The sequence below is a fragment of the Myotis daubentonii genome, chromosome 7, assembly GCF_963259705.1.
Source record: "Myotis daubentonii chromosome 7, mMyoDau2.1, whole genome shotgun sequence".
Lineage (NCBI taxonomy): Eukaryota > Metazoa > Chordata > Mammalia > Chiroptera > Vespertilionidae > Myotis > Myotis daubentonii.
Window position 1 is genome coordinate 28,948,830 of NC_081846.1, and position 144,179 is coordinate 29,093,008.

Here is a 144,179-nt window from a genome sequence, read left to right on the forward strand (position 1 = left end):
CATTTTGTAAAATAATTTCTCCCATTTGTGTCCTATATTATCTTGGCTATGAGACCCCATCCCTTCACCTACTCTCTTCCTTTTGCTTAGAATTACCTTCCTTATACTTCTTCCATTTCTGCTTTTCCAAATATGACCTAGGCTTTATATGTCCACTTTAAGGTGCTGTCCACTACACAGAACCTTAAAGTCATTATTTTCCCACTAGCCACTTAAGCATATCTGAGCGGAGAGGAAAATTCCAGAGAGAAGACCCAGCTGAGATGACGGGGAAAGAGGACAGCTTCGGTGCAAATAAGATTATCACTGTTCAGCATGAGAGTGTCCAAGTTTACTGCAGACACTGTGATAGGTGACTGTGTTTGAGCTATTGTTGGTATCTACCTAAGTGGGTTGCCTATTAGATATTTTGAACCAATAGCAAGAGACTTAGATGGGGTGAGGGGAAGAGAGGAAGAGATTGGGTAGAAAATGGGGGAGGGGCTCATTGGCTGCAAGAAGAAGAAGTAAAGGTAAAGTTGGAGTTGCATCTCCCACTTCAGGGGAATGTTAAGAGTGACCCTTTAGGCTCTCCAGAACACTCATGCATGTATACCAGGGGAGAGCAGATGTTTGGTGCAAAGAATTGCTACTGCACTTCCAGAGAAAGACAAAAACATTTGCCTTTTCCTTTCCCTCCCCCAGAGCCTAACACTCATGGAGATAGAAGCAGAGAAGCTAGAAGAGGAGGAACAAAAAGCAGACACGGTGCCTCTTCCCAGTCTGAGCTCTCAGACAAAAGTCTGGCTGGAGACTGGGGGAAGGAAACAGACCTTTATATTGTACATAAAAGCCAGGCTATAAATTGGATTAGATTGCCTAGAAATCTAAGACTTACTAATAAAAGTGATCAGAAACTGTGAGATCTCTCCTAGATTCACAATAGAGTCGCAAAAAGAAATTTGACAAAACACAGTTGGCCAAATAGTTAAAGAAAGTTAAAAGTGCATTGTGTTTTTGTTTGCCTCATGTAATTCAGATTGTTTAATAAACCATTTACACTTGCACATTGGCTGCCAGATGCAAAGGGAGAGGGGAGGGGGAGAGAGAGTTAGTTCTCCAGACCTCTATGTAATCCTTTCCCTTCAGTTTGGGCCATTTAAGTTCCATGTCCATCCCTGAACCAATAAGTGTTCCAATAAGGGAAGGCTGGGCTCTGATGAACTTGGTCCAGCTTGTATCCATCCTGGGTCCTGGGATGGATTCAGCTTCTCCTGCATCACATAGGTTATGTGGAGGAGGAGGATTCCCACATAAAATCAGGTAAGGAGGAGAGGGAGAAGGGATGCTGCTGAGTAGACCACCAAAACTCTCCACTACATGGGGGGGGGACACCATATGTGATAATCATCTATTTGCATCTTAGCAGTGACCCATGTAGCTGGCCAATTTCCTTTGGGCTGCTCTATGCCAAGGATCTTCCCCACTACTTACAGTCAGGGGAAGTCCCCCAGCCCCAGACTTGGGAAAGGACGGGTATCACTTCCAGCATGTAATTGTTGACCAACAGGCCCGTGTGCTATGTCACTTCATCCTCCCTACCCTTCCCCTCGTTGGTTGCCTTAGGGCAGTGGTTCTCAACCTGTGGGTTGCGACCCTTTGGGGGTGGAACGACCCTTTCACAGGGGTTGCCTAAGACCATCAGAAAACACACATATAATTACATATTGTTTTTGTGATTAATCACTATGCTTTAATTATGTTCAATTTGTAACAATGAAATTGGGGGTCACCACAACATGAGGAACTGTATTAAAGGGTCATGGCATTAGGAAGTTTGAGAACCACTACCTTAGGGGAGCATACCTCTAACTCCTACCATGAGCCAACCTTGGCCTTTGTTACTTTGAAAACACCCTCTTGTTTATCTTTTTTATTTTCCTCTTACTGACTTCTGGAATCAAGCTGTAAAAAACAGAATTTAAAATTCATCTCCCAGCGTGTCTGTGATGTTCATTCTTTCTATGCTGGAAATGTGTCTGGCACACACTCCCTCTGTGATCCATTGAACCATCCTGCTCTGTAGTTTGCTGTTTAGCTTTTATTTTGGACACATAAATGGCACAGCTTTGTTGCTGAGAATGTTTAACATAATATGACTTTAAAAAGTTAATATAATATCTTAAAAGTGATTTTAAAAGCCAAACAAGTTTTTATTTGTAATTTAAGAATAAAGTTTTATTGAAATTTTAAAGTTTAAGTAAACATAACCTGCGTTCATTCAGGTCATCTGATTGAGGACATCTGTACACTTTGCCTTAAAAGTAAGTATTTACCTGAAGGCAGTTTAGGGGCTTGACCTAGGAGTATAATCTCCGTGCATGGAGGTACTCTCAGACAGTTAAGCCAACCTTCTAAATAGTCATCAACTCCACTGTCAATGTCAAGTAAGTAACAGAGTTTTGTTCATTGTTCTCTCTCCTTATCAGGGCACAGGAATGGTAGCTGAAAAAAAATATGTGATTGAACTGACAAGGGGTGATTTGTGGTTCGTGGCTCCGCTTCTTTCGCCCTCTGCATTGTCTATCCTCTGACAACCCTCACCTCTCATGCCTCCAATTTATGCCGATTTAAAACCTTGCAGCAGACATTTAGAGTGCAGGCTCCGGAGTTAATGTGACTGGGATGAATCCTGCTCTGCCTGTTTCTAGTTCTGTGACCTTAAGCAAGTTACTTATTTTCATCAAGCTCCAGGTTCTTCAATAACAAACTGGTAATGATAATGCCTACTTCACAGGGCTGTTGTGGAGATTAAATACCTTAATATACATAAAGCCCTTAAAATAGTGTCTGTGCACATATATAGCGGACTATATATGTGTGTGGTTATTATTTTTATACTCTGATACCTTGATTAGGTCCTCTCACACTTCTGAATTTCAATTTCCTAAAAATGCTGGACCGTAAGTTTTCCCCATACTCAAATGAACTCCATGGGTCTGAACAGGGAGCACAGAGGGAGAACCATTAGGAAAATGTTGGCTAACTAGCATTGGGCAGCAGCGTGCCAAGGCTGTCCTCTGTTTCCAGAATCTTCAGAGTCTGACATGCTTGGACTTCTGATGCTCATTAGCTGGTGTCGTAACTTCCAACTTAAGGGCTTGCCAAAGCCTCCTTGCTTAGTCAGAAAAATTCATTTTCATCCTGGAATACGTTTATTTATTGTTAAAGGTTATTTATTCATTAGTCAGAGTTCTGATGATGGCAGCTTTGACCTTGTCATTCTAAAAGACAAAACTCCATGCCTCAGGCAATAGTGAGTCTGGTGTTACCAAACCATGTGCTCATGCAGGGCAAGTAAATGAACCTGCAGGGACAGCAAGGGCTGGAGAAAGTTCAGGAAAGCTTATGAGGGAATGTACTGGAATCTTAGCCAAGGATGGGAAAATAGCCCGAGAGACAGGGGGTGGGAGTGAGAGGAAACACTCACCTATTAAAGATGTATTGGCTCCTTGTCACTTCTGTTCTTTGGAGTAGAGTTAACTCTTCAACCCCTGTTCTCACCATTGCCTTCTAGGTGCTTGCTAATGTTGCCATTGTGGTTTTAATTTGCAATTTACTGAGGATTAGTGACGGTGAGCATCTTTTCATCTATGTATTGGCCATCTCTATGCCCTCTTTGGAGAGATGCTTTTTCAGGTCCTCTGCCCATTTTTTAATGGGATTGTTTGTTTTTTGGTGTCAAAATGTTTGAGTTATTAATAAATTTTGGATATTTACCCCTTATCAGGTGTATCATTGGTGAATATCTTCTTCCATTTAACAGTCTGTTTTTTCATTTTGTCTGTGGTTTCCTTTGCTGTGCAAAAACTTTTTAGTTTGATGTAGTCCCATCTGTTTATTTTTTCTTTTGTTTTCCTTGCTTAAGATATATCAGAAAAAATATTACTAAGAGCAATTTCAGAGTTACTGCCACTGTTTTCTTCTAGAAGTTTTATGGTTTTGGGCCATACATTTTTTGTTTTTAATCTATTTTGAATTTATTCTTGTATATAGTATAAGAAGGTGGTCTAGTTTCTTTTCTTTTTTTGCATGTATCTGTCCAGTTTTCCGAGAACAATTTGTTGACTATACTGTCTTTACTCCATTCTATATTTTTGCCTCCTTTGCTATGGATTAATTGACTGCATATAGGCATGGGTTTATCTCTGGGCTCTCTATTCTGTTCCATTGATCTATGTATATTTTTATGCCAGTACCGTGCTGTTTTGATTATGATAGCCTTGCAAAATAGTTCAGGCAGTGTAATACTTACAGCTTCATTCTCCAGGCCCCTGCCTGTGACTTATCCTCAGCCTGATGCAGCGTAGGGCCTCTCCTGGAGCCCCTCCTGCTAGTAGCCTGCGCTGTCCCATCGTGCCACCTCCCCTGGTCCATCCCACTCTGCACACTGGTTCTTCCTAGTCTTTACTCATCTCTATAAAATAACCCCTTTTGAGACACTTGCATATCTCACAGTGGAGCATCCTCACCATTGTAATAAGCTCCAACCACCATCGCAACAGTCCCTTTTCCCCTTTTGTAATAATCCTTTAAAATAGTCTCTCCTTGCCACTGTCCAGAGTTTGCTTTTTTTAAAAAAATATATTTTATTGATTTTTTTACAGAGAGGAAGGGAGAGGGATAGAAAGTTAGAAACATCGATGAGAGAGAAACATCGATCAGCTGCCTCCTGCACACCTTCTACTGGGGATGTGCCTGCAACCAAGGTATATGCCCTTGACTGGAATCGAATCTGGGACCCTTGAGTCAGCAGGCCGATGCTCTATCCACTGAGCCAAACCAGTCAGGGCCAGAGTTTGCTTTTATATGACATGACTCTCTGACTGACAAAGATTTGTCTTTACGTAAGCATATTCATACCTTCTGAGCATTGAATAAAGTGCTCAGGATACTCAATGACTTATGGCATAAATTCTAATAATTTATTTCCTGAATTCAGAGCATTGATCCATTTACCTCTAAGACTGATGAGTTTACTAGTACCTCTTGTTTACTTTGAGTCTAGGTGGGTTTATCAGCAGGTCTGGAGATTCCTTGTTTGTCTTATGCCTTTTTCTTCTGTCCCTCTGATGTATTGTAAAGTCACAGTCCATGGGCCTTGGGAGGCTGGGGGAGACAATGTCTGGTTTTCAGGTTCTTGCTTGGACTCCCCAGATGAGGGGCTACAGGCTCTTCCTCCTCTACCCTAACGCCTCCTAGAGTCTCAGGCTCTGCCCCTTCAATGCATCACTTACACCAGTGTTCCTCAACCAGTGGCAATTTTGCTCCACAGGGGACCTTTGGCAATGCTGGGAGACATGTTTGGTTGTCATAATTGGGGGAGTGGTAACTGACATCTAGTGGGTAGGAACCAGGAGTGCTGCTAAACTTCCCACAATGTGCAGGACAATGCTCTGCAACAAAGAATCATCCAGCCCCAAATGTCAATAGTGTCAAGGTTGAGAAATGCTGATTTACATGAATATTACTGTTCCTAACAAATTTAATCAAAGACCATTTAATTATTCAAAACCTGACAGTGAGTCAGCAAAACCTATCTAAGGGATATATCTATCTTCCTCCAATTACACTGTGGCTATTTTTCCTTTGAGGTCTTGGAGAAAAAAGGATGAAAGATTTGACAACAAAAATTTATTGATTTGTTTGCAACATTCAGTACAACACATATAACTTCATCACATGGTTACAATCCAATATTTGTGCTTTGTAGGATACGTAAACATTCATTAGAGCACAACAAAAGTACACATAGTATTCTGAGATTGTTTTAAAAATAAATAGATCCTTTTTCATTTACTAGCACAGAGAATTTGCAGCTTGAGATGATGAATAAATTTTAAAATTTGACATTTGATTAATGTGTCAAATTCCATGAATAACCTAGATTTGGACTACTTATACAATAAATGCCTAACGAGTAGTGGGATGGATTTGTGGGGTGGAGGGTGGGAAGGGAAATGTGGCTTACAATGAAACTTTCTTGACATCTCAAGACGTGGATGACACATCAGGCCAGTATTACTGGGGCTTTTCCTGGTCTGGGGCCTTGTTCCCATTTAAAATTACTTCACCATCTCTAAAAATAGTGTAAAAGCATAGTATTTCAGGAAATCTTTAATAAACACCTTCTTTGATCAAGAAAATAAAAACCAGTGTAGCTCATTTAGTTGAAAGGAAAGGAGACTTATTAAGGAGAAGTTAGCTGCTCTCATTTTCCAAAAGACTAAATCTCTGTTATTAACATACTTAAATGTAATAAGGTTTTCTTTTCCCCAAATTAAACAATAATATCTTTGGATCCAGAAGAGTGTATGGTCCTTACTGGTTTTGTCAAATCCTGCCTCTGTCAGTATGAATGCCATCTGAGTAGCAGGTCAGCCATAGAGGGACCAGCACATTTATAATGAAACCACTGAGCTCAAGTATCAATATATGTGACTTAAGACAACAATCTCTTCAGATTTTATGGCTCTCTAAGATAATCCAATATATTATTTAAGATAATCTCTTCACAATTTAAAGTAATAATAAAATGAAAGTTTATATTTCATATAATTTAACACACAAACAGATTTTATCTCAAAAGACTTTCCTTTGTTTGGGGGGAAAGCTTGCCCTTAGGGTAAGAATTCCATAACCATGTTAACCACCTAATATAGAGATGGAAACAAGACAATCTTTGATCTCAGCTGAACACCAAGAGTTTTCTGATTAGTTAGGAATCCAGGTATTGTTGAGGAAGTGCGGAATAGTTATCAGTGGGTTGCAGTAAATACATAAAATCACCTCAGTAGAAAACATTGATGATACTCTTATATTTCTGTTAACACCCACTGATATTAGTCTGAAAATGGAAATTTTTTTTTAAGTTCTGAAAATTTCCCAGTCATATTTTGTGTTCACCTGGGCTGACACCCCTGTAATCTGCTCAGAAAAGTAACATAAAGGATACGACATAGTTTACAAAATTATTTTGACAAGTGACTTTGTTTCCAGTTGATCTGCATAATGGGTAACATTACACATTTTATCTTATATTATAAAAATATGCAACAGCAGCTTTCTTAGAGATTGGGGCTAGTTATAAGCTTCTTTTTTTTTAAAATTTTTTCTTTTTGTTAATCCTCACCCGAGAATATTTTTCCCTTGATTCTTAGAGAGAGTGGAAGGGAGAGGGAAAGACAGAAAGAGAGTAACATTGATTGGTTGCCTCCTGCATGCTCCCCAACTGGGATCGAGCCTGCAACCAGGTATGTGCCCTCAACCGGAATTGAACCTGGGACCCTTCAGTTTGAGGGCCCATGCTCTATCCACTGAGCCAAACTGGCTAGGGCTATAAGCTTTTAATTTCAGTCCTCGTAAACTTTCAGTTTTCCAGCCACTCTAACCCAAACTCTTTTGAACTCACCCACAGGTTGTATTGACTTGTACAAATCTATAGTTTGCTTTTCCTCTGATTTACTCCATGGGCAGTAGCCTTGAACAGCAGATTTTTTTATAGCTCTGCTAATGGGATGCAACGTTTGAGAAAGTTTAGAGCATTTAGAACAAATCACTATATTCTAAAGTGGAATAAAGAAAAGGAGTACTGTGCAGGGCCTAGCTGCCTTATCCCAGTCCCAACAGCCAGTCAAAGAGACTCGGGGCCCCATCTTTCTGCTCCTCGCGCATTCTGCAGTACTGAACCACGGCGTGGAAGATGTCCCCCACTTTCCAGGACTTCTGGTGAACCAGCCGCACGACATCTAGAAACTAGAGTAAAGCATTGAATTAGAACTCACAACGCACAGCGGATCCTCAAAGTCCACCTCATTCAACCACTCCTCCAAAGCCAACAGTTCCCCAGGCTGGTTTTGAATATCTCTGGTGCCATGATTGTATTTTCCAGAACAGTCTATTTTCATTCTAGACAGTGCAGTTCATTGGAGGGTTCTTTCAACTGACCTGGAATTTTCCTCGCAGCAGTTGCCATTCATTGATTGAGAGAGACTAGATGGAAATCTTTCAAGAGTCTGTCTTTTAAACATTTAAAGGGTTTCCTCTGGTCTGTTTTTCTCTGGAATAGACTTTCTCTGACAGGACTGTATAGTAAGTTCCCCAATTCTTTCTATTTGTGTCACAAATAATCTCTCACTGGATGTATACATTTAGGCTCAGTAAATCAAGTGCTAAATTTTTGTATTGGGTCTTCTACTGGTTCTTCATTCCATCTTTTACATTCCCTTCTGCCATCATCAAACACGAAGCAAGAGAGGTTGGCTTTTCATTGAAGCAGGAAAAGGAAAGCTTGAGGAAACATCCTAGATTTATCACCTGATTATTGCTACTAGCTTCAATTAGCCACAATTTAGGAAGCGTTCGAGTGCAGATAAATTGTGAGCTGAAGTGTTGGAAGATGGGGAAATGGTTATAGATCATTGCCTTCATGATACTTTGGGATGGAGCCCAACCTGAAAACTTTCCAAACTCCTTAGTAAGATACTTTTGTAAAAAAAAGTAACAATTATTAAAAGCCCAAACCTCTAGGACAGTGATGGCAAACCTATGACACGCGTGTCAAAGGTGACGCGTGAACTCATTTTTTTGGTTGATTCTTCTTTGTTAAATGGCATTTAAATATATAAAATAAATATCAAAAATATAAGTCTTTGTTTTACTATGGTTGCAAGTATCAAAAAATTTCTATATGTGACATGGCACCAGAGTTAAGTTAGGGTTTTTCAAAATGCTGGCACGCCGAGCTCAAAAGGTTCGCCATCACTGCTCTAGGAAGTACTTTTACGTAAGTAATCTCATTCAATTCTGTCAACAACCCTATGAAGTAGGCATTGACAGATGAAAAAACCGAGGGCCTGAGAGATGAAAAGTTGGTAGCACAATGCATGGTTTTCTAGCACACCAGCCCAGTGCAGTTTCTACTCCAGCACCTGGCTACGTTTTGGTGGCAGGAGAATATGGCATTGATATTTATTTGGAGTACTTGGAGAAAGGACTGGCTGGGGTCTTATGAAGAAAAATGACCTATTAAGAAGATGAAAGAATATATGCACCCCTATGCTCATTGCAGCTTTATTTATAATACCTAAGATCTGGAAACAGCCCAAGAGCTCATTAGTAGATGAGTGGATAAAAAAGCTGTGGTGCATTTACACGATGGAATACTACTGGGTCATAAAAAAAGAAGGAAATCTTACCCTTTGCAACAGCATGGATAGACCTGGAGAGCATTATGCTAGGTGAAGTAAGCCAGTCAGAGAAAGACAATGCCATATGATTTCACTTATATGTGTAATCTACTAACAAACAAAATAGAAACAGACTTATAGATACAGAGAACATATTGACAGCTGTCAGAAGGGAGGGGTGGAGGAGTTGGGGGGAAAAGGAGAAAGGATTAAGCAAAAAACAAAAAGCAAAACAAAAACCAAACTCATAGACACAGACAACAGTATAGTGATTACCAGAGAGAAAGGGGTGGATGTAGAAGAGGGTAAGGAGGGGTGGGGATAAATTGTGAATGAAAGATATTTGACTTTGGGTGTCAAACACACAATACCATATACAAATGATGAATAATAGAATTGTACACCTGAAACCTATATGATATTATTAACCAGTCACCCTAATAAATTCAATAAAAATAAAAAGATGAGGATTGTGGTTTAGTTACTATTTCTTCAACATTTCCTTCTAGGATTTTTTGCTCAGCTCTCTTTGTGTTTGCTCAGATTTTTAACACCAACCAGAAACTGAAATGCTAATTTCTATCTGTCTTTTTCCTTCTCTTCAGCTTGAATTTGTTAATTCATTTCAATTACTGAGAAGTCATCTTCTAAAGAGTTCCTATTAAATTATGTTTCTTCTTGCAGCTGCGATAGCACCAACTATTTGCACAGTTATAGAAATCAGTGCTTTATTGTGCTCGCTTGCCTTGTGTTGGCTTAATCAGAATAAAGCAATTTTCTAGGCTGGGAAATGAAATACTTAACTTTCAATGCATGGAAACATAAACATTATCTCAAAGAGTTTCAGGATAACATAAAAAGGGAGACAGATGGGAGGCCAATGGCAACTATGTTATAGATAGAAATCCCTCAGGGAAGAATAGCATCTTAGCCATCTTTTAATATCTTGTGTCTGTACTTAATAGATATTCAGTAAATATTTGCTGATTGACAGGAGGTATGAGTGTTCAAATGAAGTCAAACACTTTCAAAATGATCAAGAAGACTATTTGGAATATGGAGTGACATTCAGAATTATTACAGGCGAACCTTGTCTAAGTATTTATTCTTGAGTTTTATGTAATATATTTGCACAGATATAATTAAAAATAAACATGCATATCTTGGGGCTGCTTACTCAATAGTTTTATATTGATAGGAAACACATAAAAAATGATTGGAGGCCATGGATCTAGGCAAAGGCTGAAGAGAGCCTAGATTGAGGCAAAAGTAGTGGGCAAGGAGCAAAATAAAAGCTGGTCATGGTGCAAACCTCCTATGGCCCAGCGACCAAGAGCTAGCATTGTGGGGGTGGATACTCAGGACCTCTCTTCACTGTTAAACCTTTTCCAGAAGGCTCTCTGCCATAGACCTTTCTAGAAGCCAAATGCCAGCTTCTTGCCATATATTTGGGACCTGCTAAAGGAGGGTTTTTCCATGTGGTGATAACTACAGGATGATGCTGACTGACCCAAAGTTGTCAAAATGCTCCACTAGCAAGGCCACTGTGCCAGTAATGTGTACAATCGTCACAGGCTAGAATCTGTCTCATGATTTCTAAATCTAGGTCAATATCACAATAATACAGCTTTCAAAAAGGGGTCCCACTAATATATCCTGCTGGGAGGCAGTGATGACTTAATCCCAGACATTAAGACCTTGAAACATCTGCAGGGCTGATGAGCAGGAAGGCCTTACACTTTCTTTTCTTCCTTCACTTACAAAGCTTCTAGCTAAAAATGAAACTGTTTCAGTGAAGAAGCCAGAAAAGGACATTTCCAGCTCATTAGCATAGGCTTTTAAAAGTAGCAGCTGGTCCTGAATATTTTATTGTGCCTGTCAATGTTATTGCCTTGGTAACTTCATAATCAGTTTTCATAGGTCAAGGATCTGGGCTTTTCTTTCCAATTAATTGAAAAATTAAAAGTCAGAATTGTTCTTTTCCTGCCATTTCAGAATCATTAATAATTAGATTCCCGGAGAACCAAGATGGCAGCATAGGTTAACGCCAGAGTTTGCTGCTTTGAACAACTACTTCAAAAGTGAAACCAAAAAACGGAAGGGACATCACCCAGAACCACAGGAACGCTGGCTGAGTGGAAGTCCTACAACTAGGAGGAAAGAGAAACGCACACGGACACTCAGAGGAGGTGAAGTGGTGAAGTCAAATTCTGAGGTGCGGAGTGCGCGGAGCGGGCTGGCGGCGGAGGGCGCGGTTGCTGTTTTCAATCGGGAGGGAGTCGCAGACTCTGAGCACCAGATCCGGGCGAGTCTTTAGGAACCCAGACTCAAACGGGAGAAGCGGGACTGTCTGGCTTCGGTCAGAGCGAGTGCAGCTTTCTCTCTGAGCTTTGCAGCGGGTGCTGGGACTCAGAGAGGCAGAGCCCCTGGGGACAGGACTGAGAGCCGCCATAACTGCTCTCTCCGGCCCACCCTGTTGATCCTGTGCGACCCGCCCCGCCCAAGCCCTGCACAGAGGCATTTGCCGGATAGCCTCAGGCAAAGGCTAGATTAGCACCTCCCTAGAGGACAGAAGTTCTCTCACCGCTGACACAGCTGATTCTCATAGCCACTTGGCCTGGAGGTCAAACCCTCCCTGGAATTAGCTACAACAATCAAGATTTAACTATAAGACTGCGAACAAAGACCACTAGGGGGTGCACCAAGGAAGCATATCAAAATGCGGAGACAAGAAACAGGACAAAATTGTCAATGGAAGATATAGAGTTCAGAACCACACTTTTAAGGTCTCTCAAGAACTGTTTAGAAGCTGCCAATAAACTTAATGAGATCTACACGAAAACTAATAAGACCCTCGATCTTATATTGGGGAACCAACTAGAAATTAAGCATACACGGACTGAAATAACGAATATTATACAGACGCCCAACAGCAGACCAGAGGAGCGCAAGAATCAAGTCAATGATTTGAAATGCGAGGAAGCAAAAAACATCCAACTGGAAAAGCAAAATGAAAAAAGAATCCAAAAATGCAAGGATAGTGTAAGGAGCCTCTGGGACAGCTTCAAGCGTACCAACATCAGAATTATAGGGGTGCCAGAAGATGAGAGTGAGCAAGATATTGAAAACCTATTTGAAGAAATAATGACTGAGGCCAAGGTTTGCACCGCTAGCACTTCGGACAGGAAGTGCTGCAGTCTCTCCCTCTCCAGAGCTGCTGTCACCGCCTGGAGGTCATAGGGCTGCCCCGGAAGTCCTCCACACGCCTCCCCGCGGGGCAAACCTGGTGGTGGACTGTGTGATGGAACTGCTATTTTTAGATACTTTTAAACACCCCAGCGCTGAGGTTTCGGAGAGAACCAAGATGGCGGCGATATAGGCAGACGTGTCCCAGGTCGTGTCCTGGAGCAAATGGAGCGAGCAGCTGAAGCTAGTAACACTCACACCGAATTGGCGAAATTGCTCAGCTGGTGAGAGGGTTTGCAGCTGGGAAGAGCAGAACTCCCCTGGAAAGCAGATCCAAGCAACAGCAACCTCCTGAGCACCACATCCTCTGCTGAGGAACAGCAGCTGTACGTGAAACCTCGCCCCACCAGCCAGAAGAGCCACCACAGCTGTGAACAGCACCCACCAGAGGAGCTGCTGACAACTGAAGAGCAGCTGCTACCGCAACCGCCCGAAGAGCAACCACAGACCAAGGAGTCACTGCCACCAAGGGAGCAACCACTGAACAACTCAACGTCTAGATATGTCAGTGAGATCAAACATGGGTAGACAAAGAAACCCCCAAAGGAAAGAGAAGGAGGACTCTCCAGAAAAGCAGCTAAGTAATACAGAGGCATGCAACATGACAGATAAAGAATTCAGAATAAGGATCCTAGAGTGCATAAACCGGATGGAGGAAAAAATCGACAACCTCTGCAAGAAGCAAGAAGAAACAGATGAAGAAATAATGACAGAAAACTTCCCCCACCTGGTGAAAGAAATGGACTTACAGGTGCAAGAAGCGCGGAGAACCCCAAACAAAAGGAATCCAAAGAGGACCACACCAAGACACATCATAATTAAAATGCCAAGAGCAAAAGATAAAGAGAGAATCTTAAAAACAGCAAGAGAAAGAAACTCAGTTACCTACAAGGGAATACCCATACGACTGTCAGCTGATTTCTCAACAGAAACTTTGCAGGCCAGAAGGGAGTGGCAAGAAATATTCAAAGTGATGAATACCAAGAACCTACAACCAAGATTACTTTATCCAGCAAAGCTATCATTCAGAATTGAAGGTCAGATAAAGAGCTTCACAGATAAGGAAAAGCTAAAGGAGTTCATCACCACCAAACCAGGATTATATGAAATGCTGAAAGGTATCCTTTAAGAAGAGGAAGAGGAAGAAAAAGGTAAAGATACAAATTATGAACAACAAATATGCATCTATCAACAAGTGAATCTAAGAATCAAGTGAATAAATAATCTGATGAACAGAATGAACTGTTGATTATAATAGAATCAGGGACATAGAAAGGGAATGGACTGACTATTCTTGGGGGGGGGGAAAGGGGTGTGGGAGATGTGGGAAGAGACTGGACAAAAATCGTGCACCTATGGATGAGGACAGTGGGTGGGGAGTGAGGGCGGAGGGTGGGGCGGGAACTGGGAGGAGGGGAGTTATGGGGGGAAAAAAAAGAGGAACAAATGTAATAATCTGAACAATAAAGATTTAATTAAAAAAAATAATTAGATTCCCTTCATTTATGCCATAGCTGGCATTTCTTGAGCAAGTGTGTTGTCTTAGGAAACTAGAAGAATTTACATCCTGTGATGGTATGTCATTGGTAGACGCATTTGAAGAAAAGTATCACATGGCAGGCGGTTTTTATATTCTCAGGTGCATTTACTAAATTAGAGTGTTTACCAAATCATATGGTGGGATCTATGGGAGCTGTTGCAAACTGTGTTAGGCTGCTTCTTTGAAAACATTCAACATAGACTTCTGAAAGCAGCTACCTTCTTTGGCCCTAAGTCAGAATTCCATCACATTAAGCACCAGTGAGCTGGTCTTCACCTTGCTCCTGCAATTATGGCCTGCACAGCTGTGGTTCTCAGCCTTTACGGCACCCTCAGGGACCATCAGGGACCTTTGGAAAACCCCAGTGCCTGGGTTTCATCCCAAGAGGAGATTCCGATTTCCTGGGCAGAGCACGGGGACCTCTACAAGCTCCCAGGTGCTTCTAGCACACACTGAGTTTGAGAACCATGACTAAAGGATTCAGTTCAAGTACATTTATTACATTTATAAGCCAAGAGGCATTATCTGTTATGGACTGAAGGTATCCATATGTTGAAACCCTAACCCCCCAGTGTGATAGTATTGGGAGGTGGGGCTTTAGGGACATAAATAGGTTTAGATAAGGTCTTAGGAGGATGGGACTCCCATGGTAGGATTCATGCCCTTATAAGATGAGGAAGAAACACCAGAGCCTTCTCTCTCTGCTGTGGGAGGACATAGCTAGGAATAGGGGTCCTCCCCAGCAACTGAATCTGCTGGTATCTTGAACTTGGACTTCCCAGCCCCCAAACTGTGAGAAATAAAAGTCTCTTATCTAAGCCACTCAGTCTATGGTATTTTAAAGTCGCCCAAGCTGACTAAGGCAGTATCTAATTCTTCCTTGTTTTCCCTTCCTTTGCTGTGTACTTCTGCAAAACTGAGACTTCAAGGCAGTGGTTCTCAACCTTCCTAATGCCGTGACCCTTTAATACAGTTCCTCATGTTGTGGTGACCCCCAATTTCATTGTTACAAATTGAACATAATTAAAGCAAAGTGATTCATCACAAAAACAATATGTAATTATATATGTGTTCTCCGATGGTCGTAGGCGACCCCTGTGAAAGGGTCGTTCGACCCCCAAAGGGGTCGCAACCCACAGGTTGAGAACCGCTGGTTTAAGGGGTAGTGTTTTTGAGAAATCAGTCAATATCATTTTCACGAGGCTGGAGGATAAAGTGGGAAATACCATAAGGGAGATATGTTAGCTAAATTAATTTATCTAAAAAAAGTCAAAATTCGCACAAATAGGGACTCAGCTTCATTGCTATCCACACACAGAACACGATACCTTCTCAATCCTGTTTTCCTGAGATTTCTTAAAGTAGATGGTCGGGATCCCGAGCTCGGAGGCGGCGATCCACTGCAGAGTGGCGCGAAGCTCCGCGTCAGGACACTCTGGCTCCAGGTCGAAGTTGATCACCAGCATGCTCCCCTGGCGGCTGGCGGCTCCCCCAGGTGCGCCCGAGGCACATTCTAACACAGACAACCACACAGCCTTATTTCACTTTCCACAGGGACATCGCCGGCCAATTGTGTGTCAAAATTATGGGAGCACGGCTTACCCTCTCTGCTTTCTGACTGTCCTTTAAGAATCTCCTTTTCTTCTATTAATTCACTTTGGAAGAAAACAACAGTATATGATTGGTAATGGTTAGGAAGAGTAAGCTGTGCATGGAAGATGAGGCGATGGGTTTTACTGATCTAAAAGCTTCTGAAGTTTTATTCTGTGTTTATCATTTTCATAGACTGAAGTGATACTAGAAAAGTACTAATTGTGTCTATTATGTAGGACTATTGAGTCTTCAATAAACACCCTGCCCCTAAAAAACGAAAAGGCCAGAGAAACTGCATGGTTCTAGTGGGGAAAATTAGTCTGGGAGACTCTGAGAGAGGCATCCTCCATGAACCTTCAGAGGCTCGAACAGTCCAGGAGAGATGATGTTAACGAGTTCTGATGGGAGGATTTATGTCTTCTGTATTTTACCTGTCATTTAAAGCATCACATGCCTCTATCTTGATACAATGATTTTTTTTCTACATTATAATACCAACATAAATTTGCATTTTAGTCTAGGAAAATATTTTTTTCTACATGACTGTAGTTTTTTAATCTGAAATAAGGAAAAAAAATAATCAATTAACTGTAGAGCTTAAATTGTATAAAATATCTCAATTAGTTGACACTTTTCCTTTATATCAGGAGAGTGTAGTAAGCTGGAGGTGATTTAGAATTAAAGATTCATGACTGAAGTGAGTATTTCATTATAGACATATTAAATATTTGAGGTGTTTTTGTATAGTGAGTGCTTATTAGGGAGCCCTGAATACAGTGCTTCCAAAATGAGAGCATATGGCCCAATAGTTAAAAGGAATTAACCATTTTGGGGGAGCCTATGATTGTCCTACATTTTTTTTCCTGTCTTAAATATGTTTTCTTTTTATGAGAGAAGATTCCCTCTTACATTTTATGTTATTGCTAAGATCTGGCTGATAAATTTCATTTTATTCCTAAAGTTGAGAGATCCTTGTTGTTCTTACATTCACACCTAATAATTACATAGAAGGATGGTCAATTTCCTCAGGGTCTAGATTTCTGTTAGATCTCTATGTGAGTGACATTAAGTGAAATGACAGATGATAGGTACAGTTTCTGCTCTTACAGAGCTGAATGATGCTGCTATGGGCGGTGGTGGTCTTGGTTTTCCCTGAATTCATACAGTCTGTGGGATTGTAGGCTTATACCACAGAGAAAGATAGGGAAGGTAGCTAAACAAATATTTCCTGAAAGAGGAAAAGAAATTTGTCCTTTTATTTGTTTTGGTTTTTGGTTCTCCCTGAATTCATACAGTCTGTGGGATTGTAGGCTTATACCACAGAGAAAGATAGGGAAGGTAGCTAAACAAATATTTCCTGAAAGAGGAAAATAAATTTTTCCTTTTATTTGGTTTGGGTTTTGGTTCTCCCTTTAGAAAACAAACCCAAGATAATAAGTATGTTTATCTCTTCTCATGAATCATGGCCTTGGGGAACAAGAGAGAATGAATGGCACTTCCAATCACTAAGGAGTACTCCCACAGGCAGGATACTTGATTACATCATAAAGCAAAAATGATTTAGCTACACGGAGTAGTTGATAAAATACCTCAGATGAGAGAGCAATTTTTTTCCTATACTTTATTTACATTTTTTGGAAATTTCAGAAATATTCAGAAAGCTAAATCATCATGATAAAAATAGATTGTAACTCATTTAATTTTCCAGAAGCATCACAATTCAGGATGTAGTTCTGACTTCATGTTGCTCTCCTTATATTCTCTTAGTGCTTTTCCTCCTTGCTCTTTCAGAAGGGCCTATGGTGTAGGGGGCAGAGTTACTGTGTGGGAATGACACATCTTCATCATGGCACCATTTGGTGTTAGGCAAAACATTTAGTACTGACAATCCCTGGTGTCTACAAGTAAAGGAAAAGCCATCACACTTGGTTGGCATCACATGTTGGTTGGCATGGTACAATTTAAATGGAATTTTTGCTTCTCAGTGTCCAGTTAGGTACAGTGACACATACTTCTGACTGTATGGATGAGCTTTATTTGAAATGATTAGATTATAGAGGACAGATTTGAAATCTAGAAAGGAGGTGATGGTAGGCTAGGGCTATTCTAGGCTTGAGTTCTTGCTCCAGTGACATGGAACCACACATGCCTGGGAACCACGGCAGTACAGACATCATGAAGTTGGTGGTTGGGCATGACCTGAATGATCACAATGGATTGCCAGATGGAATTGGAGTGGCGGTCTCACAATCATTGCACCTCCATGGCTACTTACTTAATCATGGGAGAAGATGGCATGCTTTCCTGATAAATGTCCAGGTCCATAATGCCAAGACTGCTAGTGGCACTACTGTTGCCATTGCTGACAAAGCAAAAGTTTACATATTAATGCCTGTCTCCACCACCTGGCCACACCTCTGACACCGATCATCTACCGTTCTCACGGGTCCTCCTTTTAGTGCTCAGGAGAATATTGCTTTGTGTCTCCAGGACTCCTAAATTGATATTTATTTCTGACCAAATTAGGGGACACATAACTAAAGACATTTTTGGCTCAAGCCAACCACCATCGATGTTTTCTAATTTCTGCAGTGGTGTTGCATGGGGTAGATCATACTTAGTAGGTGACAATCAGCATGACTTTTTTCTTCATCATTCCTGTTATAGTGGAGATGTTTATCTATTAGCAAAAGACCCATAGAGACTAATATGCTTCTGAGAATGCAGTTTGGGGGAGTTACTGGAATGCTGATCTGCCTGCTTTTGACAGTGGGCACATATTCAGGGGACTTTTCTGAGGAATATTCCACAGGATGTGCACTTGGCTCATTTTTTATTTTATTTTGGGGAACTGCAGAATGCACATGTACAAAGTTGAGGAATGCCAAGTTTTATAGCTCATTTATCTTAAAATCTTTGAGAAGCAGCAACATCTGCTACCTTATGAATCATGGAGGAGGGATCATGTGTTGCATCATTGTCATAGGTTGCACAATCAACATATGGTCAAGTTACTAACCTGAAACTTACTTACTGAAACAGTAGAGTTCAGCTAATTTTTAGGTTCTGTCTGTACTTTCAAAGGGGAATGAATCCAATTTTACCAAACCCACTAAGTTTCCTCACACCTTTTCTATTGTCCAGTGACATCTCTTCCAAGTAAGGATTCCAAAGGGTGAGAGCTGGTGTGTTGCAAAGGGACAGACTTCCCTGGGGAGCACCATGAGTAACCAACTATACTCCCTGCATTTCAAATTCCTGTCTTGGGTGTTGCCTGGGGTACTGAATATATTCACTGATTGAAATCTGATGACTTGGATCTTACACTGAAAGTAATTAATCCTATCAATGTCTGCTACATCCAAAGATCAAATTCTCTCTCTCTCTCTCTCTCTTTTTTTTTATCTCTACCTTGTTTTTTGAATTTTGGACAAATTCCTCAACATCCAGAAATTTTCCTAAGACTGGCAGACTGAACTACCAGAAATAAAACTTTCAAGGATCAAGACACCAGATGTATCTGAATCCGCATATCAACTGGACTCTGGAGAGTCTCCAGTATCAAACAAGACTTCAGGCTGAAACATGGAGATTCTTTTCATTTGCTTTTTATCTCATAGAGGGATAGTTTTTAGTTTATATCTGCTGACTGGCTGGGGTCTAATCAGATCTGACCTCTTATTAGATCCTCTCTAGTTTTTCCAGAGCAACAATAGAGGGCAGGGCAGAGAAAGCGGAGGAACAGTCAGGCCAAACAACACAACAGTGTGGAAACACTTGCCTCATGTAAACCCAGCCTGGGTTGCATCTGAAATACAAATGAACCAGAAAGAAAGTATCAAACATACCAGGTGTAATAGCAGCTCCTATTAAGAAATTCACAGTTGTCATCACCGAATACATTAGCTGGGGCTTGCAGCGTATTCTTAACCTTGGCCAAGGTAATTGAAGCCATAATTGCATATTAAGATAACTCTCAGCACAAATCATGATAGGCAGGCAACCTGACCCAGTGGGAACTTTCTGTTTTTGCACACTCTACTGGGACCCTTTGCAGAGATCCATTTAAAATGCATTTCTGAGATATGTGTGGAGGCCTGTTTCCCTGGGAAGTCAAGTGACGAGCAGGTACCTCATGGATCGCTCACTGAACTGCAGGAAGCTACTTGTGTCGTCTGGGTTGTCCTCCTCATTGGCAAGCTGAGACCAGCTATCTGTGCTCTCCCCACTGCTGACGGGAGGGTTGGGAACCTCATCTGGGGCTCTGCCTTCTGTCGGGACTTCAGCCTCTGGTACGTTGCTGGCATCAAGGCTGTCACTGTATAGATGGTAGGATATTATTACCAAGAGTGGGGAAAAAAAGAGTGGGAGCATAGACTGAACTTTTCACAGGACCTCGCGCTGGCTGCTGTTGAGCATGAATCTCTGCCATATGAGCAGGATGTTCTTGCACGCAGGTGCGGTCTTTCTTTTAGGTCAATACTTCTACTTCTGCTGGTGCCCTAGGTCCCATTTTGTCTTTTCAGGATAACTCCCCATCAGCTTTTCCCACTTCTTTTTTTAAAAATATATATTTTATTGATTTTTTACAGAGAGGAAGGGAGAGGGATAGAGAGTTAGAAACAACGATGAGAGAGAAACATCGATCAGCTGCCTCCTGCACACTCCCCACTGGGGATGTGCCCGCAACCCAGGCACATCCCCTTGACCGGAATCGAACCTGGGACCCTTGAGTCCGCAGGCCGACGCTCTATCCACTGAGCCAAACCAGTTAGGGCCCAATTCTTAATTTGCTCTCTTTCTTTGAACTCCCTCCATTCATTTCAGAAACACCTGTAAGCACCCTGGTGTGCATATATAAGAATTGTTTAGGGGCAGCGGTATTTGAAACGAGATGCCCAGAGCACCTCCCCCGAGTTATGACTCAGTGTTCCTGCAGAGACGCCCAGAAAGCTGTATTATGAACAACCACCCCTGGTGACTCTAATGCAGGTGGTAGGTGGGCCGTGCTGGGAAAATTACGCACCCCAATATTTGGTGGGGCTTTCTCTGCCGGAACCCTTTGAAACGTGGGCTTCAATCTCCAGAGATTTATTTTTGCCTTTGCTAAGGTTTTATATGTAGTGCTATTAACCTGAGATTGCTTTAAGGTAAGTTACCAGCTTGGGGGCTCCCTGGACCGCCTACATGGTACAAATTAGACCTTTAAACATGCATTAGGACAAGCTGTGGTTATAAATTCTTAGGGGAATTTTTCCCCCCTCTATCCAGAGCCCTAATCCTGAAATACAGATTTTATTTTTCAAATCAGCTTCCTTTGCTTGTGGGTGATTCTTTTGCCTAAGTTTACATTGGAGATAACTTCAAAATACGAAGGTTAGTGTCAGTTCTAAGTCTTAACCATTCGCCATTTGCTGGAACCACAGTATAATTTCCCACTTTCCTTTAGCCTTTAGAAAATAAACTCGGATATTACTGAAACTGACAAATGCTTCAGGAGCAGGTGCAGAATCAGCTTTAACTAGCCACTTTTGTTTCCAGATCTTTTCATTTTCTGCCCCTGAGATGATGGTGATGATGATCATTACTAATAATAATGTTATATTCTGTCTTGTATTTAAAAGGATGCTTATTATATTAATCCAGAAGTTATAATTGATTCATAATGGGAGAAGTTTTCAAGCTAGCTTGAAATTCAAATCTCACTTCATATGGCTCGCCCCTTAACTACCTTTTAGGTCTCATCTCAAATGCCAGCAGCCACTTTGACCAATTAGTTATTCTCTATCACGCTACTCTTTATTTATTTATTTTTTTTTTAAATATATTTTATTGATTTTTCACAGAGAGGAAGGGAGAGAGATAGAGAGTTAGAAACATCGGTGAGAGAGAAACATTGATCAGCTGCCTCCTGCACATCTCCCACTGGGGATGTGCCCGCAACCCAGGTACATGCCCTTGACCGGAATCGAACCTGGGACCCTTCAGTCCGCAGGCCGACGCTCTATCCACTGAGCCAAACCGGTTTTGGCTACTCTTTATTTTTGTCTTGTCACACTCTACAATAATTTACATTATAAAGAGATTTTTCATGTATGTTGTTTGTCTCTCCCACTGCTATGTAAGACCCATGGGCACAGGCGCCAAATCTCTATATTCTCCTGCATTTGAAGCCCAAAGGATAGTGCACATTAATGGGTATCAACTATTTGTTGGATGAATACTATTTTTGTTGAAATAAATATAAATGAATGCACAACATAAATATGTTTCTAAAAAAGTCAGATGATGTTGGTGAGGGCAACATGTGATGTTCAGAATCTTAGTTTGGTGTTTATATTGTGGTCCCAAACTATCAAAAAGTTAGATACTATTTTTTAATGATCTCAGATAGCGTGGCTGAGTTAAATACACATTGCTGCCCAATAATAGAATAATATTTTTTCCAGAAATTAAGAACTGGAATACCTCATGTTATTTAAACTCTTTATAATCGAAGGATAATTCAGGTATCTGGACAGATGTGGTGGCCTAAAATATAAGTATTTCTATTTGGACATGACTTCCATAATATATTCTGAAGTGGTTAGTTACTCTTTTATAAAATAAAAAAAGGAAGTGATTTTTATTTCAATATGTTGAGATTTTATGAAGTTTTTAGTAAGAATTATGAAAATGTCCCCCAGAGAATAGCCTAAAAATATCTCCAGGACATGACATCTCCCCACCTCCAAACAGAATTCAGAGGGAATTGAGTTCTGTGTTTAGCTATTTTGACACATCAAATTTCATGATAACAAATCCTAGATTAGAAAATGTGATCTAAATATGACTAATTTCTCCTCTTTCAAATCCTAGGAAGTTCCTTTTTAATAAAATTCTCATACTATTCATTTGGGAAAACAATCTCCTGGAATTAAGGCAGCCCTATACCCCAACCCAAACAACAATAACAACCATAAAGCAAACATTTATTGAGTTGTAGGCACTTAAGAATCCTCTTATGAAATTATTATATTCCCATTTATAGGCAAGTAAACTGAAGTAGAGAGATGAAGGCACTTGCCCAAGGTGACATGGATAAAGGTTAGTTAGCGGAGTTCATGTTCTATTATTTATATTGCTCCACAAAGAAAAAATATATTTAACAGTTAATAGTCCTTACATTTTGGGAGCAGACCCGTCTCTTGAATTTCAAGGCTGATGATTTCATGTTTGATTTGGAAAACAAAATCAGAAATCCACATCATGAGCTGAGAGGATTTGTGCTTGGGTCATGTGTGTGAGTCCTTATATGGAACACAAAGCTAAATCAGTTGGAGGCTTTAATCATATGCTTTTCCAAAATTTCTGCAAGCCTCAAGTTGTAGCTATTTTAAGCACAATATTAGTGACATTCAAGTAAAAATCGTATAATGAATTTTATTTCACTGTAGTGACAATCACTATTTGATTTGAACCTACAACCATAAATCTTGTTAAACTAGTTCATGAATGTTCCTTAACTAGGTCACCTTCTTTGACTAAAAAATCTTAGCTGGTTTATGATTGCTGTGTTTAGGAGACTTTAAATCATTGTTCTCCATTCCTACTACCTCAAGTTAAAGTAATTTTAGAGAATTACACATTGGCTCTTGTATATCTTTACCTATTCGATCACTTTTAAAAATTTGCAGTTCACCATACTTCCTAAAGGTGAATCCTATGGTAAGTATGGTGCTCCTATAAAACTTTGATGAATATTTTCTATAGCTGGAGAATTACTGATATGTAAGAACTTGTCTTCTTGGTCATCTTAGACTATTCTTCATTTGGTTTATATTTGTGTTCTTTTGCTTGTATATTTTCATGCTTTCTTTCCTTTAGTTTCTTTCAGGATTTAATTCAATTGGAAAGCTAAGTTCTTAGCACTGAGGGATTGAGAATGAAATATTCACATGCATCTGAACCACACACCACCCACACCTTGTAATGATACATTATAATGATGGGGAACATCAGCACCTAAAAATGAAGCCCTTTAGCTTCCCTGGTGAGGGTGGGAAAGTACTGGGGACATTTGAGGGCTGATGAAATGTGATGAAGGCTGCGTTCAACTTGTTTATTGTAACTAACCACTTAAAAATCACAGTTTCTTTGTGCAATAGGCACATGTCCCTGAAGAGCTATGCAGGCCATTTCTCATCCTATGTTTTCCATAGATAGAGCTTAATTTTTGTTTTCTTCTGTTTTTTTTTTAACTTTAACTATAGACCAAAAATTATGATACAATGGTCTCATATTTAAGAATACTATGAATTTTCTATGAAAAATGGGAGCTGTAAAAATAACTGACAGTTTGTTAAGCAGCCTGAAATAATTACTTTGCCTCAAATTCAAAATGCATTGTCACCTACATTACAATTTTTCTGAAAAAGAAATTGAAATAACAATACTCTAGAGTTGTTTTGCCTCTAATGCTGCCGTAATTATACCATGCATCTAAAGGGCCAGCACTTGCAGGACACAGTGACCTTGCAGAGATTTTTATAACAAGACAAGAAAGAAAAACTTGAAAGGAGAGGCCTTAGAGAAAAATGATATCAAAATATTTAATGTCATCTTACAATATTAAAGTTTATTTAAATTTAAAATTTGCAAGTGGATTAATTGGCATATTTTTTCTTTTGCTTGAAAATTGCCATGCATGAATTTTTTAAGCATATTATGGGCAATTAATTTTAATGGGAGAACAATACCCTAGCTCCTCTATTATGTAAATGAATCCCATTTGTTTTAGAAATAAAAAAATACTCCCGTCTTTCCATTATTATAAGTTCTTCCTAACCCAAGAAAGCCATGTATTGCCTCAGACATTCAGTTCTTGCATCAATAAAATCCCTAAGATTTAGAATAAATATGAATTAAGATACAAACTCCAGACCCATGCACTCTTATGGAGTCTCACAGATCATTCACTCACCCGTAGTTTTGGCAGTTTTTCTTCTCCGCATCTCTACCCCTCACCACATCTGGGACTTTCTCATCGTCTTTCAAATGCTCCTCTGCTCCTTCCAGGGGGCCACACTTGGAAAGGGTGTGTTCAGGTTCACCAGCACGCTCTTCTCTCTGATCTGTTTCAATCTGAATCAAAGGCACTTCCCTTGAACAAAGTGATTGCCTGGTGTGGTTTCTAGAGACACCATCATGGCACAAGGAAGTTTCCTTTTTAGAATTGAAACTAAGAGGAGCAGCTTTGCTTGGAGAGGACACTGGGGGATGTTGGCTTTCGGTAACAGAGTCTTTCCTCTGGTAATCAATAGACTCCTGGACAAGAAGAATTGGCCCACTTTGCACTCTGCTCGACGCTAACCTGTTTGCACACTTGTCCACGTGCAAGGGAGGGCCACCAGAAACAGGCTCAGCATCAGCCTGGGCATCATCCACTATAATTTTATTCTTCCGCATGAGGGCCTCGATTGAGTTTGCCCATGTCTCATGAATTAACATGGCTGTGATCTGGTCAGTTCCACCTCTGCGATACAAACAAGAATCAGATTTGCAGAGCCCCGTTGAGGAAGCACTGCTGACTGGCTGTACGCTCAGGAAATCTCGCTGGTTGTTTTGAGCAAAGCCATCTAAGGAGTTGGCTTTGAATGGCACATTCACTGTCAGCCTGGCGCCCAGGGATCTGCCATCTGGCATAGACGACTGTCTGTAATACAGTGGGGATCGCAGAGAAGGTGACAATAAACCCGCCGTCCAATCCTGGCTGCTGCGTCTGGAGAAGGCGTTCTCTTTGCTTTCTCTTTCAATGTCCCTCAGCATGTACCTGTAGAACTCCTCGGTGATGCTCTCTGTGCTGGACTGCTTAGAGGGACAGCTTGACCTCACACTGAGGTGGTCATTTTTCCGGCACACCTGCTGCATAGCTGAGTTCACAATGCTGCTGGCATTCTTGCCTGCATAGTAATCCAGCAGCAACTCAAATCCTCTTCCTTCATTCTCCATCTGATTCACCATGAACCTGGAAAACTCATCGGTGATGCTCTCACAGCTCGATTGCTTGGAGACAGAGCTGGCCCTGCTCACTGGCTGACTTAGGGTGCTCATTAAACCCAGGCTGTTGACATAGGCCCTGGCGTTAGAGTCCTCCTCGGCAATGCTTTCACAGCTGGAGGCCTTCAGCCGGTTCCACCTGTCTCCACTCTGTAACCGATTCCGGGGAAAGCTCTGGGCTTGCCAGACGCCGTCCACCATGGAAAACTCTGTCAGGTTCATGATCTTGGCTGCTACTTCGTTTGCAAAGACACTGACAGAATCTTGGGTGTCCTCAAGGTTCATTGACTCGTCCACAACCCTGTTCATCAGCTTCTCTTTAAGCTCTGGGTGCTCATCTGTTTTCCTCTTGATCTCACTGAGCCGTGGTGGCTTGTGTTTCCTCACAGCGGCCCCACTGGCCTGACTTTCCTTCCTTTTCAAAGATCGGCAGGTTAGGTTCGGGGTAACCAGAAACTCGGTCCCTCTTTTCCATGCGCAAAACCAGGGTTGTTTTCCCTTTGAGTTGTCAAGGCAAATTGCTGCGATTTCAGTTGCCATGGAGACAATGGTCTCTGCTAATTCTTCGGCAAAGTCTGTAATGCTGTATACCTCTGTGTGTTTTGCCTGCAGCATGGACTGAGCAGGAAGCAGCAAGTCACTCCCTAACAAAGACAGATTAACTTGAACTTCATTGTTTAGAAGTGAAGCACAATTGTACTTCTCTTGGATGTTGGGACTGCAGCTGTCCTCAGCATCCTGGGAACCGCTGCTGCACTTGGTGGCTACCCGTGTCCTTTCTCCCTCTGAAGAGGCTCTGCATTCATTCTCATTGTGACTCAGTGTCTGATATGGGTTTATTATATCCTTTCCCATGGTTCCTTTCAGATATACTTCCTGGGGGAATATTTTAGCAGTTGAAGAACCAAGCATTCTGGGACTACAAGACAATTCAGATTGTAGCATGGGGTTCTGGAAGAGGCCTGGCTTTGCTGAACCCTTGTTGTCTTGCTTTGGAGGCATGTCCTCTACAAGGTCATTGATAACAAGACTAGTGTTACCTGGATGAATATGTGGATGGCTGCTGGAGTATTCAGTGGCTTTAGTCCATGCTTGACTAGCAGCCTGATCAGGTGGCTGGTTGCCTAGTTCTGTTTCCCTCCATCCAATGGTTTCCTTAGAAAGGAGAGTGGGACATTCACCATGCTGTACAATATGGCTCATCTTCTTGAGTGTGAAGCATATCACATTGAAGAGCAGTTGATTTATACTTTCCATTAAGAAGTCCAGAGTTTCAGATGAATGCGTGCCTTTGGGGTCAATCCTTGTATTTTGCTGGGGAATTTCATCAATGCAGTGCTTCAGAATCATATTGGACAGAGCATGTGCCAGTTCATTTCCAAGCGCATTTTCTGAGCACAGGATCTGAGGCTTGGAAGCCGTTTCCATAATTCTTCTGCGCATTGATTCCATGAGGTCTCCAATGCTGCTGTAGGCATCAGGCCTTATTAAAGCCAGAGCGGCCTCTTTGAACAATGCCTCTGCAATGGCCTCATTTCCCAGCGCCATGCCCCTCCCTGTTGCTAAATTAAAAAGTGGAGGAATTGCTGCAGAAGACACAGCTGCAGACAAGACTCCACTTGAAGCTTCAGGGCACTTCACCTGTCCTGCTTCAGCCAGGCCACAGACAGCGACGGCACTGGCCACCTGAGTCATGCCACACAAAGCAGATGGAAATGAGTATTCGCCGATGGAAGGTTCCTTGAGTACTTGGGATGCTTGAGTCTGCAGTAGGTCGTTGCCACCTGGTGGATGGTTGGAAATAAGGGATTCTTGCTCCATTTTCAGTCTTTCTGTGGCCTGTGGACTGGAAATAGTTCCAATCACAGTGGCTGCACAAGCTAATGCTACCTCTAGAGCACTCTGGGGGTGTCTGCTGGCATTCTCTCCAGAGGGGCCATCTGAGTTTTCAAAAGAGACTTCCATCTCAGGCCACGTAGAGGTGTCAGGCTCAGGGGGAGCATTACTGCCATCGGGACTCTGAACAATGACAATTTTGGGGAGCTCATTCCATGACTGAGGGACCACGATATCTTTTGTGGAACAGCGACGAGGGAACAGAGCACTTCCTACGGAGACACTGACTGCAGTTTCCTGGGGTAGTGTAGGCTGAGACTGAGATAATCTAATAAATGCATCTTGCAGCACAGATTCTGCTAAATTTGTAGCATACTCGCCGGTTGTGACTTCTTCATCTTGTATGGGAAGAAGAGAATTTGTTCCATCTTCATGGTCTCCTGTGTCTAACTTGTGGTCATGCTCCATGACAGTGCCATGGGCAAAAGGTCCATCTTTCTTAACCACCTTGGAGAAATAAGCATTGCCTGGAATACAGAGTGCCTGCAATTTTTCCACTTGTTCTTTAAAATTTTCTGAATAATAGTAATTTGTGGCTGTCGTCTCATTCCCTGTAGTTTCACCTTTCCACCCTGATAGCTTTGCTGATGGCTCTAGACTCTGCAAAGTTGTGTCTTCTGCTACTTTTCCCAGAGATGTTTCTGTTTTAATCAACGACGTGTGGTATTTGCTAATGTATTTGTCTTCCAAAGTATAAAGTGACTTTTCCTTATTGTAATCCCAGTCCTCCTGAGTGATTTCCTTCGGCTTTTTACTTTCCATAACATTGGCTGAAACATTTATGTTCTCATAACCTAGTGAAGAGAAAATGAAGAGCACAATTACTTTTTGAATAGCAGGTTCTCGTGAGCCTTAAATAATTATTTTCTAAAAATGCTTTAAAGCATCAGGTATCCTCCCCACATCCCCAAATAGCATTTGAATGTTTCTTCAAAAAAAATGTTTCTTCAAAAAAAAAATGAATCTGAAAAGGCTTCTGTGCTTCCTTATGGAATGCTGCCCAAAAAATGGGTGTCAGTGCAGAAAAAAAGTGCAAGCATTATAGCAGAAGAAGAAGGCTTTTGGGAGCTGACAACTAGTCACCATCCTTCAGGGGAAAAGTAAGCCCCAAACTGCATTTATAACTTCCAAGTGAGTAAAGAGGGAAGAGAGAGGATGTTTACAGCAACCTTAGTAGTGAGTGTTGTTACAAAAATGTGCTCTGAAGTTTTCATAGGATTTGCCCCATGGTCAGTGACAACAATATCTGGGGTATCCCTTCCTAAGGCTAAGAGTTGGGGAGGGAGTCCATTGCTCACTGACCTCCACTAATAAGTTAATAGAAAGAGTGAATAAATGAGTACTAAGCACTTTTTTGGGTTATTTACTTCTGTCTTCACCATTTGCTCTTTCTAGTTCTTGATTTAATAATCTTGTGTTGTTTTGTACAGTAACATGCTGCACAGGCTTGTAGCCTAGGAACAATAGACTATACGGGACAGCGTAGGTGTGTAGTTGGCTATAGCATCTAAGTTTGTATAAGTGCACTATGATGTTAGCCCAACAATGAACTTGACTAACAATGCATTTCCCAGAATGTATCCCCCCTCGTTAAACAGCACACGACAAGCTCATATCATACTTTTAAATATATTAGTGCTACAGGAACTACTATACTCCCATGTTATAGATAAGGGCTCAGAAGACTAAACAAAAACTAAATAACTGGCCCCAGGTTTCACAGCTTCAAAGAGACTGTGTTAGGATTCAGGTCAGTCCAACTCAGCTTCAACAAGTAAGTGGCTTTGATGGAAGACTTAGGGAGGTTAACTTTCCTCCCAGTGATAGTCTCCATCTCTTGGCAGTCAGGAGGATTTCCCTTTGAAACACACACATTTTCATCAGAACGCCTAAGACATTTTTAGAGAGAATGGAGCCATCCAATCATTAAATTTAAATGCCTCAGTCAGCATCTTCACCAGTTTTCTCATCCTCTTTTCCTCCCAAACTTGGTGAAGATTGGGATGTGTCATCTGAACTGATGTGGCCTGAAACTTTTCTAAAATTGCATGTAGACATTTTTATAAGGTGACTAATTTCAGCATGCACATTTGTTTTATTGGAGAGTTCTCACCGTTCCTGTATTCTTCCACCTCACTCTCCTCCTCCAGGTGCTCAGATGCGGTGAGAAAGTCTTCCTCAATTGAAGACAGGGAACAGTTGGTGTCATCCTCCACCTTCAAGATGTTTGTTTCCAGGTGGAGCTGCCTCTCCTGAACCAATTCCAGGCCAATCAAAAATTTGTTGATTTCAAAGATGATGCAGTTGGTACTGTTTGGTCTGTTCCCCCTTGCACACTGGACCAAGCAGATGTCTGGCAGCCAAGGATACTAAAAGTGGAGAGAAAAAAAATACTTTTATTAGAAAAAGAAATTAGAAAATCATTGACTCTGACCTTTCTTCTTCCCTCAATCTCTCCTGTTCGGAGTGGGGACCTTTAAAATATTTGGAACATCTTCTAGGCTTATTCTGATGAACTGCTTGAAAAAAATTCAAGTGCTATTTGGGAACACAGAGTACCTAGGAGAAAATTTGACATAGGGGAAAATAGACCAGTTGTACCACATATTTTTGTTCTCTTCTATCAAAGCAAAGATTGCCCTGGGCAAAGTTAATCAGGTAAGGAAGTCTTTCTTCAAAGCTATTAAAATAGGGGAGAGAGGCCAGAACTGAATCAGACCACAACTCCACTGAAATAAAAGATGATTGGGTTTTTAAGAGCTGGTGCAGAATTATAGTCTGCCTGTGCTCAATAATTGGCTTTGCCCAAAGGAAAACTAAACTTTTGTGTATCTTCACGATAGGAGACAGTTTTGCAAATTGAAGCAACTCTCATAAAGGCCTAAATTATTTTGTAGGTACCACAGTCCCCATGTTTTCATAGACCAGCAATATTGGGGTAGCGCAGCAATACCAAATCTCATCTTAGTCAACTATTGCCAATACCTGCTGGTTTAGGGATATTCTCAGTTTGGTTGCCTTGTCCCATTAAAAGTTGCTTACCTACTGGTTCAGAAATGGGCACATGACAAATGAGAGCTAATAGGACACAATGAGACTTTTCCTGGGAGCCACCTGGAAGAGACATTCTCTCTTACTCAACTTGAATCCAAAGGATATTGCTTTCTTGTGAGAAGAACTTGTCTGATAATGGGGTATACAGAGAGAAAGCAGAAGAGAGGCCATAAGAGAATATGCATATCGGATGACATTGTTCAAATCCCTGTATTTAATCTACCCACTGGATTTTTTAGTTACATGAGACAATGCATTCTTTCTGTGCTAAGTCAATTTTCTGATACGTTTAATTAGAAATCCCAACTAAAAGGACTGGTCTAGAAATATTCTTAAAACTGAGGTTTGTAAATTACTTTTGGTCATAATGATTTTGCCTAAGATAAAGAGAGGATATTTAGAGACATTTCTGTGTTCTCTTTTCAGACAATTAATTTTTTCACTAAGGAAATGTATTATTAGATTGCCTCCGAGGATTTTGTTCTAGTCTTGCTTAACAAATTGTAATGGGCTGTGCGCACATTTTTACAAAGCATCAGGAGTAGAGCAAGAAATAGTGGGTGGGCCTCTGAATTTTTTGATAATTTGAAATACTGGAGAATAAATTATTTAAAAATTTGCAGCAAAACTAAAACCCAAGAAAGGACAATTTGAAGAAAAACAAATGCTTATTATCTTAATCTATAGCTTTCAGTATAAACATATCTTATTTGAGAAAATTAGCAATCTTTCATACAATGTGCCTTTAGAAATCTTTTACATATTTTTCTGTAAGTTGATTAAACACTTTGTATATTTTTATTTTTCTTCAAGTAAAGAGTATAATAATGATTTATCTAATAACAATGGACAACAGGGTGTTGGGTGAGAACAATAATTCCTACTTTATTTTTAGTAGCATTCTTTTCTTTTGGAAATTTCATTCTTTGGGACCAAAAAACTCTATTTGCACCCTGGGGGCTGCTATCTTATACTTACTACTTGGCTGTTTGGTGCATCCTAAGAACTAAAAAACATCCAGAAAGAAGAAACTCTGGGATTCTGGGACCACATAGTATGAATTAGAATTTTGGTGTTATTCTTGTAACAGAAGACAATTCTGCTTTTTACTACCTGGTATATTTTCAGAAAACCAGCCAGTGCCTAGTGTGTCTGCTCTAGTTTAAGTGCCACGTAGCACTAAGAATTTGAGTTGATGTAAAGGAAGGTCTGTCAAACTCTAAGTTTCAATATTTCGGAGAAATACAAATGAACTATTAAATACAGAGATGTTCTTATTTTTATGCTATAAGAGTTTATGTGAGGCATCTATTTGGGGTTCATACTGATATTTGCCAAGAGCCAGCCATTGATAACATCACTAGTAAATGAGTACCTCATCAGGAGCCTATACTTCTTACCTGTGAAACTTTAAAATCTGCCTGGAGATTTCCAGATGTTAACCCACTGAGGAGGACAATTTCATTTTCTTTTGGTTTTTGGACATTCATGGAGCTGATAAGTTTTGGGAGATCTGGAGAAACGTTGACCAATTTCTGTAGAGCAAGAATCTTCATTAGTTTAGATGATTTCTTTTCACTTCCAAAAAACTTGCCCAAAACTATTTACTTACAAAAATAATGTACTCATATAACTATTTATAGTATAGGTTACTTAATCTACTAAATTATTACTAGAAGAGATGGTGTGAAAATGAAGCATTTGTTTAGATTGGTAGAAGCTACAAATTGTAGAAGAGTCTTTAAATATAAAGCTTTTAAAAGCTGTTAGTACTAAACTTCCAAAAGTTAGTATTTAATAATTGCTGTCACACCACAGGTATACTTAGTAGATTAGAAATTGTGTTGTTTTAAGTCCTGGGGTAAGAGAGTTATTGATTAATAATCATCTTATTTTCTAATAAAGTCAATAATAATTCCAATAATAAAATAATTACTAACATGGATCTTGCTCTATGCACTAGGCAATAAGCTAACTAAAGTCTTTAGATGTTATATTTTACTACATTTAATTCCCACAACACCCCTATAGGGATTAAGTACCACTATTACATTTTTTTTTACACTTAAGTAGTCTGAGCCCCAGAGAAGATTAAGACCTCACACAAGTGTATATAGCTAAGTCAGTGCCAAAGTATCTACTCCTAGCCATAGCTAAAAACGGCCTCAAATCACTCATATAAATCCCCAAACACCCAGTTCTTATGATGCCAAATTGCTTTGGCATCTCTCTTTGATGGACACTGCTCCATAATCCCATCAAATGAAATCATATGTACAATTTATTTTGAAAACCTTTCCACTACTACACAGATGAATGATATCTGGAACCTACTGGAAAGCTTCAGATGAAGCACTGTCAAAAAAACAAAAACATCACAGGAGTCCTGAGTAATTGCAGGTCTACTGTTCTGTGATAATCAAGCTGCAAATGGCATGCTGTTATACATTAAAAGCATTACATTCAATAGTGAGATCAAACCATCTGCAGCTCTGGGCATGAAACGATCATCACACCAATCATTCTTCCCATTGTGTCCAGAGGCTATAGCCCAAAGGATGGCATGAGCCTTCAAGTTCCTGTATGTTGTCAAGGATTTACATCAGAATTCTCACAACTTTGGACGATCTTAGAATACGTAGCTGCTGCAGAGTGTGAAACGTGTGAGTTCCAGAGAAGCGTAGGACTGGGAAAGCAAGGTTGGTGATAAAACATTTGACGATGAAAAAGCAGCCGGAAGCAGCAACCCTGAGAGCCAGAGGAAAGGGATGGAAAAACCTTGGAAAAGCTGTCTCAGACAGTGCTGGAGAGTGGAGAAGGGGAGAGCAGAAAAGGACACTTTAAGGAAATGGTGGGAGGAAGAAGTGCCTGCTGGGAGAGTAGCTCTGTCTCTTGGGAAAACCAATTTCACAAACATAAGGCAGGCAAAGTGCATGGGAAGGTGAAGGAAGGGGATCAGGGAAATGGGCTGTGATGAAACTATCCAATTAAACAGTCCCCTACAAAATGAGCATCATTTAGAGGTGAAGTCCTGTTGGTTCTCCCATCAGTGCAGCCCACCCTTGTAATGAGCTCCTCGAGAGCCCGAGTCCCCAGTGCTACCTGTTGCAGGTGCTCCGTGCTGCACTCATCCTTGTTCACATCCAGGTTCACAAAGCAGACCTGGGAGAGAGGGCAAAAGAGGCAGTTAAGTAAGAAACCTGGCAGTTCTTCTTGAAGAAAGCAGGGATCAGCTGGGGGCAAATGATTTGCGTTCTACACATTTAATATTGTTGATTGAATATGTTATCTTTGGGCTTCTATGCCAACTTCTCTACCCTGGTCATAATTCCCACTGACCCACCAAATGCCCTCTTCCTTTCATGGCCCAACAAACAAAGCAGTGTCTTTGTATTAGAGTCAATGTAACAGTTACAACAAAATCTTCAGGTTTATAAAGGGCTATCGAATTTCACGAAATAGAAAAAAAGACTCGTAATACTCTAAACTTCTGTTTGTAACTGCAATAAACACATCTTCCCATTTCTCTATTTCCTCTTCTCATTTCCTGCTCCCTCTCTCACTTTTAATATAGTGTATGCTAAGTGGATTTCTCTTTGTTTCATGGTTTTAAGTTAATTTATTTAATCTTATTACATAGCTGGCCTCTTTTTAGCCATCTTAAATACATGTCTGAATAGATTAGAGTATGAAAGCAACAGCTACAATCTTAAATAGTAATTCAGAACAACAATAACTTAAATCTCCAACACATCCCATAGATACTAATGTACTACGGGCATTCAGAGGGAGATGGGAAGAAGAAAACTTAAAGAAAAGTTTCAAGACATAAGATACACTCATGAGAGTTGGCTAGGATCTTGGTGGGTGGGAAACAGGAGGGTGTCTCTGGGAGGTTGGGTAGAATGAGTGATACTTGGAGATGGAAAGTTCCACACACTGTAGAGAAGCAGGGAGGGAGACTGGGGCACAGAAGGGCCTGCAGAAAGGGAAGAGTCAGAAACAAGGTTATGGAAGGTTCACGTTAAATGTTATCCTGGGAATGAGGCTTTATAACATTTTGCTAAAAATCATCCAAAGGTACTTACTAGTATTCTTAACAAGTTGGTTTGGCCACGTAAAACTGAGAACATTAATTATCTGGCTATTTAATCAGATGTTTGGACTTAAGCCCATGCCCACAGCTATATGGGGCTTTCTGATTTCAGTAGTTGTTCATGGTCATGGTTTCTCAGAGTCCATACCTTTTCCTTTGAGGTTAAAAAAACACCAAGACATAATAAAAAGATTTTGGGAAAGTCCTTAAAATAGTTATAGATTGCTGAAGTGTCAAGACCACTACTTTTTACTCTCCCCAACAATGGGAGATTCCTGGGCTCACAATATCTTTACAGTATATCCTCAGAATGCTGTTGTTGAGAATAACTAGATGGCCATTTGGGGGAAGAAAGTGCCACCTACACTCTCATTCAGAGGTCCTCTTCCTTAGGGTTAGTAAGATGGGTAAATAGGGAGGAAGTGAGCAGGAGTTCCTTTGCCAACAGAAGCATAAAGGGTTCATGATCTGGAGTGGTTTCAGGATATTTATATAACAGCAGTAACTTTGCCCTTGGAAAACTGGTTCAATATTCGTTAGTACTCCAGAGCTTTTAATAGCATGCAGCTGGGATGGCAGTTACTGAATTGATTAGACAATTTTCCATTCTCCTTGAAGAAAGGTGCACTACCTTGACCCTAGGTTCTTATAATCTTATATCATTGTGGGAGCGGGCAAAGCACAGACCAAAGAAAGGCATCTGCAATAATGACTTCTCTGCTCTCTGATACTGTCTTTAGTTCTCTGAAGATGAACTTACTTTTCATTCATTTCAGGCTGTAATGTGAACTCTGCCTACATTTGGAGGAAACTCTTCACACTTACTAGCTGGGACAAGACGGAAATAAAGCTAGTTATAAGCCAACCACTTGCTTATACTTGGCGCTTATATCTTTCTTTGGGGATGATCCAGGTTTTTAGGGTCTGATGTACATAAAATTTTGGGAGACCCTCTTTAAGAGAAAGAAAAACAAAATTGAAAATTCTAACTTAGGTGTGAAAGTGAATATTCATTTCTTTAGAAGGAGAAAAGAAATGGCAACAAATTTCAAATACAAAAAGGCTGAGAAATACTGCAAACATGACAACTTCCAGAAAAGTGATATTTTAACCAACCAACTGCCAATACACCTCTACAATACTTTCCCCCTACATTTTAGCTCCATAATATTTGTCTCTTCATATGACAGCAGCTTTAGATTTTCTCTAAAGGGAATAGAAAGATAAACCAGTCTTATTGTTGTCTGCACATTTTTTCAGCTTCACAAACCTTTGCTGATAATATCTTATACATTTTCCAGGTTGATGACAAATTTAGTGGGAAACCATTATAAAATTTCTTTGATATATGCGTTGTTATAGGCATACCTATTACTTGTAATACAGGTTTCTGCTATACAAATGTAAGAATGTGGGTAGATTCTTTCTTATTGACTTCCATTAAAAAAGAAGTAAAACACAAATGATGTATGCCGGGGTCCAGCCCCAGCAGGTCCAGGGGTCCCCAAAGGTGTGGACGGAGTCGGCGAAGAAGGAATGTCACGGAGACAGTGTTCAGTTGATCAGCAGCCTAGCCAGGATCTCCAGCCAAGTTCTGGTCTTGATCTCCAGAGAGGCTCTGCTTAGGATCTCCAGCGAGGTTCTGTAGCCATGTCCCCTCGCTAGGTTCTCCAGCCAGGTTCTGTCCAGGCTCTCCAGTCAGGTTCAGTGTCCAGGTTCCAGTCAGGTTCTCCTGCCAATCTCTGTAGTCAGCTTCAGTCCAGGATCCCTTGCCATGTTCTCCCGCTAGGCTCTGTCTCTAGGCTCCGAGGCCAGTCCCTCTCCAGGATCCTCCAGCATGCTCTCGCCAGCGAAGTTCTTCTGTCTCTAGAGAACGTTCTGTGTAGGTTCTGTGCCTAGGCTCTGTCTCTCTTGGTCCTGTCTTCCAAGCCCTGTGTCCTTAGTTCTGTGTTCTGAGTTCTGAGTCTTTCTGTCTTGTTACAACTGTATTTATACCAGTTGATTCAATCCTATCAATCTCTATTACAAAGGTTAGGGCGTTTCTTATCTCCATTCCAGGGAGAAAAGATTATGTAGTTTAAGCATGATTGTTCGTAGTTAAAGGGATTAATTACCCGCCTGGCACTTAGTTGAGGGGTTTTATTCCCTCCCTAACTTCAGGGGAAAATCCCTACCTGGGGATTCAACCTTTCTCGGAGAGGTGACTTTGGTTAAAACACAGCGCCAAGAAGGTGAGCAAACATATTAAGAAAAGTATGCCATATATGCCAGGTCCCTTGAAACAGCAAGGATGGACCGGCTCCCGGCAGATGTAGTTAGTTATTATTTTCAATGCTGCATTATCAAGTAAATTTCTTCCAGGAGAGAACCCAATCTTGAATTTATAATTTCACATGTCTGGTGATGCAATTCTCCACAGGCTAATTTCCTTGTTTTCTCTCTACCGTCTATATTTCTTTATATATTTCTGGTATTGGGGATAGTAGGACATGCTTATGTTGCAAAATCATCTCTGAGCTGACACCTTCATGTCTCAATGTCCGGTTGAGTTGCCTATGGTAAGATTATTTCTGGAAGCCAATCAGACATGTGGATGGCTACCAATCACTTAACTATCCATGAAAATGCTCTCAAGTCACATGAATATATTTCATAAAAACACAATGCCAGTCAATTTCCCTTAAGAGAGACCTCACACGTGTCTGTGGTCACTCCAATGATCTCCATATGAAGGAAGGTAAGATATAGTGGGAGTCTGAATGGAAGGAAACAGTTGCAGTTAAAATATCTTCCTTTTGAAAAATTTACAAAAAACTTATGACCATGTGGACACATTGGCCAACCCCGTTCCCCAGGTCACTGAGAATGGAGCTTGTGCACCCGAGGAGCTAGACCGTTAAACTTTAATGATTTCACAGCGAATCCACATTGTGGTAAAATGGTCCTTGTGATGGAATTGCCCTCTGTGTATGTTCACTCTTCATGATGCTGGGTTTTTTACTTGAGATTTAGGTATGCACTAGGCATCCACTAATGCTGAACCCCAAGTGGAGTGCAAGACAGGCCTTTGTCTAGAAGCACTGGGGAATGGAAGGCGTGGGGTAGAGGTTATGTGTAGTTTAGTGAGGGGACTTAGTGCTCCCTCTCCGAAGTGTATGGTCTTGGTGCTGGTGCTGAAAAGACAAGCAATACGAGGTATTGTTCTTACTCTCAGGGAGTTCTGGTATGTCTTCAGGCAGAACACATTGCTATAACTATGAAAACATTATTAAGTATCATAGGAGTGACAGGTCTGCATGCTGGAGGAAGTTGGGAGAATGAGCTCAATCACATTGGATTTGCAGAGAAGGCTGGATGAGAGTGAGGTGAGCTTGGAAGGCAGGCAGGACAGCTACAAAAGCAGAAGAGGGAAAATGGCACACACAATAAACGGATGACTGTTCCTGAATCAGCACCTGCTGAGTAATGATAAGAGGCTCTTTGGTCAGCATGCGGTGAGGAGAGGGAAAAGACAGAGGCTGTGAAGTCCAAGGCAAGAGGCACCTCCTAGAGGTATTCCAGAAGTGAGATCAAAGGTAAGAGCAAAATGCCTTTCTTTCTGCTCAATGAAGACTTTGGGTGTCATTCAGTTGACTTTTTAAAGAGCTGGATGAAACAAGAAGTCATAATTCAATGAATCTTCCCTGTGCAAGAAGAGTTGGGAAAGACCCGAGGGTTGGAATGAGATATGTCCATCTCTACAGGAGGTTATAAGGAAATTCTTGGCAGTGGGAAATTGAAAATAAGTGTTTGGGGGTCAGGGTGAGTGTCACATGTGACTAAAATATTGAAGCGTGGGAGATTTTGCACTATGGTCCTCTGGTATATTGAAAGGAATGCTAAGGGTCTGGCGAGGATGCTTTGAGCAGGGAGGCTGAGGCTGTATGTCTGAGACACCAGCCACTTGGGGATGAGGTTAACAACTCTGTGTTGACTCTTCACCTCAATCTGAAGTGATGCCATGGAGTTATCTATACACTTGAAACTAATATAATATTGAATGTCAACTGTAACTGAAAAATAAATAAGTAAAAAAGTACTTAGGTTGACTTCTTTGTCCTATGAATAAGGATTTGCTAAAAAATGGGAAAAGGCAAAATTTGGGACCCATAACCAATAATAAACACACATAAAAGTTTTTAATATTTTTCTTGGAATGGAAGCTCCTTTCTCTTCACATAAAAAGCAGTTCGTGTTGTGCCTGCATACAGCCTTGCTTCGACCATCTGCAGACATGCTCCGCTAGGGCCACGACACATCATCACCCAGAGAACACACACCCCCTTCCTTGCCTCCTTAATGGAGCTGATTTGATGTCTGCATATTACTTTTACATTCAAATGGCTCCCTTTTGTCATTATGGTTTTAAAATGAAATGCTTTCGGAATAACTATCACTGACAAAACGATGTCGCTTTGTGATTTTGACTTTCACATAATCTAAAAGTCCAAAAGTCTTCAATGTTGTTATCTATACATAATAAACATTTTAAGGTACAATTATTTATTTTATTTATAAGCCATCTTCATAAAAGAGAACCATGTTGCCATTTTTAAAATTTCATAATGAAGTTTTATTAGATTGTGATATCCTATATAATAAAGGCTTAATATGCGAAGTGTTTGACCATTTGACCAGTCGCTAAGATGTGCACTGACCACCAGGGGGAAGATGCTCCAACAAGTAGGAAAGCTTACTGCTGGGGTCCAGTAGATCAGGACTGGGCGAGACAGGCCAGACACGTCCTGGAGCCCTCCGTGGTCCCTCCAGGGCCCTGATCGTGCACCGCTGGGGTCCCTTGGCTTGGTCTGTGCCCTCTCACAATCCGGGACCCCTTGGGGGATGTCGGAGAGCTGTTTTGCCTGATCCCTGCAGGCTAGGCCGAGGGACCCCACCGGTGCACGAATCCTTGCACTGGGCCTCTAGTAAGACATATTTTAGTAAAAGTCTACTATGAGAAAGAGGCTAACATTAAAGTCTAATGAAATAGGAAAAATAGTTTTAAGTAGATTATAACCCATAGCAACTTTTGTGAGTTCACTGTACTTAATAAATAGTTTTATTTCAGAACAAATTAAGTCAGACAAAAACAATAATTATTATGTCATATAACAGTTTCAGGTTTGACTTTTTGAATTGAAACCATAAAAAAGAAATGATGATATTGTATGTGGACATTTTTATTTTTTCACATATTCACTTTAGTCAATATTTTGGACTCTTTAGAGAGTCAGATGCAATCTTTGAGAAATGCCATTGCATTATGATTCCACCAAGGGCAAATCCTTGTGCAAGGGTTTATAAGACAGTGGAGTTCTTAGCTCAGAATGCTGGGTATTTTCTCATATCTCCTGAAGTCAGCTAAAACCTGTTAAGGAAATCATTCCTGTGGAGATCTTGCTTAGAAATGTTAACAAAAACCATGATGTCAAATTGCCTTTAAAATCTAGGCATGTGAATGAATGTTTACTATGACCAAATATATATTCATGCTTTCTCTTCGAAGAAACCCAATTCCTTCCTTCTGCAGCTTCTAACAATGCAGCCATCTGGCCATATGATGATGATAGGATCTCTTAATGTGATGGTATTAAAAAGCTGATCCACAAATCTTCTAAAGAACAAATTGTCTCCTTTCTTCTCTCAACCAAAAGGCTTCTGCTAGATTCAGGACCCAGGGCCAAAATTATCTCTTAAAGAATATGGCATTTTCCCTTGACTAGTACTTTAAGCTGTTGGTAACTAACATGGCAATTTATCCGTCAGTGTTGCTCTGCCATGGTGCTGTCAGACATTCTGGAACACAGTGGACTGTTGGAATGGCACTGCATTTGTACACAGTTATTATTGCTTTGAAATGACTATAGCAATCACACAAATGAAATGTAAAGTTTGACTCACACCAAAGAATGTCAAACATCTATGCCTTTTTTTATTGTCAATATTAAAAACCAAAACACTTTGAAATGTTGCTCTAGCTGGTTTGGCTCGGTGGATAGAGCATTGGCCTGCAGACTGAAGGGTCCTGGGTTTGATTCCGGTCAAGGGCACATGCCTGGCACAATCCCCAGGGGGGCATGCAAGAGATGGCCTATCAATTATTCTCTCTCATCATTGATGTTTCTATCTTTTTCTCCCTCTCCCTTCCTCTCTGAAACCAATAAAAATATATTTTAAAAATGTTGTTTTGGGGGTAGTAGCTATTCAAGCAGTTTGTGACAAGAGATACAATAAAAGGTATAGAAATTTCTAAACAATGACCGATGTTTTAGCTAACATTCATCAGGGCAATTACCTAAAAAATAACTAAAAATTAAGGTTGGTGCTCAATTATTTATTTTCCCACAATTTTTGTTGTTTATAAGACATTCTGTTTAGAGAAAGAGGGTGCACTTTTATATGTCTAATATATGTTGACCAGATAAAGAACACATAATATTTACTTTAAATTTCCATTTTCAGATCTACTTTACTGAGATATAATCACAAACCATATGATTTACCCATTTAAGATGTAATAACTCAATAGTTTTCACTTAATCTGGATAAGCATGTTCCAGCAAAGGAGTGACAGAGGAAACAGGCTATCTTTGGATCTTAGAAGCCAAGACTGACCCAGATCCCCAGCGTCTATAATATTGAGAGTTGTCCAATTGTCACCAAAAGCAATTTTAGAATATATTCATCATTCATAAAAGAATACATACCTGTCAATAGTCAGTCTTCATTCCTTCCCCAAAACCTTTCCCTAACTCTAGGCAACCACTAATACAGGTTGAGGCAAACATAGGTTACAGTTGTATGTGAAACACTGAGTTTATTCTTGTATTATTATTTATTAATTATCGTGTTATTTTCCATATAAACAACTGTACAGCTACTTTTTGCCCCACCCTATGTACTTCCTATCTCTATATATTTGCCTATTTTGGCAATTTCATATAACTAGAATCATACACTATGTGTTTTTGGTGACCAATTTAACATAATTTAAAAGAAAGTGTATCCACAACATAATGTGTAAAAGTAGTTCATTTGTTTCTATTGCTGAATAATATTCGTGTGTGGATATATTGCATTTTATTTATCCATTTATCTGTTTATGAATACTTGAGTTACTTTCAAGGAAACACTTATTTTTCAAAATCTCCCACAAAGAGCTGAATAAATTTCTGAACTTTAGGAGTCATGCCCTATGATAGTGCAGACAAAGAAAAGCCAAATGTTGGTCAAATACTCAATAGATGGGTTATTACAGGCATCATAGATGACAGTAGGGGATCTTCTATTCAGTAGCAAATATTTTGAATCAAGATGATTTCTCAATTCTCCATTTTGCTTAAGCCAAGTTTCAGAGAGCCACAGAATTCACTAGTGAGTTTAATATGGACATTTTTTCTTGGGTACCTGGAGCTCGTGTCCATTCTGGGGAGTAGTCAGAGGAATCATGTCTCCTGGAAGATAAGCAAGACCTCAGCAGGTTCTGAGTGAGATGATCTGCTTGTTGACCCTGAAATACTCATATCTAGAACATAATGTTCTTACCTATTATCAAGTTCAATATGATGGTTCCATACCTCTCATCCTTCAAAATTTGTTGTACTTTTATTTTTTTCTGCTTTTATTTTTTTCTTAAATAAGCTTTTATCATTCTCTTGAATGCTTTCAGTTCAAAACTACTTAATCTGGATAAGCATGTTCCAGCAAAGGAATGACAGAGGGAACAGGCTATCTTTGAATCTTAGAAGCCAAGACTGACCCTGATCCCCAGCGTCTATGAATAACTATGATAAAAGAACTAATAACATACAACTGGACAAGTAAGCTCTGCAGCAAAATACCACCTAATTTTTTTGAATCTTTAAAAAAAAATCTTACATTTTCCATGAAGAGGAAATAGTCATTGATCAGAATGTTGAAATTCTGTAGGTTTCACCAAGGAGCAGTGGAGAAAATTCCAGACCCATGACTTACCTATGTTGACTCTTCAGCTGGTCCCTGGGAAAAAGTGCTCCACTTATGTGGCTGGAACACTCTCCCATCTTTTAGGTACATTAGTGAAGAAGTGACAGGGAAAATCACTTTGCCATAGACGAGCTTAACTACAAATCCTGGCTCCATCCCTTACTAGTTTATAGTCTTGCTTAGCCATAGAAAAAAAAGGGGGATAATAAAATCCTAACTTTGCAGAATTTCTATAAATATTACATGAAACATAAAGAAAGAAAATCTGAGCAAATTGCATGACATTTTATTGATTTCTGTGTTATAATCTATAAGGGTGAACTATTTGAAATTGATGCTCTTAAGATTTTTCATTCAAAAATGGCAGTTTCATAAGGTTCAACCTAAATAATTTGAGAGAGAATATTTATAAAGAACAGCCATTTCTGAGAACACAAAGTCATTAAAATTTGTCTTCTCACATGTAGTTACCTCCCCTGCGACTGAAATCTTACTTACTTGGTATAAATATTTGTCTCCATTTAATTATGTAAGCATATTTACATATGAAAAACATTAAATTATTTTTTCTAAAAATTTATTACTTACTAGAGGCCCTGTGCATGAATTCGTGCATGGGTGGAGTCCAGTTAGCCCGCCCCGATGGAGGCCTACTGGACCAGGCTGGTGGGGGGCAGGAGCCGTGGGTGGTACCCTGCCCCCGATTGGGGGGCGAGGCTGGCTGGGGGGGGGCTCCTGATCAGACTGGTTGGCCAGCCGTAGTGCGCATCATAGTGACCGGTCCTTCTGGCCTTCCAGTCACTTGGCTTTTATATATATATAGTTGTTTAGAAATCAATATGTATAGACAGAGAGTGCTACCTTGTTTTTCAGGATTATAAAACATTTAATTAAGAAATTCCTTTCTTGCCGAAACCAGTTTGGCTCAGTGGATAGAGCGTCGGCCTGCGGACTGAAAGGTCCCAGGTTCGATTCCGGTCAAGGGCATGTACCTGGGTTGCGGGCACATCCCCACTGGGAGATGTGCAGGAGGCAGCTGATCGATGTTTCTCTCTCATCGATGTTTCTAACTCTCTATCTCTTTCCCTTCCTCTCTGTAAAAAATCAATAAAATGTATTTAAAAAAAACAAAAAGAAATTCCTTTCTTTTCATCCTCAGAAGTGTTTATAATTTAATTTATCTGAATGCTCACCATGTTATGAGTACTGCCTGTTACCACATGTCATAAAACCAGTGGATGATTGCAACATACATGAAAGAAGTAACTAACTACATATAGAGAAGTAAAAAAATACATTTTTTTTACTATTAATTAATTAAAAACTTTATTTGGATTCCACAGGTTTTCTAGGATCCAATTTCAGAAGCCACATTGCAAAAAAAATAAAAATTAAAATTAATAGTGCAAGCCCAGACTGGGAACATTGTACAGGATATCTGACCAGTACTCCCTAATACTGTCGAGGTCATGAAAATCAAGGAAAGACTGTCAAACAAATACAATTAAAGCAGAAATATAGGCATGTTACAAATATCAACCACTGTTTAATCATCATTTATAATATTTCCAAATATGAATGGTGTTATTTGAGAGAACTTATAGATTGAAGAATAATGTGTGTAAAACAAAAATAATAGTGACTACTAAATACATATCCTGGGTGATGCTGCACAGGGAAGTAAAATGCTTATTTAGAGAATTTAGCCTTCACATGAAGTTGCTAAGGGGGAAAATGCACTTTTTCTTCGGTTGAATAAAACTGTCTACATGGAGTATGTACATTGATGAAAGGCAGCAGAAGTTGGCGTGTCTGTTTCATTGCATTGGGTCTCTAAGAACCACTCTACTTGCCCTGCTCTAGGTGTGCCTATGATGCCATTAGCTCCAGGCAGATATTAGAATTACCGTTCCTGTAGCTTTGTTTCCTAGGTCCCTTGAGACTCATTAATTTAAAATGTTCAAACAGGCTGGCAAGTGCTTAGAAGTTGCTTTTCAAATAAATGACCATTAAAGTCAAGCCTTTGAAAATGGAAATTTTGAAGTTTGTTGTTTCCACACAACAAAAAAAAATCGGTATATAGATAAAACAGTTTAGAGAGAAAATAAATAAAAATATGAGAAGGAACATCTATCATTTGGAAAAAGAGAAATGAGTCTTTCATATTTGTTTCTTTTGACAATGATTATGGCTAATTGCTAGACTATCCATGTTTCAAGAGACTTTCTGCATGGCGAATACTATGTTTTGTTTCTGTTGGTAAAACTGTCATACATCCTGACTTCTGCCCTTTTTTTGTCCAATTTGTTTCCTTGAACTTTATTCGTTGAAAGCAATGACTTCTGGAAAAACGGCCTTCCTAATGGAGGTGCTAGTTCGAGCTAGCTCGGGCTGTTAAGAAGATATGGCAAATAAACCTGTGCCCTTAGGCTCTGATTGTGGAATCGTGTTCAAAACAGGTGACCCAGCTCTTCAAACCTGATATTCTCTAACCACTCCAAAAAGCAGCGACAGCAAAAGGGCTGGGATCTGGAGTTTTTGTTTTGTTTTGAGCTTCATATTTTGATGTTTCTGACTTTAATTATTGGCCTCATCATTTATGGGGGAAAAAACTTTTAAGAACAAATCACGATAGTCTTCTGGCTGAGATGTAAAATTCCAGATTTCAGTTGAAGGATACTGTGAGTTGCCTATTTGCCGCTTTTGGAAAGCCTCAAAAAGACCCCCACTCTCTGTGCAAGGAGAGAGGGAACTCTCTAGGAAGGGACAACGTGGGCCTTGAAATTCATTCCTTTGTAATGTTCAAACCTCATCATCATACCACACCAGTTGCCAGCTAACATTTTCCCACTCAAAATAAAAGCAGCAGAAAGCATAAAAAATATTCTTGGGCTTCAAATAGCTCTTGTCAAATAAATTTAAACTTTACTAGGAGTAAACACATAAGAAAACAATAAAAACTTTTCTGTAATGTAAGCGCAAATATATGTAGAAAAATGTGCTTTTTAGGCTTTTTATTGCAGTATAGAATCATAGAATTTTAGAGCAGAAAGTGCATTTAAAAATAATCTGGTTCAACTTTCTTGGCTGTAAGGAAACGGAAACCTAGATAAGCAAATGATGCTAAATCCCCTAGTTAGTTCATTTGTTCATTCATTCATTCATTCATTCATTTACTTACTTTACTCACTTTCATTCATTCACTTACTTTACTCACGTTCATTTATTCACTTAAATAATATTTACAGGGCAGCCCTTCTGTTCTTATTACTGACATACAATAGTAAATAAGCATTAGATGTGGCAATTAGCATATTAAGTCTTATCCTGTTCTAGGTTGGATGAAAAGTTAACGTATAAAAAGTTATTTGATTGTGGAATAAAGAGAAGCTAGGAGAGGGTTTAAGACAAAGGAAAGGTAAGTACATTCATTTCTTAGAGTTACCAAGTCAGTGGGGAGAAAGAATAGGAGAAGATGAGAGGGAGGTGATAAATATTAGAGTAACTGAAAATTACTACATTAAAATTAAATGAAAAACAAAGCAAAATAATAGAATGACCATGAAATGTCAAATAATTAACAGAGCCATCCATCAGCTCCTAGGATTTTTTTTTCTCTCTTAGAAGGTTCATGGCATTGGTTCTCTTCCACCTGAAGCAGAAGCTCCAAGGAGCACAGCAGCTGGTGGGGAGACTTCAAGAACTCACTGTTGCTTCTGATGGCCCCTTGGAGGTTCTGTCTTCCCACGTGCATTTGCCATGAGTGTAGGGAGGGTAAATAGTGGTGACAGTGGAATCTCATGTGAGAGTTCAGCTCAGAGATTGTGAGGAGCTAGGGCACCTTTCCTCAGCAACTGCTATATGCATATCGATGACAGCTGATGGCATTGGGGCTCCTGGTGGGTGGTGGGGACTGGGCTGTCATCTGAAGTCTATTGTTCTCTTGAAACCTGTCCTTTATGGCGAACCTCTGACACTTGCAATTGCCAACAGTATTATTTCAGGACTTAAGCACAATTCTTAGGGATCCCAGGACTCCAAATTGCTACTCTAGTTCTTTGGGGCACATTGCTGCCGGTGTTTTCAACAGTTGAGAGACCCCAGGTGTGAGAATCAGTACCAGATTGATAAGATAGTTCTGATGCTGCTGCCCACAGCATGGGTTTTTATTTGTTGCATACCCTATCTCCACATTCAGTCTTGAAGAACAGAATGAGGGTAGAAAATGGAATGCATTTATTTCTTCTCATCTTTCAGACCTCCTCTTAAGTGCTACTTCCTCAAACTGATTTCTTGCAATGCCCCTGCTGTTGTCTCTTACAGCTCTTTGCACTATCCTTCACAGCAGTTAACACAATTTGCATAAGCTTTATTTGTGTAATTATTTCCTGTCTTTTTTTCCAACTAGAAGGTAGACTCTTGAAGAGTGGAACTGATGTCTATCAGTGTGTACTCAGCATGTATCAGAGTGCACAGCACAGAAAATGTTCCATAAATAGCTACTGAATAAATGAAGAATAACTAGGTCACAAATGAAGATGGAGATATCTTGAATTGTCCATATAAAATGTCCCAATTTGGCCCAACCGTATATTATTTTGGGCTATCATTATTTGATGGGAAGCTCTGATATCATAAATTTTGGCATAATGTGGTGGAATCGGCTTTCCCTGAGCACTGAGCTAGCAATTCTCATGCTTTCTGACTCGAGAGTGTCTTAAAATGTTGTCACTTTGAATATGAACAAGAAGGTAAAGTAAATAAGCAAAAAATAATATCTCTGCTCTTCAGGAAGTATTACATTAGAACATGAGACAGAGGAAACCATATTTCCTCAGGGAGTAAAGGCATGAATAAAAGTTTGCTTATGAAATATTGCCAAATGCACTTTAAGCCAATTATCAGACAGCCTTGAAATATGAGTATGCAGGATCACCTTCACATTTCCTGTGGCTTGTGTTGGAAAAGCTTCTTTTCCTTTGAATGCCTGCATGTGTGAGCTCAGGCATATTTTAAGGTGGGTTGGTATAGCAGTATTTCTGAGAGTAGCTTAGATGGTCTCATCGTTAGATAAGTAATAAAAGAAAAAATCACCAGGGCTCAACAAGGCACCTCTCAATAAAGTAAAGAAGTTGCATTAAATATCTGCATTTGACAACTTAAACATATGCTCTCAAATGCCACTGAGCTATTAAGAAGGGAGGCATAACTGAAAACAGAAATTGACTTCACTTATTTTCCACCTTTCCTTTAAAATCATCTAATATATTACAGATGCAGAAAATGTTTTGCTGTTCTTTACAAGTTTTCTAAAATATCTTAAAAGAGTATACTCTTGAAAGAGTATGCTAGAAATCATGCTTTAGTTAATGAAGATTAAATACACATTTTTTTTTATAGGAGTCTTGTCTATTATAGACTCAAAATGCCTTGACGTGATATTATTGAACTTATAATATTTTATTAAGATCATAGGCAATAAAATTCTCTAATGCAAAGCAAAACACCAGCAAGGTCATCTTTTTCAAACAATGTCCTCTCCTAGTGTTCTTCATTATTACATGCATATTTGAAGTTCAAAACTTTTGAGTTATTTCATTCATTCCTTAGGAAAATATTTGCGTGCCTGTGAGAGTAATAACTGTGAAATCACAGCTGCAGGAGAGAGAGAGTCCAGGGTCTTTAGAGATTGTGCCAGAGGACACTGAACTGATAAAGGAGGAGAAGGAAGGCTTCCCGAGGAAGCTAGCTTTGAGACAAGACCCAAAAGTGTTAGAGGTGGTGTGAGGATGGATGGAGGATGGTGGAAAGGCAGTAGGTAGGTTAGAGTTCCAGGTAGGGAACAGGTAACATTTTTAAGGTTTTTAACAAGAGGGAGGATAGTGCAGTTAAGAAATGAAAAGGAAGAGTTGTTGGAGTATAGGAGTTAGTACACACATGGTGGACGTCAATGGTGGAGGGATGAGATTTCATATTATGCTGGACTTTGGAGGGAATTTTGAAGACCTCATCTTTATCCTGGATGCAACGCAAAACCAGTGAAGAGAAGACCCCCAGATGGGGGGAAGGTGAGAGGTGGCTTATAAACAACAAAAATTTATTTCTCAGTTCTGGAGGCTGGAAGTCCAAGAGCAGGGAGCAAGGATGATTGGATTCTGGTAAGAACCCTCCTCCAGTTTGCAGACTTCTGAGTTCTCCTTGTGTCCTCACATGGTGGAGAGCAGAGCAGAAGCAAGCTCTCCCTTGACTCTTAGAAGGGCACTAACCCCATTCCTGAGGGCTTTACTACTAATGACCTCATCTAGTTCTAACTGTCTCTCAGAGATGCCACCTCCTCATACCATCACACTGGTACTCTGTACACTTTTTGCTGATGCCTGGTTGTGAAATTTCCTTCTAGTAACATCACAACTGAAGGGTTTTCATCAGATATTCCAAGAAGAGACTGTGTTTTTTATACTCCTGATGTTCACACATGAAATGCCTGCAATATTGGATCCAGCCAGGTGTGAACTATGCGGCAATGCAGTGAACTTCTCCCATTTATGGTTTCTGTCTCTCTTTATAATGAAGGAAATGAATCTTCAGGGAAAAAGTTAATGTAATATCTACAGAGCTTCCACAATTTGATACTTATGCATAAATTAATCAGAAAGAGTTACAAGGCAATTTACAGGTGCTCAGTTGAGACTCTCAGAACTGAGATGGTAGCAGATGCTTTCATAATACGTTTTCTGGGCCAAACATTTGGTCCCCATAACATTCCTATGAGCAAGATCTTATTATGATCCCCAAAATACATGTGAGGAACCCAAAGTACAGCAAAGTTAAGCAACTTGTGCAGTCACAGAGCTGCTGGTTGATACTCAGGATTCATTCCCAAGCAGTATAGAATCAAGTCTATTCTATACTATGCTGTCTTGTAGCACAGCATTTATCATATACTATGTTATATATTATATAATATACTGTTATATGTAATATAACAGTTTATATTGTATATGTTATATTTAATGCTATGCTATTTTTAAAAGATAGTGGATTGGTTAGAGCTGTGGTTGGCAAACTGCGGCTCGCGAGCCACATGCGGCTCTTTGGCCCCTTGAGTGTGGCTCTTCCTAAGCTTTAGGAGTACCCTAATTAAGTTAATAACAATGTACCTATCTATATAGTTTAAGTTTAAAAAATTTGGCTCTCAAAAGAAATTTCAATCGTTGTACTGTTGATATTTGGCTCTGTTGACTAATGAGTTTGCCAACCACTGGGTTAGAGTATCAGGATTTTACTTTGATTAGGAATTAGATACATTTTCAGCATTTTATCCTAGTAATTAGCAAAAAAATTTTTTTTAAAACCATGGATTATTGATAGGAATGTGATATTCACTTCTAGGAGTTTAATATATTTGCAGTTGAATCCATGATGTTTTTTGAGGATTCTCTCCAAGAGACATCTAATGTTAGGCTCAATTGGTGTCTTGGACAAAGCCACAAAGAGCCAGAAGCAGGAGCCAGGATGGATGGCGGGGCTTGGAAGATCTTTCCCAGGAAGAGGGGGGAAGGTGCTGTTGACCTTGAGAAGTCGCAAGTTCTCAGGAAGTGCTCTGAGTTTGATGGGTGACTGAGGAAGGACCATGGGAAGATGAGATGTCATTACCAAGAGCAGCCCATGAGAGGACACAAACAGTGGCCTCATCTCCAAGAGTAGAGCACAGGTTGAAGCTGGTGACAATGGCTTCATGAACCACATAGAATTTGGGGTCAACCAGAGAAAACCTTCGCAGCACCATCAAATTCTCCACTTTGATATGTGTGCTTCAAATATTACATACGAGGTTGTCTCTCCTTAGTGTTAAACTTTCTCCTTCACAACATAATAATGGGGAATATTCATAGTAGGCATGATGGACTGTACTGTTTGTAAGGTATGTGTATATATGGATAGCATGATCAGGAATAAGAACTTAAGTCAATTAGCTTTACTATTATTTTATCGTCATTATAAATACTATTATTACTACTTGGACTCTCAATTTTATATATGAACTGGTAAATAAGAATGTACAATATGTGATTTAGACAAGGATTTGTGCTTGGCACGATTTGGACTGGATAGCCAGCAAATTAATGTTCTTGGAAAATAGCATTAGCTGTGGCCACTACAAAAAAGAAAAAGGAAAGAAATAAAAGAGGAAAAAAAACCCACTTTTCTTTGAAAAATGAATGGACCCTATAGGACTGAGTCTAGACTCCAGCCTAATTATCCCTGATATAATGGATATCATTCAATTCCAATCAGAGGTTGCAAACTGGCACATTTGTCCAAAATTAGCTGATACCAAGCATGGAAATGTGTTTAGTGTGGAATAGGTTGTATTTTACTACTAAGTGAAGTTAAGTTATCTTTAATCAATTGAAGGATTTCATATTAAAAAATCTGGATTTCTAGCCCTTTTTTTTACAAAGCAAAAAATCTGAGAAAATAAGACTTTATTTCTGTGTGGAAATAATTCCCCAGACCCTGTCAAATGTGGTATGTGCTCCCCCTGTTACCCAGTCTCTGCCACTTCCTATTGTATCCTGGACCCTGAGGTCTAATGGCAAATGTCCTTTGTCATTGTTGATTTTATGGTAATTATTTTAACAGTACAGAAATTTGTCTCTGTACCAAGGTCTGAATTAATGAAGAAATAAAAATGCCAAGACTGAGTTTTGAGAAAAATGGCAGAGAGCCCATTTCTTTGTGAAAATGTGGATCTGACCCACATGTTTATCAGGCAAAGTGTGTTTGTGTTTAAAAGAAACAAAACAAAATCATAATACAGGTTATGGAACAATTCATCATAAAACCGCTATACAGGTATAAAGGAAAGACGCACGCTGAAACAATTGGTGATCTGTAAAAAAAAAAAAAAGCATTTGTTTTGGATGTGAGTGAAGTAACTGATGGTTCTGTGGAATTAGTTATGCATTAGGGAGAATAACTTTGTCTGGGCAATTGCTCTCTCCAGATGACAGATTTATTAAATAAAGTCTATTGAGTGCAGCAGAAAGCATGTGTCCTGAACAGAAACAAGCTTATGCAAACAAAATTCTAGCTGGAAAAAATGTTACTTGGCATGTTGAAACTACTGATAAAATTTCACTATCTAATTTACATGAAAACATTATTTGTGGGGTCTGCTAAAAGCACAAATTGATGTCTATCTGATTATCTTATTCTATCTATCTATCTATCTATCTATCTATCTATCTATCTATCTGGTACCATCCACTTAGCTGTATTTGTTCTTTAGTGTTGATAACAATTTTTATTTAATCCAGAATTTTTGGATATAGTGCTCCTGATGGTATACTATCAGGTAGTGACACACCTTGCTTATTGCAGACTGGTTAAAATTAGTAAGAGGTAGTGGTTCTACAGTGGTGGTTGTTAAAGTAAGACATATGAAACTAATATACACAGTGGCAAAATTTTTCAAGGATGCAGAATTTTAGTTTTTGTAATACATTATAATCTAATTTTATTTGTTTTGGTTCAAAAGTTAAAACTAGACAATGTTATGAACATAGCAATGAACTCCATGAACTTAATATGCTCCTATATCTTGAGCCAAGATAAAATGGCTGGATGAGTTGGAAGTGAAGCACTACACAATTTTGGTAGCTTTGGTATAACAAGGTGCCGAAGAGAGTTTAAATTGTTGGAAGACATTGAGTTCTTCATGTATTTTTGATTGCTTGAAATATTTGGCCAGTTTTAATATATTTTTATTGATTTCAAAGAGGAAGGGAGAGGAAGAGAGAGAAAGAAACGTCGATGATGATTTATTGGCTGCCTCCTGCATGCCCCACACTGGGGATCGAGCCCACAATCCAGGCATATGCCCTGAATGGGAATCGAACCTTGATCTCCTAGTTCATAGGTTGATGCTCAACCATGCTGGCCAGGCTATTTGGCCATTTTAGTTGCCAGAGAAACATATCTAACCACCGAATCATCAGAATCATGATTTTATTGGTCCAGTCATCCTGAAATGATGTATTTGGAGAACATCATTTGGGGAAAAAACAGCCTGGACAATGTTTATATGCTTAATTCGGTTCCCCAAATAAAAATGAACTACCTTCACCACACCTGTAAAAGACTGATGTTTAAAAATATTCCTCTGGTTGATGTTAAACTGCAAATAGAGTTTATTACCATTTTCAATTTCTCTTTCTTAATATTTAGATTGTGAAAGAAGTGCTACCAATGGAGATTACAGAAATATGGAGTCATAAAAACTAGAATCTAAAAAGGATAATACTGGGACACCAGAAATCTATAACTCTCCCAGACATTAACTACCTTAAATATAAGAGGCATGGGTCTACCCAGGGTTGGCAGGGTCTACCCTGTGTTTGAGAACAGCTGTTTTCCACTATGGAACATAATGATATCAAACATTACACACGGCCAGAAGCATCGTGGCCGAATTTGGTTTTGCACATTGTACATGGAAAAAGAAAACTTGCCATCAACATCTCTTGTAGAAGAAAATTTTTAGTTTCAGATCAAGGTCTAATAAATATAAACATTTATCAATGGGCTGTTTCTATTTTTAGTGTATATTGTTTAAAATGTTTTACTTTAAACTGTTTCTTCTGTCTCAGTCATGTTTGTAGTATATTAAATATTTTCATCTCCACTCAATAAAAATGAGTTGCTGATGAATATGTGATTATATTACCTGCCTCATCCCTGTGGGGATTTGAGTAATTAACTTCTGAATGCAGATGTTAAAGCATGAGATCAGGGAGGGAAAGAAGATGTAGAATAAGAAGACAGGAGGGACCAGTGCATGCTCTTTAAAATACTGACCTAGGGACAGAGTCAGAGAACTGAGAAAGCACACAAATAGCCCAGACAAAGAGCCAGAAAACCAGGTGCGTGTGATGCTGAAGAACTTGAGGGCAGACACTGTTGGAAGAAGCAATCTGCCACGATCCCGAATATCCTTGTATGTTCTTGCTGGGTATGCCAAAATGGCAAGGCCCGGTCTGATCTTTACCAGGGCCATTTCTCAGCCCTCGGTTTGCAGAAAATAGTAATAAAGTATGATGTAATGCTTCCCCTCCCTGCCAACAAAGCATGGGCTCACGATGGCTCTCTATTAAAGCAGTGAATTCTCCAAGCTCAGCATTCCTTGGTTGTGATGTAAAGTCAAGATGTGTCACCCCTGTGGTTCTTGGGAGGCAAGAAGAACTAACACAATCACACTGCTTTTCTAGCTACTGTTGTGCTGAGAGTAAGAAAATCCCTCTTCTCTGAGCCAGCCTCACGTCTTTTCCCAGCACTCATAAATCAATAAGCTGATTAGCGTGGAAGTAGGACAAAAACCTCAGTCCTCTCACAGTCCTTGACAGACGCTCATTCAAGGAAGGACTGCCAACATCGCCAAGAGGTTAAAAAAAGATAAGGATTGAGAAAGTTCTATTGGTCCTTCATAAACCTGGCAAGAGCAGTTTCTGTGGAGTGCTGAGGGCCGAAGACGCAAGTCTAAACTGTTTTTAAAAATGTGGCTCTACATGTGGCTGGAATATTTTACCTTCTACAGAGGGTAATCGATAAAGAAGAAATGAGGTCAAAGGGTAATTCTGTTTCTGGCAGTGATTTTTTCAGTTATTTCATTGTGATTGGCCCTGTAGGCTTTTGTCTGTGATTCCTGTGGCTGCTGCTCAGGGCTGTGCAGTGTGCTCTGTAGAACTCCAGGGGGCGCCAGCACCTGTGGTTTAGGTAGAAGAGCATAGTTCACAACAGAACTTCCATATGCCCTCAGAAGGTGAGAACAAAACCAAGCCTGCATTAGCACCAGAAAGAAAGAAAGAGGTATGCTTAGCTTTTTCTAATAATTAGATAATTGATCAAAGCCAGAGACCCTCCGAATGTTTTCTTTTTGTCATGTTTCTCATATCTTCCATTGTATTTTGTCCCCAAATAATTTTCCAATGAAATGTGGTTTATTCTACAGATGAACTATGTCTCTATTCAGAAACTTCAAAGATCTGTGGTCCCAGGGCCCACATCTGACCTCATCATCTGCCATGGGTCACATCCTTTTTGCACCTTCCATGCTTGTCTCTCCCCCGTGGATCTCACCTTGACACAAAGTAATTCGTTTTCTATAAAATGGTAATCTGTGCCTTTTTGGAGTTCATCTTCTTTTAAAAAGGTTATCCAATTACCCTCCGTCCCTCTTCAAGTCACCATCAAGCAGTTTGAATCTGCAGGGCCAAAGTTCCCCTCACCTTCCAGACAGAACTGAATGCACCCGGAGCTGCTCCAAAGCCCGTTGCGTGGGGTGGAGCGCCCGCGCCCAGGGCTGTCAGGAGTGCGCGTTTCTAGGTTGCACATGGTTGGCTCAGAAAGTGACAGATCACACTCATGTCAGTGTCCACGTGCAAGGGAACACGTTTCTCAGCTCATAGAACTGCTTGAACCAAGAGCTCTACAGGAGCATCCATTCTCCATAAGAAATGTCACAAAGTGACCAGAGCCGATAATCTCTTCAAATTCACCCACTGTATATGTGTTGGTTTTTTTATGGATTATCCTCTCTATGAAGCTTCCTTTTGTTTCTCTCATCTGTCTTGCTTCATTGTGTCTATTCCTTATGGCAGAACATACCCAGGGTTGTCTTTCTTCACCTCACTTGAAAATTCAACTGCTCCAATGTGACTTTAAAAGCCCAAACCACAAAATATTTGTTGAAACACTCAACACTCTTGGCTTTTTTCTCTTGGGTGATGACAACATGGCAGGCTATTCTGTGTCTCTTTCAATGGAGGAGGAAAAAGAACTAAAAGATGGTGGGGGCATTTGGGTTTTCTATCTGTTACTGAGGCTCCATTATTTGAATTCAAGGGGCTCACTGGTAACTACTGGGCATGTTGATGAGTGCTCCCAATCACAGGTAACAATGTATTGATTCTTAAAATTGCTCAATGAAAGAGCATGGATAAAAGCTCAATATTAAGCTAACGCAGTTTTCTAAACATAAAATTACTAGAGGCCTGGTGCATGAAATTCGTGCATGGTGGGGGGGTCCCCCTTAGCCCAGTCTGTACCCTCTCCAATCCGGGACCCCTTGCGGGATGTACGACTGCCAATTAAACCGACAGTCAGACCTCCCTCTCACAATCTGGGACCACTGGCTCCTAACTGCTTACCTACCTGCCTGCCTGATTGCCCCTAACTGCCCCCCCCCTGCCAGCCTGATCACCCCTAACCACTTCTGCCTGCTGGTCTGATCACACTTAACTGCCCCCACTGCTGGCCTGGTTGCCCCTCACTGCCTCCCCACCCCCGCTGGCCTGGTCACCCCTTACTGCCCCCCCTGCCAGCCTGATTGCCCCTTACTGACCCCCTGCCAGCCTGGTTGCCCTCACTGCCCCCCCCACCCCCCGCTGGCCTGGTCACCCCATGCAGCTTGCTGTTCAGTCATTTGGTCATCCCTCACTACCCCCTCCCTGCCGGCCTTGTTGCCCCACACAGCCTGCTGTTCAGTCATTACTGTTACTGTGATGGTGTCCTGGACAATTTGCATATTCATCTGCTATTAGTATAGATATGCAAACTGTAACACGGGGAGCTAGAAATCTGGGAAAGTAGAGGTACTTCATTTCATAGGCTCCATTAAAATGATCTTGGCTTAGTGACTGGCAGGTCCTCCTGGGGGCTAAGCCAGCCAATGATCAGACAGGCCCTCTGGCAGCCAGCCAGGCAGACGGACAGACAGTCATAGAGACACTGCCACTCAGCCTTCTCTTTGAGGGCCACTCCTCCAGAGCTGTGAGTGAATTTTATTCCAAATAGGGCTTCACACCTTCAAATGAGCACTACCCTTTTCTCTGTTTGTATAGTGGGAGAAAGGTAAGATTTCATTTGAAAAAAGATTTCTGCTGTTTGAGAATAAAAGACTTTGATGCAGGGCATACTCAGAGGCTGCATATGAATTATTTACAAATGTACATGCATAGCACTGAAATATCAGTATTTGTTATTAAATACCAGGAGATGGGTATATGAATTTCTCTTTGGGACCAAACAAACTTTAAAAGTAGCAACTAAAGCAGGCTAGAATAGGTCAGCACTAATATTTTGAGCACCTTAACATTTATGTTCAGATGTTCTTTAGTTATCTTTAGCAAATCTTTGTTATCATTTACAGTTTCAAACATCTCAGAGTTCTGGCTTTTAAGGTTTTATTCCTTTGGATTTTAATATTATTATGGATTTCATTTTTAAGGAATGAAATGAAAATCAATCACCAGATAACTATGAAGTAGTTGAATTCTCGTGTTAAAATCATGTAACTCCTGAAGTTCTTTTGTTCAGAGATGCTTTAGGATCTTTCTTTAATGTAAATATTAAACCTGGTGGGTGATTATTTGTATTTGCCTTTGGTTGTGCTTCCATACCTGCCTAGAATTCTCTCCTTCTTTGTCCAATTACTGTTTTTCTAGTTTTCATGCTACAACTTAAAGGAAAATCACATCTTTTCAAGAATCTCCTTTGGATGTTTTGCTTTGTCCATCACTTCCTCTGACATAGCTCTTCCCTCTCCTATGGTTTCCCCCTTCTCTCATTTGTGTCTTTGGTGATAGCGTATCACACTGAATTGGAGTTGAGTGTGAATCTCCCCCCATCTCCACCCCCACCCAACTCTGCAAAACACCCTGTGGACACAACTTGCCTAGCTTTTTAAACATTATTTCTTAAAATATTTTAATTTATTTTTTACAGATAATATAGTCATTATAATAAGCTAAACAAAAATAATAAAAGATATTAAAGACGAAACTGATAAACTCTCCCACTATCCAATAACCACACAATTGTGATAATAAATTTTTTTTATTATGCTTTTCACATTTTTCTCCAAATAAATATATATACATGTCTATAGATTTGGATTTCTATCTCTCTACTACCTAAATCTATCATCTATTAATATGTAAATGTGTATACACAAATACAAGAATTTTGTGTGGGAGGAACAGAATATTAGTATATATATTGCAACAGGGTTTTTCACACAGACATCCGTATATCTTACTAAATAAATTTTTCCTAAATTTGCATACACACACTATAGTTCTCAATAAATGGGATCATAATACATGTTGGGTTTTCTATCCACAACATATGAAAGTGTATTTGGGGGGATGGTGAAAGTAGGCTAAGAGAAAATTTAGTCTTTACGTTATTTTTTTACAACTTAATTGACCCTACTCTTTTCTCTGTCATTTTCATATAAAATCCCTATTCCTTCCATAAACTGATTTTATGATAATAATTTAACATATGGTATATATTGTTGTGTATGTATATGCACAAATAACTATGTATCTACATATAGATCGGGAATTTGGACATTGCTTTATAAATACCGTTCTTTATATTTGACTTTTCTTATTCAACATTACAGTTTGGAAATTCCTCCAAGGGTAGTGATATAGCCCCATCGTCGTCTTTACAACGACTGCCTCCCATTTCGTGGCTGGAGGTGGTGTAATTTATCCAACCAGTTTATTAATGGGAATCACTTTGCTTCCAGGATTTTTGATTTGTTTGTTTCTGTTGAAGAATGCCATGTATAGATTCTTATTTTCAGTTACTTTTATGGATTCAGTTTCAAAAGTGGGATTCCAGAGTTGAAGGGCATAGTAATTTCAATTTTAACAAATGCTTTGGTTTCCTCTCTACACAGATTTGAATGATTTAAATACCCACCAGCAATATGTGCGAGCATCCTTTCCCTTACATCCATTTCAGTAATATTAATGATCTAGTTAATGTACTGATTAACGTGCAGAAGGGGCTAACCCATGGCATAAATAAACAGGAGCCTGATGCTTCTAAGACCTCCAGATTTTCAGCTGTGCAACAATGCTCTCCAAATTAAATCAACATGCCAACAATCACATAATTTCTGGGCACTGTGAACCATGTGGACGGATCCATACCTCAGCCCTTATGTGAGTGGGTTTGATAAATTCTACTTTAGCAGTTACTCTTAGCATCATCTAACATTTTTTTTAAGATAATAAAGTTAGTGACTTTGGGTCTGAAGTTAGCAGTGATGCATGCCATGAGATAGACCAAGGAACCATTCCCAATGACCTGTGGTTAATTTAGGAGAGAACTACTCTATGAATTATTAATGACAATGTTAAGAAAATTTTAAAATCAATCAAAGCAGCTTCAAAGTTTAGCTTGCAAAAATCGCCACGCAGGTGGACATGGTCTTCTGGAGATTGAATTCAAGGTCAAATGGACTCCTATTCCCTATAACCTTAAGTCAAGCAATTGTCAGCACGAAGGCAGGTTGCATTTTTTGATAATTTGAAAAGGGGTGTTAATAATGCAAAAGTTTCTATAAATATATGCCATGACTCAAAAGTGTATTTAAATACAAAATTATTCTATAATGGAGTTAATTGATATAATTTCAAATACATCATCTGTTCTCTATATTAATGCCCCTGAGAAAACTAACCTTGAATTATTTGACGTCTTTCAGAAGCCCCCGCCCCCATAGTATAGGACTTTGCCTTTTATTTGGGTCTGCTTGCCTTTTTTCTTTTTCTCCTGTCTACCTTTCTTCTCTTCTTCTCTTCCTTTTCACCTTCCTTCTTTCTCTTTCTCTTCTTCTCAACATATATTCCTGCCAATCCAGTTTCTGTTCAGCATACAATAACCAATTTATCAAAGAAAAATGAGGTCATTCTATTCCAAAGCCAAGAAAAACTTGACTTTAAGAGGTCATAAACTATGTCTATTTTAGTTGCCATTATAGTAAAATGACTATTAAGGTAAAAAAGAACATAATTATGGGAGAAAATTCAAATTACAGAATATCATCACAAAACTGGAACTCAATATGAAGGGGTTTTTATAATGTCTGCATTTTTTTTTTCTTTTGTGCCATGAATGTAGTGATCTTTCAGTACATGGCCTCTGGATTTACACAGATGTGTCTGTTTTTCCAAATTAATCAGATTTAGAGCTCAGATGTGCACCTATATGTCCCTGTCAACTTACTTCCTGAAATCAAAGGCCCAGAAATAACAGAATGTATCCTCTAATTACACTCTCTTTCAATTACCAAGGACTTGCTTTTCTTTTCTATAGAACTGACAAGCGTTGATTCTCTTTCTGACTTGCAAACCACACTTCAGATATTTCTCAACCACCATGACCATGGCTTTTGTGATTTCTGGAAGATTGTGATTAACAGACTACAGTAAAATGGGATGGCAAATTAGGGTTTACAGGACTAAAAATACTGGTAGTAATCACAGCTTGGAGAACAAAAGCTGGATTTAAGCAGGAAGCAATATTGTTCTAAAAGATGCCAGATTTTTAGAGGAAAAAGAAAAGGCAATATACCTGTCTAATTCTCAGATGGAAGTCAGGGGAAAATGCTATGAAACATGTAATTTCTTAGAACACGTGGAGTAGTTAAATTAGAAGAAGCTAAGAGGTAAAGCAGAAAAAGGATGAAACAAGAATGAGAGAGTTTGTGGAAAATTGTTGTGGAAATGGATTGTCCATTCATTTCACATTTTCATATATTCATACATGAATATTGTTTATTATAAATTAGTCAAGTTTTCTTGGGTTTTATTTTCAAACAAATGATGTGATGACAATTTTTATGCACCAGAGGAAGCCATTATTTCTGTAACATCTTAAATGTCTTGTGGAGCTTCATTTTAGGCAATCCTCTAAAATGTTCACTGTTGATTAACTTTGAAAAGTGCTTTCATAAACTGAAAAACAAAACAGACTTTTCCTAAGCATGGTAAGCCTCCCTTCAGTTTCCAGGCACATGAACAGGGCTCGAGTCCATTTTTTTGGCTTTTACTTTTTCAAAGAACTTCTCTTTAGATAAAGGGAGCTCTGCCTACATGAAGAGTGAGAATGGATTATGACAAACAGAGGAAAAAGGGCATCTTTGAAGACACATTTAGTGAAGGAAGAAAAATAGTCAATGAAACTGAGCGGTCATAAGAATAGCTTGAAGCTTGTGGCCTTGATTGATGAATTCCCTTCACGGTTACTAAGGTAAACCCAAAATACAACCCTGGTTCTTTTACTTCTTAGGTAATTCAGACAATGTGTTTCACAGACCAAACATCAGAACAATAGCAGACTGCTGAGCAACACAACACCTTGTTGAAGGTCAGTGTAAAAAAAATAAAGGCCCCAACATTATGCTGTTCTCACTAATTAGGCAAAATATCACTTTCTTCCAACACTGCACTGTCAACAAGAATATATAAGTGTTTGAAAAGAGTCTTAACATTGGAAGGAACTTTTGAGTTTACAGAGACCAAGCCACTGAGGAATATGTCACGATAAATGACTAGCCTTGATTTTAATATAAGTTATTTTAGCTTGCACCTACCTTATTTGACTTATCCATGCTATCAGACAAAAATTGCAGTAACCAGAGAATCTTCTTTGGTACAGATATATCTATTGATGAATTTACAGTTGACAACACATGAAAATTATGGTGGTTTCAAGATTACATGACTACCTTCTCTTGTAGGCTGATAATGTGATTGTGTGGGAACAAATGAGTGACATAAATAGACGACTGGGTCTGCTATGCAATTAGAAAATGACTCAGTTTTAGCTATTTCTCATTTAGCATTCTCTGTCTGACCTCCTTTAATGTCTACATAGCTTCCAGCTAACAACTATATTGCAACTCAGTTCACTTAATCAAAGGAAATATTTTGCAAAGAATTTATTTTGTGGGCTTATTTTCAAATACATTCCTGAAAAAAAAAATCAATGCTATTTAATAAGTTTTCAAGGCTGCTCTGGACATGAATGACACCTGTTAAATGTTTTAGAATAAAATGAACAAAAGCATCTTCTGAAGTTGGACCCCATGTATTACAAGGAACTCCATTTTTTTTCCCTAGGGAAAATATTGGCTCTCTCAACAAAATATTCACTTTTACAAAAATGAGGTGCTCTTCCTCAGGGGTATTAGGAGTTTTAACTTCATGACAGAATGCCAACTCTACCTGTCAAAAAGGCTGAACGCTAAAGGATATTAAGCTACTTTTCATGGGAGATAAACTTCCTGACTCTCCAAGTTACAAACCTAGCCTGGGTCACAAACTCAAGGTACCAGAGTGAAATGGCCTGGAAAGAAGAAACTGTAGAGAGTTCCAGGTTTGGGACGTAGGTGAGGAGCTGTGGTGAAACTAGCAAAGCTGGCAAAAACTATAAACGCAAATATTTTAATTCTCTAGAAAGTGTCTAGAAAGTGAAAATATACAGAATATGAAGAAGCATTTTCCAGGAAAATCTACTGAAACTCAGAATGGAGTCTGTGGTATTTATAGCACACCTCACTTCCTCTTTTCCACTGCCTCCACTCCCCCCAGCTCAACTGGAGAGAAACTCCATTTGGACTCTCCTGCCTGCAGCTCACAGACAAAGGTTACTGATGTCACTTAGAGTCAGAGGCTGCCAGCATTTCTCATCCCCTCCAACTCCAAATTGAAGAGGCTGAATTCCTGGAGAGGGAGGCCAGGAAGTCGAGGGCTTCTTTCCTCCATGGAGGTCCTCTTCAGATGCTACCCCAGGTGTGACAGACCAAGAATCCATGAACACTCTCATTTCCACTTACTTACAGAGCAGATGTTACTCACTGGGAGGACAGCCAAGAAAACCAGAGGCTACTCACTACCCAGTGCGTACGGCTCAGAACGTTTGCCCAGGAGGAGAGGTTCTCTGTAAGAGAAGAGCTCAGAAACTCTCCCCAAAGGACTGAGATTATTTGAAACAGAGTTTAGGGAAGTTCAAGCCTAAGGGCACTCTTAGAAACAAGGGCTCCCCTTAATTAAGAGCAGTAAACTAAAACACAGACCAGCTAATTTAGAGAGAGCAAGAAGGCATAGCTAAGAAGAGCCTTCAATGGGTCAGAACAAAATCCGAAACTGGTTTTAAAAAAGACACCTGCCTAAATGTAATGGGAGCAGAGTACTGAGCTTTGTTAAAGGCAATAGAGCAACCAGCTAGTAAACAGTGGAGTCAAATAGGCAGGGCTGTGAGACCCAATGAAGCGAAAGAAAGACCAGGGAATGACACAAAGAGAGCCTTGCTAAGACCAGTGTCTTCCTCAGTGACTGTGCACAGGCCTAAGGCCTGGCATCGCTGAGGAGTGGTGAAAGGCTTAACCTGTGAGGGGGAAATAGACTTCACTAAAACAAGCTGGCCAGTTTAAAAAACATAAATTAAAATATCAAACAAAATAAGCTAAGGAGAAGGGGGAAGGGGAACCAGTTTCCAGAGTTGCTTCATTATCTAAATGTCCAGTTTTTTGAGCTTCTAAGATGCCGAGAATATTTGTTCATTTTTTTTTTCATGCAGTTCAGAGATTCTGGAAGAGTAGTCCGCATAGCATAAGACCCCGTCAATGCCAGCTGGATGAGTAAATGCAGGCATTGCCACTGGAGATGACCAAGGGCTATGTTACTTTGGCTCAATGGTACAGACATATCATATCTTAATAACATGTATACCTATTGATGTGATAACAAGATATTTATAACATATAACCTCACAGTAATTAATTTAAAAAATGTAAAATCTGACAGTAATTTAAATATGAACATGTGACGATCTTAAATTCACTAAAAACAATCGAAAAGCTAAATACCTTAAAACTTTTCAATAATACCAAATTAGGGTTTTCAGCATGGATTAGTAATACAAATCTTTTATGCCTAAAATAAAAATAATTCTACAATGTAGAAATTGTATCTTTTATTGCATTTTAATAAAATTATTATATTGAGGGAAGGGCTTACTGGGATACTGAAAAAGTGCTGTATTCAATGAATTAGAAGCTGATGAATTTGGGCTTTAGAGCGGGCCTTGCTACTAATTTACTCTGTAGCCTTGAGCAAGCCTTCCCTGCATTGCTATTTTGTTTTCTCACCTGAAAAGTGAGTGAAATGGGCAATATATCTTCTTGGGTTTATTCCAGCTCTTGGCTTCGGTAATTTCACGAATAGAAGTTCAGTGAGCTTGGCAGAAAAGAGAACACTAGTGCATTCTGTTTGTTTAGCATATGGCATAAATGCTCACCAAGTGACATTTGACCTTGGTGCTACCACTAGGTTCTGGCAAATGACTGGAGCATGGGTGCTGCTGGCATCTGTGGAGCAGAGGCCAGGGATGCTGCTAAATATCCTTCAATGCATAGGACAGCCGTTCAACAAAGAATCATCTGGCCTAATACAACATAGTGTCCAAGCCTGAGATACCCTGCTTTAGAAGAATTCATCCTGGGTGTCTAGTTAAACTACCCGAGCCACTGCTGACTTAGGCTGTCTGATTAATGATTATATTAAAACTAGAGGCTGAAATTTGTGCAAGAGTAGGCCTTCCTTCCCCCTGCTGCTGGCACCGGCTTCCCTCTGGCATCCGGGACCCAGGCTTCCCTTGCAGCCCTGGCTTCATCCAGAATGATGGAAGATCATCCGGTCTAATTAGCATACCATGCTTTTATTATTATAGACTAGGGGCCCGGTGCACGAAATTCGTGCACTGGGTGTGGGGCGGGGGGGAGTGTCCCTCAGCCCAGCCTGCCCCCTCTCACATACTGGGAGCCCTCAGGCATTGACCCCCATCACCCTCCAATTGCAGGATCGGCCCCTTGCCCAGGCCTGATGCCTCTGGCTGAGGCGTCTGGCCCGGGCAGCGGGGACCCGCAGCTGCAGCGGCCCCGCGATCGTGGGCTTCGCTTTAGGCCCAGGCAAGGGACCCCTAGCTCCTGGGACTTCCAGCTTCGACTGTGCCCAGCTCCCATCGCTGGCTCCACCCCTACTTCCTGCTATCACTGGCCAGGGCAGAAAAGGCACCTGATTCTCCGATCACGGCTGGGGGGCAGGGCAAAGGCGGCCCCAGGACTGCCTTTGCCCTGCCCCCCAGCTCTTAGCTCCCCCCTGGGTTTCCGATCACTGTCAGTGGCAGGGGGCTTCTTCCTGCTTTCCCTTTTGCCTCCCTGCATTGTGCCTACATATGCAAATTAACCGCCATCTTGTTGGCAGTTAACTGCCAATCTTAGTTGACAGTTAACTGCCAATCTTAGTTGGCAGTTAACTGCCAATCTTAGTTGGCAGTTAATTTGCATATAGCCCTGATTAGCCAATGAAAAGGGTAGCTCGTACGCCAATTACCATTTTTCTCTTTTATTAGTGTTGATAATGATAAGGCATCATTTAGCAAGGGGAAAACTTCCTGCACCCGTTTCAGCCGTTCAGGTGCTTCTGGCAAGTACATTGAATGCTTCCAGATTCTGCAATTACATTAATTCCATCATTACAGATGCTATGGACCAGCTGATGGGCTGAGTACTATCTGGAATAGTAAGTGAGGGTTGTCTCTGCTCTCAAAAAAACTGTACTATCCAAGCATGAAAAGCAGAAATTCTGCTTTTAGCACTATCTCATTTCCTAAGAAACTTCTAGGGTGAGCATGTCTCACTGTTACAAAAGAAAGAAATAATACTCTTAACTAAAAAACAGACATTCCACAGTGGTCATTAACCAGGTCCATTTTTAAATTTCTTCTTCTTCTTTATTTATTTACTAGAGGCCCGGTGCACAAAATTTGTGCACTTGGGTGGGGGGGCAGTGAAAATCCCTCAGCCCAGCCTGCACCCTCTCACAGTCTGGGAGCCCTGGAGGGATAACTGACTGCCAGGTTAGGCCCGATCCCCATGGGGAGCCGGCAGTCGGACATCCTTAGGGCTGCTGTAGAGGCAGGACAGGCTACCGCCACCACCCCTGTGCTCGCCAGCCATGAGCCCGGCTTCTCGCTGAGCAGCGCTCCCCCGGTGGGAGTGCACTGACCACCAGGGGCAGCTCCTGTGTTGAGCATCTTTCCCCTGGTGGTCAGTGCGCATCATAGGGACCACTCGTTCCGCCATCAGGCCGTAACTGGCTCTCTGACATCTCCTGAGGGGTCCCGGATTGTGAGAGGGTGCAGGCCAGACCAAGGGACCTGACTGGTGCATGATCGAGGCCAGGGAGGGACACAGGAGGTTGGCCAGCTGAGGAGGGGCCGTGGGAGGTCTCCAGGGCATGTCTGGCCCATCTTGCTCAGTCCCGATTGGCCGGACCCCAGCAGCAACCTAACCTACCTGTTGGAGACTCTGCCCCCTGGTGGTCAGTGCACATCATAGCAAGCAGTTGAGTGACCTTAGCTTATCATTAGTATACTAGGGGCCTGGTGCACGAAATTCGTGCACTGGGTGTGTGTGTGGCGGGGGAGTGTCCCTCAGCCCAGCCTGCCCCCTCTCACATAGTGGGAGCCCTCAGGCGTTGACCCCCATCACCCTCCAATCGCAGGATCGGCCTCTTGCCCAGGCCTGACGCCTCTGACAGAGGCATCAGGCCTGGGCAGGGGACCCTCATTTCCCCCCATCACTGGTTCTGCCCCCAGCCCAGGCCTGATGCCTCAGCCAGAGGCGTAGACCCCCATCACCCTCCGATCGCCTGATCAGCCCCTTGCCCAGACCTGACGCCTCCGCCAGAGGTGTCAGGCTTGGACAGGGGACCCCCATCTCCCCCCGATCACTGGCTCTGGCCCCCGCCCAAGCCTGACGCCTCTGACCCAGGCTTCAGGCCTGGGCAAGGGGACCATCATATCCCCCTAATCCCCGGCTCAGCCCCCCGCCCAGGCCTGATGCCTAGGCCAGAGGAGTTGACCCTCATTCACCCTCTGATCACCAATCACCAGATCGGCCCCTTGACCAGGCCTGAGACCTCTGGCAGAGGTGTCAGGCCTGGGCAGGGGACCCCCAGCTCCCCGTGGTTGCAGGCTCCACCCCTGCCCAGGCCTAACACCTCTGGCCTAGGCATCCGGCCCAGGCAGCGGGGACCCGCAGTGGCAGCGGCCCCGCGATCGTGGGCTCCGCTTTAGGCCCAGGCAAGGGACCCCTAGCTCCCGGAACTGCCAGCTTCGACCGTTCCCAGCTCCCATCGCTGGCTCCACCCCTACTTCCTGCTATCACTGGCCAGGGCGGCAAAGGCACCTGATTCTCTGATCATGGCTGGGGGGCAGGGCAAAGGTGGCCCCAGGGCCGCCTTTGCCCTGCCCCCCAGCTCTTAGCTCCCCCCTGGGTTTCCGATCACTGTCAGTGGCAGGGGGCTTCTTCCTGCTTTCCCTTTTGCCTCCCTGCATTGTGCCCACATATGCAAATTAACCGCCATCTTGTTGGCAGTTAACTGCCAATCTTAGTTGGCAGTTAACTGCCAATCTTAGTTGGCAGTTAATTTGCATATAGCCCTGATTAGCCAATGAAAAGGGTATCATCGTACGCCAATTACCATTTTTCTCTTTTATTAGATAGGATTACGCTTTGATTGGTTGAATGTCCGACTGGACACTTAGCATATTAGGCTTTTATTATATAGGATGCTTCAACCTGGGACTCTAAGTTGTGAAAAAAAAATGCTATCACTTTTAACTAGTTTTCCTGGGAGTTTGAGAGAACTAATTAAGAAAGACATGTTCATGCAAACAAATAATTCTACTAAAAGGAAATCAAAATTATGTAGCCAAATTCTTTAAAGCTTAAAGGTATTTTAATGAGAAACTTTGTTTGTTGTCAGTTTTTCTTGACAGACTTTCCACTCAGAGGAAAATTATAATAATAGCAGGAATTGTATGAAATTTGAAACTCAAAGCTAGTCTGAGCTATTTAATAATGCATTCTGTCAAAATAAATTTTAAAACAGTTGAGAAATGGTATGAACACCCAGGTTTAAAAGTACACTCAGATCTATTCATCCGACTATATTTATAGTGGCAAAAATCTCAAGACCCATAAATACTTCATTACGTATTTGACTCAGGCTTACGTGCTTAAATAATAAGCTCTTACTTTGGGGGCTGCGGGGCTGGGTCATGGAGATTACTGGATGAGCACTTATCAGAGTACCCACATTTCCTTTAAAAAAATAATCAGGTTAAAAAAACACCCAAAAGGCTAGCATACAATTTTTTTTTCAGAATGGCAAATCAGAAAGAATATAAAATTATATAGCTTTATAGGAGAATGCTATTTAGTTAAAAGATAAGCACAGTTTTTATATTTGCTACCTTTTGAAAAACTGTTAAGTGTGACTTTCAAGGGGCTCCTGACTTCCTGGCCGATAGTCCCCATTGGGCACACTTGTCATATTCTGACTGCTTCAAACTGCTCTTCACTAAGACTTCTCATTTCAGCTGGGAAATGAATGCAGCTCCCTATCAAAATAATGACTAAAAATCATTGTGTGATGCTTAGGAAAAAACAGCCGTACTGAGCCCCACACGCAACACCCTGAAAGCTTTCCAAGCCTGAGATTGTCCGTCAATAAAATTCTTAAGTGGCATGTTGAACTCAGAAACCTTGATTCACTGAGGTACTTAGTTCTAAGACGCAGCAAATTCATAAACTGTACTTGTAGTTCAGAAGAATGAGTACCAAGTCAATCAAAATTAAATATGAAAAACTTGGCCACTAATGTGGATCAGGAAGAAATGAGTGAAAGAAGCAATGGTTCATGTACAACAGAGTGCCCCAGAGTTGTGAACAGAATACAAAGCAATAAAATATGGGACAACATTGCTACAGGTTCCTCGGTTTCTGCTGTGATTATTTGTAAGTAGGTTTAGATTTGGGATGATTTTATGAAACTAAGTTTTAAAAGTTAAACTTTAATAAGATGATATTATTGTAAAATAAAGTTCTTTTTTGGGAGAATTTTTTGAAAAGAAATTAAGTACCTTTCCCTTGACTCTTTGGACTACTCCTGTGTGGCTATTTTGATCAAGTTTTCTTACACCCTGTCCTGGTCCGCCATCTGTATAGTTCACCTCTATTTCTCCTTTGATAATAACTGCCCCTTAGCAACGCCCAACTACAGACTCTGTTTCTTCTTCCCATCCTAGAAATCTGGTCCAAATGAGAAAAAGAGAAAGGAATTATAAGTTAAGAAACTGACCATGGGGTACTTTTTGAGAGATCAGAGCTAATTGGTCAAAGGGATCCTAAAATTTAGGTTTAGAATCGTGGACAAATTTTAACATTTGTGTCAGTTTCATTGATTGTGAACTATTGTGGGGAAACAAATCTTCTACTATGCCTTTCATGTGTGCTTAGATGTTTCCCCTTTTGGAAAGAATAGGAAGAACCACAAAGACAGGATGAATCGGCTCAACCTCACTGAGTCATCTGACACTAGAAAGGGCCAAAGAATTAAGAAAGGAAGTCAGATAGTTTTAAGTCCAAATTTGAGTCCATTGGGATAGGTGGAGGAGAGTTTTCTTTCATCGAGGAGGGTTCGATGGTCATCTTAAATTTGGCTATAAATTTAGCATTTCTAATTGTAGATCAGCAATCCAGATTCCAAAAATATAAAGTGTAGAGAAGACCTCTTTGCCCTCCGCTAGACAGACTTTTGTGCCCCAACTTCAAATGGGACACATCTTAATACAGGAGCTGCTTGGATGACAACTTTGACCAAAGTATAGCTGACATCGTTTATGCTCCATTTCTCTCCATTTACAATTTATAACTGTGTAATTAGAGATCAGTATCGGCTAATGCCCGAATTTTCTTAACTCATCTCAGAACTAAATTTGCAGCGAAGGTATCACTATTAATTACTTTCCACCTAATCCTTTTTGTTTACCCTAAAGATTTTTAGCCATCAACGAATATTCTTGACAAGGGATCAAATCCCCAAAGTAGCAGATTCAAATCATTTGCCCAAAACAAGAGATCAAATTAAGTCTGTTGAATGGACTCCGCTTTCCTTGTGCTGTGAGGCTCTGCATTGTGAAATGTTTTACATCCTCTATCTGCCAGTTCATCTGGTTCTGCTCATTATATATAAAAACTTCTCCATCCCATTTTCAGCTTTTTTTTTTCTTTCAGCAGAAGTGCTGGCATGCATATTACCTCCAGGAATAGCTCAGAGCTAATGCTCTCAACTTAGTCATGAGAATTTCATTGCTTTCCTTTTGGAAAATGCTCTCCCCCGATCTCTGTAATCATGACCCTATAAGATCCAGGCGGTTTCAATTCAAATGAAACATAGAGCCTTGTAGGACATAGAGGAAGGAGCATATTACACAACAACCGTAGGTACTCACATTCTAAGCTGTAAGAACATCTCTTCCCTTGAAAAGGAAGGTTTCATATATAAAGCTTAACTCCAGTATATTAAAACTCATGCCTGTACACTTCTTGGGTTGAAAAGGTTTTCAAACAATGACTGTAACTTATAAAAATGGTACAGAAATGTTACACAATTTTCATGATGGGAAATAACCCACTAGCAGGAGTTATACAATATATTGAAAAGAATCCTAGAGAGCTCCTGCATGGCCTGTTATTTCTTATCATACAATTCTGTTTCTGAATCGTTTTCTCTGTCAGTTTTGAAATATAAACATGGTTTTTCCTTTCTTGATCACTGATCAGATCAATTAACCTGTTGAAATGAGCAGAATTGGAATAGAGAAGTGAGCTCTGTGCATTTTATTAACAGTCCATATTAACCAATACGGATTTTCCAGAGGAGACCTCATCTTTAATGAATTAGGAAACTCCTATTCTGAGCACGAGTCCCTGAGCTGGATTCCCCGCTTTCTCGGACCATATCCCAGGTTGTATCTACTTACGGAAGCACAAGCTGTGTCTTCGGACTTGTCTTCCACGAACCCAATCTGGCAGGGTGTCCTCTGATTCTGCAACCAGTAGTCTGTAGACTCGAGCAGGCTATTGCTGCAAAGCACCTGAGGGAACCGAGAAGCCTTCTCAGTGCTATTTGGCAAGGCGTTCTGTAAACAAGCAGCTCTTTTCTGAGGAAACTTGATGTTTCCTTTTCCTCAGAGTCTCTGGATGTTAGAAAAATAAACTTGCAGGAAAATAGTACCTCTAGACTGTGTAAAATACCCAAGCAGGAACTGATGTTAGAGGAACACGTTGAAATTGATGTTAATACTGATGCTCCCTCTCTCATCAAATCCAGCATCTGAAAACGATGATGCATGTGTGACTTGTGCATAATTTGCAGTCAGATGCTTATTGTGGGGAATGGTGCAATGGGCAATGGAGATCAAACTTTGTTTTAGTGTAAGTGTTCTTTCACTAAATATTTTCAATTTTTTAAAAAATGGAATGTTTTTCCTTTCGGTGCAAAGTTGCTACTGAAATGATCATTCTTCAGTTCTTCAGCTTTGCTAACTTATCTGTGAAATAGGGCACCATCCATCTAGAACACCTATGGTACTATTTTAAGTTTAAAAATGATCAGGAATGAGTACAGTGCCTCACAGCCATCATTTTCCCATTTAGAAATAGTATGCTAATGCAACGCACACTTGAATACATGATTTAACAAAACCAAATATGCTTTACAAATACCTTATTCCTGGACTTGGATTAAAGCAAGAATAAAAATTGTATTTCTTAGCCAAAACATTTTGAAGATGCAACCTCATAAATAATCATTAGATTCAATTTCTTCCATGTCTAAATACTACCTAAATATTTTATAAGATGTTCTCATCTTGTGTAAGATTTCCGATGGTCTCCTGGTACCTTTTATTTTATTAGGATACATGTCTGCTAATATTTGACTAATACCTTTACTTCAGCAATATAACAGATTTAGTTTGGTTAATGCCAGAAAAATAGAATGACACTTCAATTACATTTCATTTGTGCAACAAAGGGTTGTCATTCTGTAAAGATAAAAATACACTAATTTTTGTCTCTGAAGAGAGAGCTAACCGAATATATATCTGACACATTTTCTATAGCATTTTTTTGTTTTAGCCAAGTGATGTTATTACCTTTAAATCTTTCCCCACTCAATGTTTATTATTACCTAGAGATGACAAATTTTCATCATTCTTTTCCAGAACAGTGTAGAGAGACACGTTGTGGATGAGCAGGTAGTTGAAAGATGAACTTGGGCTGTCACTACAGACTGAAGCTGGCACTAGAACTCAGCTCGCTTACAGGTTTTACCTCAATTGTGATTCTCAAAGTGTGAGCTTGGACCTGCGGGGGTCCCTGAGACCTTTCAGGGGCTTCAGTGGTGAAACGATTTTATACTAATAGTAAGGTGTTATTTTCCCTTTTCACTTTCGTGGTCTCGTGAGTACTCGGTGGGCTTTTCAGATTCCACATGGCCTGTGATAGTGCAACAGAATGAATGCAGAAGCAAACCTCCTTAACTCTTCTCACTAAAATGTTTTGTTTTGGAAAACAAACATATTACAAAAAATGTGTGTTCACATGTGATGTGCTTATTTAGTATTCTATTACCATTATTTTTTTAAATAAATAAGTTGTTTTTTAAGTGGTATCATCATTTAAAGTTAAATAAGTAATTAAACATAAGCAATGTTTTAGCTTTAATTTATAATACAGAAGTATCAATTAATATACTCTTATAAACAAAAGTTTTGTGCCGAAACCGGTTTGGCTCAGTGGATAGAGCGTCGGCTTGCTGACTGAAAGGTCCCAGGTTCGATTCCGGTCAAGGGCATGTACCTGGGTTGCGGGCACATCCCCAGTGGGAGGTGTGCAGGAGGCAGCTGATTGATGTTTCTCTCTCATCGATGTTTCTAACTCTCTATCTCTCTCCCTTCCTCTCTGTAAAAAATCAATAAAATATATATTTTTTTAAAAAAGTTTTGTGATATTCCCAATACATTTTTTTAGAGTGCAAAGTTATTTTGATTCCAAAAAAAAATTGAGAACTATTGCCCTAGGTCAGTGGTCGGCAAACTGCGGCCCCTTGAGTGTGGCTCTTCCACAAAATACCACATGCGGGCGCACATGTACAGTGCGATTGAAACTTTGTGGCCACACTCAAGGGGCCAAAGAGCCGCATGTGGCTCGTGAGCTGCAGTTTGCAGATCACTGTCCTAGGTTAATTTAGTTAAAGTAAGAAATAGGCTCTCAGTTCCCCTCCCCACTACCATCCCCTTTTATTTCCAGCATAAAGTAGAGTTGAAGAGCATGAGCATAGGTGGGCTAACTGGGTTGAAAACCTAACATGCTCATGTGTAGCAGGATTAACTGGGGCAGCTGATGTAAATTCTGAGTTTCAGTTTCCACATCTGGAACAGAGCTAATAATGCACCTCCCCACCACCACCCAGGTGGGATCACTGGGGTATTCAGTGAGTTGATAAGTCATGCAGACAGCAGGTTATCCTCTCAATACATGGTTTTCATTGTTACTATTTGAGACAGACTACAAAGGAAAATTGAAAGTTGGATGCCTTCACCTGAAATTAGTGGATTGAAAGCATTTCAGATGTGTGAAGACAATTTCTTTTAGCAAATATTCTCATCAAAAGTGTCATTTTAGTTCTGCATTTTGTAGTATCAATAATTTTTACTATTTTATTTGCATGTTTAGAATGTGCTGGGAAATTGGCTAACTGTTCCTATACATACTAGCTTTAAATTTAATCCTCATTGCAATGCTATAAGGGAGAAATTATTGTAAAGGTTAGACTCTTCACAGAGATGGTTCTCTTGAATATGATCTTGAGGCTCAGAGATGTTGGAGTTCCTGCCAAGTGCTCAGAGCTCATTTTGGGTCTGGTTTTGAAGACACTAAGGCCTGTGAGTGAAGTCATGTAACAGTGCTGCCTCCCATAACCCACACCAATGGGTCTAATTTGAGATGTGTTCCTAATAAGTTATGTGCATCTAATTTTCATAAATATAAGTACATTTTCCTATGGACTTCCATTTTAAAGTTAGTTTTAATTAATGAAATGCTGAAGTGGCATTTTTCCTTAAGAAGGAGAAACTTTCAGTGATGTAAATTGTAATTGAATTCATCCACTTGGCAAGTATTTCACTTTCGCAAAGGAAAGCATGCCTTTGCATCTGTTTCTGTTAACAGTAACCCAAACTCATGCCATTATGTTTCTGCTCCTCACCTTGTTTTGAGCTTTAGAATTTGGAACAGCCATCAATAATAATAATAATAAAAAAAGCCTTCACAGCATCATGAGAACATTAGAGATTTAAAATGGAGGCATCAAATGAATATGCTAATTAATAGTACTTTATAATGCAGTTTAGTAAGTCCTCTGCCTAGAATCACTTCTTAGCTCACTCCTCAAAATTTAAGCTCTGGGCTTCTTTTTTAAAAAATATTATTGGTTTTAGAAAAAGATGACGGGGGCGGGGGAGAGAGAGAGAGAGAGAGAGAGAGAGAGAGAGAGAGAGAGAGAGAGATTTGTTGTTTCACTTATTTATGCATTTTTTGGTTGTCTCTCGTATGTGCCCTGATCAGGGATGGAACCTGCAACCTTGGCATATCCAGACAACACTCTTACCATCTGAGCCAGGGCCTGGACTTCTTCTATATTCTAATCTCTTCAGGGCATCATAGTTGCAACTGTCAGTTATCAGAGCATACACATTATTCTTGTCCTAGGTTAGCCTTAGGAGAAGAACAGAGTTCAGAGGCAACGCACTTGGGTCTTTCAGAAAAGTGCTGAGCTGGATCAGCATATTTTCCTTGTGAAACACAGAGAGGCAGAGAAGGAGGCACCAAAAAGCATCAGCCTGTGAGGTGCCCCAAGATGTGAAAGAAACAGTCTCAAGACATGACTGAGATAATTAATGGCTACCTTTCTTCTGGGAAATAAGCACAGAAAGAGTAATCTGTCGAATCTTCTATTTTAAGGTATTTGTTGTACCTATCTTTAAAATAAATAACTAAAACTATATAAAGATCTGTCTCACCCTATCCTAGGAGTGAGGAAAAAGTCAGCAGCCTATGGACTTGCTTACTCAGTGGAAAGTGCTAGAAAGACTTTGCATTGGCGATTCTATGTCCCGGGTACTGGCTGTCTTCTCTAAGGTGCACCTGTGCTTTAAAGGAAGCCCACATGGCAGAGCAAGGAAGTGGAATCGGAAATGAAACTAAATCTTTCAACACTTAAGAGATATTTTGAAGAGAGCATCTTTGTTCGGTGAGAGTACTCATTCACCATGTAACCTTAAATTTTAAAGTTTATTCATCATAACTTAAAACAGAGTGTACCTGATCATATTAATAATGTAAATGTTTTCTCATACATTTTATAAATATTTAGAGATTGTCATTTAAAACTTTTATTCTTGCCCTAGCCAGTTTGGCTCAGTGGACAGAGCACCGGCCTGTGAATCAGAGGGTCCTGGGCTCGATTCTGGTCAAGGGCACATTAAAAAAAAGACAATTAGATCTTCAAAATAAATTAATTTAAAAAATTTTATTCTGTAACTATCAAATAATAGTAGATTTATTGAGAACTCTTTGGGATAATTCAGACTTAACGAGGTGGAATTTAAAGGCTAATATACTTAATTTGTTTGAACACAGTGGTTGGCTCATAGCAAGAACCCAATAAACATTGGCTAATGTAGAAATGATTATTCCTTGTGCCCAGGCTTAGAAGGGTAAATCATTTGTCCAGTTAGTGGGTAACTAGGATTTGAGTCAGGTTCTCTGGCCCCAAAGCCCTCATTAGGCAGTGCTCCATTGCAATTGATAAAATTATATAATTTCTCATTCTTGGGTTTTACCAAATCCCAGTCTATGCATTTATCCTCCTCTCTTTCAGGGCCTTGGTCTGGTGGTTGGGAGTGTTGAATTCCAATCCCGATTCTACTGACTGTGAGGTAACTTGCCCACTAGCTCCCAGCCTCAGTTTGCCCTTTGTGAAGAATTAAATCAAGTCATCTAAAGGTCCCTTCTACACATAATATCCGGTAATTCACCTCTTCTTCCTCCATTCACTCCCCCTTCCTCCCTTTTCCCAAGCACATCAAGAGGCAAATAAGCAAAGGGAATAAAAATGCAGGCTTCAATAAACCACTTAGCATCATATGTAAAGCAATTATAACCTGTGAAAAACTTCTGGCTTAACGGTTAGACAAACGATTTAAAAAATAAAAATGCTTGAAGGAAGAATGTGTGCTTGAGAATTTAATGATTTTGAAGCTTTATGAATATAATCTCCCCACTGAGAGAGTCCCTTTCTGAAGGGGAAAGAATAAAACTCAGCAGGCTCTCAATGGCTCATTTATTTATCTGCTATTTTTAGTTGCAGGTTCAGTTATTTCAGATGAAGAGCTAATAGTGAACGTGCTGTGCATTCACAAGTTTGAAATAATAATGGCACATTTGCTCTCAAAATTTCATGAATGTCCTTAATGATAAAGAAAAAAATCCTTCTGCTCTATTTTACACTTTTCTTTTTTATAGAGAGAACCAAGTTGCAAGAGTTTAGTATTGATGTGGAAAAGGGTGGGTGAGATAGACTACAGGAGCCTGGACACTGCCCTACACATTGCTGAGAACAATGCCTTAAATTTTTTTTAAAGTAATTGAGATTGGAGAAGACAGTAACTTATGGTTAGGCACAGAAGTTTGGAGGCAGAACTGAAATTCTATTCCATCTCATCACTTCGTGGGTGAGCTTGAGCAAGTCATTTAAGTTCAGTGGGAGTTAGTTTCTGTATCTATTACAGAGGTCCAATTAAAGCAACTCTACAAAGTTGTTCCAAGGCTCAGATAACAAAATATTTGTAAAGGGCTAACTCCTAACAGAGCAGGCAATTGATAGATGATAGCTGTTATGTGAGAATGCAGTACAATTTATACAATACAATTTCCATCTTAACATTTTATTGATCTTGGCACAACAGTGGACAAATTCTCCTTGTTTATTATTATTATTTTAATTAAAAACTTTATTTTTATTGATTTCAGAGAGAAAGGGAGAGGGGGAGAGAGAGAAACATCAATGATGAGAGAGAATCACTGATCAGCTGCTTCCTGCATGCCCCCTTCTGGGGGTTGAGCCCGAAACCAGGGCATGTACCCTGACCGGGAATCACACCCTGACCTACCAGTTCATAGGTTGATGCTCAACCACCGAGCCACATCAGCCGGGCTTCTTGTTTATTATTTGTGATGCTCAATTCTTATGTTCCTCCTCCTGCTTCTCTAATCTCCTCCTTAAGTCAATATTCGGTCAACAAAGGTTTGTTGTGCTCTTTGATGTTTGACACTGAGAATATTAAGATGAACAGAAATGACGGCTGTCCTTTTGGGAATTAATCTCTAGTAGGGAGAACAAGCACTCACAGGACTGTGATAAAGTAAGCAGGTGCTTTGATCAATGGCAACCCAGGTCAGGTATCACCCAGGATGGAGTGGCCAGTTCCTCCTGCAGAAGGGCTAACAAGAGAGGGCGCACCTGACCAGAATGTTGAAAGATGCATCTCAGTTGTCTAGGATGTTGGGGAGGGAACGTCCCTCTTTCTAACCAGCTTTTCCTCCTCTGATGCCATAAGAGCCTCAGCCTTTTACTCTTTCCACTCCCCTCAGTCATTTTCCTGAGAGCTCACGGGCCTTCAGGACATTAGTTACCGCCTGGAGGGTGACTCACTGCTCTACAGCTTCCACTCTGACCTTTCCCCGGAGCTTGGCTTCTCACATGCCTCACTGTTAGTGGTGACTCTTGGATCTCTTGCTATCACCTTGGACTCTCTGTGTCTAAACCCCAGCCCCTCCTTCCCTTATTCCTGTCTCTAAAAGAAATCTGACTCCTTGGCTTCCCTATTTGCAGATAACGACAGAACAATTCTCCTCGCTACTCCCGTGCCATCTGGGATACCTCTTTGTCTGTTTCTAGTCTTACAGTCTGTCCTCCAAAGTTAATTTTTTCTTTAATTCGCTTAATATTTGAGTGCATCTTATGGGCGAGTCTCCAGGTAACACAACAGACTAATTCAAAACTGATCTCCATGTTTACAGAACTTAAAGTCTGCAAGGGAGCCAAACAACAGATAAAGGAGCATGGGGACACACCTTTTGTTACAGGTTATGGTAGGTAATATGAGGAAACTCACCATGGTGCCCTGGAGAATAAAAGGGATGGGGGCAATACTTGGGAAGGGTGGGTAGGGAAGCCTGGACACCCACAGGGACCAAACAATTCACATTATAACCATCTCTCTTCTTTATTTCTCTCACCCCCAATCCTCCAGATCCACCTTGCTCACTGAAACCAGGGCATGAGCTGAGTACTTAAGTTCTGAAGACAAATCTAGTTCAAGTTCCATTTTCTTTCATTAACTGTGCAGCCTCAGGCAAGTCACTTAACCTCTTTGTGACTCAGTTTCCCCATTGACAAAATGAGGGTGGTGTTACCCATCATGAGGAGAGATTTTTAATTGACATTCAGAAAAATAAAAGGATATGATTATTTGAGGTGTTAACGAATAGCAGTTATTATTATAAATATGGTTACTGCTATTATGAAATTGTCTCTGGACCTTAACCTAAATTGATTGATTGACTCAGTACACATGAATGCTTTACCTTCTAGTCTAGTCCCATTAGACACTAGGCTCAGCCCTGGGAAACAAGGAAGAAAGACAATATTTGCTGTCAGCAAGCCCACAATGTTATGGGATATTTACCAGACTATGGCCTAGCCTTCAAGACAGATCTTAATTCTGCTCCCTCCTGTTAATCATTCCATGAATATTTCTTAAGCTCCAATGTTTAGGGTATTGTTCTATGCCCAATTTAGGTGTTTTCTAGGCTTCATCTCCAGTTATTTTCCTGCACATGCCCTCTGCTGTAATCCACTAGTTTACTAATGAGGTCACCTCTCTTCTTTGAAATTAATATCCCCATGCATATAACTTAAGAGACTTCAAATGTTAACCTGGGCCACAGTGCATCCTAATGTGGCAAAAAGTGAACCAGGAGTTTTACTGATAGTTTCAGACAGGTGCTAGCTTTTCATGGGCCGCATGATTGTTTTGAATCCTGAAAACAACATTGTATTTCAAAGCCGTCACAAGAACTGTCACTGATGACAATTCAGAAGTTTCAAACCATGCTTGTTTGTTTCTGCCATATCATGCAGACGCCAGCTGGCTAGAGAATGCTTTGAAAGTTGATCAGAGCTTTTTCCACATAAAAGTGATAACAGAGGTTGTGTCTCAAGCACAAAATGCAAGAGTTACAAAAACAGACATACTCAGGAAATGCAAATATAGTTTAATTAATGAGTGGTCAGCAATCATTTAAACAAAATCAAATTAGACATGTAAATAGAGAACAGTTGACTAATTGCTATTTAGAATCAGTATAATGCTCACATATTAATATGTAATAAAGGATGTGATCTTTAATGTTAGGAGAAGCAAAATGTAAAATAAAATTATGCATGTAGGAAAATATATAATGCACATCCCTGCCATTGATTTGGGATGATTTTGTGTAGATGTGCAAAGTGGAGGTCAGGCAGAATTTGCCATTGGACAGAGGGAAACTAGATTGAATGTTCATGGATCACCTGAGTTAGTGCATGCCTTTGGCCTTTGACAAAGATAAGAAAGTGACCATTGTCATTTCTCAGACTTTTTTCTCTTCTTTGGAAGAAGCTAGTGGAAACAGCTACTTTTCAAGTTGCAAGTTGTATGCAAATGGACACATAATTTGCTAAGAGACACACCTGCTTCTTGGATGCTCTCCATCCTGGAGAGTATGAGTCCTTGCAGAGGCCTTTCAGGGGTGTCAATCCCAAAACACAGAAATAAGCCTAGTAAATGTGGTCTCACAGATGAGGGGCTCATGAGCCAGAATGCCCATTAGAGGACTGTTCCAATTGATCTGGGCTACGTCCTTCCCCCTCCGACACTGGCAGAACTGAAAACTGAGCACTTTAATCAGCAGGGCAAGCTTGGCGGGATACAGGAAAGGAGAGTGCTATTAGGACCAGAGCAAGCATAGTGTCTACTCCAGGCTACAAAGCTGAGAGGGTTTCTTGGCTGGGGGACTGAGAAGAAGGAGAAAGTGCCTTTAGGCTTGTGTTAGGAAGCACGGAAGGCAAGCCTGTCTTTAAATACCGCAGACAGGAAGAAAAATGTTGAATGCCAAATTAGATATTTAAAAAAATGTCAGACCCCTTCCATTTCTGGCTAGAGGTAGTTAGTATATAACATAAAGGTCAGAGGTAATGACAAGAATTCTGAAAGAAAGATCTCTTGCCCAATTCCAACAGTACAACATAATTCTCAATTCCACAGAATGTTCTGAGCTATTTTGGGTTTTCAGAGTCCCACTTTTTGATTAAAAAGAAAAGAAAAGACACAGCAAGATTCTTCCAGGAGTTCTTTACACACAGCCAAAAGGGCACTCAAGAAGCGGAGTGGTAGAAACAGATTAAGAATGTTGGATTCTTAAACCCTGTATAGCAATTGTTGGTGGCAAAGGGAGGTGGAGAAGCGTCCTGAATAGAAGTCCTTGAATATAATGACTGTGGAATAAGAAAGTGGATCCTAGCCAAACTGAAGAATAAGCCATAATTGGTAGTTTTAAACAAAGGTTCCTGCATAGGACTTCCGAATTTACATTTTCCAAAGAATGAGCTTCCATGCACAGCCCCACCTCTCCGTTTCACGGACCAGGCTGCTCCAAAGGCAGGAGAGGACATGCAGCATTTCCACCTGTTTTTGCTGAAGGCGGAGGAAATTAGAGCCCTCCAGAGCCTTGCTATCTGCATTGTGGCCTCAGTGCAACCATGGCTCCTAGATGTCAGTGTGTTCCAGGGCCTACAGGAGTGTCCTTAGTCAGGGAAATTGCCTCTAGAGCAGCGGTTCTCAATCTGTAGGTCACGACCCCTTTGGGGTCGAATGATCCTTTCACAAGGGTCGCCTAAGACCATTGGAAAACACACATATAATCACATATTGTTTTGTGATTAATCACTATGCTTTAATTATGTTCAATTTGTAACAATGGAATTGGGGGTCACCACAACATGAGGAACTGTATTAAAGGGTCGCGGCATTAGGAAGGTTGAGAACCACTGCTCTAGAGGAAATTGTGTGGTTGGTTCTTGAGATGCAACTGGCCTGAATCTAAACCCATGGTTTCTTTCTGTAGCTTCTCTCCCAAGCTCTCTTTTCAATGACCTCAATGGCACCACCACTCATGTATATCCTGGCCTAAATAGTCAGAATTCATTCTTCTGTTTAACTCTCATTGCCAAAGAGTCCTGCTGATCTTGACTCCCGCATGCATCTCAGCAGAGTTTGTTTCTCCTCCCACTGTCTGTATACAGGTCTCACCTCTCCTTTCCCCACTCTCCCATCCACACCAAGGATGCCTCTCCTGAGATCCAAGATTTCAGTCTTCCTTTGCTCAAAGGAGTCAGCTTTGGATCTACTGGATTCACTTTTTTCAAATATCACTTTTACTAAGACAATTCCATTTCTTTTCTTAAAAATCTCCCTGTTTCTTCAGTGCCTCTGATTATTCTTGCAGAACGGCAATAACGCAGGACACCCAGCCATTTGACAAAATTTGGATAAGGTATTCAGAGCTGGGCTTGAAGACCATTGCCAGGTTGCTTGGTCAGAAGAGATTGTTTACAGAGCTGGGCGTGTTTTATACTCCAAGGGGAAAAGCCTAGAGTCTTCCTTCCATAAAAAGGTAAATACACTCAATTATGCTGATTTTGTTTTCAATTTTATTTACTCAATTTTATTTTTTTAAAGTTCTTCCTTCCTTTAAGGAAACAGCTTCTACAGATACAGAATATTATAGCTCTTTTTCATCATGTGCTTCCTGAAATTTGAGGCTTTTGGTCAAGAGCAATACAGTTCTGACTAATAAAAATGTGTTTAGAGATATGGCTCAAACTGTGCAAGAGCCTCCCAATTTGTATGCCCATGCCTGAACTCCTTAATTGAATTGCTTTAATTAATTACATGTCATCAGAAAGATATGGGCTTAGATGAAAGTGTATTTTACAGAATAAAAGGAAGCACTCAGGGACATCCATTCTGTCATTCTTTAGATGTATCTGTGCCAATATCGACAGCTAATTTAAGTCAGTTTAAAGGAGGCTGGTCATAGCAGAGAATGCTCTCGAGACTTCAAAGAGCTGATCAGAAGTCATATAAAGATCAAACTCTGCCTCTGGGAAACTGAAATGTTTTCAGTCTGCTGCCTTTGATAAGAACAAGTTTAAGGTGGATTTCATTGACATCACATAAAAAGAAGATATTTGGGGTGTTGATTTTCTCCAACAATTCTTTCCTTGAATAAGTCCTATTCAGAGACTTGGTTCTACTATATCCCAAATAGCAGGTCTTCAGATCATGAAGTCAAGCATGGATTGAAAATGTCCAGCTATTGTGAGATATGACATTGACTAAAATGCTTTCAACGTGGAGGAAAATCTAACAGATATTCAACAATGAGGGCACACTGCAGGTTGTGTTCAGATTACTTTTAAAATTAGTTTTAAAATTCTATTGCACTAAATTTCATCTGTGTAAAGATCATTTATTTGGAATCAACTAAAAATTTTGAGCATCAACTATGTGTGCCAAGGACTTACACACAAACCTTCAACATCATATCAACACTAACACATCTGAATCAGAAAGATCACACAGTAAGAAGAGAAAGCTGGGAATCTAACTCAGGTCTTTAAATTCCAAGTTCAAGTTTGTTACGCACGTCCAACTGCCACACTAAAGATAACAGATTTTTATTTATTTTAAGGAGATGCAAAGATCTTTCACTTAGTGTTTAATATATGTAAAAGGACAGCATTTATAATCACTTAGCTCATCTAAAGGAAAATCCCTGTGATTCAGGTTAACAGTGGTGGCTGTATTGTCTTACAAGAAGGACTGGTCCCATGAGAAGGGGGAACACCAGGCAATGTTTGTGTGAGATGCATTTCAAATGATATTATGGAAGGTTCTAGTATTCACTGTCCACTAGCAACTCTTTTGCTCCCATTTTTCTGTACTATTTTGAAATTCTATAATTTTAAATGCATTATTTTGGAGAATCATATTTCATACATTAAAATTTCTCCATTGGTTTCATGCTCATTAAATTAGAGTGACATAGAGGTTACCTTACAGTCCAATTTGGATAAATTGACTGTATCTGCTTGGAGCTTCATGATGGGTAGAATTCTGAAGTCATGTCCAAGTTCAGTAGGCTCAGTTATCAATGTCAGTTAAGGGAGGCAATGGTACTAGTTCATCAGTAGTAGTAGTAGTTAAATAAAAACAGATTTTACTTGTCAAAGCTATACTAAGCCATTCAAGCACTAACACTTCAGTGTGAATTTATCTGATAACTTTCCTAATATCAGAAAAAGGAGAGGCAGTAAAGAAAAGATAATTCTGAGGCTAGAGCTTGGATAACTATATAACTTACTGTGCATAGCAGAACTACTGAGAGCAAAAAAGGGGTCTATTAACAAAACTCCAAGACAGTATTAAATTGTGAAGAAGTGGTGTGGTCACTTTGAGTCTGGGAAAAGGCAGTCCCTCACTGACAAAAATATATATTAACTAGAGGCCTGATGCACAAAATTTGTGCAAGAGTAAGCTTTCCTTCCCCTGACTGCCAGCACCGACTTCCCTCTGGCACCTGGGACCTGGGCTTCCCTCCAACCGCTGGCAGGCACCTGGGACCCGGGATTCCTTCGCAGCCCTGGCTTTTTTCAGAAGGACGGATGTCAGGTCTAATTAGCATATTACACTTTTATTATTATAGATGAGTTCCTCCTTCAAATAAGCCTACTAATGTCTCTTTCCAGATGCCAAAGCTTTTCATAGCTATGAATTCCAGTGACCACATTTCTCCAACAGCAAAGAGAAGCTAAAGCAATTGCATCTGGGTAAGATTCCTGAAAACCTTAACAATTCACCAGGAAGCAAATGAAAAAATGAAGTCAATTTGTAATTTTTCAAAGGCTGGCTATTTGACTAATGTATTTTCTCCTGGACCCTTATTTTATTTCTTTCATCAGTTAAATTAGTAACATGTCAGTTCTGATAAGAAGATTTGATGGGAAAGAAGATGAAGCTATTGCATGGAATGAGTCTGGGGAATTACCAATGGATTTCAATTATCCATGTTACTCTTATTAAAGGTGATTGACTGTGGAGTGGTGATTCAGCTGGACAGCTATTCTAAGATATAGCTGTCCTTGTTCCTTTTACCTCTTTTGTACAGAACATACATTATATATGTATATGAACACATAGACCCTCACTTTCCTAGTCCCATTATCTGTGATTTACAAGATTTTAAGAATTGACCCATAATCATTTAAATCAGCTTGCAGTAATAAAATAAGGGTAATGAATCGTTCAATGGTCCATACCTTTTTATTGAGAGTGTATGTTCTATATACAAAGAAGAAAATATTGCTGAGCTACTGTTTCCAAAAGAAGTAAAACTATTAGAACCCACATGGTGTATGATGAATGGCATATATGTCTACTAAACTGTCTTTTATTTTTTTTTAATATATTTTTATTGATTTCAGAGAGGAAGGGAAAGGGAGAGAGAGATAGAAACATCCATGATGAGAGAGAATCATTGATTGCTGCTTCCTGCACATCCCACACTGGGGATCGAGCTTGCAACCTGGGCATATGCCCTGACCAGGAATCAAACCATGACCTCCTGGTTCATAGGTCAAGGCTCAACCATTGAGCCACACCAACCGGGCTAAACTGTCTTTAAATGAAATTATTATGTAAGCCTAAGAAGATATTTGAAATGAAAGAAATACACTATGAAAAATTTATATTACCACTACACAAAAGTGTTGAGTTCTTCTGCATTAGTTTGTGGCAGCCCTTCCTAAATTTGGTTGAGTATTCTTTTCACTCATTCAAATCTTAATCATACTCCAAAGTCCAAACTAAGGTTTACTTTCCTGCTTAAGGTTGCTGTCTATTGCAGGCCCAGGGACTGCCTATGTTCTTAGCTTTTAATGCCCATAATACTAGTTTTTTCACCTAATTTATACTATCTTGACTTATTGTGAGATAGTTATATAATTATCATTTGAGTTTTGAATTTTGTTTGACTTTTCACATGAGAAGCCAGTATGATCTCCAAAATTACACTCTAAATGCTTCAATAGTGTGATTTGTGATCTACCATTGCATCTCTGTCCAAGATCTTACAGAATTTTGACTGTATTTAGGTTAAACCATAGGAAATTGTCAAACATTTCATCAGTCTGACCTGTAGAAAAGGTAATTTCAGATAGTTCAACTTACTACTGGTTGTTCTAGAAATAATTGTGGAATGTGTGAGAGTATATTTAAAACTTTTCTATTTGTAGATATATTTGTAAATATATTGTAAGCATAAAATATATATGTACTGGACTTGACTGGGTAGCTCAGTTGGTTAAGAGTGTTGTCCTGATATGCCAAAGTTGCAGGTTTGATCCTCAGTCAGGGCACAGGCAAGAATCAACCAATGAATGCATAAATAAGTGGAACAACAAATCAGTCTTTCTCTCTCTCTCTCTCTCTCTCTCTCTCTCTCTCTCTCTCTCTCTCCCCCTCTATCTCAAATCAATTATATATACTGATGAAGTCCTTTAGAATAAAGATCGAGTTTTGGTTTTAATTTTTCAAGTAGTTCTTCCAGGAGTTCCCAGACCCAATTTTTAAATAAGTAAATGACTCTCTTTTTTCCAGGGGAATAACTGAATCTGAAATTAAGTTTCTGGCCCTTAAGTTGAATTGGCTGGAAAGGTAAAGTTGTTAAAGTAGATGATTTTATGTTGTTTAAATGACAACTTTTTGCAAATGCCTCTGCAAGATTTGTTTATCAGTTGTTTTTTAAATTTTTATTAAATTTATTGGGGTGACATTGGTTCACAAAATTATATAGGTTTCAAGTGTACAATTCTATAATACTTCATCTGTATATTGTATTGTGTGTTCACCACTCAAAGTCAAGTCTCCTTCCATCACCATTTACCACCCTTTTACCCTCTTCTACCTTCCCTACCCACTGTTCACTTTGGTAATCACCTTACTGTTGTCTGTGTCTACAAGTTTGTGTTTTTTTGCTTAATCCCTTCATTTTTTTTTACAGAGCCCCTCAGCCCCTTCCCTTCTGACAGCTGTCAGTCTGTTCTTTGTATCTATGAATCTGTTTCTATTTTGTTTATTTTGTTCATTAGATTCCGCATATAAGTGAAATCATATTTTGCTTGTCTTTCTCTGACTGGCTTATTTCACTTAGCATAATTCTCTCCAGGTCCATTCACTGTTGCAAAAGTCTATAGTCTAAGACATGCAATGTTGTTTCTCCTAATAAATAAGCCAAGCACACCCTTCTCTTTAAGAAAATATCAAAAGGAGAAGGGCCATGCATTTTTCTTAGATACCGACTTAGGTGTCTAATATAGGGTGTGCCATTCAAAGCCTGTGAAGACTTTTCTGAATGGAGACCCAAGAAGCTGGTCCCCTTGGCTAAGTGTGGGAGGAGGCACTAAGAGGAGGTTGGGATTGAGGTGCTGTGGCCCTGGACGCTTATCGTTTTCAAGTCACATCTTTCTGAACTGCTTGAGTTTTCTGATCATTTCCAAGAATTACGTTTTAATGTCACTAGGGGTTATTGCAAACAAATTGTGGGGTATTCTGTTGCTTGTTTTGTTGTTTCTGCTTTAGAAAAAGTGCTTGAAAAGTCAAACTAAACTAGTGTTCAAGTTCAATCGGGGAGTAGAAGGTGGTGTTGGACAAGGTTACCTTCTTACAGGCCGTGATGGAGCTTCCCAGGCTGCTTCCTGAGCTGCCGCTGGCCCCACCCGGCTGGGCTGCTGGAACCTCGCACATCAGTGGTGACTCTGAGTTGCTGTTTGTGCCAAAACACAAAAGAGAACACATTCCAGTGAGCCCTCTTCATATTCAGGAAGAAGCATAATGGGGTTTATAAAAAATCATTTCAGATTGGTGATTGGCTGCCCGCGGCAAATCCTCCTGCTGACATTCCTATGTTGGCTTCACTTTTGTAATTGGGAGACACTGTGAGCTACTCCATTGTGAATATAAAACTGCAGCCCAGAGCTTAGGTGGGTTGCAATGCATCTGCCTGACTTCTGGCTCTGTTAATATCTTTCTAACAATTTTATTTAATTTTATTTTTTAAATTTATTTTTCAATTTCAGTTGACATTCAATATTATTTTATATTAGTTTCAGGTGTATAGTGTAGTGGTCAGACAATTATACACTTCACAGTACTTTGCCTAATATTTTCAGTACTCACCTGGCACCATACAGTTATTACTGACTATTATTGACTATATTTCCCACGACTATTTTGTAACTTCCAATTTTTACTTCTTTATCCCTTAATCTTTGTCACTCACCCCCTAAACCCTCTCCTCTCTGGCAACCATCAGTCTGTTCTCTGCATCCAGGAGTCTATTTCTGTTTTGTTAACCTCTTTTCTAAGCAAGTGTTAAAACAATAATGTCTTTCTGTCTTTACTCGTTTTATTTTTAAATGAGGGGAACATATATAATCAGAAGGAAGGATGATACCATGAAAAGAGCATGAACTTTCAAAAGTAACAGAAACATAGAGAAAAGGAAAAGATCACACATGGAAAATTTCTTGTTTTTCCACAAAGCACATTGTATATGACTTCAAGTGGACAAGGTGCTGCAGCAATTGTTATATATAAAAATGTTTTAGAACTGCTGAGCTAGGCAGGTGCTAGAAAGGAGGGGTAAGTCTACTATCCACATACATCTTGGTATGAAAGTTCTTCTGTCTATAAGATGATTGTGAGATCCTGGTTGGAATGAAGGTGAGGAAGGGTGAGGAAGGGAATTTCAAAGTCTTGTTTGGCTTCAGGGCTCATTCCAATTGTTCTAAAGCTCAGTCTGTATAGCATTCATAAAATAATTTTAAAAACATATATTAGTATATTGTGAGAGTTAAATGAGGCAGTAGAGTCACACAATGGGACTAAAATCAGTCTGTTACTTGATAACAAATGTGATTCAATGCCATTGCACCAAAATTCAAAGTGAAAGCATCTTCTAGTCTCCAGAACACACATTATAAATCAATTCAATGATGCCTGATATCCTAAACACTATGTAGATAAACTTTTCTTTTAGACCATGGGTGTCAATTTCCAGTAGGTGACTTTACAACACAGCACAGTCTGTTCCCATGCCTTTGGAATGAAGATGGAATTTTTAGAGTATTTGCAAAGACGCTTGCCTTAGTCTCCAGAGAAGCAGAACATTGGCTGCTACAGGGTGAGGCAGAGATGGCAGCAACATGAAACTCGGGGATTCATTAAAATGAGTTCAAATTGACATTAAAAGAATTGCTGTCAAGACACCATACGGCCTCATAACTTGCTGCTAATGGGTAAGGCTACAAGTTCTTCCCTGAGATATTTTCCTTTGGTTTTGACAAGTGTTGACAATATTTATTAAGAACATCCTTTCAGAGCAGTTTCATGCTAAAACTGCTAAATGGGTTTCAATCAGGAAGGAGATCAAGGTGGGGAAAAAGATACAAAAGCAGAATTTGAAATATGGACTTTAGAAATATTATGGGAAGAGAGGCATGTTCTCTTACAGAAAATGTCATTTCCCATGTGCTTGGGGGTAGGGGCGGGCTGGGAGAGGTCAATGGGGGAAAAAAGGGGGCATACGTAATAATGAAGAATAAAGAATTAAAAATTAAACAATAAAGAATTAAAAAAAGAAAATGTTATTTCTGAGTAAGGCGCCAAGTTGCCACTGTGCTGCAATCATTAATGAGCCTTGCAGTGTGACTAAGTAGGTCACCATCAGTAATGACAGCGGCTTATGCTATAGTCAGCTGTTTCCCCAGAGAACCATCCAGTGCCTGGAAATTGAGTTCTCTGTGTGTTGTAACTCAAAGTTTGGTCTGTGAACCAGGAGGCTTGACATCACCTGGGAGATTGTTAGCCACCCAGGAACTCAAGTCCCTCCCTGGTACTACTGAATCAGAATCTGCATTTTGACATTAAACCCAGGTAACTCATAGACCCATTACAGCTTAAGAAGCACTTTTCTGACATACTGAATTAAACACTGTACACGTTCTCATTTGCCTTTGGGGCTTTGCACTCAATGTTCCTTATTTTAGGAATACCCTTCCCAGTCCCCCTCCTTTCTCCTGGATAATTCCTCCTCTATCCACTTGTATCACCTCTTGCACCTTCCTCCTTCCCTCCCTCTGTCAAGGAGGCTGCTCCTCCTCTACCACCTTTCTCCATTGCTTCATGCACACACTCACACCCTCACACCCTCACATCTCCATGCCCATATCTCCACCCTCACTTCATCCCAAGAAGTGAGATGGCCACTTTTCTTGTATGTTACAACAGCACATACAAGACCCACGCCTTGCTGTAGCACTTGTCAAAATGGCATATAATTTTGTAATATTTGTCCATTCCTTTAGGCTATAAGTAGTGAAAGAGAGGGGACCCTCTATGACCTAGAATAGCACTAGCTAGTGATGGATGCTCAGTTAGTATTTATTAGTGTTGTTTGTTCTTATTTTTCTGAGCATCCTGGTTGGCTTCAAAGGATTATGTACAAAAGGGTGCTTGAATTCAATGTTAAATTTTCTGCAGTGGTAACAGATGGTGGGATAAGCCACATCTAAAGAGATGATTTAGAGAATTTCCCTGGATAGTTCTAATGAAAAGGGATCCTGTTGCTGTTGTTTGTTACTAACATATCAAGTAAACATAGTGTGAAGTTTAATGATTTTAACAGATTTTTAAAAATAAGATTTGCAATTGCCCTTATCTTCTTCCCCTCTTAAAAATGCTTTTAGTAAACTGTAATTTAGTAATTGCCATTGGTTGGATTGTCTCAGTGCTATTAAGGATATTTATTCTTGAGCTTTCTTCTAAATCCTTTCATCTCAATACTGGGGGGAAAAATTCACATCTATCAGAAGAGATCTTGAGTAAGGAATTGAGTTGTTCTGGTTAAAATTAATTTAATGATACACTCCAAGAAGAATTTAGAGGATTTTAAAATATAGCTTTGCTTGATTCAAAATAAAAGTTTGCTAAAGTGAATGTTCTTATTTTATCCTCAGCCAAAAAGATTAACTTGTTACATGACAGAAAACAAACAAAACAAAACAAAACATAGTGGTTTGGGTCAGTCTTTCAAAATGTGATTTGTTTTTAAAATCACATGATGTGTTAGTTTCTCTAATGTTCATATTCTGACCAATCTATTGACAAAAACTCCCTCCTAACTTTAGTTTGGCTACTCTGAGCCTTCTTTTAAACAAATCTCGAATTGCCCTATCCTTGATATTTTCTCTTACAAATTTTTCCATTCATTAACCCCTTCACTCTGCCCACTGGCTATAAATCCCCCTTTTCTCCCTGTTGTATTTGAAGTAGAGCTCAGTTCTACACTGACATCTCTCTCTCCTACTGCAGTAGCTCAAATAAAATCTGTCTTACATTTTTGACAAGTGTATGGTGGAAAAGTATTCTTTTATACTCTTCTGTTCCTTCTCTAGTTTTATCTCCTAGATAAGAAGTAAGAAGTTTACTCTTTTTTTTACTTCTATACTTATATATTTCTTGTCTAATTTTGAGAAATCATATCATGATTTTCTTATCATGTCATCTGTTCAAATTAAATATGTCACCAGTTCATTTGTGGCTGAAAGACCAATAAAGTCCTCATTAATTATATAGAATTTTAGTAAACTTTTCCAAGGAAACAACTATCCAAACCTTGAAGATATTTAGAAACCATTGTTATATGCATTGTTTCAACATTTAAAGGCAGCTGAGTAATTGTAGATTGCAATTTTCAAGCTTTTTAAAAAAATCTCTTGGACTAGTAAAATAGCAACAACAACAATAACATAATAAGATGGCCAACCTTTCATTTGCCAAAAATAAGGACAATTTAAAAAAAACCTTGCTACCACTGTTCTCACCATAATTCTTCAAAGAAAGGACATTGTAACAATGCAACAGAAACTATGATATTTTATCTAAAAATGAAGGCTATTTCTTTTTAAGAAAAGGTTGTTGACATCTTCACTATTATTTTTGCTCTCAAATCATGAATATGTTGTTGAAGACCTAAGTTTGTGTATTTTTTGTGAGGCATTATTAAATGACAATAAAGAGAGTATAAAAGGTCATTCATTATTAGCCACAAACTAGCTCACTGTTAGCAGAAAGATTGGCCTCAAATGAATTACACTCTAATTCAATCTTTATTGTTAAAAAAAATGACATGATTATAACATTGTTACTTCATTTGGGACATAATTAGTAAACACCAATAGCAGGTAATTTCCTATTTTCAGTACTTACTAGTAATGTACTGAAATCTTTTATCCTAAAAAATTATATTGATTACTGTTCAGTGGAGACTTTTTCATTCAGGGAACTACCAGATATATTAGATATGTCCAGTGAAACATAAGAAAAGAGTTGTACTATAGAACAATGCTAATACCAACAAAGTAATATGTAATATATGTAAAGTAAATATATACTTATAAAATGAACTGTATTGAACAATCTTCTGTACTTCAGATGCTATGCTTTGTGAATCTATATACCTTTGAGTAAAGTGGAGATGGCAAGTAATGCTTTCATGCATTTAATCACTTACTATCAATTTTATTGTCTTTGGACCTTTAAAAGCTATTCACAGACTCAGTCTTCACCAAGACCTTGAGAAATAATTTTGAAATGAAAACTCATTGCTCAGAAAAGAGAATCAAGTGAGAGAACATGCTAGCTTAGCTTTTACATTTTTTTCCTTTTCTTAATAAGGGCTATGAAAAAATCTTTAAGACTTACATTCTATAAATGTGTAGATGCAAATATATTATTTTACTATAAGGGAAAATATATACATCACTGTTGCTAAGTTCATGTTGCAAAATATATGTTTATCCATGAAGGCTGTTAGATGCTTACTATTGAATTATTTATCCCTAAGGTGCTTTACTTAATTTTTAAAAAGTTTTGGGTGTATATTTGTTTGGATGGTCCAAACTCATTATGTCCCTGCATCCTGCTGCATCTAAGCTTTAGTACAGAATATGTTCCAGTAACTACCTCAGCTTCCAATGGTTTCTGTTCTTTCACCAAAATACCTAGGGAAATGCTTCACTCTGGTATACAATCTTCTTTATAGTATTTCTAACAAAAATGAGCACGATTTAATGCATAGCAGGTGTCTAGAACTCTATAAAGTATTTTGCATAGTCACTTAACTATACTCCTTTTTATAAATGAGAAATCAAGGATTAGAGGTTAACACAGAGTCCAAAGTTTTATCACTGGTAGATAACAGATCTGCGATTTGACCTACTTCTCAATGCTATACCATGTTATTTTCCACTGTAGCCTCTAACATTCCTTCTAATGCTTTGCTTCTATGACAATGACATGAGTTTTTCTCTTCTCAAAAAAATGTAAACCAGGCTATACCGGGTAGTAATGGGTGGACTTAAGCCCCCTTTAAATTCAACATCTTTGTGAGTCTGTTACACTCATTTTTAGTCCAAGTGCTGGCCTGGACAATACTTGATTATGCCACCTCCAAATAACAACTATCCCCGACATTTTAAATATATGTTAACTAAGTGCCTTCACATGGGGTCCAAGCCTAACTGAACCTGACCGAAGTCTGTGCTCTTTGCCAGGTGACGTGCTATCTTCACATAGTGCCACCTGCTTTTGTCACGTGCTAACTCCTAAAGAACTATTTGGGGCTCAGAGGAGAGCAATGCAGACAAAGGGTGAGGGTTAGCAGGAAGAGATGTCTGGCTGCTGCACCGGCTTGGATGGTCACTCCTTTGCTAGAAGAGGGGATTTGAGTCACTGAGAAGCGTTACCAGAAGCACTGCCAGGCCTAGGCCTCCGTGAAAGAAATAGAAAAGCATCCTCCATTTGTGATTTCCGGGATGAGGATAGCTCTGCCTAACTAAGAATTTCTGTCTGAGCTTCATACTGAATTCCCTATTAATGGTTTAGGGGCTTTTAAACTAGAAGAGGATAGCAGGACCAGAAGGGATAGGACACAGAAAGAGTACAATTTGATGGCAAAATTAGCTAAGGTGCACAGCAGAGTTTGCATTCTGGTGGAAGTGATACCGTAAACCAGGAAGCCTGCAAAAGCAGGGTAAAATATCTGAGGCTTGGGTACCCAGGGGGCTCATGGTATGCCAGAATAAAAAAGGAGGCCCTGGTCATGACTTGGATGTACTAGTGTTAATCCCCTGTACCCCACACCCTACAACCAACCTGGATTCCTGGGAGTGGTTCCTGGTGGGCAAGGCAGCAGAGAGGCAGGTGGGTGAATTTGGCTCAGCTACCCACATGGCTGATGGAGAGGGCCACACCCATAATAAAGGAGTTACAAACACCAGCAGATGTGGAGAGGAAGCAGGAGAGGAGGAGAGGAGAGCGGTGGGGAAAAAAAGAAACAGAAGTTTTAGTATCATTCAAAGAGAAAGATACACTCACAGCAGGCCTGCCTTTAAAAAGAACAATAGTAGCTAGATAATAAGGTTGTGACAATTAAAAAATATCTGATAAGTGTTCAAAGATTGCATGCATATTTTCAGATAGCATCTCCCATGGGTAATAGGCTGGGTTTTTGTCTTAGATGGAGCTTCACATCTTTGATTCATCAAAGGTAATTTATATCTTGTAGATAATGATTGTAGACTTTTCCAACCTGGTTCATGGGCATTGACAAATAAAGAGCACACTTTGTGCTTCTCAAGCTTAATATATTTAATATTAAAATTAATATGAGGAGTAGAGCAGGACAACAGATTTTATGGACATTTATTTCAGTTTCTTTAAGTTCCCCGTAAGTCAGGTTCTATACAATACTTACCTTATGCATGCTCTAGTCCTTTTTTCAATGCAAGTCAATAGTATATTACCTCAAATCAATTTCAAAGCTACTAAAACTATGAAAAATAAACAATAATATCAATATCTATAGGAGAAAGTAAGCAAGGAGTCAGGGAAGTTTTCTTTGTATGTGCATTGCTGGTAGTTACTGGTCCCTCATTAGAATTCAAGAAAATTTTGCTGTGTGGATGAAGATGCCAGAGAAGAACTAGACATCAGAGGTAACATAGGAGGTACCTGGTGTAAGTGCATGGGGTACAGAACCAGGTGAGAAAGGGCAACCACCTGTGGTCACATAAAATTTCCAATCTTTGTCATTCATTTGGGGCTATAATTTGGGGGGGGGGTGTTAGGTCTTGCATACTTTCTTCAAATTTAGTCTTAGAAAATTCATATGTCTTGATAACATGTAAATGATTTTTTAAAAGTTCACTTTTTATTTTTGGCTCATATAAAGAAATATAGTTTATGTGTGTGCTTTGATTGATAGCTGACATGCTAAACTCAGTTGTTAATTCTGATAGTTTATCTTCAGATCCTTTGAATTTTATATGTACACAAGCAAATAAACTGAAAATGCTGAGAGTTTGGGTTTCTTATCCCATTTAGATCAACTGATTTTTGTCAATGTTTGAGTGGTTTAGAAGTTACCCTTTCTTCCCCAGTTTCTTTAGTAGTTATTCCAGAAAATAGAATATCTATATTTACCTTAACACATTCTAAAATTAACATATTTATCCTCCTACTGATCAATACAAAACTCTTAGAATACTTTACATCCAACTAACTCCTTTCAACTTGTATTGTTGCCTTGTGCTAATAATTTTGGAACAATCATAGGGCATTACTAATATTGTTTTATAAAGTAAATATTTGCTTAGATTTACTAAATAGATAAAACTTCCTTTCTTCTTTACTTCTTTCTGCCTGAAGTCAAGATTTTATAATTTTCTTTAGCAAGAAGTGATACTCCAGTTTTTGTTTCTAAGAAAGTATCTTTATTCTTGGGAGTTATTTTCACTGAGCATAGAATTCTAAACTGGCAATTGTTTTCCTTCACTCATTGAAGATATCACTTCATTATCTTTGAAATCCCATTTTTGCTTTTGTGAGGTCAGCTGCCAATCTAATTTTTAGTCTGTAATGGATATATATATATATATATATATATATATATATATATATATATTCTTTTATTTTTCTGAATGCTTCTAAGATTTTCTATTTATCTTTGATGGCCTGTTGATATTGAGGTAATAATTCCTATTTTATTATCAACTGTTTAGTTCTTTTGGTAAATTTAAAAATGTTTTCTTGCAATTTAGGTCATCTTCAGCAAGAGGATTGATGAATAACTTTGTTATATGATTAGAATTAAAACTCAAAGGCTTTTAAAGGTTACCTGAAAGTGTAGGAAAAGATGCACAAAGGAGGAAATAATGCCAGTGGTTTCAAAGTTGAAAGAAATGTGGGTAGGACAAGAGAGATCTAATGTTTGTGAGCAGAGGAGATCAGACTAGGTAGGACTGACCTATCTCCCAAAGAGCCTTTCATAAAGAATTAGAAACAGTAACAGGGAGAAGGAAGTACATAATTAGGTGACCTAAAGGTATTTAGTTATTCATGCATTTCATTCCATAGCAGCAAGCTATAGCAAAAACAGCAATGATAATAATAAAATTGTCTTCTTGTTTTATGAAGGTTAATGTATTGCTAAACTGACCATGTAGCTTATATTTTTTTAAGATGGACCTGATTTAAAATCATTTACTGGACTGTACTTTAAAAAAGCAACTTTGTAGGATAGGTGTCCTGGTTTTTAGTTTAGAAAATATAGTCTTAATATATATTACACAATCTCCTTCATGCAAACAGGCATACTTTAGAGGACATTTATCCCTGTCAAAATATCCAGGAAGAGAAAACGTAATATGTTAATTTATTGATAATCTTACTAACCTTGTATTTTTTGTGTTATAATAACTGTCATTGTGTTTAAAGATTTCACTTTGCAGAAAAAGCTTAGGTAAGTGACTCCAATACAGAATTTAGATAGAATGCCTGTTGCCTCCTTGCCAGATCTAAATTGCTTCCCCATAAAGCATTTTACCCTAATGGAAGTTGAGCAGCACAATCCAATATCTAAGGCAGGTAGAATGATCAATTTTTGTATGACTCTTCACTGGAGTTCAGTTTTAAAATGCCACTTCAAGATGATCAGATTTTAGAATGAGATGCAAAAATGGAGCAAAGAATCAAACATCCACTTCCTCCTCTCACGAATTCACTCAACTAAAAAAAAGTAAATGAATTAATAAAAATCCAGACAAAATGCAGATCATTATCTTAGGCCCCAAGTATATAATGCTTAAATACATTGAGCTTGCAAAAGAAATACATATCTGCATTTTTCCACTTCATGAAAAAAAGTACATGAGCCAAATCAATCTGTAAATCATTATCAATGTGCAAAGAATGTTAGAGAGATTTTGTGGTATTCCTCTAAGGTTTTATATTTGAGAGGGAAATTTTAGTTAAAAATAATAAAGTTTTCATTTGGGCAGCACTTCAGAAATTGAAATAATTGATATTACTGGCTAAATTATATCTTTACACAGTTTATAGATGTTATTTTTAAGCCAATTATCCTTTTGCAAGGGTCATTATTTAGCCCACCTGACAAAACATTTTTCAAAATGATATAGCAGCATTCTTTCTTTTTGTGCATGTTATATTCTTAACCACTAGTTCCTTTCCAAGGTACTATTAGGCATTATCAAAGAGTTCAATTGTATTTTTCATCCAAATTAACTTCAATGATTGATTTTTCACTGATATCATTTTCTTATTTTTTCCTTAAAGCTACCTATACTCAAACTATTTGATTTCAGAAGATGAAACCAAGGCCTACAGCTGGGCCCTGAATCTCTTTTGGAAGGTTAACTATGAATATTCTTTTCACTCATTCAGCAGGAGCTATTTCTGAGTTAAAATTTGATAGGGTAAGAATTCTTTGCATTCTAAAGGTAGATGATGAGAGGGAAAAAGCAATCAGAACACAAATGATTAAATAGCTATAATCTACATGCAATTATTATTAATTAGAGCATGAGTATTATGCCCCATATAAATCATCACAAACAAAGGGTTGCTCACTAAAAATACCATAAACAAAGGGTTGCTCACTAAAAATACCATAAAATAAATATGAATATATATATATGTATATATATGCATATATATATAATTTTATAATTCCATAGATTACCAAGTAACCAAAATTTAAGAAACCTTGACTTGTTCTTGGAAATCACATTTCATTCTTTCTAAGGGAAGCAGAGCATGGAATTTTACTGAGACGGAGCAGATGAACGTGTTTCATCATTATTAGGACAACATAGCCATTGGCACAGCAGGTTTATGCTGTTGCTTCATTAGATGTCACTGAGAAAAGTGAACTGAGAGCAGAGAATGAGCAAATCCATCTAGAGAGATTATGTAAAGAGACTGCCAGGCAGCTCAGTGCCTTAAACAGTCATTCCCTTATTTCTAAAGTGTTCAAGAGTGCTGTAAACATTTCTGAGAGAAATCCTGCAAGTTTAATATTCATTACAAACTATAGTCGCAAACAGGCCATAAAACTTCTATGTGGAACAGGCAAAGAGAGGAAAGCGAAGCCTGTAGGTTGAGGAGCCATTAACTGCAGCTCAGGGAGGGAACTCAGCAGGAATCAGTTTACTAGCCTGTTTCTGGGCAGAATAGAACTGACTGTGTCCTATATAGAAGATCATCACACTTAGAAATGTCTTCCCTCGTGACAGATTAAAATTAAACTATGCCAACGAAGAGAACAGACTCTTTTTCCCCCTCAAGACCTACTTTGAGATGATCACTATCTTTTATACAAACTTTTGTAGTGTCTACATTATGATTTCCAAAGAAGCTGACATGTGTCTCTCAGATGGAGCCACAGCAGGATTGTGATAAGACTCCAGAGAAAAATCCTGAAGAAGCTTTATTTATTTCAGTATTCCTGACATAATAATGTAGGATTGCTTGACTGGCCTGATTCTTCTGCCCCATGGTAAAATGAAACTTATCCCTCCAGCCAAAATTATATGTGCAAGGACTAATATCAGTAAATTGTCATGTTTATTATATACTAGAGGCCTGGTGCACGAAATTCGTGCACAGGAGTGAGGGGGTCTCTCAGCCTGCCCTGCACCCTCTCCAATCTTGGACCCCTCAGGGGATGTCTGACTGCTGGGATCAGGCCTAAACCAGCAATTGGACATCCCTCTCACAATCCAGAACGGCTGGCTCCTAACCACTCACCTGCCTGCTTGCCCGATCGCCCCTAACTGCCTCTGCCTGCCCGTCTGATTGCCCCCTAACTGCTTGCTCCCCTGTGCCGGCCTGATCTTGCCCCTAACGGCTTGCTCCCCTGCTAGCCTGATCACCGCTAACCACCTCTGCTTCGGCCCCCGCCACTGTGGCTTTGTCTGAAAGGAAGTTGGATGTCCAGTCGACCTGGTCTCATTAACATATTACCCTTTTATTAGTATAGATGCCAGAATTTCTGGTCACTGATTCAGAATTACCTCTGAGCATCTCACTTTGTAAGGCAAGATCTTCCACAAACACACAGGGAATTAATTTCTCCTGAAATGCTCAATTAAAAATGGAATTTCTTTCTAATAATTGTTTGCAGTTTCATCAGCCACTTTGTAAGCAGAAAAAGCAGAGAAGCCATAATCCTTTCTAAGCTACGATAAACAAGGTAGGAATCTCTTTGCACATTCCTTTTCCATTCTTTCAGTAAATAGCTACTGAGCACCAAGCATTGTGTGAAGTGGTCAAGATACTGCAGTGAACAAAGCAGATAAAATCTTCACCTTCATGGAGTTCATGATGTTTTGGAGGAGACAAGAAAAGCAACATTTACAAGTAAAACATGTAAAAGATTAAGCAAAATAACATTTGAATGCTACTTGTGTAAAATAAAAATTTTCACATAGGTTGCCTAGTATTTTTGTGCTTACAAATAATGTGAATCAGATCAGGAAACATTAATAGACAAGTAGTTAAATAATTTTGCCAAAGTCAAAGAATATGATCTTATACCTAAGTCTTCCAATTACATACCTTTGGATTTTTTTTTTTTTCACAACAAAGAACTGTCAACATAGCACCCAAAGTAAAGTAAAGTAAAGTAAAGTAAAGTAAAGTAAAGTAAAGTAAAGTAAAGTAAAGTATAGTAAAGTAAAGTAAAGTAAATGTTCCAAAAGAGTTGTGTATTGAATATCATGGGAAGAAAATTTCCAAATGATCTGAAAGGTTGAATACATATGTGAATATTTAAGGGATCTCCACTCACAATCTCAACGAGAGCAGAACTTGTTGAGAATAGAATGAAACAGCTAGATAACTAACAATGGGACACCTGCCATTCTCTTTTTCTATTTGTTTTTATAGAGATTGCTTTGAGAGGAATTGTGAGTCTATTTGCCTCATTGCAGGTTCTTTTATTACTTTGGCTGATTAAGATGGGGGTAAAGAAGGTATTATTTTGAGGAGAAGGCAGTGGAAGAAAGCTAGGGAGCAGTATACCTGAGGGCAGAATTGACCTACAGAAACCACTGAAATTTGGGTGAGTCAGACTTTTTCCCAATTGCTAAGGAAGCCTTCATTAGAAAGCCTTGGAAATAAACATTTAGGATGAAATAATAATTAATATTTTATTAATTATTTTATTTTCCTTTTTATTGAATTTATTGGAGTGATACTAACAGAATAATACAGGTGAACAATTCCACAACCCATCATCTGAACAATATTGTATGTTCATCACCCCAAATCAGGTCTCCTTCCATCCTTGCATCACCATTTATTTCCCTATACCCTCCTCTACCTCCCCCACTCCCTGGTAATCACCATGTCCATGAGACTACTTAGATGGCCACACAAGATCAGCAGTTGTTTTGTCTTGGTTGAATAACTGCGATCCTTAAAAGGAAAGGAAAGTCACCAAGAGAAACGAGGAACCAAGTTTTAAATAGTGTTGCTTATTATTAAGCCATAGTTATTAGTCTGTTGCAAAGTATACAAGACTGATGTGGAAATGCCAGGGTAAAACAGCCGCCCAGTTTAGTGAAGCTAATTGTGACTGATAACTCTTGCAAAAGGTCAGCAAGTATACAGCAGTATGGATACCACACTCACAGATTGGTTCCTTCCATGACTGTGCAATAAAACAAGGCAACAGGGAAATCCAGCAATGATCTAGTGAATTTAATCAGTGCCTGTGTTCACTGTTGATCATCCAATCATACAATTTCCTATTTATTGTCCAAATTGTCCCTAACTGCATTCTTCACCTACTTTCCTCTTGTTCAGACCTGAGCAGGGCTCTGTGAAAATAAAATATTCAAGATAATTGTGATTGTACTTCTTTCTTTTTCAGCATAGTTTGTGTTATTTTACCCTTTATAATAGGACCAAGAGGCCAACCACTTCCAGCTCCATTCCGGTAGTGAGTAAAATAGCCAGGAGTGGGAAGAATCAAAAGCAAGTTTAAGGTATGTCACAGGAAATATGAAAGGTCAGAGTCCAAAGACTGAATTTTATTGCCAATTTTACAGAGTGAACATGGGACCCACCAGAAAAACAAGAAAAATACCAAAAGAATCACAATTGAGGTGATTATAATTGGGAATGAGAAAAGGGTATGGCATGAGGTATGGGGCAGTATGAACTCTTCCTTGTATGTACAGTTGAGAACATGGTAACTAATATACATCTCCATACATACCATAAAGGAGCTCTTTGGATGCTCTGGGCTGCCTTCCCTACTGCATGGCATATGGCCAACCTATTGGATGTTTGGTTCAGGATGCCCTTAGCTTGAAGCTCAAGAAATATTTTTAAAGTGTCCTCCTAATGACAGTTGCTACTAATTAATAAGCAACCATAACAGCTCCTGTTTATGGAACATTTAAAATATGCCAGGCACTTGGCTATTTCCTTTATATGCATTATCTCAAGTAGCACTTCTAGCCATCTCTAGCTTGAAAAACAATGACACAATGACATCCCACTGTTTTTAGGATGAAGACCCAGTGGCCTCCAAGGCTTAACATAATCTGGCCCCAATCTAACTTTCAGGTCTCATACGTTCTTCTATTTTTCATTTCCTGCACTCCAGGCACCCACCTGGAGTAGTCTAAATACTCCACTGCTTCTCTCTTGCCCCAGCACCTTTCCAACTCTATTCTGACTGCTGCAGCAGTCTTCTTTATGGGGACTTTCTGACCGCTCCCATTTAAGTCTTGTTTGTTGTTATATGTTCGCAAAGATCACTTCTTTTCCTTTGGAGCACACCTGCCAATTTGCTCTATATCCACTGATGATATTTGACTAATGTCTTTTTGTCTCGTTGATATTGAAGTTCCATGACAATAGAAGTGGCTTTATTTGTGTTTATTATTGCATACCCAGCTGATATCATCTGGCATACAATAAGGGGTCAATATCTATACTAAATAAATAAATGAATAAATAAATTTTATTTTTCAGAGGTTTATATTTATCTTATATTTGATATAAGATAAGCTCTTCATAAAGGAGCTACTTTCCATGGCAGCATTTTTGTCACCCACCTCAGAAGCATGTGGGACCCATTACAGGGATCAGTGAATCAATGACTATAGGGATTAGACTGGATCTATCTCACCAAGGCTCTGGTCATTACAGACACTGTCAGACAACCCATGACACAGCTTTAATCCAATTGAGCTACTTGCTGCCTTTTAGACTTGGAGCAAAATTGTGGTCCTATAAAAAGGGAAGAGAAAGGGATTGCCATTTATGGAGGGTCTCCTATCTTTCTGGATCACCATTTGGTGTTTTTCACACATTCAATTCAAATTAACAAATAGACTAATAATTGTGAGATATTTTGGAAGCAGAAAGACTTCTGTAATCTTAACTATAGTGGAAAATTTCCCAGAAGCTTGTTTGAGTGCGTGAAACATTCAATTGCACCTGTATTGCTCCATTAGATAATTTGCTCATCTACAGCTAATGTTTATGAAAATTAAAAAGATTTTCAGCAGTGTCACTCCCTGGAGAAAATCTGGTAATTGTAAATTGAAAATTGTCCTCCCAAAGTCCTGGTGTCTTTGCTATTCATTAGCTAGTCACTGCAATTTCAAGAATATGTAGGAAAGCAAATGGACGGATCACTAACAATTTAGTCTCCAGTGAAGATCCCTCCCTATCTAAACCGAGTGTTTACCTCTGCCCACTGCTCAACACCTTGGGTGGTTGCTGATTTGACTTTTATTTAAGTAAAATTCTAATCAATTAAAATGATGATTCTAATGCTAGAGAGCTCCTTATCACATGTCAAACCAACACCCAGAGAGAGTCTGGCAGAGTGAGATCAGTTCATACCGGAAAAGGAGAAAATCAATGAGGATGATGATAGATTCTTCACAGGAGTATTTGAAAATCAAAGAATTAAAGGGAGCATTGGCAAAACTGATTGAAGTTATTGACTATATTTACAGAGCTGGCAATGTTTATGATCTTGTGGGAAAAAGTATTAAGTTAATATACAATTATGAAGGAATGATTATGATCTTCCAATCCAATCAAAACAATTCATTATTTGTTTATTATATAATTCACATTTACTTTGTAGTTTTAAGATATTGATAAAACAAATTTTATATATTTTATTATTTTTAAGGATAAATTCCCAGACGTATTAACTATTTTTTAAAATTACTTGTCATTTAATCTTTGTAGTAAATTTATGGGCTCCTTTTCAGGTTCTAGTTATCCTCACGTGATGAGGATGGCATTCAAGTCACTAGGTTTCATACTTTCTTTTCAAGTAAATAAATAAGCCTTTCTCCTTATACATTTTCCCCAAATATCCATACCAGCCCATCTAAACTTCAAAGTTAAACCTTGATCTAGATCTTCACCTTTTATGCTTTCTTCTTTATATATGCCCTTCCCCATCCTATGGAACAGATCTCAGACCCAGTAGAAATACTGAGGAAAATGTCATTATTAATATTTTGTCCATATCCTTTCTCCTTCATGAGGAATGTCTACCATCTACAATGATTGAGTATGATTAAGGTGGAGATGACAGCTTCTCTGGATAACATGCTCTCTGGACATTAAATCTTTTCTCTAGACACTTCTTTTAAAGTGACTCATGTGATAAAACTGTGGCTCATTTTCTAAATGATGAAAGGGCGAGGACTACGCCCTCCATCTTACCCCGGGTCCTCCATTTTTGGGCAGAGCCATGTGCTCAGCAAGGCTTCTTCCTGGAAGCCCAAGCCTCTACTAGCCACACCCAGGATTTCTCTAAACTAACCAATGACAATCAAGGGAAGTGCAGACCATCAATATGACCACATCCTGTGTAACGAGACACGGACTTGCGCCTGGCCAATCGGCAGGGCCCACAGTCCCCTCTCCTCCCCTTACTCCACCCCCCTATAAAACTCCTCTTCACACCGGGCTAGGTCTCTCTCTGCCACCTGCGGCTGTGTCAGTAAGGAGGGTAGGGGAGCCAGACCCGGGTTTGAATAAAAGACTCTTTGCTTTTGCATCAGACACGGCTGGCTCCCTGGTGGTCTTTTGGGGATCCTGAAATCTGGGCATAACAATGACATGATTTCAACACACTCACGTTTTTTCCACCATTGCAAGAAAGAAAGACTAGCAGTTTAACAGAATGCCGGCACAGATGCCTGACTTGTTGTAAATTACACACGTGAAGTATATGCACCTTTTAATTGCTATTTTAAAGCACTGTTGATTCATTCAGAAAAAAAGTAAAAATTAAAAATATTCAGGTTATATTGAATGCATGAGTCAGCAATGAACACATTATGCAGGGCCAAGATTTTATATAGAAAAAAATGACTTCACTTGGTTCTTTACTTATTTATATTCTTTTGGTTCCTTCCTTATTTTTTATCTGCATTTTGGTTTGAGTTACTCAGATAAATTATTAACTTTAAACTGACTACTCCAACTGTGAGTGAATGGATAAGTCTATTCATAGGCACAATGTGTCAAAAGTCAATTATTTCATTCTTACTATGTTCTTATTATTATGTTCAAAATTATAGATTTTTAGGACAAAAAAAATTAAGTGTGTTGTTAAACAATATGAAGAATAAAAAGAGAAACATTACAAATTCTCCTTGTCTCTCTGGAAGCAAAATTAAATATTTTAAGATTTCTCTGATTTTATTAAATGCATTAATACCTAAGCAAAGTACGCTAAAATATAAAATGTATGAACTAAAAAGGACACTTTTAATCATTAATACTCTATATACAAATTGATATCATTACATATGCATGTATATTTAAAATTTATGTGTACTAATAATTGAGAAATACATCTCAAAATGTTAGCATTCTATTTTATTATATATTTATTCTAAAGCTGTTGGTTTTATTTTAATCATAATATTATAATTAATCATTTCAAAGTAACCACTTATAGCTTTTCAGATATAATCAGTCTCATTAAAGAAAGCCTAATTAAATATGAATAGACCATTATTTTATATGAGTTCCATTTGCCACAGATCAATTTAATTCCTCTAATGTGAAGAAACTTTTTTTTCTTTTTGCTTTGGTTATAAAGAAAGTAATTGATTGATTGCATGATGAATTTAATGATGCATATTCCATCTTGTCCCACTAGGAACTTATGACAGCTAACAGAAAAGATATATAAAATAAAATGGTAAAAAACAAGTTAAAATTCAGTGCTAAGGAAAATAGAAATAACAAGAGGTCAGTATCATGGTTAAAAACAGCACAGGTATTCAGGTAATAAGCTCCCACATGGTTGTTATGACCAAACTTTAAATTTGTCCCAGAGGTTTCTAAAAGCTGAAGTGAAATAGAGACATAAAATAGTGTATTTCTTAAGGAACATAAGGAAGGTGACATAAAGAAGACATGGGTGACAAATTCCAGAAAATTCCAAGAGCTTCTAACTATATTTTAGAGATTATTATTATTATCTTAAGCAAATCCAATGCAGTGCTAAGTAAAGGGATCAGAAAGTTAGGGCTTTATTCTTGGCTCTAGCTCTAAATATTTATAAGATTTGATTGATTCATTTAACTTTTCTTGACTTCAGTTTCTTTATCTGTAAAGAAGGGGGTTGGGCGAGGTGACCTTTACTAAAGTCCTTTATGGTTCTAACCATGTTAAGTGGGTTCCCATTTCTCCAGCACAGAGAGAAAAGCATTTGATATTTCAAAAGGCATATTTTATAGGTACATTTCTCATTAGGGAAAAATTGTTTTGATACGTTAGGGACCATCTGTCAATTATGTCAAATGCTGCTGTGAATCAAATAAGATTGATTTGGTGAGGTCTTAGACTCTCTCTCAAGGGGTCACTCAAGAAATGAAAAGATAAACTGCAGTTAGTGTGTGCTGCTGCATATCTACTTCCTAGCCTGTCTCCTTCCATCTAAAATCCCTTTGCCCCCAAGGTGACATGCAAGGAAGTCAGGAACTCTGTCTTAGTCCATTCTAGTATCTGGAAGGTGTCAGGAGGGAATGTCTGCTCAGTGTTTGTTGTCTGATGATGGATTCTCCAATCTTCCTCTTCTTGTGTTGACACGCCACCAAAATCATTGTTTTGCCAATCACTGTGCGGTATTAGAAACATCTAATGGGGGTTTAAGGTCTAATGTCATTGCTTATCTTGAAAATGGTGTGTGAAGTCAAAATGACCTTTGCAAATCTCATAAGAGACTTGTTATGAATTATGGCATGTTGGAGTTTGTAAAAAAGGCCTTCAAAAGTGATTTGTGTGTACTATATAGCAAGGTACAATATGCAATAAACTATACAAGCTAAATATAAGCTTACTACATTTTTTAATAAAAAGAGAGAGAAATAAAGACAAAAGAAAATAAACATATAGTACTGAATTTGCATGAGTTAAATGTATATATGGTTCACTGTTATATCCTTAAATTGCAGCAGCTGTATGATCTGTGAAATAGGAAATGTGTGAACTGATGTCAGATGAGTGTGATTCCTAGTTCACACTCTGTGTGCCTAGGAGGAGAGCACTGTAGGCTGCAGTATTTATTGTTATTACCTGGGGCTGGCCCGTAGGGCCTGCTTCCTGACTGCTTCAACAACTGATCAGGGTGAATGCCATTCCTCCCTTTCTCCAACCCACCCTCACATCACTACATCCAGGAGCATACTGTTAGGGATGGGGAGCTTTGGAAGTCCAGAGCAATAAGAGAATTCTGTGAAGTCCCTTGGAAACCTTCACAAGAGACCACCTACCATTTTACCCCCAGGCGGCACGGTTAGGTGTGGTGAGCTAGGTGATGCTGCAGTATCAGATAACTCTGAAATCTCAGAGGATTAAAACACAAAGGTCTATTTCTTGCTCCTACCACATGCCCATCATGGATTGGCTGAGGGCTCTGCTTCAAGTTCTGTTCATGCTGAAACTCAGGCTGATAAAGCAGCCACCATATGAAAATGTTATTCACTATGGCAGAAAGTGGGAGAAACGAGGCAAATCACATATAGCCTCTTTTAAATTTCCATTTGGAACAGACACACCTCTCTCTGCACACTTTGCACTGGCCTAAGCAAGTCACATGGCCATGCCTTCTACCACAGAGACTAGCAAGTGGAATCCCACCTATGCTTAGGAGCACAATTAGAGATATTTGCTGAACGACCATTACAACAAACATACGTCCCAAAAAGTGAATTCTGTAGGTCTACACTGATTCTGGCTTTATGTTCTTGAATAAGCTTCAGGAATTGGTGGTGGTTTCAGCCCAGCTGCACTGAATGAGTCACATATTACAGTGGAGGAACAAATCGCCTTGTCATTCTTTTCCTTTATTTAAGAAAGAAGGATGCAGAGGGGAGGGGGTTGGGAGGCTGGGTGGAAGAGGTGAAGGGATTAAGAAGTACAAATTGGTAGTTACAAAATAGTCACAGCATAGGAAGTATAATCAGCAATATTGTAATAACTATGAAGGGTGCCAGGTGGGTACTGGAAATATCAGGGGGACAACTTGGCAAAGTATGTAATTTTCTAACCACTATGCTATACATATGAAACAAATATAAAATAATATTAAGTATAAACTTTAATTAAAAGATTTAATAAAATTGCATCTTTAAAAAAAAGGAGGGAGGGAAGAAGGAAAGGGGGTGGAGGGAAAAAGAGAGAGAGAGAGAGAGAGAGAAATTCCTAATAGAACCCTAGTAGAATCTCAACTGCCATTTGAGAGCCAGCATGATACATTTTTAAATTAAGGCTTGTGCTCTGACAGCAGAATAATGGGTTCTCCAAGATGTCGATGTATAAATCCCCAGAACCTGTGATTATGTTGTTGTGTGGCAAAGTGGAATCAAGATTTAAGATGGAATTAAAGTTATTGCTCAGCTGACCTTGACATAGGGAGATTATTCTGGATTTTCTGGAGATTAATGCAATCTCCAGAGTTCCTAGAAGAAGAAGAGGTCAGAGGTTAGAGTGATAGGAAGATGGAGGAAGAGTGCCAGGAGTTGAGGCAGGAAATGCAGGCAGCCTCTGGAAGTTGGAAAAAAGCAGGAAACAGATTCCCTTCCACCCCGAAGCCTCCAGAAAGGAATGCAGCCCTGCCAACACTTTGACTATTCCAGTAAGACCCAGGTCAGACTTCTGATGGACAAAACTGCAAGGTAAAATGAACGTGTATCGTTCGAAGCCACTAATTGTGTGGCAACTAATTGTTGAAGCAACTAGAAAGCTAATACAATACCTTTATATATTTTTAAACTAACTTGTACTTCTGAAACCCTAGCTACTCTAAGATGTCCTGTTAACTATGTCAATTATTAGGCCATGTAATATGTATTTAAATGAAAGGAATAAAAGTAAGCACAGTGTTCTGAATATTATTTAATTTTTTAGAGAGAAGTTCTCTCAAACCATATGTCACTTCTTTTTTTTTTTTTAATATATCTTATTGATTCTTCACAGAGAGGAAGGGAGAGAGATAGAGAGCTAGAAACAACGATGAGAGAGAAACATCAACCAGCTGCCTCCTGCACATCCCCCACTGGGGATGTGCCCGCAACCAAGATACATGCCCTTAACCGGAATCGAACCTGGGACCCTTGAGTCCGCAGGCCGATGCTCTCTCTATCCACTGAGCCAAACTGGCTATGGCCATATGTCACTTCTTTGATCCCAAAAAAGAAATGTGCAGGTAAAGGTTTCAGTGTCTGGATTCTTAGACTTCTTGGGAATACACACAAACTTTTTAACTCCTGTGCCCACATGCTCTAGGTTTTCATTGTTTTCCTGTGGCTGTGTCAAAGTTTCTTACAGCTTCCACCTGTTTTTGCTGTTTTTTTGTTTTGTTTTGTTTTTTAATTCAGAGACTATAGTTTGAGAAAAATTGAATAAAAAACAATGGCATGTTGAAATTACATGCTAAGCTCACTAGGGCTAGAACCATTTCTTATGCAAGTCTCGATTAATAACAATTTGATTTTCCCTGATCATTGACATTTTTTTTCAAAAAGCTTGTATATTCTGTCATCAATTCTTTAAATTTCAAAGTTTTGTGGCAAGTGGTATACTAATATAATATTTCTACACAATATTTAAAATTTCTAGTTCACTTTTGCCTATCAATACCTATCACTTCCAATTAAATATTATAGAAAGGAAATTGTTTATTGTATTCAAGGAAATAAAAAATCAAATTAACTCATCGAGTAATTAAGTGAATTTTCTATATGAATAAGGATGCTAATAAACTAGCTGAATTACTACACTGACTTGTGGAAATATGATGTGTATTGGGAATAAACAGTAATGCTCAGAAGCTCTAACTGTTAAATCTTTATTACCATTTTTATAGGCTACTAAAAAATACAGAGCGATATTATTTGGCTGACTCCTTAACAGGTCATTTCATAGGACCACGACAGAAATAATCTTGAGGAATCATTGGCATAATGCATCTCTAATATTTTAAAAGCTGTCCAAGCTTTTGAAGAGGAATCTAATCCTGATTCAAGCACAGTAATATTGATCTGAAAAACGGGATTTAAAACAAGCAACCTCTTATCCAAAGTGTCTCTACGGGGAATGCTGGAACCACAGGGCTCACCCTTTCAGTTCTAATGACCTTAGGCGATAGAGTACATGGTATAGAAAGTGACCCCTCAGTTTGCTTGACTTTCAAAATGCCTCACACTCGTTCCTAAAAACCAGTGGCAATATACTTTTTAAGTCTAAAAGAATCTTCCTGCGGTTTGTACTGTCCGTTTTATGCATTAGGACAGAATGGAAAGACTCAGAGGTATCGTGACCTTGTTTGGCCCCACGGTTAGAGATTTTTCACCGGAGAGCTGCCTCAGGCCCTGCACCGAAAACACAGCGCTCCTTTTCAGAGCTCTTTGCTACCTGGACAGCAAAGGATGCTTAAAGAGTAAATGCCCGTGGAGTGGGAAAGCTCTATTTTATTCCAGAATATAAGCACTTCGCGTCTCTAGGTGGCAGCCTTTGACGACTTTGAAAAGCAGTCTCTGTCCCCCTCGGCCACCCCCACTCCCCTCGCACCCCCATCGCGGCTCCTGGGCAATATAGAACTAGCTACATGTGTGCCTAGGCTGTGCTTGCTGGGTTTTGCTGCTCTCCAAGAACGCGAGCTTCAAATGTTTATCCCAGGGCCTGATAATGTCGGCTGGGTGCTGCCTGGATGTTTGCTGGGGAAAAAGGGGAGTAAAGGATGAGCAGGCAATCGGCGGACGCTCAGCAACCAGCACCAACAGCGCAGAAGCCACCTGCCCGGCCGGCGGAACACCGCCAGGGCTGCCGCCTCAATTTACCCCTGAGGTTTATGCGGATGAAAAGAGAAAAATCTCAGTTTCTCAAATTCGCAAAGGACTGAGTCGGAGGAGCGCAGAACAGGGCAAAGGGGGAGAAGAAGACCGGGCAGACGGAAACCAGGGAAACACGTCCCTCCCACCCGGCGGCGTCTGAGGGGCGTCCTTGACTCACCGGCGTGGCGGACCCCAGGGCTGGGTGGAGTCAGGGAACGCGCTCCGCAGACGTGCGGGAGGAATCGCGGGCTGGCAGGGGGTGTGGGCAGCAGAGGCGGGTGGACTGGGGCGGATGGAGGTCTTTTCTGTCCCTAGTCTTGGTCAGGGGTTAGGGGCAATGCCCCCCACCCCCACCCCATCCTACTCCTTACATCCTCACTCCATCCCTACCCAGCAACCGCTGACACCCAGATCTGGGTGGACGGGATGGGGGGTAGTTTGCCCTAGTCCTGCTTCCTCCTATTTTCATCTGAACCTCGGAAACCGCCTCCCTACAAGGTGTGAAACCTCTCCAGGCTGCGTCCGCATACAGTCTGGCTCCAGCTTCCTGGGGCACAATGGACCCCAGGTCCCGGCCCTCCAGGTGGCTGACCCCCATCCGTGCCACTCCCGCTCCGAGGCCGCACCCAGCCTGGCTCCCGGGCAGTTGACAGGACCACCTTCTCCCAAGCGCTCCTCGCTCAGCCCCGGCCCGAATTAACCGGGGGTGCGGAGTCCTCGGTCTAGTTCGCAGGAGCCCCGCGCAGACCCGGGCACCCCCAGGGCAAGTTTGAGAGACCCAGGGCGAAAACGGAGATTGCGGGGCACTGGGTTGGGCAAAGCGGGGGAAAGGGTCTTACCTTGGGACCGAGAGCAGAGAGCTGCCATCCATGGTCGATGGGCGCGCTGAGAAGAAAGGACCTGGTTCCCGGAGCTGGGGACAGAAGAGCGCGGGGACAGAGGCGCGCAGACTGGGACCGCCGCTGGGCTGTGGAGGCAAGATCTTCCCGGGCGGGAGCGCTGGCGCTGCGACGGCTGAAAGGTCCCTCCCCGTCGCCCCTTCTAATCTGGCAAGAAGGCTTGGCCAAAGCTACAGCCTTCTGCGCAGCTCCCGCCTTCCTCCAGGGCTGCCCCAGTCGCAGTTGTCACTCGCTCCCTCGGAGCTTTCCCTGCCGCTCCGGGTGCCCGGCAGAAGTGACTCCAACAGAATTTCTTTCTCCCCGCCCTTCTGTGCTGTCCCCTCCCCTCCCCTCTTCTCTGGGGATCAGCAGTCTGAGTCCTGAAGTTGTTCATCCACTTTCTCAGATTTGCACTCTGCTCCTGCCCACATTCCTACTGTCTCTCACCACTCCTTTGGCCACATCTCCAGGGTTGATTTTTGTTTGTCTTCTACCATGTAACAATGCTCTTTGATCCCCAATTATTTTCTCTTTAATTAGCCTTTACAGGTTTTCATTCCCACAATTCTTCACTTAACTCATTTTGCTTAATCGTGACTCAGGCATCCTTGACTTGTTAGAAGCCTGTGTGCACACAACCAATGACAGGGGTCATCCATTAGAACCAGCACCCAGGCCCTGCAAGGAAGGGCTGTCACAGAAATCCCCACAGTGCCTGCTTCAGTGTCTCCCTGAGCAAAAATGACAGTTGTTTTAGGAAGAAAAACATCGATAGTAGTAATGACTGTTAAGATGATTGTGCTATTAACTCTGGTCCTTAAAAACAAATTTTTCATTATAAAATAAATTTAAAAACATGGACCTTGACCAAGTCTCATGCTGAAATGTAAAATATAAAACTGTAACACTTTTACTACAAAACTTAGGAGTAAATCTTTGGGATCAGGGCTAGGCAAAAGTTCTTGCACTTGACAACAAAAACACAATCCACAAAATAAAAATTTGATAAATTGGATTTTATTGAATTTAAAAACGTCTGCTATGAGAAAGACCCTGTTAAGGGAGTTCAAAGACAAGCTTCACACACTGGAAGCAAAGATTTGTAGTCAGATATCCAACAAAAGTCTGGTACCTAGAATATATTTTTAAACCCTTTCAAAACGCAACTGTAAACAAACAATCTAACTAAAACTTGGACAAAGAACATTAAACTGAAATTGCCCCCAAAAGGATTTGCAGATGACAAATAAGTACATGAAAAGATGTTCAACCTACTAGAAAAATGCAAATTAAAAACAATGCTATTTCACTATACATCTATCAGAATTACTAAAATAAAAAAAAAAAAAAACAGTGACAAGAACAATTGCTAGTGAGGATGCAGAGAAAATTAGTTTCTGTCACTCATCTATTGCTGGTGGGAATGTAAAATGTAAACATCACTCTGGGACAATGAGAGGCTTCTCACCCCCTCCCCCATTCTTGGAATATGCATTCTGTTTGCCTTCTCCACACTACAGGCTGCCCCAAGGACACAGCCTTGAGATAAGCTATTGTTGAGACCATCTGGATTGAATCCGTGACTGAACCTCATAATGCCTCTCTGTAAATGTTTAACGGTCTACTCATCTTGTGGTCACTCAATGCAAGGGTTGTATATAAGTTCCCTTGCTTATTAAGACTACCATCTACTAATCTGGAGTGGTCTGCCTCTTTCTTCAGTCTCTCATTGCCCTCTGTGTATGGAGAGCAGTTTCAGATTTCCCCAGGAAGCTCCCATATACTCTGTTCTCCAGCAACACCTGCATAGCACTTGGGAGGATCAAAGTGCTCCCTTATAGATTATTTTATCCTGCAGGGAGGCTTGGCTCAATGAGGGGGACCTCCCTGGGCATATGAGACCCTCGAAATCTACAGAGAAGCTACAAATTCTCAGGCAGTTGGGAATGAGACAGGCCATCTGTGCCCTGTCATAGAAGGCCCTGATGTGTGATTGTTAAGAGATAAGAAAAATGTCTCTGTACATTCAAAGTCCTAAAAATTTTCTGATTACTGAGACTCAGAGTTTTAAGTTACAAAACAAAGTAGAACATTTTTGTGTTTTGCAATTGCAATGATCACTGAACCTGTCAAAACAACTAAGCAGTGAGCTTTCACAAAAACGAATGGAGAACATTTGTAACTTTTTGTGCATCGTGTTGAAAGGGCGAGGGCTATGCCCTCCATCTTGCCCCGTACCCTCCATGTTGGGGCAGCTGCCATGTGCTCAGGAGAGTACCTTCTTCCCGGAAGCCCAGGCCCCTGCTGGCCACGCCTGGGATTTCTTTAAACTAACCAATGACAATCAAGGGACGTGCGCGCCATAGAGATGACCACATCCTGTGTAAGAATACCCGACTTGCGCCTGGCCAATTGGCAGGGCCCACAGTCAGCTCCCCTCCCCTCACTCCACCCCCTATTAAAATCCTGTTTTTCCCACGGCGGACTCACTCTGCTTCCTGTCGCTGTGTCAGCCAGGAGGGGGAGTTGAGCTAGCTCAACTAAAGGACCCTCTGCTTTTGCATCGGACTGGCTGGCTCCCTGGTGTGGTTTTTTTGGGGATCTTGAACTCTGGGCATAACAGTGTTTAAATAAACAGTTGGGAAATTTATACTTGAAAGAAAAAACCATGGAGAATATGGCATCATGGAACCCTACAAAACATTAGTTTGACTGAAAGTTTTCTTTTCAATGTCTTAGCTTGAACAGGGCTCTCAATTCTGGTGCCTGTGATACTGCTCTCCAAATGTAGTCTGCTACCAATTATGAGAGCAGGAAGAGGGAGGTGTCATTAAGCAGATGGTCCTGGATGGTGGCCATCAGAATTTGAGCTCCCAAGGGTACAGGAGGGCTCCAGGTGCTGTTCTTTTAAGATGGCCTCAAAACACGGTCAGAAATCATTTATTTTGGTTCTGGTTTCTGGAACAAGTTTGAGGGGCTAGAATGGGAGGATTCTGAAATTTCAGATTCAAGATTCAATGATAAAATATACAACTTGAAAAAAATACTGCACAGAGCCTACACAGTTCCTACGAGTGCATGAAATGACCCAGATTCACCTGGGTTGGCATGAACAAATAACCTGCTTAGCTTTAAGTATAGCTGTAGAAGGGCAATCTGCTTAGCTTTAATGATAGGTATAGAAGGGGAGCAAGTGAGGTGTGACTCTTTAGGAGTTTGGAAATCAATAGTCAGTGTACTCAAAGGCAGCAGAAAAATTGAAAAATAGGAAGAAACCCCCACTGAGCCCAGCTATGGCCACTCTTGGCTGTGCTGCCTCCCTGGTGTCTGCAGCAGCATTGGTGATGTTGACCAATTCAACAAAACGCACTTCAGTACTGTCAGCTTAATGTGATTCACATTCAACTTTAACAGTAAATATGTACCTGGACACATTCATTTACACGCATGGATGGCTGCTCTTGAACATTGTTGTACCATGATCTTTGGGTCAGTGGTTCTCATTCCTGGCTATATATCAATGCTTAACTCCATAAAGACCACTTATTAGAGTCTTTGGAGACAATGCCCAGGCATCAGTATTCTATAGAAGTTTCTTAGGTGGTTCTAATGTGCAAAGTCTATGTGCATCCCTCCCAAGTCTACAGCAGCTCTTGAAAAGCTTTCCCCCAAAAAGTCTTATTTTATATAACAGAAAACAGAGATAGGGAGTTGACTTGCTTAAGATTTCTTAGCAAGTTAGATGCAGAGCTGGGCTTAGAACAGAACTGTTCTAAATCTTCCACTTAAGAAGGCCATATCTGTGCTAGCGACAGTGCCAGGTCAGAGAGCAAACATAACTGTGCTTTTAGCAGATCTTAAAGGTTTCCTTTATATACCCTAAGAGTTCCAGCAAACTTTATCGACTTTCATAGCTTCTAAGTATTTATTTGTTCCACAATTATTTATGAAGCTCCTATTAAGTAGCAGACTCCTTTTTGTAAGTACTTGGGTTATATCAGTAAATAGACTATGCAACAACTCTTGTCCTCCTGTTCCTTACATTCTAGTAGAAGGATACACAGTTAATAACACCTGTAGAAATATGGATATCTCCACTTTTCAAAAGTTCTAGTTAAGCCACTTTGTTTTTATGAGAGTTCCCCAGGGAACTTACACTCAGCATCTCAGCATCAAGCTGTCACAGCTTTGAACTGTTTCTGTGAGCATCTGTGCTTTACTTTGATTGGCTTTGTGTACCTGTTAGCAAGATGTGTCCTAAGGTAGCATAAAAGTCTGAGAGAGCTTCTAAGGGTGTTAAACTTACTGTAAAACTCTGCATAATGAAGTGTTCTGATTGTGAACAAAATAAAGACATTGTACATGAACTGAATTTGCCTGAATCCACCATTGGTCCTATTTACGTGCAGAGCAGGAGAATCATGGAAACTGCTTAAGTCTGCTTGGTTCTGCTGGTAGTGAGGTTGCCTCTTTCAGTCCACATCCAGTAGTGCATACAATGGAATGTCTATTGCTTGAGTGCATTGTTGGGTGTACAAAGCTTAGTGTGTATTTATTATATCATTCCTGCTTTTACTATAAGTTAGTGTTATTTTAGGTTTTCTGTGTTAGCTGGTATGATTTGGTAGGTTAGGGTCTAACTTACCAATTATTTTGGGTCTGGGAATACTCAAAACATTTTTTTGTATAAATTAATGGTAATTGCTTCTTTACTTTATGCCATTTAGCTTATGAAAAGTTTCATAGAAACATTCTACCTTTGAATAATAGGGAAAACCTATAAATAATCCTATCTAATAAAGAGAGAGTATGCAAATTGACCATCACACCACCACAAAGATGGTGGTGCCTATAGCCACAAGTTGGCAGCACCCAGTCCCCTCAGTGCCCCTGGAGTCCCCCAGTCCTTTCAGCCCCACTGCTGTGAGTGGACAGCAGGGCATGGGGGCTTCGTCCCCACAGCAGTAGTGAAGCTCCAAGGCCTGGCAGACAGAGAGCGGACAGTGGGGTGTGGTGGCTTTGTTGCCGCGGTGGCAGCAAAGCAGCCAGGCCCTGCAGAGAACAGAGAACCATAGGGAGTGGGCCTAAGCCATCAGTAGGACATCCCCTGATGGCTCCTGGATTGGAGAAGGTGCAGGTCGGGCTGAAGCACCCTGCCCCATGCATGAATTTCATGCACTAGGCCTCTAGTCCTATATAATAAAAGTGTAATATGCAAATTGTCCCCTTGACTGGGAGTTCTTCCGGGAGTTCGACCAAGGGGTGGGGCTGGCCGGGGGAAGGGAGGGAAAGCCCCGGCTGTTGGCTTGTGGTTGGGGGAAGGGAGGGAGTACCCAGCTGGCCACCGCCAGCCTCTAGGGACCCTACTAGTGCACAAATTCTGTGCATTGGGCCTCTAGTTAGTTTAATGAAAGGTAAGTGCCAAAAATATAAATTGAGCAGGGAAATTGAAAGTACCAGGTAAGGGCACTTTCCAGCATTAAATGAATGTTCAGGTTCAGCCTTACTGAGAAGGTGATCCTTGAAGAAAGCCTGGATGGGAGTGAGCATCTTGGGAAGACTGCTCCAGAGGGTGGGGATGGGGGACTGCTAGAGCAAAGGCCTCACAGCCAGAGTGTGTGTGTGTGTGTGTGTGTGTGTGTGTGTGTGTGTGTGTGTGTGTGTAAGGTGGGTCAATACCAAGGTTGGTGTAGATGGAGTGGAGTAGCTACCGGAGAATTTAGAAGAGGATGTGGGGAAGAGCAAATCATAAAAGCCCTTGTAGGCCATTTTAAGACTTGGTTTTTATTCTCAGTGAAATGGAGAGCCTCCGAGGGTTTTGAGTAGAGGAGTAACATCTGATTTGTGTGTACAAAAGTTTACTCTGGCTGTAATATGGGAGAAGAGTCCAGAGAAGCAACAGAGAAAGCAATTGTTCAGTCTATGGTGGTAGCAGTACAGTGGCGAGAAATAAAGGAATTCTGATTACATTTTGCTACTTTGTTTGTTTTGGGCATATTATTAAATTTATTTCTTTATCATTTACTTACAGTAAAATTCACCTTCTTTTGAGTGTGTACAGTTCAGTGAGGTTTGACTAGTGTATCAAGCCAGAGAACCACCACCTCAACCAGGTACAGACCAGTTCCTTCTCCTCCTCCCCAAATTCCTTAATGCCATACCTTTGTAGTCAAACCTTCCTCCCATAAGGAACCCCTGCCAACACTGATCTCTCTATCCCAAAAGGTTTCCTTTTCTAGGGTGTCCTATATGTAAAAGTATGCAGCCTGTGGTCATTTGTCTGGTCTCATTTTTGTAGCATAATGCACTTGAGATTCACCCATGTCAATGTGTGTATCAGTAATTTATTCCTTTTTATTGCTGAGTGGTATTCCATGGTATAAATATGCCAGTTCACTTATCAGTTCATCCTCTCAAGAACATCGGGATTGTTTCAAGTCTACTTCATTTATTTTATGATGTAACGTTCTCAGATTTATAATGCACTTACTTGCATCAGTGTTTTACTTGTTAAGTGACTTTCAAACAACTTGAAACAGAGACCAAATGTTATTCACATCTATCTTACTTTCATCTAGCAAGAAGGCTTGAAGGTGCTACAGAAAGTCTTTCTATTCTATTGGTTCAAGTAAATTTCAATAATGAATGGATCTAGGTGAGCTCCAAATTTTAGCTAAGCTAAGGACATTATCAACATACAAACCCTTAAGCTAAATAATGTAAATTGTTAACAGTCATCTTTCTTCTACAAAAGACCTCTCATAGGATTGATAGAACATGCATATAAGTACTAGTAGATGTAAACAATAAATTATTTTAAGTCCAATTTTGAAATTAAGCCAAGAAATTGATAGTTACTTTCAACGAAACTAATCAGCCTTTAATAGAATGTCTTAACATTTTTTTTCTGATAAGACTCAGAGTGATCAGTTGTTCTTATGTGTTTCCTGGAAAATTAAAGAACAAAGTACCTGGTAACTTGGCCAAGAACAGTCTATTAGTCTTTGAAGGAAACAGTTTATGAATGATAAACTAGTACAAAGCATGTCATGAATACACAGTTGTGGCTTAAGATTTGTCAGAAATTCTAAAAAAATGTAATATAGGAATTTCCCCTTTATGTTCACATGTCCTTCAACATGTAGCAATTTTATGAACAACAGAAACAAATTTCACCATAGACTAGGAAAGAGACAGTTAGCATAATCTCTTCATTTTCAGATAGGAAACTGAAATCTGTAGAGTTTAAAAGACTGGCCTAAGGTCAGAGGGCAAATTACTGACACAACAAATCACACTTTCTGACTTCTAATTCCCTATGCGGTTGACCGTACCATACCAAGTAGAAAACATTATTAAAAAATGTTTTTACTTGTGGTTTTCCTTTACTTCTTTTGTAGTACATTTTAACCATATACTCTATTAGAGTTCTAATCTTCTAATTTTGTGGCTAAATACTGGGTTTTTCCTTCATTTTGAATATTTCTTGAAAATGTACTATTCAACCCTGGCTTTTGATATCTGTTTTTTTTTTTCTATGAACTCACTAAAATATTTTGTAATAGTTATTTTTATATAATAATTAATTCAAAGCTTTTCATTTTATTAGTGCTTTTGGCTTTACAAAACACTTAGATAATGTTACAACACTTGAGGCAAGCAGCAACCCTGTTGGGAAAGTATATATCTTTTGATGGTTGACTAAACTGATTTTGTTACCTGCGCAGTTAAAATAATTCAGATGCTTGCCATTGCAGCAAGCACACATTCCTAAGTCTGTGCAAGGTGTGTCATGATCGGCCCGTCCTCCGTAGCTGACTTCACCTCCTGCCACTCACTGCCCTCTGGCTGCACTGACCTTCCTCCTGTCTATGAGTGCAGCATGGCTGTCCCCATCTTGCGGCCATTGGCATACTGCTCCCTTTGCCTGGAACACTATCCTTATGCAAATAAGATCCTCTTCTCTTTGTTTAGTTACATGGTATTTATCCTTTGATAATTGCAATCCAAACATGGTGCCTCATAAAAGCTTCCCCTGACCCCAAACTTGGTCCTAATCCTCTGCTGTATGCTCACAGCCCTGTGTATCTTCCCTCAATGACACGCATTGCAGTGTAACTTTACAATCATTTTTGTGATAATTTGCTTAGTCTGCTGTTGTCCTCACAAAAATGTAGGTCCCCGGAGGGCAGAAGGTATGTAATTCCATCATCTATTGCTGTATAAATACCATTCTAAAGCTTAGCTGCTTAAAAGATCAATAACATTTGTTAATAAATGAATGAACACATGAATGAATGAGAAAATGAAACATCAGAGCAGTTAGTGAGCTACATAGTGCCTGGCACCTCGTTCATGTTTTCTAGGGATAAGAAAATAAGTCATTTCACTTTAATTCTAATGCTATTTGCATGATACTAAGCTGTAGAGCGAAGTGGTCAGTGACATGAGGATGATCTCAAAGAGTTTGTGGGCGTTTCTGTGAGATAAAGGAATACCCTGCACACGAAGAATAGACTAGAAAGAGGCCTGGAGGCAGCAAGAGTCTCAGGGACCACTTAGCACAAAACTGATTTTTCAGTCCCCCCACCCACAAAAATTAGTACAGTAGTCCCCACCCTCAAAGTCCTTTAAACGATTTTCTCTTCAAAGAAGATTAATGAGATTGTATCTATTAAATGGTTCAAGCCTTCAGACTGGAGCCCTGAGTGAAAACCCAATTCTCAGCCAGTCAAGGTAAAAAAATGTGTTGCCAACTCTGAAATTCACAGTGAGCTGTACACAAGCCTGGCCTCCCCAGGGGACGGAAGAGTACAATACTTCGCTCTGGAATGTGATGCATGAGCTTAGGAGCTGCCATGCAGATTTTCCCAATTAATTCAAATCTGGAAGCATGCGAAACCTTTCCAAGAATGCCACCCTTGAAGGAGTTCCAGCCTCATTTGTAAAAGCATTTTATTTTGTGAAACTTTCAGTTTCACGAACATTTAACCAAACTAAATGTGCTCCCAGGAGAAGATCATGTGACCAGTAGGCATTCTTTTTTGCCATCATGTGCTTTGTCATTAGGGGGGGGTGATGAATTGGAACCTTTAAGTGAATCGTGCTTGTAAATCACCACTTTCAAACATCCTCTGACTAATTATGGCCAAGTTCCTTACAAAATGCAGGAGTTACTCTCTCGGGATAGGAGGACTACATGGAAATGGAGGTCTGGAGAAGTCACTCTGATTTGCTCAGGCAGAAACTCTTGTTAGTCTAAGCCTTGCCCGGGGAGCATTTAACTAAGGCTCTTATGTTTACTGAAGCTGTGCAGAGGCACCCATGGGGGAGCATACAACCCATTGTCCTTGATTGGGACCCTGAAGACCAATATCACCTCTAGTGTATTTATATACTATTTTCATTTCCTAATTCACAGCCCAGGTTGCTTTAGAGAACAACCTGTGAAATCCCAGATTTAGAATCTTTTCTGGCAAAGAAATAATTGCCGGGGCACCACACTGTCTTCTCTGGCTAAAGAAGAAGAAGTCACAGAAGGTTTATTTCCATAAGGATCCACAGACCAAATGACCCACTCTTATTTTGAATTCAGTCTCAGATTTTCAATAACTGTCAGAGATATTCCTAATATCTGTGATGACATGAATAGGATGTCTCAGGAACCCAACCTGCTGGCCGAGATAAAATAGTTTTCTGCACAGATGGTGGTCTGTTGAGCCAACAATGATACAAATTTTTACCCTGCGCTCAATTGTTAGCGGACCAGCATGCAAACATTTGTGTTCCACATAAAAGATTTGCTCATAGCACAGCTAAACATGGGCAGTGCCACCAGAACTTTTCTTGGTAATAGGAATGTTTTTTATTTTTTTTTTTAGTTTAAAAAGAAAGATCTTAGAAGTACTGAATAAATGTTCCCACTCATTTATAGAAAAAAAATGATCGATATACTATAAATTTGAATAGACCGTTTTACATAGTTGCAGATATAACTAAGGGGTTTCTTCAAATTGCATTCAATTTATCAGACAGGGGTTCGGGTAAATTATCTCTATGAGAAAAAGAGATCAGTTTTTCAAGGATTGAAAAGACCTAGCAACCTTGTCTAACATTTTAAAGTCATTGCAGCTCTGGAATCCCTGGTGAGTATGAATGGACCGCTCTAGTAATTGGCTGCCCCAGTAGGAGACAAAATGAGTGATTGGTCTGGATGAAGTATTTGCAGTGATTATAACACTTTGGCAAGTCTAAGGAAAGTTTGTGTAAAATCACTAAATAGTGGAGTGTATGAACTCCAGGAATTTTGTTCCTGTGAGCCGGAGCACTCTTCTGTGACTTCCAGACCCACACAAATTCCTCTGGTGGCCTGGAGGAAGCTGTTCTCCAAATACAGTGTCCTCATGAACTGAGCTTAGAAAGCTCTGGCGGCTTTAGCTCCTGTCCCAGTGTCTCGGTTTTAACTCCTTAGCCAGAGTTTCCAACATTCAGACAACACAAGAAACTTGTTCCTCTGATTCCCCGAAGGTCCTCTTCTTTTTTTCCTACAAAGAGGATATACATTTATTGTCTCAATGCAATTGAAAGATAACTTTTTCTAGAGGTTTTATTTGTAAGGGCCTATTGACAATATGAGCTTTGATGACACCGTGGGGAATCATAAAGTCATTAATTCAATAACTTACTAATATTTTTTCAATGAATTTTGCTTTTCTCCATCCATGTTTCTCAGTATTATTCAGAGATACAAAGAAAATAAGTTTTCTATATCTCCGGAATGAATGAATAGTTCTTTTTGGTCTTAGCAGTCATTTTTATTTTGGACAACTGAATCCTCATTGCTAATATGTATTCTTACCCCTTCTCTCTGAAGATCTTGTTGCTGCCCAAGAGCCAAAAAGTGCCAATTTCTTTCCATGCTAATCCTTTTTGTTGTTCAAGTGCGATTCTTCTTAGAGAACTAATTCCCTTATTATGTGCATACCAGTATGTGCTATTTTTCAATGTAGAATCTTGATTTGATTTATATGGATATTTCCCTTTGTACCTGTAGTCCCTGGCAATAGTTAGTGCTAAATAAACATTTCTTTAATTTATTTAATCAACAAATATTTATTGAGCAGTAGCATATAGTCACTGTGTTATGATAGCTGCTTGAGGTTATACAGTGAATGAGATCTAGTCAAGAAAGGGCTTTTCATCTCATTAGATCATTAAATGGGTTCCAAACTTAAATTTAAACATTTATTAGTCACTTTATAAAGTCACTTCATACAGAGTACTTCTTGTGATGTTCACAACCACCTTGTGATTTTAATAAAATAGATAGAATTCTCACAATGGAGAAGAAAAGAAAAAGTCAGAAATTAACTTCAATGTTGGTACCAAAACTGGAACCAAGTTTTTGTTGTTTTGTTTTAAATTCTGAATATTAATTGCCAGGGGAGATAATTATATTATTATAGGTTATGTCAAGAATACGGTACAAAATAGCATTGTGTCACAGCATGTCCCATAAGGTTGGTCATTTTTATAGCTGAAAGTTCATTTTTAACTTTTATAATTATGTTTACTGAGGTCTTATACACAAATAATAAAACACTGGTTTAAAGGCATGATTCAATGAGTTTTGACAAGTAAGTCAAACCACCATCTAACCACCACTCAAATCAAGTTATAAACATTGTTAGTGGATTTTAATCTTTGAGCTTTTCCTCTTGGACCTGAACTCAGTCCTGGAGCATAGGTTCCTTGGAAGTACATAGAGCCATGGGTGTGGGGGTGATAGTTGACTCCACGCAACCAGGCAGATTCAACTTAACCCTTTCACCTTGCCCATTGACGGGGCTTTGGCTTCAGGCCTCAAAGCCCACTGTGGTAGACTACAAAACAAGGCCATCTAGTGGAAGGGCAGGGCATCAATTTTATTCTAATGGCTCCTAGGGAAAAAAGTCTTTTTTATTCTTTCTGGGCCCATATACTTGCTATTATTTCCTTGGCCTTATTTCCCCCCTCACTTCCTCATTCTTCTACATACCACAATCAGATAAAGCATCCCTTTCATCTGAGTAACTCTGGTTATCCATTGCTTACAGGAAAATGAGCTTTTTCATTCTTATATTTTTACTAGAAGCCTGGTGCATGGATTTGTGCACTGGTGGGATCCCTTGTCCTGGCCTGTGCCCTCTTGCAATCTGGGACCCCTTGGGGGATATTGGATAGCCAGTTTCTGCCTAATCCCCACAGGCCTGATCCAGACAGAAGGGAGCCCGATTCTGTGCATTGAGCGTCTGTCCCCTGATGGTCAGTGTGCATCATAATGACCGGTCAACTGGCCGCTCTGTCGATCAGTAGCTTAGGCTTTTATATATATAGATATTTGGAGACACATATAACAGAAAACTTTAGGAAGGGAAATCAAAGATAATTGAGGTGATTTCTGCCAAACATAAAAGAAAGTATGTCTGTAGGCTCTCTGAAAATGGGAATTATAGCCTTTACATGAGATATCAACTGAAAGTAATGTGCGAGTCATATTAGATGGCTCACAAAGGAAAATTCTCCTTACAAAGCAAAGGAGGTCAACCAGGAACAAATAGCATTGCTATAACAATAGCATTGCTATAATAATAGCATTTGCCACTTAAGGAAGCAATGTGAAAATTCTGCGTGTCCTTTCCTATATGTGAAAATAAAATATTTCTGCTTTGAAAACATGCAGTGCTGGTTGTTAATAAAGAGCAAACAAGGAAAACGTTGACTATCATGTTCATTTCCAGAACAGGAAGTGGTTGTTGTTTACTATGAAGTTGGGTATGGAAAACTCACATGGGAAGCATGAGAATAAAAGGACTCTTTTTGATCATTTATAAAATATATTAAGCTTACCAAGAAATCATTTCCAAAGATGTGTCAAGCTGTGGACTAAACAATTGAAAAGAGAATCAGGAGACTAAAAATAGCAGAGGCAACTTGCTGCATTTAAGAAGAGATTATGGTATGTTCTGAGTATACCCATGAGGTGTACCAATGAAGGTCTATTTGAAAACCGATCATTTGTACTGAAAAATTAGAGCTTTCCCCACCAATTATCTATCTGAGATCTATAAAATGTATGTTTTTAATCTATGTGATAGGCTCCTTAGAATATAATTGGAAACTGTAATTTTTAAATGCAGCACAGAGAAATTATACATAAAACTAGAGGCCTGGAGCACGAAATCGTACGTGGGTTTGGTTCCTAGGCCTAGCCTGCAATCAGGGCCATCTTCCTCGGCTGCCGGCAGCCAGCCCAGCCCCCTGCTGCCACCCACCCCGGTTCCCCGTTCCCCATCCAGCGATGGGAGCCTGATGGACAGAGGAGGGACCGAGAGGTCAGCTGTTCCTGCCCACTCGCTGGCCCCACCCCTGCCACAGGTCACCGCCTGTGTGTGGGGTGACCGGCAGGGCAAGAGCCTTGGCCTGGTGCCGCCCATATCCCCTGCCACCCACCCTGGTTCCCCGTTGGCCATTGGTGATCAGAGCCTGCTGGCCAGGGAAAGGAACTAAGAGGTGGTCAGTGCACCTCATAGTGACTGATTGAGCAGTCATTCTGGTCATTCTGCCGTTATGGTTGCTGGGCTTTTATTATATAGGATAAACATATATAAATACTTAAGCACACATCTATATATGGAGATGTCTAAGCCAAATTACCATGAAAAGAAAAGAATACTTGTATTACTAACATTGAGCACTTCATTTTATTTTATGTCTTTATTTTATTGTTCTTAGTGTGTTATTTTCTATCTTTCTGATTTCAAAAGTGAGCTATTTGGAGACGGTTTGAGAAAAAAAAATCTCAGAAATTTCATGTATCTAGCCTGTCTACAGTAACATTGTTGGATAATTGCATTTTATCTTTGACAACCCTTCAGCCTGAGCACTCCCTCCCTTTTGGGTGTTATTAGGTACGTAGTAGGTGTTCAACAATTTATGTAATTATATGTGTTCTCCCATTTTAGTTTTCTCTCCCAACCTTTATCTATTATATTTTTTAAAAAGTTTTTCAAAATTCCCCATTCTCTTTAATCTACCATCTCTTTCATCTCCTCTAGTACCCTTGATAGACAATCTCATTTTTCATTTCAGAGAGAAATCAGAAGTAATGAAACTGGAGCTACCTACAATCCTGCATAAGAATCTGAAAATCTGCCTAAATCCACATCAATCTAATAGTCACTGACACTCTTGTCCCCATGGGAGAGACCTCCTATGAGTGCTAATCACAAAGCAAGAAAGAGAGAGAGAGAGAGAGAGAGAGAGAGAGAGAGAGAGAGAGAGAAAGAAAGAGAGAGAGAGAGAGAGAGAGAGAGAGAGAGAGAGAGAGATATTATCTCTTACGTTAATGTAAGCATGTAAGAGCTCACTCCCATGGCATAAAGAGCTGATCACACCAACTCTGAGACCCTCACTGCTCCACTGGTCTAGCTAGAAGACTAACGAGAGGAGAACAAATAGCCTAAGACAGCCTCAAAAAACAAACACTAGACAAAGACAAAAAGCCCAAAACACTGAGCAAGACTGGGATTGTGAGCATGAATGGGAGGTCAGCATTCCATTCTAGACAGAAACTCATGGTGCAGAAAATCTCTATGCCCAATTGGAGCTGTGATGGGCAAAGTACTGTGTGTGGATAAGCCTCATAGCATGTCCTAGAGTTAGAGTATGAGTGAACATCAAGGCAGGTGCCTGCAGCTCTGGAGAATTCTGTAAGCAGGAGAAGAACAGGCAACACTCAGGCAGCCTTTGCTCCTGCTGTTTGGGAGGACAAGTGTTAGGGGCACAGGAGACTTGGTTGGAAAGTTTGTAAGGAGGACATTCTGAGAAAAGGGAAGTGTGTGGAAGGTCGCCTGCCCTGTTTATTGGAATTCCAACTTAGGGGGGTGCCGAAGGCAGTGCCCCTAATTATTCCTTGACCTTTCCAAACAAGTCTGTGCACGTGCAAACCCCCAGGTGTTTCCTGAAATCCTTATGCTTAATCTTTGGGTGTCCTTGCTTAAAGGACATTACAAACACATGTGTCCTCCCAATATTACTTACCCTACTGATTGTATCTAAAAGATAAACTTTATCTCAAACTGCTGTTATAATAGAAGCCTAACGAGGCAGGCAATCAAGGCTGTCTGGTTCCTTTAGCCAGGCAGTCCCTTAGTCCTTTCTTTCACTAGCTAACGTTGTGTTGGAGTAATCCACTCATCTTTCACTCAGAATCTGCTGGTCAGCTCCAACAGACAAGGATTCATGGCTTTCCTTAGGCTTAGTGGACATGATAAAACACAGCTGGTTCCTTCCCCAAGAGGGTGCTCTGCCAACATAAGGAGACCCCAGCATGGAAGGCTATGGGTTATACTTCGAAACATAAGCTGAGATGAGGGAGTGACAAATAGTGGTCCAAATCACATCAGCCACATCAGGAAATTATGTAGAGCAGAGCTCCCGAAGGACCTCCCAAGGAAGCCCAGTCCTGGAGCCCATGAGAAAAGCAGTATTTGAACACCTGTCTCCCAGAGGACATGGAGCATCAAACAGGCTCCAGCAACTGGACAGGGAAGCAGACAATGATGTTTGGCCCTTTCCTTTAATCCTGTTCTCACTCCTTCCTGAAAGACCTAGAAGTAGAGGTATGGGGGACAGGTGGGAGGCGGGGGAAAGCAAGACAAAATATTTCACAAAAGAAGCGACACACTCTTATTTGTGATGAAACTGGAAGATTGGCACTTGGACCAGGTCTTTTATTAACATGAGATTATACAAAAACACAGTGGAGTCTCAAACTAACTAACTAAAACCATCCTGTGTGCACTGCTACAATCTAATGACCAGTTTCCCAGGGATGTTTTGAATTTATTTTTTGTATTTTTGTTGAAAATATTTTTCACACTTTACTTTCAATTCTTTTTGGTGTATATTAAAGTGAGACCATTTTATAACATCTCACTCCCTTTGCAAAAAGTACAAAAAACAAAACAAAACAACAACCCATAATAAAGCCCACATATATTTACTGAATGTTATGTAATGTTCTAGTAAATAAGCAGAGAGAAATATGCAATCTTAACTTTATCCTAAAATTATTTGCCTGATGTGCCATCATGAAAGAACTTTTAATCAATCACATGTAAAATTAGTATACATAAAAAAAGAGAAGAAGTTTTAGCAAATAGTTGTGCTGGTGACTAATGAGGAATCCAATTTCTCTTTGTTTAGTATAACCAGTGGTCTCCCAAAGGATATTGTCCACTCAATGGCTCAGAGCAAAGTAATTCTTTGGCTCATTTGCTGCAGGAGCCAAATATATCTAGGCTCAAATTATGCCTCTGCCATGCTCAGCTTCTATAACCTACATTTAATGTTGCTTGATCTCAGTGTTCTTAACTATAAATGGAGATAATAATGATTTTACTGTAGGGGTTTTACTAGATGTGGAAATAGAAATACCTCATGTAGTGTCTGGTATAGTTGTTATCATCTTTATTACTGCATCTAATGATGTTTTATCTGTTTATAACTAAATTATAAACATATTCCATTTATTATGAAGAGCTTGACCCCTTATGGATATAAGTGTATTTTAGAATAGCAAACCCTGTTCTCTTGAGCTTCTATCCCCTCCCAAAGTAATGTGCTTCTTCAAACTGTGGGTTTTTAACCTTCCTTCAAGAATGAACAGTTCTTAGCCATATTGATGTCTACCATATTATCTTTTCCTTCCTATCCTGAGACGGATAGCATGCCATTTTATCCATGCTTCTTAATCTTGAAGTAATTTTTCCTTCTCTCTTTCTGTGCTGCATCAGCTATGTTATACAGTTCATTAATTTTCTCTTCTACTCTAACCCACACAAGGAATTTTAATTAGTCAATGGCAGGTGTATCATAAAGCTATTTAAAGATGGGCAAAGCAGTTACTCTCAACCCCAACTGCACATAGAGTCGCTTGGGGAGCTGTAAAAACTCCTGACGTTAGGCATTCTCCCACACAATGGAATCAGAACCTCTGGGAATGAGGACCCGGACACCTGCACTTTTTAAAGGTCTGTGAGTTCATTAAGAACCCAACGGTGAGGAATCTGGCAAGAGGAAAGAGGAAGGCCTCAGCTCCAAATCATAGTTCGAAGGTGACTCATATATGGTCCTGACTAATGACTGACAAAATGAAAGAACAAATCTACTTAGTTGAGCGTTTACATTTTCAAAGGACCATAACCAACTTCAATTATATTTATGGTGTGTATTTTATTTCAGTACATAAGAGGGAAAAATAATCATTTTGAAGAGATATTTATTTTTACTTTAACTTCCTTCTATATCTACATTTCCAAAAATGAAAATTCTGTACCGATAATGGCATTATCATATCATAATTTTTCCTCATGGAACTGAGTGGACGACGATGCTCTGCTGTGTTAGAGTAAGTTTCAAGTCATCATTATCGGGACGGAAAAGTTCAGGGACAGGAAAAATGATAGGAATAATAGTAGTGTTTGAGTATTTTCTGTGTGTCTGGACCCTTATATGTTTTCTTCTATTTCTTTTACAAGGTATTGGATATTATTATTGTCCTATTTTACAGCTGAGTAAACAAACATGAAAAGGTTCAGCTAACTGTCCAGGTTTGCACAGCTCATGAATGGTAGAGCTTGGATTCTAACCCCTTCTGACCCCACCATTCTAACTGCGGGGTTTCCCTTCAGTCCCCCTCTGCCATTACCAATTGGTTATTGCTTATTGGTAACTGCAGCCATTCTTCACAGCTTATTCCACTGCCCAGAGGATATTTGCTGCAGTCCTCTGAGGTCTTTTTGGCAGCCACAGTCAGTTGTTTTTGGACAATTACATTAACAGGTGTCTCCCTCTTGGAAAGATTTTCCAACAGCTGGCCATAAATACTTTCTAATCCTAAAGACTCTATAACCTTTGAATCTTTATCCTCAATCCAGGATATGTTGACTAGCAGAGAAATTTCTCAGTATGTACCTATGGGACAAATAAATGAAACGAGCAGAGAATGAGCAAAGTTAGAGATGAGTCCTTCGGAGACCTGCATTGGGTAAGAATGTGTAAAGCTGACAATCGTCCTGATTTTGTAGCAAATAACATGGGCCTTGAAATAAGACCAATCTTGGTTTGAATTCACAGTTTTATATTCATAAACTCTGCAGACATTAATTGTTTATCTTTTTGAGGTTGGGTTTCCTTATCTGTAAAGTGAGATTAATAATGATGACATCTAAGGGTTATTTTTATAGATTAAAAACACACACCCATATGTAGAATTCCCAACATAAATAACTTCTCAGATGTGGTTCTTATTTTCAAGGTGGTGTGTTTTGTTCTGTAAAATTTATAAATGCCCTTAAATCTACTGACTTTTAGAAAAACTGGAAGGAAATTTATGTATTTTCCACATATTTCCAGCACAAATTTAGATGGTCTTTTAATAGCATTGAGCACACCAAAACTCAACAAGTCAACATTAATAATTTTAAAAAATTTTTAAATTATGTATATGTGTACATATACATATATATTGTACAGCCAGCTTCCAATAGTTTAGTCTTAATTTTAAAAATGTATATTAAAAACTCTTTCTTTGTATTAAAATTACTTCTGACTGTTGTTAAGAATTTTTTAATGCTTTTGAGACTAATAATACTTTTCATTGTTTTGTTTATTTGCCTAATAAAATATCTGCCTATATTTTCACTAAGTGATTTAAAATGAATATATTTTGAAAAAAGGGTAATCATGATTCCAGGGCTGGTAGATAAAGGATAATTCCATGTGATTTTCTGAGCAATAACAAGAGAAAAAGCATTGCCCCCCAAGCATTAGAAAAATGTAAAGAAGGTGGATTAACCAATGATCCTTAGAGAGTAAATACTTTCAGTACTTGTTCCCTTTTTCTTTCTGCAGTCCACGATTTTTAATGCTGGTCTGGAATCTGAGTCGTGATTTATAGGTTGCATCAATGGATTTGCTCATAAAAAGACTGACATTTTAATTGCATTCTAAACACATTCCTGTTTAATGCCATAGAAAGATTTTTATTTTATCTTTGGAGAAACTCCTTCTGGGCACATTTGATTATTTCCTTGACAGATGTTTCTAGCCAATCTGGTGAGTCATCACATGTTGTTTGTGTATTTGACTTTCATCATGATGTGCCTATTCTCAAGTAATCCTTTATAATGCCAGCCTTGAGTCAGCATATTTTTACTGGATTAACTGCCATTCGATACTATGTGGCCTGCAATTAAAGAGCCAACCAAAACACTGGGAAAATGTTATCATTATCTGAAGTAGGTTTTCTGAGAAGGGAAGCCTTTTTTGCTTGAATTTACTGGCATTTTTTTACAATTGTGTCATGTGGGGGAATAATGGGTCTGGTCAGATATGTCCACTTTAACAGATGGTTTCTTCTTCTTCTATATCGAAACTATAATATAAAAAATGTGAAAAAGGATACTATAAAAATGTGAAAAAACAACCCATGGAAAGGTAGAAAATATTTTCAAATCATATATCTGATAAAGGTCTTACACTTAACATCCAGAATATGTGAAGAGCTCATGCAAATTAAAATAAAAAGATAAATAACCCATCTTAAAATTGTATAAAATATTTGAATAGACATTTGTACAAAAATGTATAAATGATCCCACTTCTAGAAATGTATCCTAAGAATCTCAAAACACCAATCAGAAAGAATATATGCACCCCTATGTTCATAGCAGAGCTATTAACAATAGCTAAGATCTGAAAACAGCCCAAGTACCCACCAGTAGATGGTACATTTACTCATGGAATACTATGCAGTTGTAAAAAAAAAAAAAAAAAAGGACCTCTTACCCTTTGAGACAGTGTGAAGGGACCTGGAGAGTATTATGCTAAGCAAAATAAGCCAGTCAGAGAAAGACAAGTATCACATGATCTCACTCATATGTGGAATCTAATGAACAAAATAAACTGATGAACAAAATAGATCTAGAGACATAGAATCATGGAACAGACTGTGAAATCTCAGAGGAAAGGTGAGGTGGGTGGGTGGATGGGTGGGAAGAGATCAACCAAAGTACTTGTTTGCATATATGTATAACCCATGGACACAGACAATAATGTGGTGAAAGCCTGGGGTGGGGGGCAGGGGCAGGTTAGAAGAGGTCAGTGGGGAACAAAAGAGGACATATATAATATTTTCAACAATAAAGGTTTAAAAAAATACAATTTTTGTTTCACTAGATATCTATTTTAAGTAACTATTCTTGATTATCTCTTGGTGTATGTTCATCTTTGAATCTTCTATTTCTTTAATACTTGGATACATAACTGTTAGATATTCTGGATTTGGCAATTCCAATGCCTGTGATCCTTGAAGAAATAAGAATATTATTTTATTTGTCTGCTTGTTCTCCTGTCGTCACTTGTCTGTTTTGGTGCTTGATATTTGTGGACTTACTGCTTGGACTTTATCTGTTGAAGACCTATATGTTTTAATTTGGATACCTTTCCTCTAAGGAAGGAACCTTCCCAATCTGGGTCTCATTCTACTTTCCTCTCCCTCATGACTTGGTATGGGGTTCTCAGGCTCAGTTTCCTTACAATCTATCCCTTAGAGTTCAGCTTTCTCTTCCTTAATTGAGTTACTGTTGGCATCCCCCCTAAGTATAACCTTCCTTCCTGACTCTTCACTGCCTAGTCCCACCTCCTTGAGGGCTTCAGATCCCATTAGAAACAAAATGGGGTATGAGGTAGTGAGAAGGAGGTTTGGGGAGGAATTTCTCTTTTGAAACTATGCAGAGCATATATTTCCTGCCATAAGATTGTATCTTTATTAGTCATAATGTTAAACACAAAAGATCTACATGAGAATTATTTGACCAAGTTTTGACTGCAAGATTTCTTTGCCACATTTCAGTGAATACCAGTTTGTTCAGAGAATTATACTAAACTAGAGGCCCAATGCACGAAATTCTTGCAAGAGTAGGCCTTTGCAGCCCTCGCTGCCTCGGCCCTCACAGCCCCGGCTTTGTCCGGAAGGTCGTCCGAAAGTCATCTGGACAATCATTCTGCTGTTCGGCCGTTCAGCCTATTTGCATATTACACTTTTTATTATTATAGACTAGAGGCCCAGTGCATGAATTCGTGCACATTGAAAGGAAATGTGGGCTACGAGGCTTTGGTGGGCACAGGGGTGGGTCTCAGCCCATCCTCCACGCCCCACCTGATCCTTCCCACAATGGCCCTGGTCCCCTGTCTTCCAGCAGCCCCATGTGCTGACAGTGCCAGCCCTACTCACACCCACTGATGGTGCGGAGTGATTGGGGCCAGCGCCAGCAGCAGGTGCGAGTGGTGGCTGCTGCCCTGATCACCCCTCAGGAGCAGGGGGAGGTGGAGAAGCCCTCAGGGGCGATCAGGCCTGGAAGCTGCCATTTGCACCCACTGATGGCACCAAGTAATCGGGACCGGTGCTGGGTGCTGGCAGCAGGTGCGAGCGGCAGCTCCAGTGCCAGCAGCGGGTGCGAGTGGGGATGGCGCTGGCAGCAGGTGCCAGTGCCGGGTGGGACCGCGGCACATGGGGGCAAGGAATTTTCACTAACCACTAGAGGATCACCCTGATGACAGCGACTGGCGCCCCGCCTTGGTCTGGCACCCCTGCTCACCTGCTCCACCATCCCTCCACAGCCAATGCCCACCATGTTCCGCTCACACCCCCTGGTGGACAGGACAGGGCACTGCATAGTGACCCGTTGTTTGGTTGTTCGGTCTATTTGCATATTAGAGTATATTACCCAAGGTAACGTCCCTAGTAAATGGAGAAGCCATGGTTTCAACCTGGAGAATTTGACTCCAGAGCCAGCTTTCTTTTAACATTGTAACATGTTGCCTCTCTAAGAAACAAGTGAAAGTAGTCAAACATCATGGGATTCTCCAGAGAAGCCAATATAGAGCTCATGTGAGTCCTCAAATTCCAGGTGATGTATTAGGCTTTTCAAAGGGGTCACTGGCAGAGATCTCTGCCTATGGTAGCTTCAAATGGTGGATGTGAGTTTCTGGGGTCCCTCAGGATTCCAGCCAGTGAATGAAGGCCAGTCTTCCAGGCCCCCTGGTAACTCTAGTCTCTCTCAGGGGTTCACTTGGAGGCCCTCTTACTAGATTGCATGAGGTTCAAAAGCAACATGGTTTGCATGACCACTTACCAAATAATAGAAAACTCAGAGGAGTACAGCAGGGAAAGTCTTCCTTTTTGTCTTTACAACTTTACTTTAGAAAATTAAAAATATTACCAGTTTTAAAACAGTATATTTGTTTGCTAGAATTGCCATAACAGAGTACCACCAGCTAGATGGCTTAAACAACAGACAGTTATTGTCTCACAGTTTTGGAGGCCAGAAGTCCAAGATTAAGATATTGGCAGGGATGCTAATATCTAAGGGCTCTGGGAAAGAAATTCTTTTAGGTCTCTCCTCTAGCTTCTGGTAGTTTGCCGGCAATCTTTGGCTTTACTTGGCTTGGAGAACACCTCTGCATCTCTGATTCATTTTTACATGGCATTCTCCTTGTATGCATGTCTCTGTCCAAATTTCTCCTTATAAGAACACCAGGCATACTGGATTAGGGTTAACTCTATTCCAGTATGGCCTCAACTTAATTAATTACACCTGCCACAATCCTATTTTTATAGAAGGTTACATTTTTGAGCTATGAGGGTTACAACTTCAACATAAGAATTTTTAGGGAACACAATTCAACCCATAAAGGTCTATATCCTCCATTTTTAAATATTTCTTCTCAGTCTTGATAATAATAAATGTAATAGTAATAATAATAATACCACATTTTAAAAACAGTTATGTATATACCAAGAACTCTTATTAGTCTGTTACATATACTAACTAATTAATTGTTAACCACTGTTGAGGTAGGTACAATTGTTATGCTCATTTGACAAATGAGAAAAAGAAGGCAAAGGGAGGTTAAGAAACCTGAATAAGGTCATAGAGAAAGAAAGGCCGATATCTGGCATTGACTTTTTCTCTTAATCACTGTGTAGTGCATGCTTTGCGTACTTTTTCCACGCATAATACTCAACTTGAGGAAGGAGAAGAGCTGTGGTTGTGGCTGGCATACCATTACTATTTTTAATTGTGGGTCTGGATAATAACCTCTTTTATGTGCCATAGTGTTGTTGCTCCAGTTTTTAGGAAATACAAGAGTTTTCAAAATTAACAAAATGTGATTTAAACACTATGAAAATTATTTGATTTTGGCAGCTGCTTTTTGACTTTTGTAGTTTGATTCAGTGATACAATAACCCCTGTTTGAATTTCTATTTTGGATGCAATTATCTTTCATCCTGGATTACAATTTTACTTCCTAGCTTACTTTATAATTACACTTAGGTAAGGGATGCTTAAGTTACATATTAGGACTCAGTTCTTTACTGGGTCAAAACCAGTGCAGTTTTCTGAGGTAGGAAATGTCTAAATAAACACATTTAACCAGAAGTCTTATAAAAACACTTTAAGTTTTTGACATTATCCTATGTTTTAAAAAAAATGAAGAAAAAAACTGCAATGAATTAGCTTTTGAACAGGTGCAAGTAATTAAAACTGGAGTTTGATAAAAACAAACTGTTCAATGTAACAGTTAGATGGAAACTATCCATTTGAAACAGAACTGTCCTTCTGAACTTTAGCTATATAATACGTATTTCAGTGTTTTTTCTTTCCTAGTGACTTTTATTTAATATATTTTCCTAAAATTTGTTCCTAAGACCTCAAGACATATTGAAAACATTTATCATAGAGTTGAAAACTATTTGCTGGTCTTAAATATTACTGTTGAACTTTAAATATAAAAATTGATCATTCTATGAGAAGAGATTTTAAACTAGAGTATATAAATTTACATTAGTAAAGTGATTTGACTAACCATTATTTGTATGGAACTATGTTCTGAGGAAATATTCTAAATAAAATTTTATTTTATTTCTATTAAGCATGCAAATTTAGTGAAGAAATAAATGTATAAATAACTATAAGCTTAAGCTGTCATTTTATATTTAATTACTAATATAAACATTCATACCATATTTTCCAAACCAGTGTTTATAAATTATGTTTGTAGATTTATCCTCAACTAAATATTAGGGTCAATTTGTGCATTCCTAGTATTATTATAATTTTAGTTTGTATAACATACCTTTTTGTCTTCTACATGATTTAAGAGACTAATGAATGAAAAAAATTATTAGTCTATGGACATGCAAAGTATAAAGATAGAATTTTATGACATCAATAACTGACATGGAGTGGGGACAGAGCTATGTAGGAGTAGAGTTTTTCGTATGTGATTGAAATTAAAATAGGAGTACAGATTCAAATAAGAGTGTTATTAGGATGTTAAGTGTAATCCCCATGGTAACCACAAACAAAATAGTTAGAGAATATTCACAGAAAAAGGAAATTGGAAGATAATTTAAAAATTTCACTATAAAAAAATAAAATAAACACACAGAAACAATAATCCAGGAAATAAGGAGGGGGGGGGGAGGAAACTATAACATATAGAAAAGAAATAGCAAAATGACAGAAGAAATTGCTTTCTAAAACAATATTGAAAGAAGACAACGTAGGAGTACTCAAACTTCCTGATTTCAAAATTTACTGCAATGCTACAGTCCTTAAGACAGTGTGGCAATACAGACAGACACATAGACCAAGGAATGGAATAGAGAGCACAGAAATAAACCCTCACATACATGGCCAAATGATTTTTGAGAAGGGTACAAGACCATTCAGTGGGGAAAGGACAGTCTTTTCACAAACAGTGTACTGAAAACTGAATATCTAATGCAAAAGAATGAAACCAACAAAATAATGCCATTAAAAATAGGCAAAGTGTGTTGCTAGATTTTCTCAAAGAAGATATACAAATGGCCAATCAGCACATCAAAAATCTTCAACATTACTAATTGTTAGGAAAATACTAACCAAAGCCACCTCATAAACATCAGAATGACTGCTATTAAAAAAACAAATAAACAGATAAATAGAAAATAATAAGTGTTGGTGAAGATGTGCAAAAATTGGAATGCTTGGCACTGTTGGTGGAAATGTAAAATGGTATAGTTGCCATAGAAAACAGTATGATGATTCCTCAAAAAATTAAGCAAGAATTACCATATGATGCAGAAATTCCACTTCTGAATATGTATTCAAAAAATTAAAGTCAAGAACACAAATATATATTTGTATACCCATGGTCATAAGAGCATTATTCACAATAGCCAAAAGGTGGAAGCAATCCAAGTGTTCACTGATGAATGACTGGATAAAGAAAAGGTAGGATAGGCATCCAATAAACATATCCATCCTTAAAAAGAAATGAAATTCTAATACATCCTACAACATAGATGAATCTTGAAAAGACCCAGCTTAATGAAATGAACTAGACTCAAAACTACAAATATTGTATGATTCTATTTATATGTGGTACGTAGAGTGGTCAAATTCATAGAGACAGAAAGTACAATAATGGTTTGGGGGAGCTGAGGGGTGAGGGAGTGAGGTGTTATTATTTAATAGGTACAAAGTTTCAGTTTGGGGTAATAAAAAATTTCTGGAGATGCATAGTAATAATGGTTGCATATCCATATTATTTGAACGTTTTTCAAAAATTATAAATGCAAAAAAAAATTATAAATGCTTGTTAAACATTTCAAACAATATAGAGAGAGGTGCATAAAGTAAAAAGAAAAATTCTTACTTCCCCCACTCTCATTCTTCCAAGAATTCTTTATCTTTGAAATGGTAAGATTTAAACCGATTTTATGATTTTAGCCCAGTTTTCTTAAGTAAAGAGCACAGGAGATGTGTAGGAAGTGTTATTAAAAATTAACAAAAATATGACACTTATAAAAAGAAAGATAAACGTATCCATGACAAAAGAGCAATTTGTTATATGGGATCATAAGTGTTTATCCAAATACAGGGCCTCAGGAAGAGCCTGCATTCTTTCTAGACGGTTAAATAATATCTGCAGCACAGATGGGTCTTTTTGGCTCCTCACTCATATATAATGTGATGTGTTTATAAGATAGTTCCTTCTGGCACAGCAAAGCATTTCTCTACTTTACATAAAACTTATTTTTCACTCAATAGCTCCTTGATCTTAAAATTTTAACCTCAGAAATCTGTTCTGTGAAAATGCTTAATAGAATAGGTTTTCACTATGCACTTGTTTACTTATATTTGTAGTTCACCAGGATAAAACAATGAGTTCAAAAGCAAGTGTGCTCTTTTCTTTTTTTAAAATATATATATATTTTTTATTGATTTCAAAAAGGAAGGGAGAGGGAGAGAGAGGTTGTTGAAGCATCAATGATGAGAATCATTGATTGGCTGCCTCTTGCACATCCCCTACTGGTAATCAAGCCTGCAACCTGAGCATGTGCCCTTGACCGAAATTGAACCCAAGACCCCTCAGTCTGCAGGCTGACACTCTATTCACTGAGCCAAACCAGGCAGGACTGTACTCTTATTTATTTATGTATTATTGGTTTTTTTCCAATTTAAATTCTTTATTGTTTATATGTCTACTTTTCCCCTCATTGGCCTCTCCCTGGCCCCTCCCACCCCTCAGCACATGCCCTTATCCCCCTACTGTCTGTGTCCTCTTAATTACTTAATTCTCACCCTAGAATCAGCCAGACTTCATTCTGACAATGCTAATTTGTAACTCCCTCCACCCCTAATTTAAACAAGTTATCCTACTTGAGGCAGAAGAACTTTCCTTTGTAGAGTCTTTCCCATGCTTTCCAAGTATGCACATGCATACTCTATCATAGTACTTGGGCCAATCGCCATTGAAATGTCTATTTTCTTGTACCTTTGTGGCTTAGAGATTTCATTTGGGTAAACCTTGTTGCCTCTCCATATTGTCCACACACATGCAGCAGGACACAATCACCACAGTAGATACATGATAGATGACCAATATGGACATAACAAGAGCATATGGTACCAATGACAGACATTCTTTAATAATATGTCACCTACCATTTTCATACTGACCTACTGCAATAAAAATGTATTCCATGAACTTTATCAAATCATTCTTTTTGCATGTGTTCTATAGTCTCTTAGACATGATCTCTCAATTTTGCTAAACTCTACACATCAAATTGTAATCACTTGACTGATTTTCTAGCCTTTTAATTAGTTAGAGGTTATTAATCCACACCAAGATTCTATTTCCCAGAATGTAATGCTTATAGATAATGTGAATATCATCCTTCTCATTTTATATGGTCAGGAATTTGGAGAAAAATGAAATACTTTATATTGCATTTAACCTTCTTGAAAGAATTCTTATCATTTTGAATGATCTGCACTGACCAATATTTTGAATGAAAGAATTGATTTTTTTGCACAAATAAATTGTGTTAGTTTATAGTTTGTTTCTTTATATATTTGACATAATGAAGCACATCCCAAACTTGATTTTAAAACTATTAAGATTCAGTGCAGGTTTCCACTGTGAAGGGGGGGGGGGGCTCTCTAACCTTTACCTACCACCCTAGGTAAGGCCAGTGCTATACCTTGTCTATAACAGTAAATGAGATCAACACTAATCTATATTTATGCGTGAAATAAGCCAACAACAACCCTGGACTCATCTGGAACTTATGAAGTCAGGTAATAGAGGCTTATTTTTGCCTCGCAAAGTGGGCCTCCAGAGCATCATGTGGGAAATTGTTAGAAATACAGTCTCAGGTTTGACATGAAATCTACTGAAACAGGAACTCAGAGGGGTGGGCCCCCAAATCTGTGTTTCAATTGGTATTCCAGATCATTCTGATGCAATATTTTGTGTCAAAACAATTGGCCTACTCAACAGTTCCTGCTAACATAATCCCTACTTTGTTTAGTAGCAACATCAAGTCTTTCCTGCACTCACTAGGGACTGGTCATGATTCGTCTAAGCCAGTCCTGTGAATGGCATTTACCTTTGCCAGGACCAGTACAGGGAAGGGCCTGCTAGCTGCTTCTGGCTAATCCATTCCAAGAGAAGCCAACTGTTCTCTTATGGGAAGGATTCTATTCCTTTGTAAAAGAGAGGGCCAGCCCTGTGAAGAAAAAGCTATTTTACCATCAACACATCACCTGCCCACTGCATTCCATAATAATATAGTTGTGTGATGTCTGGAACAGCAGTTGCCAAATTTCAGCTAAAAAGGGAAGGCTGAGATAAATGCAGAAACGCCAACTCAGTGGCCTGATACTGTAGAGCTCCTGAGCAGCCTGGAGACCACCTGTCCCACAACTCCAGGCTTGGAGACCACCTGTCCCAGAGTTCTTGGCGAGTACGTTATAATATCCTTATGGGTTAAGCCATGGCTAGTCAGGTGTTCCCTATTTTCAGTCAACACATCTTAACTGATGAAAACTGTGAACACCAACATTTTAGCAGACATTATATCAACTGTAGCAGCTTATAAAGGGATTGCCAGCTAACCTCAGTTTCAGCTATTCTGTGGCTCCCAAATAATTATGCCAAAAGTATCCAGATCTGGAGATTAATTTTAAAATCAAAATGCCTACATTTTCTAAATGTACTTAGGAATTAAATTCTAGGAGCTGTGATAGAGCAGAAAAACAGTAGATTTTTGATGGCATTAGGAGAATGAAGAGAGAAGCAGACTCGTCTTGGCTGCAATGGATACAATGAATGGCTCTTTGGGAATGGAGAACGTGGCGGAATTCCACTGAGCAAGGGGATAAAGGAACTGAGATGAGTGTTGGCAGTGAATTGGTAGGTTTTCATGAGGAACTGGGATCTTAAGTGCAGTGGGTAGTAATGGCAGGTTGTTAAGCACAGAAATACATGTGCTATGAGAGAAGACAGGAAAAAATGATTGGTTCTGCCTTACGTGATTGAAAAAGGCAAATTTTATACTGTGTAGTGTTTTATTTAATTGGGCAATTCTTTTGGGGACTCCCAAGATCAGCCCTATGTTCAGTGATTTGCTAGAGGAACTCAGGGACTCAGCATAGAGTCTTATACCTACAACTTATCACATTAACACATCACGCATCACGGTTGGATGTGTAAGGACAAAGCACACAGGAGTCTGGATCAATGTGCATTTTCCTTCCTGTAAGTGGTTGCACAGAGCACATCTCCCTCCAGCGGCAAAAACGCAGCAACCTGTGAGGGATGCTGCTTCCCCGGGGAAGCCCGTTTAAAGCTGGCCACAAAGGCACTCCCTACCTAGCAAGCAGCAAAATTCCACACGCCCAGCAGATGTTAACCACCTATCACATTTTATGTTCAGACTGTCTGGACACAACGAAACAACCCTATCAGTTAGGGAAATTTTAAGAAGCCATGCCAAGATCCAGCCAAGAGCCAACCTTGAGAGCAGACTTTTCTAACCATAGCAGCCCCAGGCCTGCTATGTTAACTGTCTTCTGCACAGTAGATTACGGTTTAAATCATAAAATTAGCCAGTGTTACCCTTACACATTATATGTTTAGTTGATAAAAATATTTCAAGTTTATTCTGTAATGAGTTCAGGTTGACATTGTATATGACTTTTATAGTAACTGAAGTATGACTTACACAGTAAATAAAAAAATTGGCAAAACTTTACTATCTTTAGCAAACAGAGGATCATAAAAACTAGAATAATATATTTAACTTTAGTGAGTGATATTCATTTTGCTATTTTTTAAACTTTATTCAATGTAAAGAGATAATGGCCATGGCATTTAGGCAGGGAATTGTGTTTAAGAAGACATGAAAAATAAAGGGTTAACATGTAGATATAATTCACTGTCAGAACTTGAGGGAAAGTGTTTGAGAAGATGGAGTTAATGATATGATGAAAGCCCATAATACACAGTTAAATGTCGAATTTTTTGAGCAAAGCTGGTGATGTTGATACTTGAAGTGGTGGCATAAGGACTCCTTCTCCCTTTCAAATTGGAGAGGAGACTCCTGTCTCCTCTTCTTTATATTTCTTGAGTTTGCTCAACTTGCAGCAATAGCAAATGTTCCTAACAAGCAGAGACTAGATTTTACTAGGTGGTTCCCAAATGAAGTTAGCGTTGTCTGCTTTCCAGATGGCACCTGCTTCTATCATTTCTAGCCAAGGCTCAGAGTTTTTTGACCACAGATAGTTTAAAGAAAAATGCTTTTCTTCCTATTCAGTGGAAGAAAAAATCTATTACTTCTAGGTAACAACTACAAAATTATTGTATCAAGAATAAATTCTTGCTCCCTGGTTAATATGAAATTGGGTAGTGTAGTAGCATGGCCTAAATCCATGATATTTCTTAACGTGTACACTGAATCTCAGAAAGAGTCCAAAAAAGCTTTCAGTTCTTAAATTAAAATATTCAGCTTAAACTCCAATTGTGATCCTGTGATATATAACACGAGTTAAGGAGGCCTACTGTGTGTATTTAACTACACTATTATCCAGAGGGTAGCTACTAATATTCAAGCATAGCTTTGCTGTCATTTCACATTTATCTATGGCATATTCAACATCATTATGGGGAGAAAGAAAAAGCCATGACCTCAGTTAGCCTTTTGAAATCGAGTTCAAAACTGTTGATATTTATGAAAGGTAAAACATGCCGTCATGAAATGTTCTCTCTGCTGTACAAAGGGAAAGGCAGGTCTACTTGGAACTAAGAGTGACAGAGTGCCTTCAACATGCGAAGGGTTATGGTAGTTGCTTTTCTATGATAACCTTCTTTAGTCTTCACTATGACTCTAAGAAATACTGCACAATGTTATTATATTACTAAGAAAATTAGAACTAGAGTGGTTGAAGTAAAAAGCCCAAGTTCACATAGTGGAACTTGGATTTTAAGTGGAAGAGCTGGAACAGAGTCATTATCTATCTTGGTTCATAGTTTAAGTTTTCGTTCACTACAGTGGTTGAGTATAAAGGTGTGGCATTTATATGAATGAAAAATAATTTTAATTCAATAAAATATTAATTTGAACATGAAAAATTACTCTTCAGAATAAGACAAAAATAAAGGACATTTTAAAATCTCAGTCTGAGAAAATGTCATGTTGGATGTCTTGAAGTATCCTGAGCTGTCTTTCCACTTACTGGCACATATTTCTCTTTTTTACTACACTATTATCTACTTGATATTCATACATGAGACAACCAATAGTTCAGCCCTGTTTTCATATCATTTTACAATTACCTGTAGTATATTCAACAACATCATATAAAGAAAAAAATCATGTTCTTATTTTACTTCATTAAAAAGGATGGTCTAAACTATAGATTTCCCTTTCTGCTGTAATTTTATTTTTCATTGAATTAATATCCTTGAAATTAAAAATGGCAGTCTCTCTGGCATTAAAATGCTCTTAATAATTGTAACTGTCAGTAGAATGAGGGGCGAGTGGGAATATGCAGAACTAGGGACTTAGTCCTTCAGCATACCCAATAATCACGTGCATCCTAGAGAAAAATGTAATAAGTCTACAACTCTGCATTTTTTTATTAGCAATGATCAAGTGCAGTGTACATGATTAGACTATATTTTGAGAAATATTACTTTAGGTCAAGGACCCATCAAAATTTAAAGAAAGGTTTTTAAATCCAGATGGAGAGACTGAGAATTCAAATGAATCATTGAGGAGGAATTGTAGAATCACATGGATGTCCCAATATGCATAAAATCAGTTCTGCAAACATCACAATTTGTTTAATCTGCTAAGGTGGCATTCCTCCTGCTTGATAAGGTGACCATCTAGATATGGGGTGGGATGAGCCATATGTGAGAGTGTTTTTTGATGCAGGAACTTAAAAAATCTTTGTGGAGGAAAGCAGAGTTATTGATAACCAAAGGGAAGACCTTCATTAGGCAGTGTTAGTGCACAGGACAGCAAAATGCATAGTGAGAGAATATAGGGCCAGTTCAGCAGCCTAACTGATTCCACATGATTTAGTCTAAATTCTATCCTGAAGTGGATAAATAGTGTTGAATTTGGATAATAATACTGAAAAATTAACATTTTTTTCATATATTTATGTTAAAATGTGTTCATGTTTTCAGTGAACAATATAATACCTAATACATCACAACTGAACTTTCATTTTAAAGAAGTTATTCTATATAGAAATGTAAGATGCAATACCACTAACCTTGAAAATAGTCACTCAGGTTAGCAGTTTTATGGGATATTTAAAAACGTGTATTTTATACATATACATGTATAACTTTGAGTCCTGCTTAATAGAATTCCTCAGATAAAGACTAGCTGTTCTCATGACTGATCTTTGAAATAAAGATGTGATAATGCTATTTTCACAAGTTCAGTTGCATTTTTATCTATCTTATCTGAAACATTTCAGGCCTCTCTATACTTTGAAACACTGATTGACAGAGTATTCACTGTGTTTCAAGGATGTCATCAACTTTGAAAATTGCTGACAGAGAAGAACACACGTGTCAAAAAGGGATACCAGATGGTAAAAATATCTTAAAAGGTTTTTCCAGACTCTTCCTCTCCTTTGTATTGTGCTATTAGCCAAGTATTTTTAAAAAAGCAAATATCAGAATACCAAATAAAGGAATTATGAACAGCCTTTCTTGTAGGTGCTGTTTATATGCTATCTTTTATTAGGTAGAGTGGTTAGGCTGTTATTTGTTAGTCTCTTATTTCTTTTAAATCCCTCCCCAATTATATATATGGGAAGCCTTCTCCAACCACACAGCATCTGACATCAAGGAATGCCATCACTATTCCGTAGTAGTTGAAGCGAAGAATGTCGGAGAGTTTTCTGTATGTTACTAATGTCCTTTGTTCTATGGAATATAGTGTATGCTGACAAAGTTTTTATCATTTTGATTTTTTGGTAGCTTGGATTCCACTAATTAGTGGGGGCATTATTTTATAATTAGAGATATATTGCGGGGGGGGGGGGATAATTTGTTCCTGGGATAGTATTCATCATGCAAGAGAAAATGTAATAAAGCTCCTTGATACTATACCTAAAAGAAATCTGTATTGATTAAATGTCATAAAATATTCACGCAGATTAATAAGGTTTAATTTCTGAGATAATAGGATAATGGTCAGTCTCAGATGAGTGTGGCTTCCTGTTTAGATATACTTATGGACAGCTCAGCTTCCATCCTCGTGCTGACTGTACTCAGGATGTAAATGGGTTCCTGTCCAGTGCCAGCTCTGATCCACGAGAGGAGACTGCCTGGGCCACTGTGTTGAGATGGGCTGTGAAGCCCAGTGGAAATAGTACTGTGATCTCTGAGCAACACCCTGTGGGGCTGGGTGAGCCTGAGCAGCAATCCACATCCTGGCATTGGCCAACTCTGCATTCTGACAGTCAGAGCGTGGGCTCTGGCTCGTTAGGGGTCAGGGCTGTGTTGGACGCTGCTGAATTCCTTACATCTAACACAGTGCTTGACTGAGGATGTGGTCATAGTGCAGTGATTATTGAATGAATCCTCCATAAATGTGCTCTGTTTTTCCATAGTACTTACTACGTTCTCAGATAGTATAGTATTTATCTACTTACTATGTTTATTTTCTGTATCCTTATACTAGCTTGTAAATTTTACAAAGCAGGCATTTCTAACATTTTTTGCTTCACTGATAGAATCTTAGTGCTTAGAAAAGTGCTTGTGTGATAGCTAGCATACAATACACATTTATTGAATTGACGCATT

General features: G+C 39.4%; 1 protein-coding gene across 6 annotated transcripts; it reads right to left on the reverse strand.

The window, feature by feature from the left end:
* Positions 1-5,658: 5,658 nt before the first annotated feature.
* On the reverse strand, positions 5,659-110,904 carry SPHKAP (SPHK1 interactor, AKAP domain containing). Of its 6 annotated transcripts, XM_059703398.1 has the most exons (13): positions 110,364-110,900; positions 92,978-93,056; positions 86,420-86,525; positions 70,454-70,567; positions 33,697-33,756; positions 31,995-32,129; positions 29,654-29,909; positions 24,569-28,334; positions 19,739-19,924; positions 17,882-17,968; positions 15,616-15,668; positions 15,342-15,526; positions 5,659-7,794 (listed from the first exon to the last, which is right to left on the reverse strand). In XM_059703398.1, exons 1-13 carry the CDS (start codon positions 110,389-110,391, stop codon positions 7,651-7,653), a joined length of 5,199 nt encoding a protein of 1,732 aa, XP_059559381.1. In that variant the 5' UTR covers positions 110,392-110,900; the 3' UTR covers positions 5,659-7,650. The 6 variants fall into 6 exon arrangements, 5 of the variants coding, with proteins under 5 accessions (XP_059559381.1, XP_059559382.1, XP_059559383.1 ...); XM_059703399.1 differs by lacking the exon at positions 92,978-93,056; XM_059703400.1 differs by lacking the exon at positions 17,882-17,968 and having other exon boundaries at positions 110,364-110,896.
* Between the last annotated feature and the right edge of the window lie 33,275 nt (positions 110,905-144,179).

Coding starts and splice junctions, on each gene's coding strand:
- SPHKAP (XM_059703398.1), bottom strand. CDS start 110,391: ATGGCAGCTCTCTGCTCTCGGTCCCAAG. Junction 33,757..70,453: donor AAGACACAGCTTGTGCTTCC/GTAAGTAGATAC, acceptor CCTCTCTCCCAG/GTCTGCTTTGTGAACCTGGA. Junction 28,335..29,653: donor GGTGGAAGAATACAGGAACG/GTGAGAACTCTC, acceptor TCTCTTCACTAG/GTTATGAGAACATAAATGTT.